The sequence below is a fragment of the Panthera leo genome, chromosome B1 (assembly GCF_018350215.1).
Source record: "Panthera leo isolate Ple1 chromosome B1, P.leo_Ple1_pat1.1, whole genome shotgun sequence".
Lineage (NCBI taxonomy): Eukaryota > Metazoa > Chordata > Mammalia > Carnivora > Felidae > Panthera > Panthera leo.
The window spans coordinates 28,463,873-28,608,051 of record NC_056682.1 but is presented as its reverse complement, the minus strand read 5'-3'; the positions used below and the strand labels follow the sequence as shown (position 1 = coordinate 28,608,051).

At 37.4% G+C, this 144,179-nt stretch overlaps 2 protein-coding genes, 1 long non-coding RNA gene and 1 other non-coding gene across 14 annotated transcripts; 1 reads left to right on the top strand and 3 right to left on the bottom strand.

Annotated features, from left to right (window-relative positions):
* Positions 1-21,953: 21,953 nt before the first annotated feature.
* LOC122216868 (tissue factor pathway inhibitor 2-like) lies at positions 21,954-22,897 on the bottom strand. Its single transcript, XM_042933842.1, is given in 2 exon segments — positions 21,954-22,711; positions 22,714-22,897. Coding segments are annotated over 2 exon segments (693 nt in total). The 5' UTR covers positions 22,787-22,897; the 3' UTR covers positions 21,954-22,091.
* Positions 22,898-38,257: 15,360 nt separating this feature from the next.
* Positions 38,258-138,444, top strand: TEX15 (testis expressed 15, meiosis and synapsis associated). Of its 10 annotated transcripts, none has more exons than XM_042934463.1 (11): positions 38,258-38,300; positions 53,031-53,106; positions 73,783-73,933; positions 86,586-86,751; positions 102,258-102,495; positions 109,788-109,934; positions 111,259-111,421; positions 119,981-127,320; positions 129,656-129,714; positions 131,784-132,901; positions 136,356-138,444. In XM_042934463.1, exons 3-11 carry the CDS (start codon positions 73,795-73,797, stop codon positions 136,391-136,393), a joined length of 9,408 nt encoding a protein of 3,135 aa, XP_042790397.1. In that variant the 5' UTR covers positions 38,258-38,300; positions 53,031-53,106; positions 73,783-73,794; the 3' UTR covers positions 136,394-138,444. The 10 variants fall into 10 exon arrangements, with proteins under 10 accessions (XP_042790397.1, XP_042790395.1, XP_042790396.1 ...); XM_042934461.1 differs by lacking the exon at positions 38,258-38,300 and adding an exon at positions 38,953-39,023; XM_042934462.1 differs by lacking the exon at positions 38,258-38,300 and adding an exon at positions 39,175-39,252.
* On the bottom strand, positions 86,604-91,591 carry LOC122217476. 2 transcript variants are annotated; one of them, XR_006201522.1, is made up of 3 exons: positions 91,532-91,591; positions 89,009-89,110; positions 86,604-86,725 (listed from the first exon to the last, which is right to left on the bottom strand). It is a non-coding gene; the product is annotated as an uncharacterized LOC122217476 (long non-coding RNA). The 2 variants fall into 2 exon arrangements; XR_006201523.1 differs by lacking the exon at positions 91,532-91,591 and adding an exon at positions 89,471-89,705.
* LOC122218773 lies at positions 88,349-88,456 on the bottom strand. The gene has a single exon (XR_006202104.1). It is a non-coding gene; the product is annotated as a U6 spliceosomal RNA (small nuclear RNA).
* Positions 138,445-144,179: the final 5,735 nt, after the last annotated feature.

The following is a 144,179-nucleotide window of genomic DNA, read 5'->3' as shown; positions in this document are numbered from 1 at the left end:
CCTCAATGGAATTTCCTCATGGAAAATAAGGATTTAGCATTCATAAGCCATCATTCCTAACAGTTCTCCTCTGATAATACCAGCAATTTAGATATATCACAACTTAAAAAACAAATATTGTGATTTCTTTACTGTGATTATGTAATTATTGTTCACTACTAAACCCAAAGTATAATTTGATTACATTTTATTTCCTTTTTAAGTTTATTTATTTATTTTGAGAGAGGGAGAGAGAGTGCCCATGAGCAGGGGAGGGACAGAAAGAGAGGGAGAGAGAGAATTCCAAGCAGGCTCCACACTGTCAGCCCAGAGCCCCACATGGTGCTCAATCCCATGACCATGAGATTACAACCCAAGTAGAAATCAAGAGTCAGATTCTTAACCCACTGAGCCACCCAGGTGCCTGATTTCTGGTCTTATCTGGAGTTAATAGTTGATTCTTCCATTCCTTTGCTTAAAGTAAATGGTATACATATAATCTTTTTCCTCCCAACTCTTCACAGAATCATAAAACCCACTTAAGGGGTGCCTGGGTGGCTCAGTCGGTTAAGTGTCGACTTCCACTCAGGTTGTGATCTCAGGGTTCATAGGTTTGAGCCCCACATCAGGCTCTGTGCTGACAGCTGGGAGCCTGGAGCCTGCTTCAGGTTCTGTGTGTATCTCTCTCTCTGGCCTCCGCTGCTCACACTCTGTCTCTGTCAAAAATGAATAAACATTAAAAATAAATAAACAGGGGCACCTGTTGGGATGAGCACTGGGTGTTGTATGGAAACCAATTTGACAATAAATTTCATATTTACAAAAGATAAAAATAAAAAAATAAAAATAAATAAACACGACCCACTTAATAGTATTTTTCATATCCTCAAATGCATCAGTGCTGGTGTGCATGCATCTGTGTTTTCTTAGAGCTTACTAGTCATCTACTCCAATCTAACTAGTTGTTCTCTAGGCTTTTGGCAAAACTGTTATCCCAGGACTTTCTTTCTTACTTTTTTTTTTTAGTCCTAGGACTTTCTTTTCTCATCACCTAGGGCGTTCTCTCTCTCTCCTTTTTTAAGACTTTATACCAACATGGGACTCAAACTAATGACCCCAAGATCAAGAGTCACACATTTACAGACTGAACCAACAAGCCAGAGACCTGTCAGGAGTCCTCTTTATCCCTATTCTATGTTGTATCTCCTATTTCTTTTGATCCCATGTCTACCTCCTTTTTTTTTTTTTTTTTTTTTTTTTGGAAATGTACTTCATTTTGAAGGAATATACCATGCAGAAAGTTCCTGAGAAACAGGGTTTGGGAGGTAAATGCTTATGTCTGAGAATATCTTTTATTTTCCCGTCACCATTTCTTAAAATTTTTTAAACATTTTTTTAAGTTTTATTTATTTATTTTTGAGAGATAGAGCGAGCACAAGCTAGGGAGGCACAGAGAGAGAGGGGAGACACAGAATATGATGCAGGGCTCAAACCCCTTGAACCCTGAGATCATGACCTGGCCAAAGTCAGATGCTCAACTGACTGAGCCACCCAGGTGCCCCTCCCATCACCATTTTTGATAGTTTATCTGGGTAGAGAATTCTAAGTCAAAAATATTTTTCCCTTAAGATTTTGAAGACATGTCACCTCTGCTTTCTTGCTTCCGGTGTTGGTAATAAGTACAGCATATTTCTAATTCTTGACCCTCTGTAGATTTTAGCTTTTTCTTTATTCCAGTGAGGATGATTCTGGGAAGACAGCAGCAGCAGAAGCATTTTGAATCTCTCCAAATCTTCACTTAAAAACAGAGTAATTAAAGGGAACACAAACAAACAAACAAAAAACTAAGAGATATCCCCTGAACCCCAAAGTACAAGCAGGTGAGAACAAAATAGCAGCCGTCAGTCATAGGACCTGTAACAGCATCTGCGTTTATGCAGGAGAAAAGCAGGGGCAAGCAATGGTATTCTGAAAGACCTGAAAATAGGAGAGCCCCATGGCTAACAGGTATTCATCGGAAAGCACAGTGAGTCAAATTTAGAACAGCATCTGAACATGGGAAAGGTTTTGTCCACTCCAGCAGCAGGTGAGAACAGTAAATGTCTCCCTTGTAAAATAAGCTGGACAAAACAAATATTAAAACTATAAGTCAAGACATCTTGTCTAAAAAAAGAACAGCCAAAAAATAAAAACCCTTAAAACCACATGTTGAAAGAGTGTGCCTCATATCTAATTATATCAACCTGAAAATCACCAGCCCAAGACATATTCTAATAAAATTATTGGACTTGAAAGAAAAATTGTTTGGGCAACTAGGCACAAAGAGCAATTGATATAAAGGAAAGAAAATTAAACTATCATCAGACTTTTGTCAGCAACAGATTATGCCAAAAGAAATGGAGCGTCTTTAAAATACTTAAGAGCAGAAAATGTGTAAAGGATTTTATATCCAGCAAAAATGACTTTCAAATAAAAAGGGGCAGAGGTGGACTATTATTAACACACATAAACTCAGACTTTCTTGTGTGTTGTTTTCACGGGCCCTTACTGCGGAATCTACTAAAGGAGAGCTTTGAACAACCAACGTAACTGGAATACTCACATAAACCAAGACTATATCTAATACTTCAGCTAGGTGTTTCTTCATGCATTATCCTGGGAATTTGAAGGATGGTTTCAATCTTAAAACTTAGTTCAGAGAAATGTTCTTGTATTATTCATTTGAAAATCCCCTCCCCTAAAATAGGTAGGGAGAGGGTGTCTGGCTTGCTCAGTAGGTAGAATGTGCAACTCTTGATCTCAGAGTTGTGGGTTTTGAGCCCCAATTGGGTGTAGAGATTACTTAAAAATAAAATCTTTTTTTTTTTTCTTTAGAAAGAGAGAGAGTGTGTGTGATCGGGGGAGAGGAGCAGAGGAAGAGACAGAGAATCTTAAGCCAGCTCTACACTCAATGCAGAACCTAATACAGGGCTTGATCCCATGACCCTGGGAATCATGACCTGAGCCGAAATCAAGAGTTGGATGTTCAACCGACTGAGCCACTCACGTGCCCCAAAAATGAAATCTTTAAAAAAAAGGAAAAAGAAAATGTATTCCCCTATATATATTTTTTTTCTCTTTCTGAAACTCCTATACATCAGTTTACCATATGCTCTGTCTCTTTTCCGTTTTGTTGTACATTTTGAGAGTTTCTTGACTTTATCTTCCAGTCTTTATACTGAAAGTTTTTATTTTTCTTTTAAAGATTTTAAGTAATCTCTATACTCATTGTAAGACTCAGACTCACAACCGGAGATCAAGAGTCACATGCTGTACGAACTGATCCAGTCAGGCACCCCTGAAAGTTTTTACTTAATCTCTCATCTTTTTAATTTCTAAATGCTCTTCCTTCCATTTAAAAAAAAATTTTTTTTAACATTTATTTATTTTGAGAGACACAGAGAGACAGATCACGAGCAGGGGAGGGGCAGAGAGAGAGGAAGACACAAAATCTGAAGCAAGCTCTTGGCTCTGAGCTGTCAGCACAGAGCCTGACATGGGGCTCGAACTCACAAACTTTAAGATTATGACCTGAGCCAAAGTCAGACGCTTAAATGACTGAGCCACCCAGGCACCCCTCTTCCTTCCATTTTTTTTTAACAGAATTGTGTATTGTTTCATGAATAGAGTATCTTCTCTGATTTCTGTGACGATATTATACTTACAAGGTTTTTCTTTTGCTCTTTATAGTATCTGTTTCCTTTGAGTGATTTTTCTAGTCTTTGTATTTCATGATACTGGTTTTCTTCCAATGTATGAAGACCCATGATTGTCCCCTCATATTAAATTGGAATATTACAAAGCTGACTGAAGTTCTGTGAGCATAGACTGGTTTGACCACTGTAGGCATTTAGGCAAGGACCCTAGTGATTTAAGAGACCTAAAAATATCAATTCTTGTAACTTTTCCTCTGGGACCATTCTGTTTCCCTAGAGAAGTGCCTTGTGTTTTTTTTCTACCTAGGAAGTATAACCTTGATTGCTACCATTCTGGGAGATGAACAGGGAAAGGTGGTTGGTTGGGTGGGGTGGGATGTCTGCCTTTCAATATGCAAATTCTTACTTATTCTGTTTTTTTATCAGTCCTGCACGTGACTGTCTTTAATGCTGCCTGGTGTCCTCAAGCATGGAACTTCTCTAATTCAATTTCTCCAGATTATAAACCTCTGGTATCCTGCAGAGGCTGGAGGAAAGTTGTCACCTATGAAACATGGGGAAACAGAACTGGAATCTATTTATATACAGATTTTTAGCTGATCATTGGTTTTAACCCCATCACTTACCCTTACCTTCCACTGCTCCTAGTGCCTCCAGGGACTGACACTTTCTGTGTTTTTTTGGGAAATGGACTTGCTCCTTTTTGTCATCTTCCTTATGCAAACATGTAAGGGTTCAGCCTTCTCTGTTCTGTTAATGTTATTAATCACTCCCCGCCCCCCTTACTATCTTCCAGAAATTTGTTGACATACTATTGTTGTCTCTGTTTTTCTTTATCCTTGTGAGTTCTTATATTTCAAATTCATTTTCTGTCATTTTATTGGGGAACTGGAAGGAAGCAGCTGTAAACAAATGTGTGCTTAGAAGGGAGTCTTCCTTTCTATTGCTTGAATTAAAGTATTGTGTTACTTTCTGTAGCAGGTTTTCACACATGCTGTTTCCTCTCTGTAAAAGACTCATTGTCCTTCCTTCACTCTGGAATACCCATTCAACTGATGTAGTGGGTTGAATTGTGTCCTTGCAAAAGATATATCTGAGCCAGTACCTGTGAATGTGACCTTATTTGGAAATAAGACCTTTGCACATGTAATTAAGTTACAGATCTCAAAATGTTACAGATCAGTCTTAAGGAGTGATTTTCTCATAAGAGAAAGAAGAGGGAGATTTGTGACCCACATGATGAGGTTTTGAAATGGTAAGGATTTGGAGCTGATGGCCAAGAAAGAATTCTTGGAGACATCTTTCGTGCAAAAAGGTGATTTTATTAAAGCACAGGGACAGGACCCGTGTGCAGAAAGAGCTTCACTGGGGTTGTGAAGACTGACTGGTTATATGCTATGGAGTTGGGGAGGTAAAGGCAAACAGGAGGCCTCCAGAAGGACTCTGATATGCTTAGGAAGATTCCTAAAATGCCAGGGCCTTACTATTGTCAAGCTAAGGTTGTTTTCCCTCCAGTAAGGCATTAACAAAGGGCAGTAGGGGGTTCCTGGAGAAATGTTATACTCCAAATTTGTCTCAAGTATTTGTCAATGGGCTGCAGGTTATAAGGAAATTTAATTTTACCTGCCATTTCCTTCTTGCCTTTGTTCTCCATATCATCATGGAGGGGAGGGTGATATTAGAGCTCCAGGAAAATGAGTCTATAAGTTTTTGGAAATTAGGCTATTGGTAAGATTGCCTTTTTCTTGTAATTTACTAAGATATTTATAAACTGATGGAGACTCATGTCCTGCATGACTGTGATCTCTATCAGTAAACTATTTGTTTTCCCCTTTTCTTTGTTCTTGGGCAGCAAGAGTTGCCTGAGGAATATCACACATAACCCACCTGGAGCTGGGGTTGTGTGCTAGTTTGTACTTTGCCCCCCCACTTGCCTTATGCTCCCTCATCACACAGACAGAGAAGATCCAAAGGGCTCTCTGTGAAGACAGGAGCAGAGAGTTGAGGGATGCAGCCACAAGCCATGGAATTCCAGGAGGCAGGAGAAGCTAGAAGAGGCAAAGGAGTATTCTCCCTCTGAGGCTTCAGAGGGAGCACGCTCCTGCCAACACCTTGATTTTGGACTTCCGGGCTCAAAAACTGTAAAAGAATAAATTTCCATTGTTTTAGGCCATTAATTTTGTGGTTATTTGTTGTGGTGGCTCTAGGACACTAATACTCCTGGATAATTTGAACTCACTCTGCAGGTCTCTGCCTAAACATCACACTAAAATAGGTCCCCCACATTCAGTCCCTTTAATATACCACCTCATTGCATTCCTTTGTAGTATTACAACAATTTTCATTGTATAATCATTTGTTTACTTTGTTTTGTATCTACTTCTCATGAGTGGCAGGACTATATTAGTCTTGTTTACTCTTACATCTTTCTGACACAGTGTCTTTTATATAACAGATGCTTCATTCATTCATTCATTCATTCTTCTACAAGGTCTTCCTTCATTTTTTTTCAATTCTACCATTATGATGGGTATAGCTACAAAGCATTTCCTTACTACCCTAACTATATTACTGATGACCTAGACTTAAAATACTATAATTGCTTTTTCATGTGTACATAATCTATCTCCCCAACTCCACTACGAAGTCTTGGCATTCTATTCACTCATTCACTCATTTGTCCGCATACATTAAGTAAAAACCATCTACACGTAAGCTAACAAGTGACACATAACCTCTACATCCAGAAATCAGACACTGAATTAAAGAGCTAGAACAAGCTGTAATATATAATGTGATAAATGCCAAAGAAGAGGTAAATGTGCAGGGAAAAATTTAGCTGAAGAGACCAGGAAAGTCTTTGTAAATGAGGTGACCTTTAGGCTCTCTATCCCCCCCCAGAAACCACAGCATCTATCATGATGGAAGCAAATAAACATTTTTGGTGGTGGTCATGATAGCTCCTTTAAGAGCTAATCATTTATTGGACACTGTGGTTAAGTTGTCTTCTCCTCTGTCTCATAATCAAGACTTGAAGCAGCCAGAGGCAGATGTAACATAATACTCCCACTGTATCTCTGGTTGGGAAAAAAAAATTAGTGACCTTGTGGGCTTCTGTGTTTGTAAGTTTTAATCACAATTTTACCAAGGATTCCCGAGGCTGGAGCAATGTGTTCTACACCTCTGTTAACCTGTATATGCCCCTAGTTTTGTACCCAGCACAAGTATATATTGTAGAGGTATGTGTTCATATGATGTAATTATATACTTGTGTGCTTCCCCCACTAATTTGAAAGCCCAGGGAGAAACACTGTGACTTATTCATCACTGTATGCCTCTTCCCTAACAAAATGCCTGGCATACAATAGGAGAACAGCATATCTTTGCTAATTAAATAAAAGTCATTTAGTTAAACTTGCTCTGTCCCTGTAAGTTCTCATTTTGGATAATTTCTAAGAGCTGAACTTTTTTTTTTCACATTTTAGCTCCTCTGTAATTGGAGTATATATATATATATATATATATATATATATATTTAATATTTATGGTTTTTTTGAAAGAGAGAGTATGAAAAGGGGAGGGGCAGAGAGAGAAGGAGAGAGAGAATTCCAAGCAGGATCCACGCTGTCAGCGCAGAGCCCAATGCAGGGCTTGATCTCACAAAACTTGAGATGGTGACCTGAGCTGAATTCAAGAGTCAGATGTTCAACTAAGCCACCCAGGTGCCCCTAAGGGTTGAAATTTTTAAAAATTTTCTTTAGTTTATTTATTTTTTGAGAGAGAGAGAGAGGGGGTGAGAGAGAATCCCAAGCAGGCTCTGTGCTAGAAGTGTGGAGTCCGATGCAGAGCTAGAACGCATGAACCATGAGATCATGACATGAGCCCAAATCAAGAGTCAAACTCTCAACCGACTGAGCCACCCAGGATCCCTGAGTTGAACTTTTTTAAACTATGGTTATGTGTGCAGCCATCTAAGATGCCTGTAAATCAGGACTTAAACTGGATGGGTGCTCTTCTGGAGTTCCTGGACTCAATTCCAATGTGTTATGGGTGTGTGTCCCATACACAACACCTAGACATTTTTTTGTTTTTTTAAGATTTTATTTTTAAGTAATCTCTATACCCAACATGGGCTCAAACTCACAATCCCAAGATCAAGAACCACATGCTCTACCAACTAAGCCAGCCAGGTACCCAAAATAGCAATTCTTGAACACCAACAAAGTGTCCAAGAATTCAACTCAATTCTGACACTATCTACCTGGAGATAGAATCAGATTCCACAGGTTAAGGGTTCAATTCTATGAGATGCCCTTCTCCAACCTCGATCTCAGACACCAGTCACAATCTCCAGGCTGTTATCTGTGTCTCTGACCAACAGGCTACAGATGGAGGTTCCAGCAACCTCCTTCTTAGGTTCAACTAATTTTCTAGAGCAGCTCACAGAACTCAGGGAAATATGTTTACCAATTTATTAAACGATATGATAGAAGATATGAATCAACAGACCAGTCAAGAGATACATAGGGCAAGATCCTAAACAAAGAAGCTTCTGTCCTCATAGAGCTTGGGCCTGACTCAGAGGCATGTGGAAATGTTATGGTTCCTGAAACTCTCTGAAAAGGACCAAAAAGTTATTCTCTTGGGTTTTTATGGAAGCTTCATTACATAGTTGTGATTGACTAAGTCATTGGCCATTGGTTGATTCAACCCCCAGCCCCTCTCTCCTTCCCAGAGGTCTGGGAGTGGTGGGACTAAAAGTTTAATCACAGGGCACCTGGGTGGCTCAGTCGGTTAAGTGTGTGCCTCTTGTCATGGTCTCACGATTCATGGGTTTGAGCTCCACATTGGGCTCTGTGCTGACAGTGTAGAGCCTGCTTGGGATCCTCGCTCTCCCTCTCTCTGCCCCTCCCCGCTCTGTCTCCCTCTCTGTCTCTCTCTCTCTCAAAATTAATAAACTTTTTTTTAAAAATTCAAAAGGTTAATCACAACCTTTAATCATAAGGTTGGCTCTCTTCACTTCCAACCTCTAGCCTTGGTGAGCTCCAAAAGTCACCTTCATTAATAACAAGACACTCATTTCACCTTTATGGCTCTGAAGCATTTTCAAAAACTGTGGATGAAGACCAAATATATCTGAGAAATATATTTTGGTCATCTGAATGATCAAGTGTATGTATTCTTATAAATCATTATATCACAGGTACTCATTAATTCTCAGATCCACATCCTGCTGTTCTATTTGCTTTGTGTTCCTATAAATAGGTATCGTGTAGAAATTTATCCACAGTGAAACAAAGGACAAGAATAGCCACATCCTTCCTTTATACTACTGTCACTAATGTGGGCACATTAATCCTGATGGCAATTAAATGAGGAATACAAGCATGTGCCCAGAAGAAACCTGCTAGTTGAAGAGTCACAAGGCACACACATACATACACACAAGAGAGAATTCTCATCTCACCAATTCAATAAATAGTGTAAAGGATCTACTGGTTTGGCTATGGTATTGTCCAAATGCCTGTGGTTTGCTCTCCTCACTCACCCAGAGGTCAAACTGTTACGGAACCTGGTCTAGATCACCCAGCGGAAGAACTAAGCAGCACTCGGAGATCTTGGAAGGCAGGAGGTTTATTTCACACCGGCGGGCTCAGAGGAGATCACTCTCCAAAGGTCTGAGTCCTGAGTGTAAGCATGGGGGACAATTTACTGTCTGTTACTTCTGCATTAGTAGTAATTTAGCACGCAGGAGAGGCGGGGCAGAAAGAAGAACCCGGAAGGGGAGTTTTCGGGTGGGGACTGGAATTTCCCTATCAGTCCTGTGGGCCATCTCATAACATAATTTTTCCCTATCAAAACTACCCAGGTAATGAGGAAAACCTCTTGGAAGAACTAAAAGATATACCTCTATGCCTCTTTGATCAGTGTAGCGGACATTTTTGGGTTTGTACCCAGATTCTGTTCAGGTTCCTTGAGAACCTTCTATTCTGCAGAAGTGGCCTCAGTGTCCCTGGCCAGAAGATAGCAGCCCACCCCTTGCCTAAAGACTATAGAAGGCTTCATGGGGCTTCTGGGTGGCTCAGTCAGTTAAGTGCCCAACTCTTGATTTCAGCTCAGGTCATGAACTCATGGTTCATGAGTTCAAGCCCTACATCAGGCTCTGAGCTGACAGTGTGGAGTCTGCTTGAGATTCTCTCTGTCTCCCTTGCTCTCTGCCCCTCCCCAGCCAACATGTGCTCTCTCTCTCGAAGTAAAGAAATAAACTTTAAAAAATAAATAAATAAAAATAAAGACTACATAAGGCCTCAAATGAAGCAGATGTCCTGTGCTCTTCAGGACAAAATTTGCCCTCCTCCTCCAGTGTGGCATCCTCCTCCCCTCCTGGCCACACTAAACCAGGAACAAGGAACAAATCTCACTGCAGCCTGATTGGAGAGGTACTGGCCTTGCCACAAAGAATATTTGCTGAAGGAGATTCAAGGCCTGGCTAACCTATCTGGGAGTGGATGTTGAGGGTGCCGGACCTGAGTGGGAGACAGTATACTAACCTGGAGAAGGAAGAGTTTAATATGAAGTACTATTATATCACTCAGGATTTAACACCCTGACAATGGAACCAGTTCTAATGTGCTGTTGAGATGGCTTTTAGAAGTTTATGGGGGAAAATGGCCCACATTAAAAGAAGCGGAGATGCCAGAAATGCCTTGGCAGAGTGTTAAGGATGGCATTTAAAGGCTCAGAGATAAGAACATGTCAGAATGAATCAATTATTTAAAACTCAAGGACCCACTCTGTTCCTTGTGAGGGCCCAAAGGACACTCCTTTCACTTATGCGATGAGGAATGTTCTAGTGAGAGGGACATAGCACTCCCGAGACCTCCTCAGTTGTGATGTCCTCCATTACTGAGGGCTGATGGTTCCAGATGCTGTTATAGAACCATTCTCCTTAATGACAATGGGGATGGAAGGATTCCAGAATAGTAGACGTTGGGGGACAGATCTTAACCACCAGAGACAAGGTGAGCTCACTTACTATAACGTTTGGTCAGGTTGGAATAGTTCATGGTTGGTCAGCTCATTGGAGCAAGCTACAAATGAAACAGGCTGCACTATAGCCCACCGCATGCAAAAGTGTTCTCAAAAGACAGCGGTGAGGAGAAATCCATTTAAAGGTCTGAGTTTCAGGTAGTGTGCCTGGCCACCCGCTAGTATGGAGAGAAAGGGGTAAGGATATCATGGTATCTTGGACAGATACTGTTGGGAAATACCACGTTGTGGGGAGGGACAGTGGGAGCACTCCACCCCAGCATGGAGGAATGGTTTAATACCTACATTGCTTAGAATTGTCACTGCACAGTGATAATAAAAAGTGAACTGAATTTTAGGCATTTTTATTATTGTTTGAAATTGTCTGCCAACAACAGATACCCCTTTTGCCTGCACAGGAGCGGACCATTTTTGCCACTGTCTCCCTAGTTCACCATTGCTCATAGGCTGTGGTGAATAATTTGGTTGGTCGGTCAGAGCTCTGGAAGGAATAAGACCGTGGATGTGACAGCCTGGGGGCCTATAGGAGTGGGCCAAAGTGTGATGCCCGTCAGAGTGGATCCATTGCAGAAGAGGCATTAAACAGCTAAGGACTTGCCTAAAATGTCAGACTTCTATCACCAGCCACCTGGTGCCTGAACAAAGACGGCCAAAATGGAGCCTAGCGGCATAGACTCCCTTTCACCAAGGCTGATTTAGCGATTGCGATTGCGGCTGCTAAATGTGTCTGGTCTATCACTAGCAAGGACTGCCACTGAGCCTGCAATATGGCACTTTCCCTCAACAAGGAAAATCAGTGCCATGGTGGCAAGTTAATTACATTAGATCCCTTCTACCCAGGAAGGAGCAGCCACTCTCCTCACTGGGATTGACACATTTTCTGAGTTTGACTTCTTTGCCTACAATATCTTGGGATCCCACATAACAAAGCCTCACTCTGCATACAAAGGGAACCAATTAACAGCAAAGAAGTCACAGGAAGGGCCAACGGCCACAAGATCTATTGGCCCAACCACAGATGCCATCACCTAAGTACAGCTTGCCTGATAAAGAGGTGGGATGCTTTTAAAAAGGCTCTTAAAGATGCAGCAATGGCACCAGCTTAGAGAGGATTCGCTCCAAGTTCAGGCCACTGCCCTTAAGAATGTTATTATACCTTCAACTAACAGCCTTGAATATGGCGCTGTGCGCAGTGTCTTTGTTCACTATCACTTCTGGAGACCCACTTGGAGAATTTATCCTTCTTATCTCTATAAGTATAGGTTCGTTCAGTCTACATATCCTGGCTGCCAGAGAGGAAACGCTTCTGCCTTGGGACACCCTAAGGGTTCTAACAAACTTATAGCTATAGCTGTCACATGGTCATTCCGTGTTCATGCCGTTCAAACAAAAGGCAAAAAAAGATGAGTTACTACACTGGCAGGGGCAGGTGTCCGTGTTCATCATGAGGAGATAGAGCTAATGCCATAGAATGGGGCAGGAGAGGTGCCCTTGGGACTCAGAGGACCCACTGGGGCAAGGCATGCTACCCTCGTGCTCAGTTTTAACTCAAAATGGGCCAATTGCAGCAGAAATGGCATAAGGGCCTGGGAACCAGGGGCTGAACTAGCAAGGATGAGGGTCTGGGTCACTTCAGTAGGTAAGCCCCCTGGGACCAGAAGAAATGCTTGCTAAGGATGAGACAAACTAGCATAGGTAGAGAAGGGAGATGATGAGTATCACTTATGACCTCCAGACTGACTGTACCAACGGGGCTTTAGCTCACTTCACCAATGCTCTTTCGGTAAGTTCTGCCCAAGAAACGTGACCAGTCTCCGTCTTGAAGGAGCCAAGACAGGATGGAATGAACTTAAAGCGAGACCCAAGTAGATCTGGGTATTAGAATGAGTGGATGGCAGTGGCCACTGTTGGTACTTTACTGGATCCCCTATAATTCTGTAATTCTTCCTGTGTGCCCATCTCCCATTTTCTGGGCTCTTTTGTTTTTAATGGCTTGCACATGCAACTTTATACAACTGACTTTATACATGTCTTTATACAACAGACTGAGAGCTACTGGAGCCTCTGCCTATACTTGCTGGGAGCCCAAAATACCTGGGAGTTTGTATCCCCTGGAGACGGCTTAACCAGTAACCAATTGGTGAGAATATGAAAGTCAAGCTTCCTTGCCTCAAGTTTCCACAAACTCTGAATGTAATTCATACTCCAGAGCTCCCCATGGGATCATGCTAAGGCTAGTGATATTGCCTGTGGTAGGCAGAATTCTAGGATGGCTGCCAATGACCCACACCCTTGTATAATCCCCCCCCCCCAAGTATATACAGCACCTGTGAATATTGTGGACTATCGCTCCCGTGGTCATATTGTATTACATGGCAAGGTGAAGGGATTTTGCAGTTGTAATTAAGGCCCTAAATCAGAGGACTTTGAATTAATATAAAAGGAGATCATCTGAAGTGAGCCTGATCTAATCGGGTGAGCCTTCCAAACAAAGCTTAAGCCTTTCCTGAGAAAGGGAGCCTTAGTGAGGAGGTGACTGCAGTGGTTCAGGCAGGAGTTGATGATGGCTGCTGGGCTAGAGAGAGGGTAAAGGGAAGCGCTCAGTTTACAGATAAACTTTAGAGGCAGAATGATCAGCTTGCTGATAGCTTAGATAGGAATTCTCTCAAGAGCATCCTCATATATCATTAGACAACTCTAATTCAACTAACAGCTGATAATTCACTTTTTGGACAGCTGTAATTAAGAGAACCTTCTTTTCTTTGGTGCACTAAGTCAGCCTCATAGGACTCTGCCATTTGGTCTAGCTCCCATGAAATGTAAGCATCTGACAGTTGTTTTTATTACAATGGAAGTACCTGACATTAAGCTTTTGATTGTTGAAGCATCTACTTCAAAGACTACTTTCTCAGGGCCTGGGTGGCTCAGTCGGTTAAGCGTCCAACTTCAGCTCAGGTTATGATCTTGCTTTTCCAAGTTTGAACCCCCATCAGGCTCTATGCTGACAGCTCAGAGCCTGGAGCCTGCTTCGGATTCTGTGTCTCCATCTCTCTCAGCCTCTCCCCCCACTTGTGCTCTCTCTCAGACATAAATAAAAACATTAAAAAGAAATTTAAAGACTACTTTCTCAAATAAACACATTGCCAGCTATAAGACTAAAGAGCCAGACAACCCCACCTCTGAAGTTTCCTTTGTTTTAGAGATCTCTGGCTGACTTAGCTGATCATTTAACCACTTGTTTTTCTTTTTCCACTCTTTAATCCCCATTCTTATGTTTAAAATTCACCAGTAAGGAGGCAGGTGCCTGGGTGGCTCAGTCAGTTCAGCATCCGACTTCAGCTCAGTTCATGATCTCACAAGTTGGAGCCCCGTGTCAGGTTTTGTGCTGACAGCTCAGAGCCTGGAGACTGCTTCGGATTCGGTCTCCTTCTCTCTGCCCCTCCCCCATTTATGTTCTGTCTCTCAAAAATAAACATTAAAAAAAATTTTTTTAATTAAAATAAAAAATAAATTCACCAATAAGGAGCAAAATCCTAGGCCCTCAACCCCAATAAAAGCAGAACTCCAGGCCCATGTGTACTCTGTCCCTGAGAATTTTCTGTGTGGCCTTACGTGTGCCAAGGACCCTCCAGGACCTGTGAGAAAAAACCTTGTTTTTCTTTCCAAAATTCCCTGATAGTTGATGCTGAGATGTGTCTTATAATCATAACAAGAATCACAAAGGCCATTCCAGACACAACATTGGCTCTGAAAGGGGAAATGTCCAGTGGGATCTCACCTCTCAGGCCTAGGTGAGTACCCGCAGGCACTGGCTAAATATCAGCCACCACTAACTCAGGTTGTGCCGTTGGCAGGCACAAAATGGCTGCCATTTAAAAAATGGGCCCTACCCATTTTTTAAACCCATGAAAACCTAGTGTGGTAAGAAATGAGAAGCTCTCCCCAGGGGTAAGTAGTGGGGAAATGGAAATTACTGGTAAACCAAAGGTGAAGAGAGTGCTGGAAGTCTGTGTAAGCCCTGAGCCAAGCCTGCCTACAATTTCCCACCCCCTCACAAACAGATACACTCACTCACTCACCATTTCCAAATATAGCCTGTGTGTCTGATTTGCCTTGTAGGGTTCTCTGCCCCCAAGCAGCTTCCTCACTGGAAATAAAGCTTGGCCCTGAATTCCAGCATGGCAAACCATATCCCAGATTTCCTGGATTTATTCTACTGTCTTTCTTCAGAACTCTTGTTATTCCTTGCAATGACTCTACTCTGAGTTTCCCCTGACTTGTGATTTGCAAATGCACCTGCACAGCACTGTTCCCACTGCTCTCAGAATCAGGTTTTCCCTCTTGGAGAGCACTGCTGATTTAGAGCCACCTGGAGTTTGCCACATCCCCATGGACTTGCTGTTTGATTGCACACCTCTTCCTCAGGCTGAGCTGATGCCCCTGGGGTTTCTCCACAGCACTGCCACTTTTTGGTCCTCGTTCCCTGATCCTGCTTGTTAGAATGTCCCAGCAGGCCATGCAGCTCGGACTGTGAATTATGACATATGACTGAAAGAATGTTAGAACTCAAAGGAATCTTACAGATCATCCTGCCTGGGGCCTCTCAAACTTTTCTCTGAACCACGCGTCTCAGGAAAAAAACACAAATAGCAGTGAATACCTTCTCTTTACAGACAAGAAAACAAGCTAAGTGCCTCACCAAAGATCTTACAGCCAGTTATGATTAAGAACTAATTACCTGAGGAGCACCCTGGTGGCTTAGTCAGTTGAGCATCCGACTCTTGATTTTGGCTCAGGTCAGGATCCCAGGGTTATGAGATCAAGCCCCACATCAGGCTCTGCATTGAACATGGAGCCTGCTTAGGATTCTCTCTCTCCCTCCACCCCTCACTCACACTCTTTCTCTCTCTAAAATATAAAACAAACAAAAAACTAATTACCTGAAATGTAGTATATAGCATTTATGTATCATTAAGAGTCACATTGATTTGGATCTTTTTTCTGCCAACTTGGGTTTATCACCAACCTATAAGAACTTTGGGGGGTAGTATGTGCACAATTTAACTTTAAAAACAGCCATTGAGAGGCACCTGGGTTAAGTGTTAAGTGCCACATCTTCTTTATGCATTTGTCAATTGATGGACATTTGGGCTCTTTCCATAATTTGGCTATTGTTGATAGCTCTGCTATAAACATTGGGGTGCGTGTGCCCCTTCAAATCAGCATTTTTGTATCCTTTGAATAAACACCTAGTAGTACAATTGCTGGGTCATAGGGTAGTTCTATTTTTAATTTTTTGAGGAACTTCCATACTGTTTTCCAGAGTGGCTGCACCAGTTTGCATTCCCACCAGCAGTGAAAAGATACCCTCTTCTCTGCATCCTCCCCAACATCTGTTGTTGCCTGAGTTGTTAATGTTAGCCATTCTGGCAGGCGTCAGGTGGTATCTCATTGTGGTTTTGATTTGTATTTCCCTGATAATGGGTGATGTTGAGCATCTTTTCGTGTGTCGGTTGGCCATCTGGATGTCTTTGGAGAAGTGTCTACTCGTGATTTTTGCCCATTTCTTCACTGGATTATTTGTTCTTTGGGTGTTGAGTTTGATACATTCTTTATAGATTTTGGATGTTAACCCTTTATCTGATATGTCATTTGCAATATCTTCTCCCATTCCATAAGTTGCCTTTTAGTTTTATTTATTGTTTCCTTTGCTCTGCAGAAGCTTCTTATCTTGATGAGGCCCAATATTTCATTTTTGCTTTTATTCCCCTTGCCTCCAGAGACATGTCAAGTAAGAAGTTGCTGTGGCCAAGATCAAAAACGTTGTTGCCTGTTTTCTCCTCAGGATTTTGATGGTTTCCTGTCTTACATTTAGGTCTTTCACCCACTTTGAGTTTATTTTTGTGTATGGGGTAAGAAAGTGGTCCAGTTTTACTCTTCTGCATCTCACTGTCCAGTTTTCCCAACATCATTTGTAGAAGAGACTGTCTTTTTTGCATTGGATACTCTTTCCTGCTTTGCCGAAGATTAGTTTGCCGTACATTTGTGGGTCCATTTGTGGGTTCTCTGTTCTATTCCATTGATCCATGTGTGTATTTTTGTGTCACTACCGTGCTGTCTTGATGATTACAGCTTTGTAATACAGCTTAAAGTCTGGAATTGTGATGTCTCCAGCTTTGGTTTTCTTTTCCAACATTACTTTGGCTATTCGGAGTCTTTTCAGGTTCCATGCAAATTTTAGGATTGTTTGTTCTAGGTCTGTGAAGAATGCTGGTGTTATTACGATAGAGATTGCATTGAATGTGTAGATTTCTTTGGGTAGTATAGACATTTTAACAATATTTGTGCTTGTAATACATGAGCATAGAATGTTTTTCCATTTCTTTGTGTCTTCTTCAATTTCTTTCATGAGTGTTCTTTAATTTTCAGCATATAGATCTTTTACCTCTTTGGTTAGGTTTATTCTTAGGTATTTTACATAAAAGAGTCTTGAAAAAAGATGGTGGGCACTATATTAAGTCGGCCAGGCCTGCCATAATGGAATATCACGTCTGGTTGGCTTAAACAACAGAAATATTGTTGTTTAAGATCAACAGAAGGATCAAGGTGCCAGCAAGATTGGTTTCTGCTGAGGCCTCTTTTCCTGGTTTGTGGACAGATGCCTTTCTCTGTGTCCTCACATGGCATTTCCTTGGTGTTTTCACACACAGCCAGAGGGAGATCTCTGGTGTCTCTTACTTTTCTTTCTGTCTTTTTTTAAATGTTTATTTATTGGGGTGCCTCAGTGGCTCAGTCGGTTAAGCGTCCGACTTTGGCTCAGGTCATGATCTCACAGTTCTTGAGTTTGAGCCCCGCATCAGGCTCTGTGCTGACAGCTCAGAGCCTGGAGCCTGCTTCAGATTCTGTGTCTCCCTCTCTCTCTCTGCCCTTCCCCTGCTTGTGCTCTGTCTCTCTGTCTCTTTCTCAAAAATAAATTAATGTTAAAAAATTTTTTTTAATAATAAATGTTTATTTTTGAGAGAGAGAGAGAGAGAGAGAGAGAGAGAGAGCACATGAGCATGCACGCACTCCAGCATGGGAGGTGCAGAGAGCTACGAGGACAGAGGATCCAAAGCAGATTCTGCACTGACAGCAGCGAGCTGCATGTGGGGCTCAAACTCATGAACGGCAAGATCATGACCTGAGCCAAAGATGGACACTCAACTGAGTCACCCAGGCGCCCCCTGTTCTTTTTCTTAAAAGGACACCAGTCCTATCAAATTACGGCCTCACCCTTACAACCTCATTTAACCTTTACTACACATTCCTAGAGGCTCTATCCCCAATACAGCCACACTGGAAGTTAGGGCTTCACTAGAATGTGGGAAGGACACAATTCAGTCCATTAAAAGGCACTTCCTCAAGCTTTTCTCAGTATTATGCACCAACTCACTCCTTTGCTTGAAAGTTATTTCATGTGTTTACAGAAGAGACACAACAAAGAATTAGTGTTTGTCAGGGTAACAGCTTTGCCTTTGTGATACAATGTTTATTGTGTGAGTAACCGCTTATCTGTCTCCAGAGAGCAAGCAATACCTGAATTCACCTCCTATTCCATGTAAATGCAACGATGTAAATGCAAGGCAGAAGATTTGGCCACTCTTCATCTTCCTGTCACAACCCACTCTGCACTGATCAAATCAATTATTAACAACTCCCAGCCTTCGTCTTAATTTTGTTCAGGCCTTTGCTGTCACTGGGTAGCTTAGTTTTTTCTTCTCTGGAAATACTGCCAGTTTTCTCCATATAGTTACACTGGCAGCATATATACTAAAACTGGTTCAATAAATTGTTGATATCTGATACAGCAGAAAAGGAAAATATTATGAAAGCCATAGGTAAATGCTGGACTAAATTTCTCCCTTGAACTCTGAAGTTAATGGTAATAATAGTGTTGGTTAATTTTGTTAAACTCTTTAGGTAAAATGCTTTCCTTTATTTTAAAAAAATTTTTAAATGTTTTATTCATTTTTGAGACAGAGAGAGAGAATTAGTGGGGGAGGGGCAGAGAGAGAGGGAGACACAGAATCTAAAGCAGGCTCCAGGCTCTGAGCTGTCAGCACAGAACCGGACCCGGGGCTCAAACCCACCAACCGTGAAATCATGACCTGAGCTGAAGTTGGACACTTATCCTACTGAGCTACCCAGGCACCCCTATTTTTTTCCTTTATTTTAGTTGCAAAAGCAATATATAATGTTGTTTAAATTAAAAAAAACACCCAGGAGTATAAAGTAAAAAATTAAAATCTTACCCACCTGCCTTATTGTTACCCCACTCACTCATTCTCCCCACTAGGGATAATCGCCTAGTCTGATGTGTTTTTTTTCTAGATCTCTTACTAAACACACACACACACACACGCACGCACGCACACGTACACATGTACAAATGCACACACACATACACACACTCCCTCTCTTTCTGTGTGTGTTACTTTTAAAATAAAAATTGGATGATACTTTGTATTCATGCGTTTCACTCCTCAATGTATCACAAACAGAGAGATGAAATGAAAATTGCAGGAGACTGATAATTGTTGAATCTGGATAATGGATACATGGAGCTACATTATTCTCTTTATTTCTGGGCTAAAAAAAAATCACAAATATCCTTCAATGTGAGAAAAAAAAGAAAAGAAAAGAAACGTCATAGAAAAAAAGATCAGATGTAGCAGAGGCAGGGGTAGAGGGTGGAAGACTTGGATGAAAGTATTCAAAAGGTACAATTCCAGGGGCGCCTGGGTGACACTTGAGCGTCTGACTTCGGCTCAGGTCACGATCTTAAGGTCTGTGAGTTCGAGCCCCACGTCGGGCTCTGTGCTGACAGCTCAGAGCCTGGAGCCTGCTTCGGATTCTGTGTCTCCCTCTCTCTCTGCCCCTCCCCTGCTCATGCTCTGTGTCTCTCTCTCTGTCAAAAATAAATAAACATCAAAAAAAAATTTTTTTAAAGGTACAATTCCAGACATAGATAAATTAGTGCTGGGGATGTAATGTACAATATGATTACAGTTAACGCTGCTGTATGGTATATTTGCAAGTTAAGAGAATAAAATCTAAGACTTCTCATCATAAGGGGAAACAAAAACATTTTATTTCTTTCTTTTTGTATATATATGAAATGATGGATACTTATTAAACTTATTGTGGTAATCATTTCACAATATATGTAAGTCAACTCATTATAATATACACCTTAAACTTAAACAGTGCTATATGCCAATTGTATTTCAGTAAAAAATTGAAAAAAATAAAGTTCCATTGTAGAATATCATATATAGAAGGAGACTGCTGATGAGAGAATTGAGTTTTCCGTATACTATGCCAAATTATGTCTAATATCTCCCCTTTCCGCCACCAACTCCCTACCGTAAACCAGGACATACTTCATCACTAAGGTCAATTCCAATCTTTGGAAGACACTGAAGGAGTTTGAACCCAAAAATGTTGAACTTGGTACCATCACATATACACTCTCACACTTCTCATACTTTGCCTGAATTACAGTGACTGGCATTCTTCTGCCTTGCTGCACATTGCTTAATTCTAATCTTGGTCACCTTTCCAGGTCCACAGTCTTTTTAGGATTGGAGACCTGAATTCTTCTCAGTTGTTGACTCCAGTGGTTGATCTCTTTGGCTACCTATTTTTTTAAGTAGGGTCTGTGCCCAACATGGGGCTCGAACTCATGACCCCGAGATCAAGAGTGGCATGCTCTATCGACTGAGCCAGCCAGGCACCCCTGGCACCCCTGCTTATGTGAATCTCTGATTTCCATTGCCTCCAGAATTCACCTTTGTTTATTCCCCAAGCCTCTTAAAGCACTCCCTACCTTACTTGTGGACTACCTTGAGATCAATCTTGTTGATTTTCCCGATCTCTCAAAAACTTTGTTCTACCTGTTGGTCTGGACTCACTCCCCACCTCCCAGGACATGCCAAATCTGTTCTGCATGGCCTATTCCACCGTGTAGGTCTAGTTCAGGGTCTGCATAATCCCCTGTGGAACTGTGCTCTGTGCCTATAATAAGACTCTTCAAATGCTCAAAAGACCATTTTCTACATACCTGAGAAATTTTCAGACATTTCTAGAAATGGAAAGAAAGTGTAAACAAAGAGTTATTCTGAAGAGAGAGAAGCCAGTAAGAATCAAATTATAACCGTTCAGGTGAAACTGGGAAAGACCTGTACTACGAATAGAGATTATGATGGTGTGAGTAATCTCATGAGGCTAGTTAAAGATGACTTATTTTAGAATAAAGGAAATTGCATAGAGATTAAGGGGTCATATTGTCAATAAATAATAAATTCTACAGGGGCGCCTGGGTGGCTCAGCCGGTTGGGCGTCTGACTTTGGCTCAGGTCATGATCTCACAGCTTGTGAGTTCGAGCCCTGAGTCTGGCTCTGTGCTGACAGCTCGGAGCCCGGAGCCTGCTTCAGATTCTGTGTGTCCCTCTCTCTCTGCCCTTCCCCTGCTCATGCTCTGTCTGTCTCTCTCCCAAGAATAAATAAACATTAAACAAAAATTTTAAATAAAAAAAATAATAAATTCTACAAAGTAGAAATCTCTGCTCAAAATAAAATAATAAATAGAAGCTATCAAGAAAAAGAAAACTTTTTAAAAAATCAATTGCTTGGAAATGTTAAATGAAACCTCTAAATAACTCTTAGGTAAAGAAGAAATTAAAACTGAAATTACACAATAAAACTGAAAAATTCTGAAATTATAGATTATTTACAATATAACAACTATGTCACACTAGTGATCTGAACTTTTATTTTTTTTATTTTTTTTTTTCGGTCAAAAAAGTTATTTTATTATCTTTTAAATGACACAATAGAAATAGAGGTTAATCATGTCTACCTAACAGCACTTGTAATATTTTTCTCAAGTGTTGATAAATCCGCAAGTTTGTTTCCTTGGACTTAAAATATAATTCAACTTTTAAATGCAAAATGAAATGTATTTGCTGGTTCTTTTTATGATAATATGTATTAAGACAACATGATTATACTGTCTTATGCTTTTCAATTGCTATCACCTTCTGATTTCAGGAAGAACAACCCCAAGAACTGGGTGAGTCATATTTGCTTTTATATCTTACGCACAGTAAGAATTCAACCTCATATAGGTGAACGGTAAATTAAAAATAATTGATTCACATTTGAATAGCAGCTGGTTATGTATAAAAATATACAAAAAAGTAACCTGTAGCAATAAAAACTGGCGAGTAAATCATTAATGATTCATTTACCCATGTTATCATATTATTATTCAGATATAACCGTAAAGGCAGTAGCATTCACAAAATGAAATATAGAAAAAAAAAGTTAAAATTGCCTCTTCCAAATCTTCAGCCGTCTGTTATCAAAGAAAAGTTTTGGCATCTTCTTATTCTTTTCCTTCTTCAAAGCTTTTACACAAACATGTTTGCAGTCCTTCATGTTAATAAAGTTATTCTCATTCCCTCCACAGCCAGTATAGGTGAAGGCCTCACAAGCTTTGTGTCTGGGATTAAAATAATAGCGAGTCACGTTAGCAGAGCAGAGTCCTTCATCTTTTGGACTATAGCAAAATGATGGACTTTTTTTTGGTGCACAGAAGCCCATACAGGTAGCCTCATCTGGGAACCTGTTCTCATTGCTGTGACACCCGCCAGATAGGAATTTTTCACATGTCATGGAACTGAGATTGAAGAAATACTCTTCTCTGGGCTCTCCACACTGCCCCTCACTGACTTCCAACCTGCAAATTTTGGGAACTTTCTCTATCCTCCAGCAAGCTTCGTCGCAGGCCTCCCAAGTTTCGAAATTGTTGTCGTTGCCCTCGCAGCCTCCGTACATGAACTTGCGGCAGCTCTGTGTGTACCTGTCGTAGTAGTAACTGGGGATCCGGGCCCGGCAGGGCCCTTCGTCCGGGGGCAGGAGGCAGATCTCCGCATTGTTTCCTGAACACCATCTCCCAGCACGGTTCCCATCAGGAGCAATGGCAGAAGTAACAGCCCGAGAGGTCCAGTAAGCTCCATGGTGTCCAGTTCAATTGGCCCTCGGGGCGAGGCGTTCCTTGAAAGTCCCGTTGGAAAAGGGTGCACGGAGTCCAGCCTCTAGGCCGCCTGGGTGCCGACGTGCTGGGTGCTTGCTTTATCCTGAACTTTTAGAATATAGTTTAAAATCCTATTTAGGGAGGAGTGTCCGGGTAGTTCAGTCAGTTAAGTATCTGACTTTGGCTCAGGTCATGATCTCGTGGTTTGTGGATTTAAGCTCCACGTCTACATCAGGGTCTGTGCTGACAACTCAGAGCCTGGACCCCACTTCGGATTCTGTGTCTCCCTCTCTCTCTGCCCCTCTACCACGAGCGCACACGTGCATGCTCTCTTTCTCTCTCTCTCTCTCAAAAATAAATAAACATTAAAAAAATCCTATTCAGGGAAAATTCAATGATGTTTAGTAGTTATATTAATAAGTACAGAACATTGGTCATTATACATTTATCTCAAGAAACAAAAAAAAGGGGGGGGGGGCACCTGGCTGGCTCAGTCAGTAGAGAATGTGACTTTTGATCTCAGGGTTGTGATTTTGAGCCCTATGTTGAGTATAGAGATTACTTAGAAAAAACACAAACAAACAAACAAACAAACAAACAAAAAAGAAGGTAAAATAAAGGAATGTTCTAAGTAGTACACCAAAATCAGAAACTGAAGGAAAACATTGACAGGTTTAACTACAAAACTTATTTTTAAATTTCTAGAGCAAAATACACCATAAATAACAATAAAATGCAAATGACAAACTGGGAAAAATACATGCAACATATGGCAGAAATATATTTAATACATCTAGCATTAGTATATCTTTCAGATCAATAAAAATCAAGAAACACTTCAGTAGAACAATGAATGGGGATTCAACAAAATTTGCAGAAACAGAAGCTAAGATAGTATTACCCAGATAAAAAGATAGTAAATTCACAGACCATCAGAGAAATGCAAATCAAAGAAAAAGAAAATATTTTGAATCTATGAAGCTGAGAAAAATTTAAAGGATCGATTTTGCCCAGAACTAGTATGGGAATGGGAAACTGGCATACTTGTCTACTACTGATAGAAGTGTGAACCAGTGCAAATTTTATTGTGGAAGCTTGATTTTGACAATATGTTTTGTATTTAAAATTTGCATATTAACTTGATGGCCCAAGCAGTATGCTTATCTCTCACACCTGCCAAAATCTCATTGAAGTGAAGGAAAATACATCAAGGGAAGTTCTTGGGCTGTCTGACTAGATCAGTTGGTAGAGCATGAAACTCTTGATCTCAGGGTTGTAAGTTCGAGCCCCACATTGGGATAGAGATTACTTAAAAATAAAAATTTCGGGGGAGTGCCTGGGTGGCTTACTTGGTTAAGTGTCCAACTTTGGCTCAGGTCATGATCTCACGGTTCATGAGTTCGAGGCCTGCATTGGACTCTGCTGACAACTCAGAGCCTGGTGCCTGCTTTGGATTCTGTGTCTCCCTCTCTCTCTGCTCCTCCCCCACCTGCACTCTGTCTCTCTCTCTCTTAAAAACAAATAAGTATTAAAATTTTTTTAAAAATAAAATAAAATAATATTTTTTTAAGAAAAGGATGTTCTTTGCCTGGTGGGGAAACCATAAACTAAGAAACCTGAAGCCCAAAATAGAGTCCTCATACCCAGCTTTCACCAGTGGTTTCTAGGAAGAACTCAAGTTCACAGTGAGCTGCAAGATGTCCCCTAGAAGGCAAAAATGCCCTGGATTGAGAACCACTAATACAGATATAGACATTAGCATGGCCTTACCTATATCAAGGTCTTAACAATGATCTTTGTGGGATGAGAATACAGAGTTTGACTTCTGATATGTTATTTGAATATATCACACACACACACACACACACACACACACACACACATTTCCTTACAGTCATTATTACTCTCACTAAAAAAAATTCTGAGGAGATAAAAGGATGAGGCACACCATTTTGTATCCATTGAATAAAGCCTCGGAGTAAATAAAACCTGAATATCTTATTCTGAGTTTAGGGGGAAGAATCCAAACTCCAAGTGAGAGAAACTGGACTGGTCAAACCAAACTGCATTTTAGGAGAAGATCAGAAATAACTCCTGAGAAAATATCCTGTGGTATTTTGTGAGGGACTTGTTTTCTGAAGAATTTCAGTGTGAGGTCATCTTTGATATTCACCTTTAACTTGAAGAGTTTTGTACTGTAGGTGAGCTAGGTGATGCTTTACTGAGGAGCCAGTGAGAGGATACATCACTGAGTGTATGTGTTACCCTCTCGTAGATTTACATTTATTTCTCTAGTCTCTTCCTTCGTAGATATGAGGTCTGATACATTTCCAGTGACCTATAGGTTGGACTAGGAATTAGACAATCGATCAATACAACAAAATGTGTATCAGAACTCTGGAAAACAAAAATCACTCAGCTGGCAGCACCCATGAAAGTAGGCCTCTTTCCAAAAAACAACGCTGGGAAAAAAGAAATCCCATGCTAAAATTTTAATAAATCTCATGTATTACTTTACCATGGTATTATATTTAAAAGGATAACATGCCTCAGAATAAGAAATGACTAGAAATTTAATTTTTTCTGCCTGCTTTTAAATTGATTCACACACCATGAAATTTACCTATTTATTTATTTATTTATTAAGAGAGAGACAGAGGAAGGGGGCACCTGGGTGGCTCAGTCAGTTAAGCCACTGACTTTGGTTCAGGTCATGATCTCACAGTTCATGAGTTCCAGCCCCGCGTCAGGCTCTGTGCTGACAGCTCAGAGCCTGGAGCTTGCTTCGGATTCTGTGTCTCCCTCTCTCTCTGCCCCTTCCCTGCTCATGTTCTGTCTCTGTCTCTCCCCAAAATAAATAAACATTAAAAGAGAGAGAGAGAGAGAGCACAAGTTGGAGATACGGGCAGAGGGAGAGAGAATCTTCAGCAGGCTCCATGCTCAGCTCAGAGCCTGACCCAGGACTCAATCCTACTACCATAGTATCAGGACCTGAGCCAAGATCAAGAGTCAGGAGCTCAACTGACTGAGCCACCCAGGCACCCCTAAAATTTACCCTTTTATCCTGTACACTGCAGTGGCCTTTAGTATACTTACTATGTTGTGCAGCTAGCCCCAGCTGGTAATTCCAGAATATTTGTCACCACCCCCAAAAGAAACCCATATCCAGTAATAATCACTCACCCTCCCCCATATCTCCTGGCAACCACTAATCTACTTTCTGTCTCTATGGATTTGTCTATTTTGAACATTTCATATAAATGAGATCATACAGTATGTGACCTTCTGTTTATGGTTTCTTTCGCTTAGTATGATGTTTTCCAGCCTCATCTGTGTTGTAGCATGAGTCAGAACTTCACTTCTTTTAGGGGTGCTTGGATGGCTCAATCAGTTAAGCAATAGACTCTTCATCTCAGCTGGGGTTTTGATCTCAAGGTCTTAATCTCAAGGTTGTGAGTTCAGGTCCTGCACTGGGTCCTCCCATTGAGTGTGAAACCTACTGAAAAAAATAAAAAGAACTTCACTTCTTTTGATGTCTGAATAATATTCTATTGTATGGATATGCTACATTTTGTTTAGCATTTATTAGTTGATGGATATTTGGGTTTCTACTTTTTGGTTATTATGAATAACGCTACTATGAACATTTATGTACAAGTTTTTACCTAGATGTATGTTTTCACTTCTTTTGGGTATGTACCTAGCAGTGGAAATCCTAGATCAAATGGTAAGCCTATATTTAACTTTTTGAGGAATTGTGAGACCATTTTTCACAACACCTGCACCTTTTTACATTCTCACCAGGGAATGTATGTATGAGGGTTCTAATTCTTCATATCCTCACTAACACTTATTATTTCAATTTTTTTACAAAGAAATTTAACCTTAAACCTGTTGGATATGAATTTAAGACGAAATCTGAAAATGTGTGCATTCAAATATTCTTCAGGTATATACCACATTGCTCATAAAGAGACAGGATTTAGAAATAATGAATCCAAGCTAGTTAGAAGAGGTAAGTTAAACCAATCTTCAAACTGACCTTGGGATTACAGATCTGCATTTGAACTCTGCAAGGTCTGCGACTTGAGAGAAATTGTTAATCTCCTGAAACTCAGTTTTACTTCCCTATTATGGTAATAATTCCTATTTCCAGAATAGAAGCCAGGATTTGGGGTCCTGAATCTTATATGGTTTTGAGGGCCCATGTTTAAGGAAAAGAATAAAAAATTATGAACACAAAATTAGGTATGAATAAGAAAAAAATATCATTAACAAAACACAGATGTAAGCAGTTGGAAAATACCACAACACCATGAGATTCAGGACAATAACACGATATTTTATTAACTACCTGATACAACTCTAATATATGTTCTCTCCATGTTTAGTCTTCATTTTCTCTTAAAACCGCTTTGTGTGATATAAATGTTGTAGTGCCATTTTCAGTAGTGAGAAAAGGAAAATAATGTAGTCTTCCAGCTTGGTTGGATAATTTTTTTATTATTGATAGTTGGGATATTGAAATAATGTGAATTTAAACCTATATATTACTGTTTGAAGCTCTATTACAGGTTTGTGTCCTACAAACAGAAATTCTGGTAAATATTGGTGCTGAGCACAATAGAAAACATTTATTTATTTATTTATTTATCCATTTATTCACAATTTTTTATTAAAATTTTGTTTAATGTTTATTTATCTTTGAGAAAGAGAGAGACAGAGTGGGAGTGGGAGAGGGGCAGAGAGAGGGGAAGACACAGAATCTGAAGCAGGCTCCAGCCTCTGGGTTGTCAGCACAGAGCCTGATGTGGGGCTCGAACCCATGAACTGTGGGATCATGACCTGAGCCAAAGTCAGATGCTCAACTGACTGAGCCACCCATGCACCCTGGAAACATTTAAATCATGATGCAACTTCTCAGCATATACACTAGACACAGAAATGGCTGTTAAATACAAAAATTTATGACACAAATTCAAATTAAATGTATCCCCAATTCAAGATCCCCACAGTCACATCCTAAAATTGCCCACAGCCCTTTGAACACCACCCTAAAGGAGAAGGGAAGTGGAAGAGGGAAATGAAGTTGAATCCATGGTCTTAACCAATTGCCATTAAAATATATTTTATAAATTTTAACCAAAACATACAGCCATGCAAAGACACTGCTGCAGCCTCTTTCAGGATCTTGGGAGGGGTCAGGCAAATGAGAATCTTGAAACTTACATTCATTTTTTTTTTTTTAAGTTTATTTAGTTTTGAGAGAGAGAGAGCAAGTAGGAGAGGGGCGGATAGAGAGCAAGAGAGAGGATCCCAAGCAGGCTCCACACTGTCAGTGCAGTCTGACATGGGGCTTCAACTCAGGAATAGTGAAATCACGACCTGAGCCGAAATCAAGATCCCAACACTTAACTGTCTGAACCACCCAGGCACCCCCTGAAACTTATATTTCACTGGCTTTGTGCTAACCCTGCCCCTGCCTATTTCATAGAATAGCTGTGAAGGTGAGTGAGATAACATGTTAACTATTTACTTGTGTTCTGCACAGAACTTTACAGAGTTCCAATCCCACCAGAATACCACATTTTTTAATGTCATAAAACTGGTGCATCTCAGTGGGTATATCTTTTCTTGTTGGAAAAACAAGAGAAACCATCCTTTTTCCCCCCCTGCATACTATATAAAGCTATAATAGAAATAGAACACACTATGAACATGATCGCTTCTATTTTTTTCTCTGATAGGCAGTTTAGTATATGATATGAACCAAAAAATTATATGGAAATAATTTCTTTAAAGGTTATATTAATGTAATAAAGGGTGATGACAATACCTACAATATCTAGAATTCTGCATAAATATACCCAAGTACTATTGTTTAAAAAGAAAAGATTGCCTATGTGGATTTTTTTCCCCCAAATGTTTTCAGGTAAGAGAGTTCTGCATTTCTAATTTCTTTTTAACATTTATTTATTTTTGAGAGACAGAGAGAGACAGAGTGTGAGCCGGGAGGGGCAGAGAGGGAGACACAGAATCGGAAGCAGGCTCCAGGCTCTGAGCTGTCAGCACAGAGCCCGATGAGGGGCTCAGACTCACAGAGTGTGAGATCATGAGCCAGCTTAGCACCCAGGCGCCCTGAGAGTTCTGCATTTCTAAAGAAAAGACAGATTAAGATTTTGATTGAGATTTTTCAATAGAACAAGAAAAATTGTGCAGGATGTGTGAGTCTTTCTCTCAGACTGACTGACCTTGATTCTGAGTGTATGGGCACAAGCCCTAGGGTGGGGTGGGAGTGCTGGAGTGACGGCACTGCTATAATTAGAGAGTGGGAAGTATAGAATTTTTCAAGTACAGAAGGCTGGTTTCCTCAGTCCTGATGCAGGGATCGCTCTGTACAGTACTGTGTGCATAGCTGCCCTCTACTGGATGGAATGACAATTTGCCCAAGTTCATTGAAACTGGAATTCATTTACTAATATTTAACAAATATGACTTTCTTAAATATTGTGTTGAGTTTCAGGGATATAGATATGGGAAAAACAGTACCTTCCCTCAAATCGCTCATGGAAAGTTGGGGGCGACTCTAAGAAAATCAGTGATTGTACTATAATAGTGGTAGGCATAAATACTATCAGATAATAGAGAAAATACTATTTATACTCCACTTTAGTTTATTATCTAGTATGACCCCTGTTTTAGACCTCATCTGACAAAATTATGCAAGACATTCTGTAATTTTTACCTTAGGAGTGAGGATGACAGATAAAAACACACACAGTTTGAATTTCAGACAAAGATTACATAGAACATACTTCTATCATTGTTTCTTTTGCAGGTAAGCATCTTTCAAAACCAAAAAATTTAGAATTAAGTATAAAAGTATTTAAGAAAATTTTGGCTTTTTAATATGTCTGAGTAATCTTAGGAGTTTAGTTGAAATTGTATAGCTAAAATAATCTATATAGGCTATAATTTTAAGGTTAAATTTTAAGCTTACAGTATTGGAACCATGAAAAAAAATCTCAAGAATCACTATATTTATGCTTAATTTTTTTGCATTATAAAAATTATTCAATACTTAGGAAAGTTTGTTCGTTGGACAACTAATACATAGAAAAAGAGCACTGACTTCATTAAATTTATAAGTGCAATTCAAAAAATAAGTTCAATTATCTAAGTTTATAAATGGGACCAAATATTTAGCAAGTGCCTTTGAAAGTAATTATTATAGCTTAATACATTTATAAATCAAATAATAGGATTTGCAAGGTGGATTTAAAAGCTTAAGGAAGAAACAAATTTTAAAATGTGTAACCTTAATAAATAACACAATAATTTTACAAAAGCAAGGAACCCTAGAGTAATCTTTTCTGGGCATAAAAGCAATCCTCAAGGACACCAAATGCATACATTGAAACCATTCATTCATTTGATAAATATTAATGGAACATTTACTATCTGTATAGTGTCTGAAGACACAGTAGTTAACAAAACAAACAGGAATAGTCTCGCTTTTGTAGATAAAGCATGGTGTTTGAGAGGATATGAGAATTATGGATTTTAGTTCAAGTCAGAAGACAACAGTCAATAGGTAGAAGGAGGGGGAAATTCTTCTACAAATGAAATAGCTGAGGGTTCCTATATGGAGCCCAAGGAAAGATCGTGTAATATGGAAGGAGGAGGTACAAGTCAGATTTTAGATTCAAAGGGAGTGCGTATATTTAAAAGAAAAACTGATAGAAGAAACAGATATAATTTTAGAGAACATCTTCTTTGTACCTGGAAAACTCAGAAAATATAGACAAGCCCAGGGATGAAAGATGAGATTATAAGTCAATAGACTGTGATAAAAAGGAAGTAGGTAGAAACAGAAACTGAATTAGGTGCAGAATGGCAGAGTTAGAAAAATCCTTGCTTTGGGAAAATCACCATAAAAATTGATCAGACAAAAAAAAAATCAATGGATATTAAAATTATTCAGTGAAAGTTTGATGGGAACAGCAAATATACACAGTCTCAAGATATTTCCTAACAAATCACATATTAATTGTAAAGTGAAAAAGTAACTTTATAGTGGAGAAATCTGGTGGACACTACCTTGAGTGATCAAAGTTAAAATTACCAGTTAACAGGACAAATGGGCATAATGTTCTTCCTGGTGTGATAAATTGAGAAGGACCAACATCATGCATGTGGTGTTCCCGCCAAAAATGAATAACCTGATTCTAATTATAGCAAACCCAGGTTGAGAGACACACTGCAAAACAACTGGCCTACACTCTTCAAAAATATCAAAGTCATGAAATACAAAGCAGAGTTGAGAAGAGTTCTAGGTTTAAGGAAACCAAAGAGACACCACAACTAAATGTAATGTGTGGTTACCGATCGGCTTCTGTGTTTAAGCATGAGTGGAATAAATGATGGATTTTGAATATGGGCTATACTGTAAGATAATAGTATTGTAACAAGGTTCAATTCCCTAAATTTAATCACTGGACTATGGGTTATATAAGAAAAATTCCTCGCTTTGAGCAGATAGAAGCTGAAAGATAAGTCATGACATATGTAATTATTCTCACGTGTCTCAGCAATAGTAAAAATAACATATGATACATACTGAGAGAGAAAGAGGGGATAATGGATTCAAGGATAGATATCCTATTAAAGCAAATCTATCAAAATGTTAATAATTGGTGAATCCAGGTGAATATACATAGAAGTTCATGTGTTCTTGAGATATTTCTGAGTTTTGAAACAGCTTTTCAAAATAAAAAATTCAAGGTGCGCCTGGGTGGCTCAGTTGGTCAAGTGTCTGACTTCAGCTCAGGTCATGATCTCACGGTTCATGAGTTGGAGCCCCACATCGTGCTGTGTGCTGACAGCTCAGAGCCTGGAGCCTGCTTTGGATTCTGTGTCTCCCTCTGTCTCTGCCCCTCCCCTCCTCTCTCTCTCTCTCTCTCTCTCTCAAAAATAAATACATTAAAATTTTTTTGATTCAAAATAGAAAATTAAAAAATAATAAAACAAAAACTGAATTCATGACAAGTAGAACAAACTTGAAAAGATCTCACAGATTACAGAAAAAAGGGACAAAGGAAAAATGATAAACAGGAAGCTAACAAAAATGAAGGACAAAGAACAAAAAAATTTGCATATCTGTTTTCCTGAAGAAGCAGGAAGAACAACTGTTATATTACGTATGCTATAATGAATGCTGTTATAGAAAAAGAAAATTGCTAATTGCAGGAAAGCCAGTCCGCAGGCAAAAGGGTGGATCAATTACCAGCCAAAATTAAGTTTTAAAAGACCAATATTCAAACAATTTGAAAGATGTAAAAATACAGAATTAATTCTGGATAACAGTTTTAACTATAATTAAAAACAGAAGAAAGCAATAATTATTGAAAATGAAAAATACAATAAATTAATTAACAAATAAACTCTGGGTCTAAAATTCCAGGTGATATCAACAACTGGTATGAAAATTATGTTAACCTCCTTAACTAATGATTAAGGAAATCAGTAGGTACTGTTTCTTTTGATACCGTTTCATTAAAGAGTATAGGTTTTATTATTGCTTAGTTAACAAAGGTATTTATACCTGCCAAAAAACTAGAGGAAAACAAGAAAATATAGTCCATGTATCAAAAGATATGATGGGGCGCCTGGGTGGCTCAGTCAGTTAAGCGGCCGACTTCGGCTCAGGTCATGATCTCACAGTCCGTGAGTTCGAGCCCCGTGTCGGGCTCTGTGCTGACAGCTCAGAGACTGGAGCCTGCTTCAGATTCTGTGTCTCCCTCTCTCTCTGACCCTCCCTCATTAATGCTCTGTCTCTCTCTGTCTCAAAAATAAATAAACATTAAAAAAATAAAAATTTAAAAAAAGATATGAAATAAAAGAAACAGCAAAGATGCATGAAAAGTAGTATAAAATGAGATGACTAATGTCAGTTATACCTGTAAAGGGTTTGCACTACTATTTATTTATTTATTTATTGTGCATGAATGATGGAGGGGCAGAGAGAGAAAGAGAAAGAGAATCCTAAGCAGGCTCCATGCTGCCTGCACAGAGCCCGATGCAGGACTCCAACTCACAAAACTGTGAGATCATGACCTGAGCTGAAACCAAGAGTCAGATGCTTAACTGATTGTGCCATCCAGGCACCCCTGTTTTATTTATTTTTTAATGCTTTGATACAATTTTAACGTTAGGAATCTATTTTACATATATATTTACACATTTGCCAAAAGACAAATAGACACAAATCCCTGCTTGGGATTCTCTCTCTCCTTCTCTCTCTGCCCCTCCCTTCCTCTCCAAATTAATAAAATAAACTTAAAAAAATATGATACTGTTTGTTAACTAACTTGAATTAAAATAAAAACTTAAACAATCTATCAAAGTAATATCAACATTCTTCACAGAGCTAGAATATACAATCCTAAAATTTGTATGGAACCAGAAAAGACCCCGAATAGCTAAAGCAATCTTGAAAAGAAAACCAAAGCTGGAGGTGTCACAATCCCGGACTTCAAGCTGTATTACAAAGCTGTAATCATCAAGACAGTATGGTACTGGCACAGAAACAGACACTCAGGTCAATGGAACAGAAGAGAGACCCAGAAATGGACCCACAAATATATGGCCAACTAATCTTTGACAAAGCAGGAAAGAGTATCCAATGGAATAAAGATAGTCTCTTCAGCAAATGGTGCTGGGAAAACTGGACAGCGACATGCAGAAAAATGAACCTGGACCACTTTCTACACCATACACAAAAATAAACTCAAAATGGATGAAAGATAGGAAACCATCAAAAGCCTCGAGGAGAAAGCAGGCAAAAACCTCTTTGACCTCGGCCTCAGCAACTTCTTACTCAACATGTCTCCAGAGGCAAAGGAAACCAAAGCAAAAATGAACTATTGGGACCCCATCAAAATAAAAAATCTTCTGCACAGAGAAGGAAACAATCAGCAAAACTAAAAGGCAACTGATGGAATGGGAGAAGATATATCAGATAAAGGGTTAGTATCCAAAATCTATAAAGAACTTATCAAACTCAACACCCAAAAGACAAATAATCCAGTGAAGAAATGGGCAAAAGACATGAATAGACACTTCTCCAAAGAAGACATCCAGATGGCCAACCTACACATGAAGAAATGCTCCACATCACTCATCATCAGGGAAATACAAATCAAAACCACCATGAGATACCACCTCACACCTGTCAGAATGGCTAACATGAACAACTCAGGCAACAACAGATGTTGGTGAGGATGTGGAGAAAGAAGAACCCTTTTGCACTGCTGGTGGAATGCAAACTGGTGCCAGACACTCTGGAAAACAGTATGGAGGTTCTTCAAAAAATTAAAAATAGAACTACCCTATGACCCAACAATTGCACTACTAGGTATTTATGCAAGGGATACAGATGTGCTGCTTTGAAGGGGCACATGCACCCCAGTGTTTATAGCAGTGCTATTGACAAGAACCAAAGTATGGAAAGAGCCCAAATGTCTATCAACGGGTGAATGGATAAAAAAGATGTGGTGTATATATATATATATATATATATATATATATATATACACACACACACACACGCACACACACACACACAATGGAATATTACTCGGCAGTTAAAAATAATGAAATGTTGCCATTTGCAACAACGTGGATAGAACTAGACTGTATTATGCTAAGTGAAATCAGTCAGAGAAAGACAAATATCGTATGATTTCACTCATATGAAGAATTGAAGATACAAAACAGATGAATATAAGGGAAGGGAAGCAAAAAGAATATAAAAACAGGGAGGGGGACAAAGCATAAGAGACTCTCAAATATAGAGAACAAACAGAGGGTTGCCAGAGGGGTTGTGGGAAGGGGAATGGGCTAAATGGGTAAGGGGCATTAAGGAATCTCTCCTGAAATCATTGTTGCACTATATGCTTACTTGGATATAAATTAAAAAAATAAATAAATTATTTAAAAAATGAAAAGAAAAACTTAAAAATGTTATAAAGAGATTCATCCTATATTGATAAAAGATCTAATATACATGAAAATATAATCCTCATAAAGCTTTATGTACCAAATAATATAGTTCTACATATAGGAGGAAAAAACAGCCATAAATTTAAGGAGAAATTGATTGAAACGTATTTCTCTGGGTGCACGATTCTCTGATTTCTTAGAAAGTTTAAAAGACAAACATTAAGTAGATTAAAAAAATCACAATTTTGACAGTCTGACTAATGTGAGTAGTAAGACAGATATAATATGTGTATGCTACATTTTATGCACTGTAGAAAATAGCAATAGAAACTTTATTAATATCACACATTTTAGGCTACATAACCCCCCCAATATATTCCCCAAAGCAAAATTGCACAGATCACATTTTCTGATTGTATTGTAATTAAATTGGGAAATAAGAATAGAAAAAAACATCTAAATCACTTAGAAATTAAAAAGGCTTGGGGCGCCCGGGTGGCTCAGTTGGTTAAGCATCTGACTTCACGATCTCGCGGTTCATGAGTTCGAGCCCCGTGTCGGGCTCAGGGCTGATGGCTCAGAGCCTGGAGCCTGCTTCCGATTCTGTGTCTCCCTCTCTCCCTGCCCCTCCCCCGTTCATGCTCTGTCTCTCTCTGTCTCAAAAATAAATAAAAAATAAATAAATAAAAAGCCTTTTCCAAAATAACTCTTGTCCTGAAGAGGAAATTAAAAATGTAAATACGTATTCTTTAGAAAATAATAATGGAAATACCAAATATAGAAAGCCATAGGATGAAGCCAATGTTTTCTTCATATGCAAAAGATGAAAATAAACTAACCAAACTAAGAAGTTAACAGTAAATGAAGTACAGGTGTATCTAAGAAAATGATACGAAATAAAATAGAAATCAATTTTCTAGATAATGGTAAATAAATGGTAGATTTTTTTTTCTTCAGAATTTCAAAAAGGAAGCAAAAATGGGAATAGAAGAAATAGAAATTGACGTTGTAGGTTTGGTATCATTATATAGAGTTGCTCACAAGATAATTCTTCTGTTCAGTTTCATCATGGCATTTTACTTTTGACCTTTCTATACAGAGAACAAACTAATGGTTGCCAGAGGGGAGGGAAGTGGGGGGAGAGGCTAAATAGTTGAAGTTGATTAAGAGGTATAAACTTCTGGTTATAAAATAAATCACAAGAATGAAAAGTATAGCACAGGATATGTAGTCAATAATATTATAATAACTTTGAATGGTGACAGATGGTAACTATGCTTACTGTGGTGAGCATTTCATAACGCATAAAATTGGCAAATCAGTATGTTGTACACTGGAAGCTAATACATGTCAACTATACTTCAACTTTAAAAAATAACACCTATTTTCTTCCCTACTAATGACATATGTCCATTGTAAGAAATTTGGAAGTTACAGAAAAGCACAAAAAAGAAAATAAAAATCACCTGTAATCCTGCAGCACACTTTCTTGGGAAACACTTTTTTTGCTTTTCTGTATACTTTAACCATGTAAATATGCATCCCTAGAATGAGTTTAGTTTTGCCTATTTTTGGCCTGTATATAAATGGCAACACACAATATGTATTATTTTCTGACTGACCTCCTTCCCTTACCATTGTGTATTTCATTCATGTTGTTGCATCTAACTGTAGTTTATTGTTTTCACTGCTGTTAATGAAATGATGGATGCTGCTAATGAAAGGTGGATGAATGTGCCACTGTTTGATTTGATAGATATTTGGGTTGTTTCCAATATTTGGCTATTATGAATAGTGTTGGTATGAAATTCTTACACATGTCCTTGGGTGCAAATTCCTAGGAGTACAATTGCTGGGTACCGTAACTCTTAAGTGTAAAAGGAAGGATAAGGGAGACACCTGGCTGTCTCAGTCAGTAGAGCTTGCAACGCCTCATCTCAGGGTCATGAGTTTGAGCCCCTCCTTGTGTGTAGACATTACTTAAAAAAATAAAAACAAACGTAAGGATAAGGGTCAATGAAGGAGAAAATGAGAAGTAGGTCAATTATGAACTTTTGTTTATTGTCAAAATAGAATATAAAAAGAGCAATAAAATTTTATTTCACAAATGGAGCAAAACTGGAACTTAAAATAATCTCTTAAAATACCAATGTTTTATAGGCACATAAACATAAAGCAGTTCTTACCACTTTGGGGAGTGTCACACATCTGAGAATCTGATAAAAATACAGAACCTTTTCTCACTAAACTGAACTTAAACATTTTCATTTTCATATCACTTTAGTGTATTCACAGATCCCTGAAACTCCCCTTTCAATTTAAGGTAAGACCTTCAATCCAAGGAACAAAAACCTTGCTGTATACTGATTTTTTTTATTTTTATTTTTTATAATTTTTTTTTAACGTTTATTTATTTTTGAGACAGAGAGAGACAGAGCATGAACGGGGGAGGGTCACAGAGAGAGGGAGACACAGAATCCGAAACGGGCTGCAGGCTCTGAGCTGTCACCTCAGAGCCCCACGTGGGCTCGAACTCACGGAGTGTGAGATCGTGACCTGAGCCGAAGTCGGCCGCTCAACCGACTGAGCCACCCAGGCGCCCCTACACTGATTTTTTTTTTTTAAAATATCTATCTCATGACATGCTACATTACAGTTTCAAAATACATTTAAAATTTGCCTTAAATTAAGTGGCTATTGGCAAATGAAATGTTGTACCATTTGGGTTCCTTGTCCCAACATCTTTACCCATGAACGTGCAGGATGCTTCAAGCATGGACTGCAAAACTAAATCCAAGTTCCTCTACTGGAGTACCTGTATTCTGTGATCTACATAACCCTTGAATCAGGACTGTTAAGAGGCCATGCTACAAAGACATAATTTAGATCCTCCAAACTTGTGATGTGTTTGCCACCTCCAGGCTCAAGTTCTAGCTAAAGGCAGCTGGCCATTACCTGTGGAACATATATAAAGTCCTTCCAAAATTTTTAAATTATAAAGTGAACAAAAAAAATGTACCAGAATGGCTGTTTCAGTAGAGCTGAGGATACCTGGAGGCTTACTTAAGCAAGGCCCATTCTGTTCAGTTTATGGAAGAAAACCCAGCTCTCCATCTGAGTCGAAAGGATGTCAGTAGCAAACACATTACATTCACGTAGTCATTCAACACACGTTTGTTGAGAGCCTATCATGTGCAAACGGAGTATGCACTGAGCACACGTTTCACGTTGGGACACCGAACTAGTCTACAAAGTCCACGTCCACCCAGTCCGCCATCCCCTCGCTCTTCAGGCCTTCCCCAATAGGACCTCTTGCTCCACCCAATGCGCACGTGCAGAAGCGACCGCCCCTGCGGACGGACGCCTCCGCGTGCGCACGTGCCTGCGAGCACCGCTTGTTCCTGAAGTTTCTTGGGAAGTAAGTGCCAGGAGTTTTGTTTCGCTGTGAAGAGTTCGATTCTGAGGAACTGACTGGACAACGAAGGCTGCCTAAGGTTTGTGGGGAATGAGGTGGCGACCGTTTAGAAGCTGGCAAGGTTCTTGGTGAATTAGGGAAAGCATGTTACTCATCATGAAGTTCAGGGATTCTTAACTTGAGCCCAAAGGTGGGCCTCCGCCGGCCAGGTTACTGGCTAAATATTAGCTTCCCTTGGATGAGCTACTTCCCACGCTCGCGCGTCCTTCGCCCCCGTGCAGAGGTATCCCGACACCACGGAGATTCAGGTACCGGTAACCGGGAGGGGAAACCCCACAGTTTGGACGGATCCCCGACCTCTTGATTCTCAGTTGCCACAAAGTCGAAGGGAGCAGTGCGAATGCTGTGTGCCTCGCACGGGGCCAGGCGCCAGGGTTGGATTAGCCTCCGTGCGGTTTCCCTGGGGGCGGGGCGGGACCGCGGCGGGGCTTCAGGATCCGGGAGGGCGGGGGTGGGGGTTGCCGCCCTCTCCCGCCGCAACTTGGCACCCACGCACAACCCAGCGACTCCCGAGCTTGGAGGCGGGGAACGCCGCCCGGGTGACGGCTGCTCTCGCGAAGTCGCGAGGCGCTGAGCCGCCCGGGCCACCCGGGGCATCCGCGCGCCGCATCGCGGCGGAGCAGAGCCCGCGCGCTCGGACGATGCCCGCCGGCGCTGGCCGCCCGCTGTCTCGCTGCAGGAGCCCGTGGAGCTCGGGTTGGCGAGGGCGGCTCGGGAGGCGGGCGTGCAGGGTGAGCCCGAGGTGAGCATCCCCCGACGGCAGATCGGGCTGGCGGGCGGGCGGACCTTCGCGCCCGGGGAGGCGGCCGCCGCGTGTCCGAGGCGCTTTGGCCGTTGTAAGGGCTGAGTGGAGGCTTTGCGAGACTGCTTCGCTTTGATCATTCTTGGCTTCTTGGTTCAGTTCTTTGAACGTACTGAAACTTTTCGGGTCCCACCCTGGCGTGGGTGCAGAAAAAGCCTCCTGACCTCAGGTAGTTTAGTATGAGCCACTGCCTAAGCCCATTCCTATAAGCCCATTCCTACTCCAGTCTTTTAAGGCAGTTTCCATCGTTTCCGCTCTGGGGTTGAATTTATTTGGAATGCTCGGTTTGAGGTACACGGCCGCCCTGGTGGCTGTGTGGAAAGCAGTTTAGTAAGGATGGCACAGAAAGTGGAAAGGTCGACAGTTCCTGGGCTTTTCCAGTTCCAGTGCTCCTCAAGTTTTAAAAATTGTGGGCTCCAAGTGCAATGTAAAGCACCCCAACACGTAAGTGCAATGCTTGCCTTTTGGGGTGACAGATGAGTGTGGGACTATTTCAAAATATAAAGTGGAAGTGACACAAAATTGTAATTCGCTTATTTACGTTTTTGAATTTGTTTTTTTGTCACTTATGTGCCAAGTGTGTATGTGTGGAGGTACCAATAGAAATGGTACAAGCTTTAAGAAAAGTGTCATTGAATTCACATTTTAGAAAATATATTAGGTAATCTAAAAAGGTTTTAGACTTCATTCAAAATATGTCAGTGTACATTGGAAAGGAGGACATTTTAACAGAAGAGGCCAAGGGAACTGGAGGACTGAAATCAGTATTTATAGGTATTTTCAGTGCTTTGTCATTGCTCATTTTCTTAAAAGCTTCTAATTTAAACACACACATAGAAAACTGTCTTTATCTTATTCCCCAGATATTTTAAAATCTGAGTCTAATCATAAAGATGTCAAAATTTTGGAGACCGTGCCTAAATGTCTTGAAAACCTATGCGTATTTTCTTTTTAAAAATTTATTGAAGAATTTGGGGCGCCTGGCTGGTTCAATCAAAAGAGCATCTAACTCTTGATCTCAGGGTCATGAGTGTGAGCCTCACGTTGGGTGTAGAGAGATTACTTTTCATAAATAAATAAATAAAACTTTTAAAAAATTATTGAAGAATTCGTATGACTAGGGGAAAATTGCAATTATCTTTAGAGGTTAGTTGTTAATCAACAGGAAAAATAAGCATGATAAGTTTTATTTAAATTTTCTGGAAATTTAACACTAGTGATAATTTTAGTGTGTATTTCAGCCTCATTTTATTTTTATAGTTTACTACATTAAAAAGGTTTTATCATTTTGCAGTATATACATATGAAATCATTATGTTGCACACCCGAAACTAATAAATGTTATATGTCAATTATGTTTACATTTTTAAAATGCTTTCTACAACCAGTAAAATATAATTAGACTACTTTTGTTAATAAAATATATTATAATGGTACTTGTACTCAATTGCAAGTGACTTAAGGATTACCTTTTCTCTCAGTACAACAGCTACTAAGGCACTTTTAAGTTATAGAGTTATTTTTTATTATACTTAAACATGATATAGTTTACTTGGATTACAAAATTTTTAAATTAGGGATAACAATCACCGTTTTTACAATACCTGAAGATTAATTTTAGAAAATTGGCAATTCTGATTTTTGGTAAATGTGTTGCTTTGGTCAGCTTTTGCTATGTTCCTATTTTTTATTTATTTGTAAATGTCTTTGCTTTGAAGAAGAATGCTTTAAGGAATATGAAGTGCCTGCTTGTTATCCCGTTAGATGTGATGGAATCTGATTAACTGCAAACCCTAAATGTGTTGCACAGTTGGGATTAATTTTCCTTTAACCCTTACCTTTTTCCATTCATATTTGTTACGTACTTTTATCAAAAAGGAACTTTTTGGTTTAAAAAATATTTCCAGAATACCAGTGTTTTATTCATTGATTTTTTGTGTGTTTATAAGTGATATTCTAGGCTGATTTGTTTTTACTTTGTGATATTTTCAGTTATATGAAGTTAGTCCAGAGGTAGGCTTAGCTTGTCAAAAAATAACTTTTTTTTTTTTTTTTTTTTTAAAAATAACTTTTTAAAAATAGCTCTATTTTACAAGGTGAAGTAAAGATGCATAGTAAGCTGAACAAACTTAAGAGAATTTTTGAAAATTTACACAAAAGTAAAAAATATAGTAGAAAAAAATTAAAGAAAAATATTTTTATTAAATGAAAATAAAAATGAATTTTTTCTCTTTCTGCTGAATTCTGTGGTTCAGGTTGTGCAGATTGTTGTGTTAATCCTCAGATCAGTTTTCTAAGTGTGCAGGATGGTTTAGTGTTCGTCTGGCTGTATTTCATGGACCCGAGACCCACAAAAAAACTTCCATGCTGTTCCACCATCTCGGCTCCTCCCCCCAAACTTAAGAGAATTTTAAACTCATTAATAGAGTAAATTTGATGATTGCTTTAATGAGCAATTTTGCCTGTTTAAGATAGTCTCTGAAGTCTGGTAGCAACTCTATATCCTTGGAATGTATAATCCACATAATGCAAAGCCTTTGTAATTACTGCCCTGTGAAACTAACGATAGTTAGTTGCTCCTGAGAGTCTGTCTTTAATTACCACAGCTGAGACTTTGGCAAAGCTGCAGCTGCTGCTGTCATTAGTATGGCTGTGGATATATGTGAACAATTAAATCCTTATCAGAACATCATTTTCATATTGGATGGCTTTGGTAGTGCTTATTAGACCCTATATATATAAAGCCATTTTGATTTTTAAGTGTTTCTGACAAGTTTAACCTACTGTAACTCAACTTGAGGATATGGAGGACAAGGTCGCAAGAGAGAAAATCACTGACTTGAGTATCTAGCTTCTCAGGATACAATCTGAAACTGGCGCACACACCTCGAGTTGGGGGGCATACTTACTTTTTGCCAGTGAAGGTAAAACTTAATTTCTTTTTCACTTTTATAAGCATAAGCTTGTTAGCACTGCTGTGTTTATAGGTTGAACAGCAAAACTGCAAAGTGTGTGTGTGAGAGAGAGAAAAGGAGGGGAATGAATAAATGGCATTTTTGTATATTAAATCAGCAGAAACCATTGTAATCCTCTTGTCTAGAGGTTCTTAATTTAGGACACATGGACTTTGGTGATTACTTGAAGCCCCGATTGTTTGCAAAAAAAAATGTGTGGATTGTGATAATTTTTGCTGAGGAAAATATATAGCTTCATCAGACTCTAAAAGATTTAGAGTTTTAAATTTGTTTTGCCAAAACAAATTTAGCAATAATAAACTTGAAGTAGTTTTACAGGAACATGTTCCCAGTTTATAAAGCGTAATAGCTGGATATTAGCAGAACTGGGATTTAGACCTAGGTTTTGACTGCCAGTCCTTTGCTGCTTTCATTAGTCTATAGTTATTGGACCTTGTAGTGGCCTCTTTTTTGATAAGCCAGTGTTCTATACTCTGTGGCTTACAAGTAAAGCTTTTAGAGGGACATTTCAAGTTCATGTAAGCATTTTAATGACAGGTCTTAGCAGAAACTATGAGCAAAAAATGAAATGAAGGAAGACATGAACAAATATTTCCTAATATCAGTAGATGAAAACATTGCCATAATTTTGTACCATTAGTATAAAAGAACAAATCCTGGGGCACCTGGTGGTTCAGTCAGTTGAGTGTCCAACTCTTGATTTCTACTCAGGTCCTCATCCCAGGGTCATGGTCTGTGCTGAGTGTGGAGCCTCCTTGGGATTCTCTCTCTCTCTCTCTCTCTCTCTCTCTCTCTCTCTCTCTCTCCTCTCTCTCTCTCTCTCTCCCTCTCTCTCTCTCTCTCTCTCCCTCTCTCTCTCTCTCTCTCTCTCCCTCTCTCTCTCTCTCTCTCCCTCTCTCTCTCTCTCTCCCTCTCTCTCTCTCTCTCTCTCTCAAATAAAATAAAAAAAATAAATAAATAAAAGAACAAATTCAAAAGGGACTGAGCTTTTATAAAATCAAATTCTTTGCTAGTAGAATTACATATCATAATGGTGGTCAGGAAAGTCTGTAAGCCCTTTGACCTTGGATTTATGCTTTCTTTTTTTTAAGTTTCCTTAAAAATTTTTTTTAATGTTTATTTATTTTTGAGAGAGAGATAGAGCACAAGCAGGGGAGGGGCAGAGAAGGAGGGAGACACAGAACCCAAAGCAGGCTCCAGGCTCTAAGCTGTCAGCACAGAGCCTGATGTGGCTGACACATCTGTGACATCAGGATCTGAGCCACCCAGGTGCACCATTTTAAGTTTCTATTCAAATTTCAGTTAGCTAACACACAGTGCAACACCATTTTCAGGTGTGCGATATAGCGATTCAACACCTCCACACAACACCCTGTGCCCATCAGAGCAAGTGCACCTCGCGAATCCCTATCACCCACTCCACCCCCCACACAACCACCAGTTTCCTCTCCACAGACAAGAGTCTGCCTCTTGGTCTGCTCCCTCTCTCCCCCCTCCCCTTGCTCATTTGTTCTGTCTACTAAATTCTAAATATGAGTGAAACCACATGGCATTCCTCTATCTCTGACTGACTCACCCTGCCCAGTACAACAGTCTCCAGGTTTATACATCCTTTATACTCTGTGGGGTATATTGTGTATAATGAAATAGTCAAGGAATAAGAAGCAACTTCAAAGAGCAAAAGAGCAAATTTTTAAAGAAAAGTTTCACAAATCCATCTTTCTCTCTCAAAAACCCAGCCTTTTATATTTGCAGTTGTCTTTAAAGCCCGTTTCAATCAATTAAACCTAGTATTTTAGTTTTTCCAAGTTTATTATGTGCCTGCCTATCTGAGATATTTAGCCCATACAAGTACATGCACTTTATATATTTTTGTTCTCATTTTTTTGAAGGATTTTTTAAAGTTTATTTATTTTGAGAGAGAGCACAATTAGGGTAGGGGCAGAGAGAGTTCGAGAGAGAGAATCCCAAGCAGGCTCTGCACAGTCAGTGCAGAGCTGGACATGGGGCTCAATCCCATGAACTGTGAGATCACGACCTGAGCCTAAATCAGGAGTCGGACGCTCAACCGACTGAGCTACCCAGGCACCCCTAGTTTTGTTCTCTCTTAAAGCTAAAAAGAGAATAGGGCTTCACAGGTCAATAAATCATATGAATATTTGAAAAAGAGAGGATGAATGTTAGATGATTAACATTAAACTGTAAGAATTTAAAAATTTTATCTCATTATGTGATCAAACACATACTAATAATAATAACCAACACTGAATAGTGCTTTGTTCTGTAAGTCAATTGTATATATTGCATATATTAATTTAGTTACTCATACAGCAGGGGAGTATTGATCAACTGAATTAACTTGAGTAGATATTTGTTAATTTTCCTATTTTTAATATATGAATAAATTGAGGCACAGAGAGATTAGGTAACTGGTCCAAAGTAGCATAGTTAGTAAGGGCAGAACAGGATTTGGAACTAGGTGATCTGGCTTTACCATACTGCCACCAGAACTATTTATCTCTGATCTAAGTCATGAATGAATCAAATAATTTTCCTTTAAAAATAATTTATCTGGGGGCACCTGGCTGGCTCAGTAGGTAGAACATGAAACTCTTGATCTCAGGGTCATGAGTTCAAGCCCCACACCGGCATGGAGCCTACTTTAAAAAATTTTTTTTGCAAAAAACCAACAATTTATCTAAATTACTTACACTAAATTTTTTAAGGAAAATTATTTGCTGCAGATTTTCTGAGTCTGAAGAAAGCTAATGGCAAATTGGTCTGTTTCGTTCACCTCATATTTGTGGACTATTTAAAAATGGGACTAAAATTTTTAGTCTAACAGAAGACTAGCATCAGAAAAGCCAAGAAAAATGATGCAAATTCATTTCCTTGCGTAGGGTGTTCTGGTTAGTTTTCTTCTGGAGACTCGATAATACTCAAATTTTGCCTACAGGTTTATTGGAATTCTCCAGTCTACTTGGTGTAATCCTCACCAGGTTTATTTTAGTATTTCAGACATGGCTTCTACAGAATTTTTGAGAAGTCTTGTTATTACAGTCAGGTAGACTCTTAAAATGAGTATGATGTTAGAAATAGACAAATTATATTGAAATCCATTCTTGATAGGATAAGGGTGCATATTATTATTGTTAGTTGTTAGCTTCTCAAATTTAAACTTAAATATGGAAAAAATTAATTTTAAAATGAACATCATGCCTCTTCTATCAGAAGGATATATAATTAGATATATTTATTTAAGAATTATAATTGCATATTAGTGTTTTCTGGGTATGACTCCTTTACAGATATACATGATCCAATATTAAATAGTTATCTTTTGGGACACCTGGGTAGCTCAGTCAGTTGAGCGTTGGCTCTTGATTTTGGCTCAGGTCATGATTTCACTATTCATGGGATGGAGCACTGCATCAGGCACTGCACTGACAGTGCAGAACCTGCTTGTGATTCTCTCTCCCCCTCTCTCTCTGCCCCTCACATGCCCACACATGCTCTCTCAAAATAAACCAGCATTAAAATTTTTTTTACTTTGGGGCGCTTGGGTGGCTCAGTCAGTTAAGCGTCGGACTTCAGCTCAGGTCATGATCTCACAGTTCATGGGTTCGAGCCCCGCATCAGGCTCTGTGCTGACAGCCTAGAGCCGACTTTGGTTTCTATGTCTCCCTCTCTCTCTGTCCTTCCCCTGCTTTCTCTCTCTCTCTCTCTCTCTGTGTGTGTCTCTCTCTCTCTCTGTCTCTCTCTCTCTCTCTCTCAAAAATAAATAACATTAAAATTTTTTTTTTGCCTTATCTTTCTGGCCTCAACCTTGCATTTCTTTTAGGTTCAGCAGACCAGAATAGGTAACTAATAATTGATGGCTGTATTTTCCATACAAGATGTTGAATTTTTTGGACCAACACAGAAAGATAGCTTAATGTTTTAAAATGAAAACAACACCTTGAATAGCAAGAATGATTCAGTACACTATTCATTGACTTTGAAGGGCTATCTGAGGAATACTGTTGGTTTTTAACTAGAAAACAATCCAATGCAAGAGGAAAAGTTGACTCATTGTTGGTTCAGTCCTATTTAGAAATTTATCAAACGATGCTTCATCTATTACCTGTATACCTATATTAATAAAAATGAATTGTGTGGGTTTTTAGGTAAGACCAATTTTAGAGATTACTTTGTTATTGGGGAAAATAACTGATAAGTCTTCTACAAGGATTAAATAAGGAGCTCTTTATTATTATTTTTTCTCTTCCAAGAGTTTCATGTGTTTAACTCCCTTGAAAATTGTATGTCATTATCTTTAGTCATCTGATTATGCCTTTGTATTTCCCTAATATGTTTTTTAAAATCTCATAGCCGTAATAGATTAGCTACTAATCTCATTCCTGTGCTTTTACAATTCCCTAACTCCTTTTGTATGTAATTTTCTTCTGCCACACAGAGAATGGACTCAGTTTGGAGTTCTATTGATTGATCTCTTCATCTTTGACAGCCTGGTAGCACAATACACATCCATATTTTATACCCTTCGAGCAACACATCTGCTTTCCAGAACTTTGGTCAGGCAATCATCTCTCTGTTTATATCTGCATAGGGAGGAAAGAAGTGGCTTTAGTCTGGCAAGGGGGTAACTTTCCTGCTGTTTCATTTGCTTTTCACTCGTTTTCAATACAGTAACTTAGAGGAAGGCATTCTTTGTGTTTATTAATTGGGCTCACTAAGTAGTAACAATCTCTCATTATGTTCACCTATAAATTATAAAACAAGGTTGATATATAGGAGGAGTGTAGGTAATCCAGTTTTTTTTCCATGTAAAATAGGTTGCAAAGTATCCTTTGCTAGTTTACTTCATGGTAGAGTGTTTCTTTTTGGTTAAGCCTGTTAGAATTTGGGCATTTGAGAAGGTTGAAGGAAGAGCTAGGACTGGAGGATTGAGTTAATGAAGAGTTGACTTGTTTTCTCACCTTTCTCTGTGGCCAGGATGACCGTGGCCTCTTTGTGGAACCTGATCTATTTTTACCAAAGCTCCTGGACTCCAACGGGAAAGGAAGCAGGGGAGTCCTAACCCTTGGGGGCCCCTTAAATTTAATTATTCCCCTGATGAAAAGCAGCTGGACTAGGAGTACTATTTCCCATAGCCTAGACTCTTGGGATAGTCTTTAAAGCATATAAATTACTTTTTACTCTCATTTGACTGTGTATAATTAAATAGATACAGGATCCTCCTTGGGACTGAAGGGAGAGCCTGCCCCCAAATTTTTAGAAAAATCCGTTCATACACTATAGGACATCAAAACAAAATTAGGACTTCTGAGTCACCACAAAACCATGGAAATGTTTGAATACTGGCTTTTGCTTCTAGTTTAAGAAACCCTCATACTGTAGATTGATTAAGGCAACATAGTCAACTGAATTTGGGTTGTGATAAAATAATTAAACCACATAGTTTAAAAGATAATCCGTCCCTCCTGTTCTCTTTGCCCTCAGGGAGACAGACTAAATCTTAGCGATAAATACAAATGAGAAGGCCTTGAGAAATGAACTGGTAATTCTTAGACCTTTCCTTCCTGGAGTGCCCAAATTTAATGATGCCTGATCATCTGGATTGGTGGTTATCAAAATGTGGTCCCAGGACCATCAGCATTACCTGGTCATTTGTTAGAAAAAAAAAAAAATTCTGGGGTGCCTCGGTGGCTCAGTCAGTTAAGTGTCCGACTTCAGCTTAGCTCATGATCTCATGCTCTGTGAGTTCAAGCCCTGCGTCAGGCTCTGTGCTGACAGCTCAGAGCCTGGAGCCTACTTCAGATTCTGTGTGTCCCTCTCTCTCTGTCCCACCCCTGCTTGCGTGCTCTGTCTCAAAAATGAATAAATGTCAAAAAGAATTTTTTTAAAGAAAAAGAAATTCTTGGGCTTCAAGCATAGACATACTGAATTGGAAACTCTAGAGATGTGGGACCCAGTAATCTGTTTTAATAAGCTCTCCAGGTGACTGATATATGTTAAAGTTTGAGAACCACCAACTCTAGATCATCAGGAATGAACCTTGTTTGTTTGTTTGTTTGTTTGTTTGTTTTTTGCTTTGCTAGTCCATTGCTTCAGTGTAAAAATAATTATTACTTATTACTCATTTGGTATTTTGCCTGTGTACACACCTGGAATAGGCATCCTGTGTTAATTACATTGAAGATACCCAAATTAAAATTGTTGGTGGCTTTTAGAGTTCTTTTTACTTCCTTGTCTTTCCTTCTTGCTGGGTACCTGGAACAAGGTAGCTGCTTGATAAATACTTGTTAAATGAATTGATTGCCTACCTCCCTTTCCACCCCAAAAGAGCAAACCCACAGTCTTTTTAAAAATTTCTTTCAGATTCTTCCTTGCCAGGAGCATTAGGCCTGAAAGTGACGTTTCTAAGTCAGAACATTTCTTTCTCCTAATAGTGACTCTGGTTGAAAAGAATTGCTTGCTAATACTAAAAATGGAAAAGAAGATGGGGGGTGGGGGGGAGAAACTATTCTTATGTAGCTGATTGGATGCTTTCCTCGGAATTACCTACCAGTAGATCCCAAACCATCAGAATCACCTGGAGAACTTGTCCAATCACAGATTGCCGGGTCTAATTCCTAGATTTTCTGATTCAGAAAGTCTAGGATGAGCCCAGAAGATTTGCGTTGCCAGCAAGTTCCCGGGTAATACTGATGCTGCTGGTCTAGGGACCCCAATTTGAGAATCACTGCCCTTCGTTCACTAAGACCAGAAATACAGGTAATTTCCTGAATGTGAACATTAGTTGCTGGTGCTTGTGTATCTAGGCAACTATAATTGGAATGTATAGTATATAACTCGGTAACAGACTTACTGAACAGTATTTTTTAGAGGTGTCTGTTAAAATCTTTTTCAACACAAAGCTTTTTTCAGACCTCTATAAAAATTGATTGAAAACTCAGCCACCTAAATATCTGAATTTACGAGGAATAGATTCTTTACCCAAATCTTGCCACACTGGTCATTTCCCTGCTTCTTTTCACTTCAAGCTTTGTTGAGAGTTTAGCTAAGCTCCTCCACAGTACAGCTGCCTCAGCAGTCATTTTGTTTGGCCAGGCAGCCTTTGGTGACCTGAAACTGACCCTAGCTCCCTCATGCAAATGCATGCCCTAGATATTAGCCCTCAGAGTCACAAGTAAATGGAAGTTTCTGAAATGACTTCCCCAGCAGCCCTTTTGATCACCTGTCTCTCCTGCCTCCCACTGCCTTTCCCTTACGCGCCCCTTGGTTAAGACCCCTGTGCAGCTTACCAAAACCCTGCTCTTTTGTTTTGAGTTGACCAATCCATCTTAGCCCACGAACCCCAAAGCACTCCGTTCACAGACCCTAATAAAGGCATGTGCCCAGGTCCTGCCTCTGCATCTTCACTCTGCCTTCATCTCCTGTGTAGTCCCTTGAGGTGTGTCCACTACTTCCTCCAGGACCTGTAACAAATTTCTCTTCAGTTCTTCTTGTGGTCTGTTGTTGAGCCTTGGTTCACCATCCACTGGTGCTCCAGTTAATATGTGTCAATTTGACAAATTCATAACAAGCTTACTTAATTTTCCAATATAATTTTATACCCAAACACGTGTTGCTTGTTCATCTTCTTAAGTTGACCTGTTTCTGTATTTTCTGGCCTTAAATACAAGTTCCTAAAGAATAGAAAGTTGACATTTCATGTGGATATTTTTTTTAAGTTTATTTATTTTTGAGACAGAGAGAGACAGAGCATGAGCAGGGGAGGGGCAGAGAGAGAGGGAGACACAGAATCAGAAGCAGGCTCCAGGCTCTGAGCCATCAGCCCCGAGCCCGACGCGGGGCTCAAACTCACAGACCACGAGATTGTGACCTGAGCTAAAGTCGGACGCTTAACCGACTGAGCCACCCAGGCACCCCCCCATGTGGATTTTTTTCTCACAACTAAACAGTTTTGTTGACCTCTCTGCCATTTGAATTCTTACATAATACATTCTTAGCTTCTCCCGAAACAGGTTAAAAATGAGGTGAAATTGAGGTCTTTTCCCTTTTTCTTGGTAAATGGGTAGTTCTAAACAAGAAAATCTGACATATATCAATGAATATAGAATTCTCATATTTAATTTTTTTTTCAACGTTTTTTATTTATTTTTGGGACAGAGAGAGACAGAGCATGAACGGGGGAGGGGCAGAGAGAGAGGGAGACACAGAATCGGAAACAGGCTCCAGGCTCCGAGCCATCAGCCCAGAGCCTGACGCGGGGCTCGAACTCACAGACCGTGAGATCGTGACCTGGCTGAAGTCGGACGCTTAACCAACTGCGCCACCCAGGCGCCCCAAGAATTCTCATATTTAATAGAAACTTTAGTGAATATTTTCAACCATACCCATACAAACATACATTCCTCTACAGATTAAATTCAGAGTTACTGTACTACATAGGTTCTAGTAGAGAAAAGTCTTGAAGGCAGTTTTTCTTTATTTTTTTAATGTTTATTTATTTATTTTGAGAGAGAGAGAGAGAGAAAGACAGAGAGCACCCACACAAGCTGGGGAGGGGCAAAGAGAGAGGGAGAGAGAATCCCAAGCAGGCTTCATGCTGTCAGCACAGAGCCCGACGTGGAGCTAGTTCTCATGAACCATGTTATCACGACCTGAGCCAAACCCGAGAGTGGGACGTGTAACCAACTGAGCCACCCAGGCATCCCTTCGTTTCTCTTTTAATGAAATGCCTCCCATGAATTTGTGGAAAGGCTTACCAAATCAGTACCTTCTTTATTAAATTTGTAGTTGGTGTTGCTTTTTTAAACTTAAATTTTTTTAATATTTATTTTTGAGAGAGAGAGAGAGACAGTGTGAGCAGGGGCAGGGGAGGGGCAGAGAGAGAGAGGGAGACACAGAATCTGAAGCAGGCTCCAGGCTCCATGCTGTCATCACAGAGCCCAATGTGGGGCTCAAACTCACAAACTGTGAGATTATGAGCTGAGCTGAAGTCGAATGCTCAACCAGCTGAGCCACCCAGGTGCCTTAGGTTGGTGTTGCTTTTTAATTTCAGTGTCCCATAGCCAGTTTTTCCCCTTATTTCAGGGGTTTGCCACTGTTTTGCTATTCCAGAAAGTCTGAAACGGCTCTGCGCAAGGGTTTTTGTGTTTTGTGCTTTCTTAAGCAACTTCTATGATCAAATTAAGAGTATTGGTAACTTTTACATCTTCATACGTATTTGTTTTTTATACACCCCCGTTGTCTTAATTTACAAGTTTGCTTTGGATTCTTAAGTGTACTGACTTAAAAATTATCCTTTAACTTAGTACAGTTACAGTAGACAAGCAAATGCACTAATCGTTGATTTCCAAATGTACATGTCATCCATCTAATTATTACTAAATATTTCATACCATTATTGATATTCTTATGTGAATGCTAGCTCCAATCGTGGGAATTTGTGAGTGATAGACTATCATCATTAAATTCTCAGAATTTTTAGTTTCCAAATTAGTTGTCATTTTATTTTTATATGTCAGTCTCTTATCCTTATTACCTTGATATTCTGTGACTATACTGATTCTGATTTTTTCTGTGTATTTTTTCCACTTTTATTTCTTTGGGTCCTTTTGGCAATAACACTTCATTAAAGCACTTCACTAAAACATTGGCAAAATTATCAGTAAAGGTTAACATGTTCTTTTGTTTTTACAGAGTTTTAAAATGTGTAGTAATGACGTTTTCTTTTCAAAAGTAGATCTACAATGTCTATTTTATTTTATTTTTTTAAGGTTAATTTATTTATTTGGGGGTTGGGGAGCAGAGAGAGAGGGAGACGGAATCCCAAGCAGGTCCTGTGCTACCAGCACAGAACCTGACACAGGACTTGAACCTGTGAATTGTGAAATCATGACCTGAGCCGAAGTCGGACGCTTAACTGACTAAGCCACCCAGGTGCTCCTACAATGTCTATTTTAAATACTTTTTTTTAATTTTCTTGAATGCTTAACTTGGAAAATAGAAAAACTCTAGAATTTGGAGTTCAAAATTTTGCTGGATGTATCAGTAATAAAAACATACTTTTTCTTAAAGAAGGTGTAGCATTTTAAGGTATGGAATAGCATCATATAGAGATTATTATGTAACCAGTAGTACTATCCTGAAATCAGGGCATAAATTATATTTTAATATTATCCTGAAATCAAAGCATAAGTCTATTATCCTGAAATCAAGACATAAATCTGAAGCTAATTATAAACAGGTCATTAAGATTTGGACATATTTTATAATTGCTTATTGTTTCCATGGTGCATAAAATTAGAGTTATGGCTTAAATGTCTCTAGAAAGAAACTTAAAAAATGGTTAGGATAGTTTAGTGGTTTAGAATCCAGATATCAAGATTGGACTTGAAAACCAACTTAGCAATTGGATAACCTTAGGCAAGATTCTTAAATTTTTTGATTCTCCCTGTTCTCATCTGGAAAAAATGGTAATACTGCTAATCAGTGCAGATTAAATGAGATACTGTATATAAAGTACCTAGATGGTGCATAGCATGTACCATAACTGTTTATAGTGACTTAATTAAACTTTTGGTATAAAACTATCAGTGTTTGTGTTTAGTGTTTTTTGCTATATATAAAAGTCCAAGGACAAGCTCATCTGCTATGTCACAATGTCATTTTCTCTGCTAGATGGCTGCATAAAAGTGGTGAGCTGATTCTGAATAGCAGATGAGAACGTACTAAAGCGAAGAGAAAGACTTAGGAAGAGGAGAGGAGAAAAGAATGCAAGGGTGTAATAGAGAAGGTACTGAGACATGCAGAAAACGGAACCTACCCTCCCCCCAAATGAAACAGGACTAAAAGGAAAGCAGAATTCACGAGGAAAAAAATGGCAGAACAAAAAAGAGTTTATTCATGACGGAGAATGTGACCATAATTTTCTTCACCTCTGCCTTTTCTTTTTTTGTAGATACTCCTTTGTCATTTTTCATGTATGGACTGAGTCCTGATCATAACTGTATGATGGTAGATTCCATTGAGGAGTGGTAAGTATTTCAAATAATGGTTTTGTTACTGCTGGTACTTATAATACTGTATTGATTTTTTAAACTCACTGTCAGTAATCTACTTTATAATTGACTTATAAATAATTTCACAATAAAAAAGATATGTGAGGAATATGTGTATTTTTCCACACATTGAAATACTAAAGTATCCTTTGCAGGAAATTTTATTGGGTACTTATGAGGATCTGTGATTGCTGCTGGAGATTTAAAAATGGGTAAATTATAGTCCAGTGGAGAACATTGACCCATACAAAATTGACCTTAATTTACCATAAGTATTGAATCTTTGAATAACTAAATTGGAAGGTCAGGCCAATATGCAGATATTGCTTAGAATATTTGTGTTATTTGAGGTTTGGAATTACCTTTGAGCTAGTACTTAAGCAGAATAAGACATTTATTTTGTAGCCAGATTGTTTTTGTTTCTCCATTTTTAATCAAAAGTGTTATTGTCACATGTGGTCACCCACATATTAACTGGATGGGTTTTAAATGATACTTGTTTGATTTTGAAAACAAAACATGTCAGAGGATGGAAATTGGGCCAACTGTTGACATTTAAAAAAATAAAAGTGCCATAGTCATACACAGATGTACTCTGAGGAAATAAGTTTTCTAAGTAGTTTAAAAGTAAGGGTATCAAGGCTCTTTAACTTCTGAAACTGCCAAACTTTTATGACATCAGCTTGCATACACAGTACAGTTTTTTGCACGTACCTGTGTGTGGAACCACAGAGAAAATGTAAATAAATAGAGCTTGGTAGTGGTAGAGAGTGGGATAGGAATAGGAGGAAGCAAAACATTTTACGGTTTTCAGCTTTAAGCCTTACTGAAAACAGATGAGAAGAGTAAAGCTTAGGAGCAGGTGTTTAGTGAGTGGCAGAATCAGGACAAGAAATCCAAGTCTGCTGACTTCTTGTATGGAGTCCTTTCCTTACTATGTCATAAATACTTCAAAACCATTCTTTTTCAAGTTAATTTCATAAAGACAATTTGGAAGGAAAGTGAAAAGTTGGACTGTTAAGTTGCAGGAGTTTGAGCTCTGTAGCCAGGTTAGCCTCAGCTACTTGTAACTGGGCCTGAGATTTTAAGATATTTTTCTGCCAATGTTTTAACTAGTCACTGTGATCAGTTCCAGACTTTTTTTTGCATTTGGGGAAAAAATTGCTTGTTCAGTCTTAGCAAAGTCTTCAAAACAAACCTGAGAGCTTCTCTTAATTTTTTTGGGTAAATCTCAGGTTTTTATTTGGTAACATTTCATAATCTATTTATTACATCCACCCCCGGGGTAGTAAGATTTTATTCTTCCATAATCATTCAAATTAGTACAGTTTTACTCTAAATGTCCAGGAGTTTAGATATATAGTGCATTCTAATGTATGACATTTTCTTTTGATACACCACATCTTTCTAGAGAAGTGGTTGATGTGGGCACTGATTTTCAGAAGCACACAGGTTCTGCTTATCTAACTCTTTAAACCTAAGTAAAACAAGTTATCAATGGAGGAGAGTTGTTCTCTTGGGAATTATGTTTGCTTTTTTTTTTTTTTTTTTTTTTTTTTTTTTTTTTTTTTTAATCTTCCTTGTTATTTTCTGTAGTGAGTCAAGGTAGCTACTGGAATTACTGTGTAGTTATAAGCCCTTGTCTCTGACTCACAGTAATGACCTCCAGGGAAATAGGACTCAACAGATGGCTCATCTTTTCCAAGAGGATTTGATAAGCTTCACATGGTGCTTTTCCTAAAAGATTCTGGGATTTGACAATAGCAGAATAAACAAAGATTATCAGAAAAGAAATAAGATAGTCCTAATGTCCATCTTAAATACAATTGAAAGTGTAAGAAAACTACATGAGCTTCCTTTGCTATTTTGTTTCCAGTTTCTGTTAATTTTATATGAAAAATGATCTAGAAGCATCTTTTGTTTAGTAACTTCTGCCTGTTGTGTATAAGACTAGGAGGCAGTTTGGGTTTTTTGGGGTCTTTTTAAGTTTATTCATTTAAGCAATCTCTGCACCCAGTGTAGGTAAGGCTTGAACTCATGATCCCAAGATCAAGAGCCACATGTTCCATTGACTGAGCCAGCCAGATGCTCCTAAGGGCCAGTTTAAAAAAACAACAACAAAACGACTATTTGTGATTATCATTGTTCTTCATGTAGGCATTCCCAATATCACTGCCTCCCCCTAAGCCAAACCTCAAGTTAAAGAAGAATTTGAGAGAGAGAGTTCAGGGTAGATTTCTGAGACACTACAAGGATGAAATTGAGCTTTCTTTATTGTGTCTTCACAAAGTGTTGACATGTAAACCTCTGGATAACTTGTAAATTTATCTTATGAGATATGGGTCACAAAAAAATGGCTACATAGATGTTGAATCTGAAATCAGTAAGAATAAACGATCTGATACTCAGCCAGATGCTGTTGATAAAATTGATAGACAAAAGTCAACAACATTCTGTAAGTGAAACAAGAGAATTAATAGATTTTACTGGTAGCCGCTAAGGGGCATCCTCTGCCCCTTTAAGGGGTTACAAGCTTCTAGTCCATGAAAAATAATGGATCATTTAACTTTACCTCTTCAGTCTCCCCCCCCCCCCCCCCCCCCCCCCCCCCGCCTCACTAATTCAACAGACATTTATTGAAAATCTGTGTGAAGTTAGGTGTTAACCCTTGAATCATTAGGCTTTATATTTTTGCTTTTTGGGTTTTTTTGGTATGAGCTTTTTTTCTTACCACGATACAGATCATAATCTTGCTCTTTTATGATCAATTCAACCTCACCTTTTGGGAGATCTTTCAAAATTCCTCCAGTATTCATTTTTCCCTCAGAGTGTTCTGTTTGTTTATGATGGCATCAGAAGGAATTCTTGAAGACCTTCCATTTTTCTGTCACCACCCCATTCCTTTCCATGGGGCTGGATCTTTCTGCCTTTGGTCTCAGTGTAATGTTTCACTCTCACTTGGAAACTCCACATTACCAGAAACAAGTACTAGTCACTGTGTCTGTGTTGCAGGCACTGTCTCTACCTTTTTGACTACAATGTCTTTTGTGTTTTTTTTTTTAATTTTTTAAGTGTATTTATTTATTTTGAGAGAGAGAGGGCGCGCGCACAAGTTGGGGAGGGGCAGAGAGAAGGAGAGACAGAATTCCAAGGAGGCTCTGTGCCATCAGCACAGAGCCAGATGCAGGGCTCGAACTCACAAACCGTGAGATCATGACCTGAGCCAAGATCAAGAGTCTGATGCCTAACCGACTGTGCCACCCAGGCGCCTACAGTCTCTTCTTGACATGGCTCCCATTCCATCTTTACTATTGTGCTGTTTAGTTTTATTATAATCTCTTTCTCTTTAACCAGTGGGATTTTTTTGTTGTTTATTTTTTTACCAGCTTCTTTACCAGCTGGATTTGTCCTGGTCACTTATTTCATTAATAATTTCCCTAAGGTTCTAGATTTCCTTTCCCTGGAAATGCCTCGCATTTCTAGAGAGTATAATGAATGATTATACTGTACATTCATATCCAACTTGAAATATTGTATTATGTTCTCAATTAGGATCTTATTTCATTACAAATATTTAATTTATGTTGGCCCCATTTAATAAATAAACCATGCCTTTCAAGTACCTACTCATCCACGTTAATTTTAAAATCATTTTTATCTAACTGCAAGAAAGAAATCTTACTGGGATTCATAAAGGAATTGCCTTGAATCTGTATCTTTTTTTCCTCCTTCATCAGTCTCAGCACAGTTATTGTTCGGGGTTTTTTCGCTGTTACAAAGAAGCAATTTTGGTCTTTTGTTCATTTTCTCTATTATAAATTTATTTTCTTATTTTAATTAAATCAGACTTTTAATAATTAAGAGTGAATTAAAAGTTACGAAATCCATAAGAGATTCTACTCCCCAGCAGATTGGGAGGAGGCAGATTAGCAGAGCACAGTGGTAGCAGTTATTGAAAAAATAGTTGTCAATGTTAATAGGTCAATGAGTTGAGACTTCACCAAACCAGAATTAATTATCCCTCTGTCTTGTTAGCGTAGAAATTAAAACATGTATGTGTAACTAAGTCTAAAGTTAATCAGTATATTCACCCTTCTATAGATAATACGGGACCTTAGAACACTTTTTTTTTTTTTTTAAGTAAGCTCTTAGGCCCAATGTGGGGCTTGAACTCACAACCCCAGGATCAAGAGTTGCATGCTCTTCAGACTGAGCCAGCCAGGCTCCCCTAGGATCTTAGAAGGATTTTAATGCAATCCCTTTGAGATAACATGGTAGAAAAATACAAAAACAGAAAGTAAAAAGGATAGTACCAATAACTCAAGGCATAATTATTATTGAACTTTTGCTGTGTTTTTGCCAGGTTTTTTTTTTTTTTTTTTTTTTTTCCCCTGCTGAATTTACTTTATGACCCATGGTATTTTCTTCCAGTAGAAACAGGTCAGTTCCTGCTTAAAGTATCTCAGACTGTCTCTTCATGCATTCTGTTTAGTGAAGAATTGTATGATAACCCAAACCCTGAGTTCAGTGTTACATATTTACATTAAAAAGATGTTACTCACAGTGAGAAATAGGGAGATGCCAAGAACATGTCCTTTCCAGGCACATGTCTAGTGAGAAAGGACTTTTTAAAACTTTCTTCACACTTTAACTATCTAATCCCTGTTTCTTCAATATTTTAACCTCTGAATATTTATTTTATATTCTTTGTAAGCTTAGAGTTACTGTTCTGTTAGCCTTAATTTCTTTTCATATACAAAATATCACCACTTTCTATATAGTATTCAGTGAACTAGCCAATTCCAAATCAAAGCACACACTTCACTTATAAAAATGTCAAATTATAAAAATGTTATAAAAACTGAATGATACAAATAACCAAGTAGGATTAAGAGTGGAAAAGGATTAAGAGTGGCTCAGTCCGTTAAGCATCTGACTCTTGGTTTCCGTTCAGGTCATGATCTCACAGTTCATGAGATCAAGCCCCACATTGGGCTCCACACTGACAGCAGGGAGCCTGTTTGGGATTGTCTCTCTCCCTCTCTCTCTGCCCCTCTCCTGTTCCTATACATGCACGCACACACACTCTCTCTCAAAAAAAACAAAAAAGCTGTAAGTGTAAAAGGACTTGGAACATTTGTATAACAATAACTACCACCACCAACAAAAGCAAACTTTCCTTCATATTTCTCAAGATGTTACCTAGATCGGTAAGAACTTTTTGACATGTGATACCAGAATTCACAGATAACTTCTGATTTTTCCATTTATGCAAATCTCTGTGAAAGGTGTTAGAATTTTCTTCCTAGATATTCTGATTCCTAGCAAAGTTTTTGCTACATGTAATGGCATAGCCTTACAAGTTATTTTTTATCCTAATATGAAGTATAAAATACTCTACTTTCTTAAAATATTAACTTTTGTGGGTTTTTTGTTAAGATAATTTCATTTTATTAAGTTTTTATTTTAATTCCAGTATACTTAACATATAGTGTTATATTAGTTTCAGATGTACAGTATAGTGATTCAGCAATTCATTCAGCAATCATTACTCAGTGCTTATGATGATAAGTGAACTTTTAATTCCCTTCACCTGTTTCATCCATCCCTTACCCACTTCCCCTCTGATAGGCTTTATCTTAAGTGAGTACCCTCAGTTAAAGTTATTTTTTTCCAATAAGAAAATGTTTTACCTGAAGCATACTTCTGAATACATGATCTAAAATACATATATGCACCACAGGAACTAGGAAAAAAAAATTAACTCTAATTTACTGGAGGAAGGAAATAACAAAGAAAAATCAGAAATAAATAAAATAGAGACCAGAATAAACAATAACTTAACTTTTCAAGTAATGATCAGTTTTCCAAAAAATAAACAAAATTGGCAATGATTTAACTACATTAAGAAAAAAAGAGAAAAGACTCAAAAACCAATATGAGAAAACACAGAAATACATAGTGTGATAATAGATTACTATAAACAATTATATACTAACAAATCATGTAACTTAGGGAAAAAAGCATATAATTCCTAAAAATGTACAAGTTAACACGACTGAGTCATGAATCTTGAGTCCAAGAAATAGGAAATCTTCTTATACCTATAATAAGAATGAAAATTGAATTTGGAATCAAAAACCTCCCAACACAGAAAAGCCCAAGACCATATGATTTCATTGGTGAATTCTACCAAACATTAAAGAAAATAACTAATGACAATTTTTCTCAAAATCTTACAAATAGTGAAATAGAGGGAACACATTCAAAATCATTCCATGAAGCCAGTACTATTCTGATACCAAAGCAGGATAAAAACAAAACAAGAACAAAAAAGTGTAGTTCATCTGATAGAAGCATTGCTACTTGCACATAATTTCAAAAAGTCATAATACTAAATATATATAATGAAAGACAGTTGTCTGTTGTCCCATTCTCTTCTGTTCCTAGTTATACTTCCTAGGGGCAGCAACCTTCAACTTCTGTAGTTACTTTCCTAGGTATTCACCTCCACACTTCTAGGTAATATGCTTTTACTAGTGTTTCTTGATTTATCAATGATAGAAATTATCCATTGATTTTGTCATCATTGTAGATAAGAACATAACTCCTAACCACCACCATCTCACTACCTACCTCCATCCTTCCAACATATTTATAATTTTTTGTTAGAAATCAGTGCTCACATTATTATGATCTACATATTGTTTTCTACAACTGTGATTGTCTAACTTTTCTCCTTAGAATTAATAATAGCTTTTTTAGCCTGCTTTTAAATGTAACATTTTTTCTGCAAATGTGCTAGTACTTGCCAGTAATGGTTTTTGGGGTGCTGAGATACATAAGTTCCTTTTTCTTTTTAAGTTAGAGAATTTTTTTTTAATTGAAGTATAGTTGATGTACAATGTTATATTAGTTCCAGGTGTGTGGGGAATTCTGTTCTGGAGCCCTCCATTGTCCTGCTTCAGTCTACACTGAGGGTTTCCTAGAAATTGTGTGCCACTTTCATCCATCCTAAGGTCACTACTCTGGGTTGGGTTCATTCTTTTTTTTTTTTTTTTAATCCCACGTCATCTTTATTTTAGATTCATTCTTTTTTTTCCCACCCCAAAGCACATCTTCCAGTAGTTTTCTAAGAAAGGGTATATGTTAATACTTGCATGTATGTTAACCCTTGCACACCTGCCAAAGACTTTCTCTTACCCAAGTACTGACATCATGTGAGCCAGGCAGGGTAAAAGAGTTAAGGATTCTATAACTTTCTACCCAAGTCCTGTTTTTGCTGGTGTTACCTGAGTTGTGAAACTTCAGTCTTACCAATACGAGCAGCTGTATTCTGGTTGCACAGTCATCATCTCTGTCTATACCAGTTTCATATTTGGAATATTCATATAGCCAAAACTATCAAAGACAACAATATTTGATCAAAGCATCCTTTGTCTACCAATTGTTATTATATCATTTGATAGCAGTGGTCAAATTAAAGACTTGATTTCACCTTCTCTACATTTCACCTAATCAGTGAATTTTAGAACACTGAGATGGTTCCAGTTAGAACGAACACAGTCTAATTATATTACTATTTTAAAATTTATTATTCTTTAATAAAGTTAAGAACTCAGGTTGATAAAAAATTTTAAGCTCATTTAAATAAATCATTAAAAGCCAAGTTTCAATATAGTAATATAATTCTGGTTGTACAAGTTCCTCCTGAAACATTCAGGCCTCTGTTTTCTTTGTCAGTAATGGGCTGGGTATTATGTCAGGATGAGTGCCAGTTTGATACTTTAGGAATTTTTTGTTTTTTACTGTAGGAAATTTATGAAGTGTAATAGTTACAGTATGGAATGCTAAATGGAGAGTTTTGGGATTATTGAAAAATAGCAAATGTTTGGTGGTCACATATTTTTTGTTAGCACCATTCAGCTGCCTGCCACTCAGTTTTGTAACATGTCTATCATATTTTTTCTGTTGTAGATTGCCATACTTTGGCATACTATTGTCAACTTAATAGTAATCTTTGGTGGGGGAAATAGTAAATAGTACATTAAAGTTCATAATTGGTAGTTGTTAATTTTTAAAAAATTCATATTGATTTTAATAAATGTCCTGAAATCAGAAACATTGAAATTTGAAAAAAATATGTTGCCTAGAAATGATATAACACAATTGTTATATCAGTCTTCAGTCATACACACATAACGAAACCCCGTGAATGAGTGGTCGGAAAGAGGGAGGATATTACTGTAGGTATGTGAAGCACGAATTTGTCTAAACCCTCTGTGTGTATTTTTTTCTACCCTCACTTATATGTTCACCTGGTATAGAATTGAAAGTTTTCCTTTGAAACTAACAAGGTTGTTACACACTGAGCTGATGATTTGCCTGCTATCTATCATATTTCTTCTTTCCTAAGTTGTTCAGTTTCGCATTTTTTAAACTTCATATAAATGGCATCCTACTTTACTCTTTCACAACTTGTTTTGACATTACGTTTCATGTAGCTGTAGTCGATTCATTTTCATTCATGTTGTATTCCCTGGCATGTTGTATACCACAGTTTATCCATCCTGCTGGTTAGTGATGGACATCAGCAACAATGCTGCTCTGAACACTCCTCAGTTTGCTTTTAGGTGTACATGTACAGGAGCTTCTCTAGGATAATGGTTGTCAGAGATGTTGGTTTTAAAATTTGACATTTCCACCCTAACTGCAGTGCAATACAATCGAGTTCAAATGCTGACCATCTGTATTTAGTGTCAGACTCCCATTAGAGCTAAGTCTTCCGCAAAACTGTCCTTACTTCAGATGTCAGTCGCAAGTGGTTCCCCAAGCCGCCCATACCTGTGACCCAACTGCTTACAAATTCAGAGGTTCCCACGAACCCCCTCAGTTTCAATAATTCACTAGAACAACACCCAGAACTCAAAAAGCACTGTACTTAAAATTAGTTTTATTACAAAGGACATACATAGAATGCAGTCCTGGGAGGGTCCTTAACAGTCCATGTCTTCCCTCCGTGAAGTCTGGAGGCATCACACTTACAGCACATCATTGCGTTCACCAATCAGTAAGCTCCCTTGAGCTGTAGTGTCCAGTGTTTATTGGGGTTTTATTAAGGAGGTGCAATTGATTAAATCATTGGACATGTGATTGAACTCATTCTTAATCCTTCTCCCGGGTGGAGCAACTGAAAGTCCTAGCTGTCTAATCACGTACACGGTTTTCTGGTGATCAGCCCCGATTTTGAAACTATGTAGGGGCCCACCATGAGTCACCTTTTAGCATAACAAAGTCACTCCTGTCATTTAGGACATTCCAAGGGTTTTTGAAACTCTTTGCTGGGACAAAACCAAATGTATTCTTTATATAGGATCCCTTTAATCACCCTTCAAATTTAAGACCATAAAGAACTTTTGTTAATGAGGATTGTATCTCCTGTACCTAGTTACAAGCAAGAAATTTTTAACCATACTAATTTTTCATTTAGAAATAGCAACACATCCATCATATTGACATAAGTAATATTTTAATGAAAAATAACTATTTCCCAAAAAAGTGCTGTTGTTTTCTATTACTGCAAATCAGGCTAATAGAAATCAGGTGTGGGGCACCCTGGACGGCTCACTTGGTTGACTTGTGATTTCAGCTCAGGTCATGATCTCACAGTTCATGAGTTCAAGCCCAGTATCAGGCTCTGCGCTGACAGCATGTTTATTTTTGAGAGAGAGAGTGCAACCGGGGAGGGGCAGAGAGAGAACAGGAGACACAGAATCCGAAGCAGTTTCCAGGCTCTGATCTGTCAGCACAGAGCCCGATGCAGGGTTCGAACTCAAGAACCACAAGATCATGACCTGAGCCAGGTCGGACACTTAACTGACTGAGCCACCAAGGCACCCCTAAAAAATAAACAAACATTTAATAAATAGATAAATAAATAAACTTAAAAAAAAAGAAGTGAATTCTCACACTTGCTTCTGCATTTAGTCTTCTGCAGTTTTTGTTGTTTTGGTTGAAGAATATGAAGATAATATGACCTCACAGATATGTAGGTGGAAAAGAGGACCTGCTGACACCTTGAAATGCTCTTAAGGACTCCCAGAAGTTTTCGGATCACACTTTGTGAATTGCTTCTTGAGTATTTATACCTAGAGAATGGAGTTTCTAGGTCAGAAGATAATCCACATCTTCAACCTTACTAGATACTGCCTAGTTGTTTTCTAAAGTGACAGTACCAGTTTACACAGTCACCAGAAGTATATGAGAGTTCCACTTGCTCTGGCACCTTTTTAAGCATTTGATATTGTCAGACTTTAATATTTTCTGATCTGAGAGGTATGAAAAATTTCATTGTAGTTTTAAATTTGTGTTTTTGTTTTCCATATGGCTAGGTTCTGTTTGAATACTGTAGATTGCCTCACTGATTTGAAATACCATTATTAACATCTGCAAAATCTTGGGGACTTTTGGTCTTTTTTCTGACTCTGGTATTCCATTGTTTATTTTTGTGTCGATAACTACAGTTTTAAATTGCCTATTATTTACTATCCTCTCTCATTAATAAAACCTAAATTTAATTGAGTGATATTACCCAGCTAATTATAATTGCTATAATTATTGAATAAATTATAATATTTAATAGTCCAGTTTTCTTCCTCCAGTAACTTTCTCAGAATTTCCTTGATTGTTTCTTTTCCATATAACCTTTAGTATTATTTTTGTCAATTTCAAGATTGAATCAACTTTAGAGGCTTAATGTAGGACAATTTTAAATATTCACCATAATAAGTATTACTCAAAAATAAAGTATGCTCATTCCCTCTTTAAGCAAGTCTTTTATGACCTTCAGAGTTTTTAGAAGTCTTCCTATCAGCCCAGATCATTTCTTCAGTTTATTCTTATGTATTTTATATTTTTTGTTGCAATAGTGAACAAATTATTTTCATTTTTAAGAGTTTATAAATTTATGAAGATAAAACTTAAGGTAATAAAAATGTAAACTGATAAATTCCTCCACATTCCTAAACCACCTAGTATTCTTTTCTCCATAGACAGCTAACGTTATCGATTTCTTTTAAAGATAATTTCAGGGTGCCTGGGTGGCTCCGTCTGAGTTTGGCCCGGGTCATGATCTTGCAGTTTGTGAGTTCGAGCCCCACATCAGGCTCTGTGCTGACAGTTCAGAGCCTAGAGTTTGCTTTGGATTCTGTATCTCCTTCTCTCTGCCCCTACCCTGCTCACACTTTGTTTCTCTCTCTCAAAAATAAGTTAACATTAAAACAAATTTTTAAAGATAATTTATGCACATTTAGCCACTTTTATGCTTCTGTTTTTATTCTGGAAAGTTCCAAAATATATGAAAATAGAATACTATAATGAGTCCCCAAGTACCCATTTTCAAGCTTCAGCAGTTATTAACTGGATAATTTTAAAGCAAGTAACCCAGATATTATATCACTCTTTGTTTTGTGTGTGTGTGTGTGTGTGTGTGTGTGTGTGTGTGTTAAATCAACTATTGATTTTAAATCAACTTTATTGAGAATGCAACCTAGGAAAAAGAGATGAAATACATGAATTAGGTGTTAAGAAACATGAAAAATAAAGGTGTAGAAGTTTAAACACAGGTAACTAAAATTTCTATTCTAAGGAAATAGAACAATGCCACAACAATATTCAGAGATAAAGTTGCAGAAAATTTCACAAAAATGTCAAAGATACCAAACCTTAAATACAAGTCCATGAAATATTTACACTAGAACATTATAATGAAAATGCAGAACACCAGAGATGAAGAGATTTTAAAAGCTGTCAGAGAAAAAAGATTTGCCCTTAAATGAGTGACAATTATATTGGAGGTGATTTCTTTTTTTTTTTTTTTCAATATATGAAATTTATTGTCAAATTGGTTTTCATACAACACCCAGTGCTCATCCCAAAAGGTGCCCTCCTCAATACCCATCACCCACCCTGCCCTCCCTCCCACCCCCCATCAACCCTCAGTTTGTTCTCAGTTTTTAACAGTCTCTTATGCTTTGGCTCTCTCCCACTCTAACCTCTTTTTTTTTTTTTTTCCTTCCCCTCCTCCATGGGTTTCTGTTAAGTTTCTCAAGATCCACATAAGAGTGAAACCATATGGTATCTGTCTTTCTCTGTATGGCTTATTTCACTTAGCATCACACTCTCCAGTTCCATCCACGTTGCTACAAAAGGCCATATTTCATTCTTTCTCATTGCCACGTAGTATTCCATTGTGTATATAAACCACAATTTCTTTATCTATTCATCAGTTGATGGACATTTAGGCTCTTTCCACAATTTGGCTATTGTTGAGAGTGCTGCTATAAACATTGGGGTACAAGTGCCCCTATGCGTCAGTACTCCTGTATCCCTTGGGTAAATTCCTAGCAGTGCTATTGCTGGGTCATAGGGTAGGTCTATTTTTAATTTTCTGAGGAACCTCCACACTGCTTTTGGAGGTGATTTCTTAACAGGAGCAGTGGGTCACAGGAAGTAGTGGGATAGTATCTTAAGAGAGCTGAGAGAAAATAGCAGTCAGTCTAGAATTTTATACCCAGGAAAATTTAACCAATACAGGATGTCTTTCAAAAAAAAAAAAAAATAGAATTTGTCATTCAATTGTAAAAGATTTAAAACTTCCCCTTTAGGTTCAGGGAAAAGACCAAGGCACCTGCCATTATCACTTATATTTGACATACGTTAGAACTTCTAGCCTGCGCAGTAAGGCAAGCACAAGAAATAAATGGTATAATAATTGGAAAAAAGAAACATGCTGAAAATCATTATAATATGCCCTTCCTCATTCAGAAAGGTTATGATTGTTCATGAAGACAAATTATTAGAATCAATAGAAGCATAGCAAGGTTGCTGGCAGTCAGTGTACAGAAATCAGTTTCAGTGAAAGTCATTTTGCCTAACAATTGAGTGTATTCATGCCAATGTCAGACTGCCTGGCTTTAAATTCCAACAAACACTTCCTAGCTTTCTGTCCTTGGGCACATTATTTAACTTACACTTTTTTCCCTAATTTAAAATAAGGGAATCTTATAGGGATATGATGATTAAGTGGATCAATATATACCTAAAGCACTTAGATAAGTGTCTGGTTCCTAATAAGTGTTACAGATAAATATTGTCATTATCATGAACACCACTTTAAACATTAGCAGTGAATAAAATACAACTTTTTAAAAAGATAATGTGTAGTGATTTAAAAATTATGACAAACTTAGAATAAATCCTTTATTTTTTTAATGTTTATTTAGTTTTGAAAGAGAGAGAGAGAGAGCAAGGGAGGGGCACAGAGAAGGAGACAGAGGATCCAAGCAGGCTCCAAGATGTCAGCACAGAGCCTCACGTGGGACTCAAACACCATGAACCATGAGATCATGACCTGAGCTGAAGTTGGACATTTAACTGACTCAGCCACCCAGGCACCCCAGAACTTACAATAAATTCTTTAAAACATGTTATACCCTTGTGGAAAAAAGAAATCTTTATTGAAAGATATAAAGGACATGAATAAATAGGAAGATAACCCATGTTCAAGAGAGGAAGACTCATAAAACAATATCATTGATCAGTAGTAGATCAGTGAAATTCCAGTTAAAACCTAAACAAGATTTCTTATTAGACAAACTTACTTTACATTTATTTATTTATTTATTCATTTATTTATTCATTTATTCATTTATTTACATCCAAGTTAGTTAGCACATAGTGCAACACTGATTTCAGGAGTAGATTCTTTAATGCCCCTTATCCATGTAGCCCATCCCCCTCCCACCGCCCCTCTAGCAACCCTCTGTTTGTTCTCTATATTTAAGAGTCTTTTATGTTTTAGACAAACTTATTTTAAAATATGTGTGTAAGAGCAAAGGTGTTTCAAAAAACAAGATTTGTTTTTTATTTTCTTTTGGTTTTATCCTAACATATATCAAGATTTATTATTGTGTGGTGTTGGTGCAGGAATGCAGAAAGACACCAATAAAACAGATCAGAGAGCCTAGAAATCATACATATGTGGAAAGTTGATTAATGTCAGAGATACCAGAGATAAATAGGGAAAGGAAAGATTTTTCTAATGCTACCCTGGATACTCATATGGAAAAATTGAGCCCTTCTTACCTCAGACTAACATGAATTTCAGGTTATTTAAGGACTTGAAGGTAAAAGGCAAAACTATAAAACTTTTCATAGAAGAGAATAGAGAGGATATTCTTTATGATCTTGGGGAGAATTATTAAAGTTTATCAAAAGCAAAAACAAAATATAAGGAAAAAGTGTATAAATTCAACCACATTAAATATTTTTCAAAAAAGTGAAAAGATAAGTTTAAAAAGTGAGGGGAAATTATTTGCAACAAATATGATTGATGAAGTGCTCATATCTCAAAAAGATTTTTTTTTGAGGGCGCCTGGGTGGCTCAGTCGGTTAAGTGGCCGACTTCGGCTCAGGTCATGATCTCACAGTCCATGAGTTCAAGCCCTGCATCGGGCTCTGTGCTGACAGCTCAGAGCCTGGAGCCTGTTTCAGATTCTGTGTCTCCCTCTCTCTCTGACCCTCCCCACATTCATGCTCTGTCTCTCTCTGTCTCAAAAATAAATAAACGTTAAGAAAATTAAAAAAAAAAAAAAAAAAGTTTTTTTTTTTTTTGGCAAATACATAGAGTAGAATAAATAGCCTCATAAAAAAGTGGGTAAAAAACATGAACAGGCATTTCACGGGTTTGAAAACACAAATGACCAATAAATATACACAGTCTTATGAAAAATCAGACAAATGCAAACTAACCACAGTGAGATAGCATTTGCAGATCGGCAAATGCCGAATCGGCAGGAATTAAAGTCTGGGCCAGTATTATGTGAGTTGAAAATATGGAACAACTGGAACTCTCCTACACTGATGGTGTTAAAAATCCAGTGTAATAAAAGGTTGAGAAATTAAACTACACAAAAATTAAAATTTTGCTATGGGATACAAATGCCATAAATGAAATTAAGACAAAAATATTGCAACCTTTATTATGACAGACAAAAACTAATATCTCTGTGTATAAAATCCTTACAAATCATTAAAAACCATCTTACTTGTAAAAAAGAAAAAATGGAGAAAAAGATAGGAGGAACAAGTGACAGGAAAAAAATGACTCAACCTCACTAGTAATGAAAGAAATGCAAATTAAAACCACAAGATTTTGTTTTTGTTGTTGGCTAAAATTAGTTTGATAAATACTACTAAAAAAATCTTCAAAGAGAATATTCTCTTATTTCCCTTATAGAAGGAAACATTAAAACAATAATGTTTTAGTGTTGAATTATTAAGAGACTGAGAAAGGACCACCTGAAATCAGGATTATGAAGTCACAGCAATCAGGGAAGAGTGGGGCAGATTGGTCAAGAGTATCAAATGTAAACAGGCCAAGTAAGTTATGAGCCAGAAGTGTGCTTACGTGACTGAGAGACTGATGTGAAAAAGGTAACTGAAGATTGCTGTTGAGGTGGAGTTGAAAATCAAAGTAGATTGAGGAGGAAGTAAGGTGATCTAGATAAAGACATGTATAACCCTGGTAGAATCCTATTTTGGTTTTGAAATGATCAGGTTTGAGCCTGTTTAAATGCTGTTGGGCAAGATGCAGAGAAGCAAAGTGAGTAGGGATTCACTCACTTTGAAATTCATAATACAGTAGAGAGATAATTGAGACAATGGGAGTATGGGAGAAAGAGCCCTGAAATGGAAGTCATAAGACCTAGTTTTTATTGTCCCAATTAGTTGTGTTGCTTCATCTCTGACAGGGGTTGGCAAACTCTTTCTGTAAAGGGCTAGGTAGTAAATATTTTAGTCTGTGGGCCCCAGAGTGTCTGTCACATTTACTCAGCTATGCTTTTCTAATAGTAAAGCAGCCATAGACAATAGATAAATTGGTGTGGCTGTGTCCCAGTAAAATTTACTTACCATGGACCCTTAAATTTGAGTTGCAGATAATTTTTTAAGCGACAAATACTATTCCTGACTTTTTTCCAGTCATTTAAATTTCAGTCCCTATGAAAACTAATAGTGGGCCAGCGTTTGCCAATCCCTGATCTGTAAAATGAAAGATATGACAAAAATGTATTTTATTTCTCTATTATATAGTCTTAACTAAGGGATTCTTGGCTTAATTTCACTAATTGTATATGCAGTTTATCATATGTGTGATCTGATTTAACCATTTGCTTATCAAATAATTCTTAGTCTGAACCATTTAGAACTCTGCAGAAGAACTCAGAAATTACTTTTGTGACTTAAGTTCTGAGAGTATTCTTTATTCATCAGGAACTCTTTTTTGAGATTACTAGAAGAGGAATGAATGATCTTTGCCATATCTGCATATCATCATTACAGTAACTTCTGTAATATTCTAAAGTAGACTTATTTTTTACTTAAGTATATTTTGGGATGGAAAATGAATAGGAAGTCAGTATTATTTGGCACAAATAGAAGGTAAGTGTAAAAATAAGTTAGAACAGTATTATTTGCCAGAAAATCCTGAAACTGAGGCATTGCTTTTGTTGTTGTTAAAGAACAGCAAAGTTTTAGAGATTTTAAAGATAAATTAATAACAAGCTGATTCATACAAAAGTTTGAAAGAGAACTGAAAAAAAACTTTCTCATTAATGCTTTTGTGTATCTGCAGTCATCCTGAGTTACCTTGTATAAGGACTCAACTGATAGCAGTTGAGTCTCATTAAAGAAACTCTAAGGCTAAGTTTTTCACTTGAAACAGGTTCTGTTATTAAGACTCTTTGACAATCAGGTTAAAGATTTTGCAGGTTTATTTAGTAATCTCTAATCTCCCAAACATGCAAGTCCTTAATGTTTAATGATGGTCTTCGGAAACCCAATACAAATATTCTTCTAAAATGGACTTCAAGAGGATCAAATATTTAGCCTGACTATTTGGCATAAAAGATATCTATTCTTTGGCCATTACTTGTCCCTGAAAAATGTAATACAATTCATAATGCACACAGAGTAACACACTGCAGAAGTTAGTGAATTGTTGGAGGTTAGTTGAGTAGTTGCTAGTATTAGAGAGCTATTAAGAGCTAGTATTAGAACCAACATCACTTGACTTCTAAGCAGGTTATCTTTGCAGTCCTGTGTTTCTTGACAAATAGTGTAACTTGGTTCCATAAGATAGACTTTAGGAATATACAAATAGTTAATTGTGTCCATTATAGCATACAGGTGCTACAACCATGTGAAATATTATTGATATTATCAGTCTCAGAGAAGTTAGGCATTTTGCCTAATATAACATTGTTAATTAATGGTAGAACCAAAATTTGAAACATTATGATTTTTTTGCCTTTCTAAGTAAAATTCATTCTTCATCTAAAACTTCATCTAAGTTTTCTCTTACAAGCTGAAACACTCTTTTACTCCCAGAAATTCCCAAGCCCTTTTCTTTTTTCCCTTTAACTTGCCTTTATACCTTTTATTTCTTGCCATTTGCCCTTGTGAGCACCACCAGCCCACTGTTACAGGGAAGCAGAGATAAAGGAAACAAAGGCATTCTTATTTTATTCTTAATTGAAAAGGTAGTGCTCCTGATATTTAGCAATTTGCTATAAATTTTTGGTGTTCGTTACCAATTTCTCTGTCGCTTCCTCTTTCCTAAGATGTTTTTAAAAAAAAAAAATCATAAGTCTATGAGATAATCATAGTCTATTGAGAGAATCACTTGATTTTTCTTTTTTAGTGTATAGGCAAAATACTTTTAAAAGGTTTATGTAGTAAATGAGATGTACATATTTCCTATTGATAAATCTCCCTTGCATTTCTGGGGTGAACTCAGATGGTTTGTGATATATTAATATCATTTTTACTTTAATTTTTTTATTTTTTAAGTTTATTTGAGAGAGAGAGAGCACGAGCAGGGGAGGGGCAGAGAGAGAATCCCAAGCAAGCTCCACATTCCGTGCTGAACCCAACATGGGGCTCGATCTCACAATTGTGAGATCATCACCTGAACTGAAATCAGGAGTTGTATGCTTAACCAACTGAACCATCCAGGAGCCCCATAATATCATTTTTACTTTTAGAATCAGTTTGTAACTTCTAATTTAATTTCTTCTTGACAGTACTAAGATGATGAATTCTTGTAATTCCTTCTTAAATCAGTTTTAATAATTTTTTTCCTAGAATGTATTATTTTGTATAATCTTCAAGTGTGTTAGCTTAACATTGATCATAATATACATACTTATTTTTTAAGTGTTTATTTATTTACTTTTGAGAGAGAGAGCATGAGTGGGAGAGAGGCAGAGAGAGAATCCCAAGCAGGATTCACACTGTCAGCATAGAACCCGATGTGGTTCTTGATCTAACAAACCACGAGATTATGACCTGAGTGAAAATCAAGAGTCAGACACTCAACCATTTGCATACATATGTAAAAACATATCCTGTTATATACTACAGAACAGGATATGTTTATGGGACTGTGAATATGAATATAAAGATTTATATGAATTTGTTATCACTTTAATATGGCTAAGTTGTTTAGGCTGAAGTTTTTCAAGTATTATTCCTACTTGAAAAATTGCTGGGTGCAACTTAATAAAGAACATTGAAGGGCGCCTGGGTGGCTTAGTCGGTTAAGCGTCCAACTTCAGATGCTCAGGTCATGATCTCACAGCTTGTGGGTTTGAGCCCCACATCAGGCTCTGTGCTGATGGCTCAGAGCCTGGAGCGTGCTTCACATTCTTTGTCTCCGTCTCTCTCTGCTCCTCCCCTGCTCATACTCTTCTCTGTCTCTCAAAAATAAACAAACATTAAAAAAATTTTTTTTTTAAAGAACATCGAATACCATTGTGCCCTGAATATTCATTTTTCACTACAGTTTTTAACTTAGCTAATTTGTGACTTAGTGTTATCCTAAGCACTAAGGAACAAAACCAGTGAATTTCAGAGGCCCACTTTATTAGTAAATTGTACTAGAGGAACATTGTATAAGAAACCATACAGCTATAATAGTATCCACCTTTCCTGAAAATACAGTTTAACTATAGTTAAAGGCAGTATTGAGGATTGTTGCAGCACTTGGCCCTTCAAGTATATTCAAGTGATGGTAGTATCCCTTTGTGTACAGTAGGTATAGATCACGATTAAGTGAAAAGTTTTCTTGTAATTTAAGTCATTAAATAAATTATTCTTCCTTCTCCCCCTTACCAGATGAATATGGCTATCTTGACAGCTATCTCTCAGGCTGGTATATCTTGGCAACAGTATTTCTTTTGTTGTTGTTAAAGATTTTATTTTTACATAATCTCTGCACCCAACACAGGGCTCAAACTCACAATGCCAAGATAAAGAGTCACGTGCTCTACCAACTGAGTTAGCCAGGTGCCCTGACTCAAGATAGTGTATCTTGTGGGTGTTCTTGTTAGGTGACAACACCACTGGTGTCTATCAGTGAAGCTAGATGAGAGAAAGGCTGATTTTCTGTTTCTAGAGATTTCTGTCTATTCAGATTCCCTATTCTGATCCATGTTTGGGAGATTGTAAGATTATCTCCCATAAAGGGTGGAGTGGGGATTGAAGGGAAAATCTTTTGTGAACCTTCTGTAGAATTTTATCCTTTATGATCCTTCTGTAGAATTTTGGCAGCTCTTAATGTAGATTATGAGCTAAGTTGGAACTAAGCAGTTAATAGCTATCAGGAGGTCCATGAACCATATTATGAAATGGTATGAAAAAAATCCATGTCTACATATATTTCTGTGTGTAGACTCCATAACTTTCCTTCAATACCTAGTACGAGTTCTGCTTGAAAGGTTAAGAATTAACTGTATGTGTTGGGTGGGAGGGGAGGGAGGGTTGGAGAGAGAAAGAAGGGAGGAAAAGAAATCTTTTATAGTATGACAATATATGAGGTCTTAATCCATTTATAGAGTGATACTATGGAACATTAGCCAATGATTGACTGTTTAGGCAATCCAATGTAGGGATAGTCCTGTAGTAGTTGGTTTACAACTTTAGGTTTTTCCCACAGGCAGAGATTCTGATTTAGAGAATTCATTCTGTTCACAGAAGTGTATAGACAAAATGCTTTTTAAAAACATAGTATTTGGCAAGAATTTTACCAAATGTTAATAAAAAATTGTTGTTCAGAGGTGACTGGGCGGCTCAGTCAGTTGAGCATCTGGTGTCAGCTCAGGTAATGACTCACAGTCCGTGAGTTTGAGCTCCACATTGGGCTCACTGCCATCAGCATAGAGCCTGCTTCAGATCCTCTGTCTCCTTCTCTCTCTGTCCCTACCCCATCAAAATTAAATAAACATTTTTTTTAATTGTTTGGAAGTTATTAAACTTTTCAGGAACACACACTTTTAGTTACCCCATTACAGTTTTATAAATTACAGAGAAAAGTTTTATTAGAAGCTAACAAAATAAATATTTAAAACATTATGTAAAAGCTAAAGCTGTTAATTTTTTATTTTGGGTGACCTGACAAATTGTGATTGGAAACTGTTGTGAGTGTGACCAAGACAGTGTGTTCAATTCCATGTAAGAAATTTTAAAGTTTTACTGCCATTGCCTCTTACTTATTAATTGACCTTTTGTTTAATAATTTCGGGTTGATTTTAGGCCACCAACAAAATGGAAATGAAAGATATTGCTAAACACAAGACACTATGGAAAATGAACTCAACCAGTGAGCCTTTATTACTTGCTGGTGTAGAAGTCAATCCTTTGAAGAAATTCACTATTCCCAAGATCAGGAGGGCAGCTGGGAAAGGTAATATTTACTATTTCCAAGGAAGGCGGGGTTATTTTATAACTATTACTGCATTTTTCTGATTCTTAGTTTGTGTTCATCTTCTGTTTTGACTATATAAAATTAGATGAAGTCATGCCTTTAATTCCTTAAACACACATGTACCTTTGGTTCACACACAATGAAACAGACATGACTCCTATCCCTTTCACTAAGTACACTTAAAATTGCTGGACATTATACACAAAACAAATAGTAGAAGACTTTGGAAGGTGTAGAGAAGATGGACCACTTAAAAACCCTGGGACTCAAGGAATGTCACTGCAGTAAGTTCTCTGGATTTTATGTTTGTGTTTCCTCCATGTCTCAGATCATATGCCAACAGTCCAGGAATACCAGCTGGAATAGACACAGAAAGCCCCAAGAAAAGTGTCTTCTCCCTTGAAAAGGACTAGGAAGGGCACATCCTAGAAAAATAGAAACTTATTTGACAGTATATCCCTTATTCCTACAAAAAACTAGGGGGGGAAATATAGTCGGTACACCTTTGTTAGCAAAAGCTAAGTGGAGGGCTTAGACTTCTATCCACTCCTCTCCCCTTCATGGCAGTAACAGGTTCCCCTCCCTGGCATCCCCTCCCCTGCAGTGTCAGTGGTTTTCCATCCCTGCCCTGTGGTGATGAGCCACCCCTTCTCACTTGGAATAGAGTCCATGAAGACCAAGTATGGAGCCTGGACTGCTATCACACCTGTCAGTTACAAAACACCTGTCCCTTTCCCACATTGTCATTGGAGGCTGAGTCAGGAGCAGTGACTTCTACCCCTTTCTCATGGTAACAAAGCACCCCCCCCCCCCCCCCACACACACACAGTGTTGTTGGAGACTCTTTAGGGAGCCAGGATTTCAGTCCAATCTGGTGGTAAAGAAATCAGTCCCTCCCTTTTCTTACTGGCAGTTTCCCCTGTTAGCTCAATTTCAGTAGAGGCTTGGTAAAACCCAAGATTAAATATGATCCAGAATATCTTAACAATATCCAAAATGACCAAAATAAAATTTTTTGAAATCACTCATTTTCTACCAACCAGGAAAAATATCAACTTGAATGAGACAAAGTAATCCATAGATGCCAATACTCTGATGAAACAGATGTTGGAATTAATCTGACAAGGCTCTTAAGGCAGCCATTATAATGGTGTTTCAGTAAGCAACTATGAACACTCTTGAAACAAATGAAAAAATAGAAAATCTCAACAAAAAAATGCAAAATGTAATAAAGAACCAAGTAGAAATTTTGGAACTGAAAAATACAATAATCAAAATAAAAACTCAAAGGATGGATCCAGAGAAGAGTTGAGAAGAAGACATTGGAAATAGTCAGTGAATTTGAAGATAATAACAATAGAAATTACTCAGCCTGAATGACACGGGAGAACATACACATGCACACACAGAAAAAAATACCAGAGCTTCAGGAATGTGTGGAACAATAATATAAGATTTAACATCTTTGTCCTCAGTGTCCCCAAAGAAGAAGAGAAAGAGTGTAGAAAAGTACTTGAAGGAATATTGGCTAAAAAATTTCCCAAATTTGGCAAAGGGCATAAACCTGCATAGTCAAAAGGCTGAAGGTTCCATAAACCCAAAAAGTCCATGCTATAGCACAGCATAATCAAACTTCTGAAGACTAAGGACAGAAAAATCTTGAAAGCAACTAGAGCAACCACATATCTATAAGGGAAAAAAATTTTTTTAAGTAAACTCTATGCCCAACAGGGGGCTTGAGCTCATGACTCCCAAGAGTAAGAGTCATGTGCTTCAACCAACTGAGCCAGCCAGGTGCCCCTATAGGGGAAAATTTTTTTGAATGACAGAAGATTTTTCATTAGAAACCATGGAGCCTAGAGGAGGTGGCATAACATTTAAGTATAGAAGGAGAAGAACTGTCAACCCATAGTTCTATCCCTGGCAAAAATATCCTTCAGGAATAGAAATGAAGTAGACATTTTCAGATGAAGTAAATTAAAATTTTTTCATCAACACATGGCTGAAAGAATGGCTGAACAAAGTTCTCTAAACAAAGCAACAGAAGAAGGAAGCTGGGAACATTAGGAATTAAGGAAAGATTCAAAATACAGGGAAATATAATGAGCCATCCTTCTCTTGAGTTTTATAATTATGTTTGACAATTGGAAAAAAAGTTGTAACATTCTCTGATGTGATTCTCAGTGTATATAGAGGAAATAATTATAAAGTGAGATGTTACCTTTGGAAGGAACTGGGCGAATGGGAATATAGGTGCTTTCTGTATTATATATTACAACTACATGTGAATCTACAGTTACATCAGAATTAAAAGATTTTTATAAAAATAGATCAAAATGGATTTTTTTAAATGTTTGAGTAACCCATAGGAAGTCAGGAAAATGAAATCAAGAATTGAACAGTGGAGGAAAAACAGATAAATGGCAGGCTTAAGCCCTAACATACCAATTATATTAAGTGTAAATGATATATACCAATTAAAAAAACTGGTTGACACAATATATTTTTATTTATTTTTTTTTAATATGAAATTTGTTGTTACATTGGTTTCCATACAACACCCAGTGCTCATCCCAGCAGGTGCCCTCCTCAATACCCATCACCCACCCTACCCTCCCTTCTACCCCCCATCAACCCTCAGATTGTTCTCAGTTTTCAAGAGTCTCCTATGGTTTGGCTCCCTCCCTCTCTAACTTTTTTAGAGTCAATGGGGGAGTTCTCCTCCCCCATGGTCTTCTGTTAAATTTCTCAGGATACACATAAGAGTGAAAACATACAGTATCTGTCTTTCTCTATGTGACTTATTTCACTTAGCATAACATTCTCCAGTTCCATCCACGTTGCCACAAAAGGCCATATTTCATTCTTTCTCATTGCCACGTAGTATTCCATTGTGTATATAAACCACAATTTGTTTATCCATTCATCAGTTGATAGACATTTAGGCTCTTTCCATAATTTGGCTCTTGTTAAAAGTGCTGCTGTAAACATTGGGGTACAGGTGCCCCTATGCATTAGCACTCCTGTATCCCTTGGGTAAATTCCTAGCAGTGCTATTGCTGGGTCATAGGGTAGATCTATTTTTAATTTTTTGAGCAAGCTCCACACTATTTTCCAGAATGGCTGCACCAATTTGCATTCCCACCAACAGTGCAAGAGGGTCCTGTTTCTCCACATCCTCTCCAGCATCTATAGTCTCCTGATTTGTTCATTTTGGCCACTCTGACTGGTGTGAGGTGGTATCTGACTATGGTTTTGATTTGTATTTCCCTGATGAGGAGCAACGTTGAGCATCTTTTCATGTGCCTGTTGGCCATCTGGATGTCTTCTCTAGAGAAGTGTCTATTCGTGTTTTCTGCCCATTTCTTCACTGGATTATTTGTTTTTCGGGTGTGGAGTTTGGTGAGCTCTTTATAGATTTTGGATACTAGCCCTTTGTCCGATATGTCATTTGCAAATATCTTTTCCCATTCCATCGGTTGCCTTTTAGTTTTGTTGATTGTTTCCTTTGTAGTGCAGAAGCTTATTATCTTCATGAGGTTCCAATAGTTCATTTTTGCTTTTAATTCCCTTGCCTTTGGAGATGTGTCAACTACGAAATTGCTGCGGCTGAGGTCAGGGAGGTTTTTTTCCTGCTTTTTCTTCTAGGGTTTTTATGGTTTCCTGTCTCACATTCAGGTCCTTTTTCCATTTTGAGTTTATTTTTGTGAATGGTGTAAGAAAGTGGTCTAGTTTCATTCTTCTGCATGTTGCTGTCCAGTTCTCCCATCACCATTTGTTAAAGAGACTGTCTTTTTTCCATTGGATAGTCTTTCCTGCTTTGTCAAAGATTAGGTTGGCCATACTTTTGTGGGTCCAATTCTGGAGTCTCTATTCTATTCCATTGGTCTTTGTGTCTGTTTTTGTGCTAATACCATGCTGTCTTGATGATTACAGCTTTTTAGTAGAGGCTAATGTCTGGGATTGTGATGCCTCCTGCTTTGGTCTTCTTCTTCAAAATTACTTTGGCTATTCAGGGCCTTTTGTGGTTCCATATAAATTTTAGGATTGCTTGTTCTAGCTTCAAGAAGAATGCTGGTGCAATTTTGATTGGGATTCCATTGAATGTGTAGATAGCTTTGGGTAGTATTGACATTTTAACAATATTTATTCTTCCAATCCATGAGCGTGGAATGTTTTTCCATTTCTTTATATCTTCTTCAATTTCCTTCCTTAGCTTTCTATAGTTTTCAGCATACAGATCTTTTACATCTTTGGTTAGGTTTATTCCTAGGTATTTTATGATTCTTGGTGCAATTGTGAATGGGATCAGTTTCTTTTTTTGTCTTTCTGTTGCCTCATTATTAGTGTATAAGAATGCAACTGATTTCTGTACATTGATTTTGTATCCTGCGACTTTGCTGAATTCATACATCAGTTCTAGTAGACTTTTGGTGGAGTCTGTTGGGTTTTCCATGTATAATATCATATCATCTGCAAAAAGTGAAAGCTTAACTTCATCTTTGCCAATTTTGATGCCTTTGATTTCCTTTTGTTATCTGATTGCTGATGCTAGCTCTTCCAACACTATGTTAAACAACAGCGGTGAGGGTGGATATCCCTGTCGTGTTCCTGATCTCAAGGGGAAAGCTCTCAGTTTTTCCCCATTGAGAATGATATTAGCTGTGGGCTTCTCATAAATGGCTTTTATGATGTTCAAGTATGTTCCTTCTATCCTGACTTTCTCGAGGGTTTTTATTAAGAAAGGATGCTGAATTTTGTCAAATGCTTTTTCTGCATCAATTGACAAGATCATATGGTTCTTTTCTTTTCTTTTATTAATGTGATGTATCACATTGATTGATTTGCGAATATTGAACCAGCCTTGCAGCCCAGGAATGAATCCCATTTGATCATGGTGAATAATTCTTTTTATATGCTGTTGAATTTGATTTTCTAGTATCTTATTGAGAATTTTTGCATCCATATTCATCAGGGATATTGGCCTGTAGTTCTCTTTTTTTGCTGGGTCTCTGTCTGGTTTAGGAATCAAAGTAATGCTGGCTTCAGAGAATGAGTCTGAAAGTTTTCCTTCCCTTTCTATTTTCTGGAACAGCTTGAGAAGGATAGGTATTATCTCTGCTTTAAATGTCTGGTAGAATTCCCCAGGGAAGCCATCTGATCCTGGACTCTTATTTGTTGGGAGATTTTTGATAACTGATTCAATTTCTTCACTGGTTATCGGTCTGTTCAAGTTTTCTATTTCTTCCTGTTTGAGTTTTGGAAGTGTGTGGGTGCTTAGGAATTTGTCCGTTTCTTCCAGGTTGTCCAGTTTGTTGGCATATAATTTTTTATAGTATTCCCTGATAATTGCTTGTATTTCTGAGGGATTGGTCATAATAATTCCATTTTCATTCATGATTTTATCTATTTGGGTCATCTCCCTTTTCTTTTTGAGAAGCCTGGCTAGAGGTTTATCAATTTTGTTTATTTTTTCAAAAAAACCAACTCTTGGTTTCGTTGATCTGCTCTACAGTTTTTTTATATTCTATATTGTTTATTTCTGCTCTGATCTTTATTATTTCTCTTCTTCTGCTGGGTTTGGGGTGTCTTTGCTGTTCTGCTTCTATTTCCTTTAGGTGTGCTATTAGATTTTGTACTTGGGATTTTTCTTGTTTCTTGAGATAGGCCTGGATTGTAATGTATTTTCCTCTCAGGACCTCCTTTGCTGCATCCCAAAGCATTTGAATTGTTGTATTTTCATTTTCATTTGTTTCCATATATTTTTTAATTTCTTCTCTAATTGCTTGGTTGACCCATTCATTCTTTAGTAGGGTGTTCTTTAACCTCCATGCTTTTGGAGGTTTTCCAGACTTTTTTCTTGTGGTTGATTTCAAGCTTCATAGCATGGTCTGAAAATGTGCATGGTATGATTTCAATTCTTGTATACTTAGGAAGGGCTGTTTTGTGACCCAGTATGTGAGCTATCTAGGAGAATGTTCCATGTGCACTTGAGAAGAAAGAAACAAGGGCCCTGAATGATACAATATATTTTTTTCTTTTTTTTTTTTTGATACAATATATTTTTTAAGATGACTGAAGTATATAATGTTGATAAATCCACTGCAGATATAGTGATACACATTTTTTAAAGTAACATAGGCAGAAAGGCCATGGAAACAGCCAAAATAAAGCAAGACTAGCTTTATTCATATGAGATAAAGCAGAATTCTGAGGAAAGAAAATTACCAGGAACAAAGAGGGATGTTGCATAATGATGAGAGAAAGGGTCAATCTACCCATAAGACATAGCAAACCTTAATGTGTATACATCAAACAACAGAGCTTCAGTATGCATGATTCAAAATTATTAGAAATTAAAGAAGAAATGGACAAATTCAGATTTACAGCTGGAGACTTTAGTATGCCTCTGTCAACAATTGGTAGAACTGAACTATTAAGGCAGAAAATCAGCAAAGATACAGAAGAACTTGACACCATCAAACAACAGAATCTAATTGACATTTATACATGACTTCACCCAACAACAGCAGAGTAGATATTCTTTTCAAACGCTCATTTGACACTTATCAAGATAGACAATATGTTGGGCCCTGAAACACATCTCCCCATATTTAAAGAATTGAAGTCATACAGAATATGTTCTTGGACCATATGCAAAGTAGAAATTCATAGAAAGTAATAGGTCTCAAGACGCATGGAAAATAACACATTTCTAAATATTCATGAGATTTCAAGAGAAATAAAATGCATTGAATCAAAATGAAAATGCAACATAGCAAAATTTTAGGGACACAGCTAAAGCATTGCTAACAAATTTATAGCACTGAATACTTAACATTAGAAAATAGAAAGGATTTCATATGATCTAGTAATTCCACAACTGGGTATTTATCCAAAGAATACAAAAACACTAATTCAAAAACCTGTGTGTTTATTGAAGTATAACTCACAATAGCTAAATTATGGAAGCAGCCCAAATGTCCATTGATAGATGAATGGATAAAGAAGATGTGGAATACTCTCTCTCTCTCTCTCTCTCTCTCTCTCTCTCTCTCACACTCACTCACACACACACACACACACACACACACACACACACACAGTGGAATACTATTCAGCCATAAAAAAGAATGAAATCGACATTTGCAACAACATGGATGGATCTAGAGAGTATAATGCTAAGCAATATAAGTCAGTCAGAGAAAGACAAATACCATGTGATTTCACTCATATGTGGAATTGAAGAAAATTAATGAACAAAATTAAAAAGAGACAAGCCAGTGGGGCACCTGGGTGGCTCAGTCGGGTAAGTGTCCGACTTTGGCTCAGGTCATGAATCTCCGTTTAGGAGTTTGAGCCTCCTGTCTGGCTCTGTGCAGACAGCTCAGAGCCTGGAGCCTGCTTCAGATTCTCTGTTTCCTCTCTGCTCCTTCCCTGCTCATACTCTGTCTCTCTCAAAAATAAACACTGAAAAAATTATTAAAAAAAGAGAGAGAGAGACAAGCCAAAACTAGACTCTTAACTATAGAGAACTGACGGTTACCAGAGGGGAAGTGGGTAGAGAGATGGGTGAAATAGGTGAAGGGAAGTTAAGAGTACATTTATCTTGATGAGCACTGAGTAACGTATAGAATTGTTGAATCACTATATTGTACACCTGAAACTATATGTTAACACCGTATGTTAACTGTTCTGGAGTTAAATTTTTTAAAAATAGGAATGATTTCATAACAGTAACTTCAGCTTCCACCTTAAGAAAATAAGAACGGAATAACAAGCCCAAAACAAGCAAAGAAGGAAAATCAATGAAAAATAAGTTGGTTGATTGAAAAAATAAAAAACTTGACAAACCTTTAGCAAGACTGACAGAAGGGACAAATGTTACAAATTACCACTATCAGGAATGAAATGGGATATCACTTCTGACCCACAGCATTAAAGGTTAATAAGGGAATACTATGAACAGATCTACTTACATAAACATAGATGAAATAGACCCATTTGTCCGAAACTACATAAACATAGATGAAATAGACCCATTTGTCCGAAACTACAAAGTAACAAAACATTGTTGGAAAAGAAATCTCCAGACCCAGATGGTTTCACTGGAGAATTCTAAACATTTAATTAATTAATTATTAATTTAATTATTTTATTTTTGAGAGAGAGTGAACACAAGCTGGGGAGGAGCAGAGAGAGAGGGGGACAGAGGATATGAAGTGAGCTCTGCACCGGCAGCGGCGGGCACAACACAGGGCTCAAACTCATGAACCATGAGATCATGACCTGAGCTGAAGTAGGACACTCAACCGACTGAGCCACGCAGATGCCCCAGAATGCTATACATTTAAAAAAGAGTTAATACAAATTCCACAGAACCTCTTCCAGAAAATAGAAAATAATTTTATGATATTACAAGCAGACAAATGCAATACAAAAAAAGAACAACACATGCCAATATCCATCATGAATATTGGTGCAGAAATCTTATACAAAATATAAGCGAATTCAACAGCACTGTATATAAAATGAATTAGACCACAGTACCAAAGAAAATTTATTTGAGGGATGCAAGCCTGGTTTTGTATTTGAAAGTGAATCTATATTTGCAGGATAGAGAACAATTGCATAATCATATTAATTAATGCAAAGAAAGCATTTGACAAGTTTCAACACTCATGACAAAGACCCAGCAGACTAAGAACAGGGCAGTTTCCTCAACTTGATAAGGAGTATATTAAAAATGACTGTAGCTAACATCACACTTAATGATGAACAACTGAAGTTTTCTCTGTAAGAGAAGAAGGCAAGAACATTCTCATTTACCATTCTTATCAACATAGTGCTGGAAATTGTAGCCAGTGCAAAAAGTGAATGAAATTGATTTAAAAACAGAGATTGGAAAAGAAGAAATAAAACTTTCTGTTTGAAGATAACGTAGGGAAACCCAAGGAATTAAAAAAAAAAAAAAAAAGTCCCCAACTAGTAAGTCCAGCAAGGTCACTGGATGCATGATTAAAATACAAAAATCATAGAAGCAACTAAGTGTCCATACATGGTTGAATGGATAAAGAAGATGGAGTATATGTGCACACACACACATACACACAGGAATATTAGCCATAAAAAAGAATAAAATCTTGCCATTTGTGACAACATGGATGGACCTAGAGGGTATTATACTGTGTGAAATAACTTAGAAAAACACAAATACCATATGATTTCACTTAACATGTGGAATCTAAAACACAGAACAAGTGAACAAGAAAAAAGCAGAAATAGACTCATAAATACAGAAAAGAAACTAAGGGTAGCCAGAGGGGAGAGAAGTTGGGGGAATGGGCAAAATAAGTGAAGGGGATTAGGAAGTACAAACTTCCAGTTATAAGTTAAGTCATGGGAATGAGCAATACAGTCTAGGGGATATAATTAATAATATTGTAATGACTTTGGATAGTGACATATGGTAACTATACTTATTGTGGTGAGCATTTTGTAAAGTATATAATTGTTGAATCACTATGTTGTATACCTGAAACTAATATATTATTGTATACCAACTCAGCTATGTCTCAATTTTTAAAAAATGGAAGAAATCAGTTAAATTTTTATAGATTAGCAAGGGGCACATGAAAATTAACACGAATATCAAACATAATGCCATTTATAATAGCTCAAAACATGAAATACATATGTAGAAGTCTAACAAAAACATGTATGGTGTTTTTATGCTTTAAACAATAAATGCTGATGAAAGAAATCAAAGAGAATCTGTTACTGGGGAGGTGTACTTACATTCATGGATTAGAAGACTCAGCATAATGAAGATGTCAGTTCTCCGCAAATTTAGATTTATTGCCATTTCTCTCAAAATCCCAGCAAGTCTTTTTGTAAATAAATTTATTCTCAAATTTGCATGAAAAGGCAAAGAAACTAGAATAGCTTAAACAATTTTGAAGTAGAAACACAAAGTGTAATTACTCTGCTCAATACTAAAAGCTTACTCTGTAGCTACAGTAATCAAGACAGCGTAGCATTGGCAGAAGAATAGACATGAGTGGAACAGAATAGAGACTCCAGAAATAAACCCACATTAATACGCTTGTTTGATTTTCTTTCAATTAATTTTTATGAAAGTATATTCAATGGAGGAAAGGTAGTCTTTTCATCAGATATTGCTGGAGCAATTGGACAGCATCCATAGGCAAGAAAATGAACTTCTCCCTACTTCACACAAAACATAATTACAGTTGAATCATGGGTGGGGCCTGGCTGGCTCATTTTGTAGATCATGCGACTCTTGATCTCAAGATTGTGAGTTCAAGCCCCAAACTGGATGTAGAGATTACTTGAAACTAAAATCGTGGAAAAAGAATCATGGGTTTAAATGGAAAATGTGAAACTAAAATTTTTAGAAGAAAACATGACAGAATATCTGAAGAATCTAGAACAGTTCTCAGAAGTGATGTCAAAAGCACAAGGTATATAAATTTGAGCCCCACACTGGGTATAGAGATTACTAAAAAAAAAAATAAACTTTAAAAAAAAAAAGGAAAAGTTGATAAATTGGCTTCATCACAATTAAAAATTTTTGTAAAAGACTGTTAGGTAAGTGAAAAGACAAGCTTAGTGGGAGAAAAGGTAGGGTTTTGTTTTTTTGTTTTAAGTATAGTTGACACACAATGTTACATTAGTTTCAGGTGTACAGCATAGTGATTCAACAACTCTACATTATGCTGTGCTCCCGACAAGTGTAGCTACTATCTGTCACCATACAATGTTCAACACTGTTAAGTACCATTGACTATATTCCCTATGCTGTACCTTTTCTCCCCATGACTTATTTATTCCATAATGAGAAACCCATATCTACTCCCCTTTACCCATTTTGCTCTTCCTTCCACCCCCCCTTCCCTCAGGCAACCATCAGTTTTTCTATTTATGGGTCTGATTTTTACTTTTTGTTTTTTATTTTCCACATATAAGTGAAATCATATGGTATTTGTTTTTTCTCTTTCTGACTTATTTCATGTAGCATAATATCCTCTAGGTCCATCCATGTTGTTGCAAATGGCAAGATCTTATCCTTTTTTTGTGACTGAGTAATATTAAATTGTAAATATATATACCACAGCTTTTTAAAAAAAATTTTAATGGTTTTTTTTTTTTTTGAAAGAGAGACAGAGCGTGAGCTGGGGAAGGGCAGAGGAGACACAGAATCTAAAGCAGCTCCAGGCTATGAGCTGTCATCACAGAGCCCAACGCGGGGCTGGAACCCATGAGCTCTGAGATCATGACGTGAGCCGAAGTCAGACACTCAACCGACTGAGCCACCCAAGCACCCCTATATACCACATCTTTATCCACTCATCTATCATTGGACACTTGGGCTTCTTCCATACCTTGGCTATTGCAAATAATGATGTGCTAAACATAGGGGTTCATGTATCTTTTCACATTTGTGTTTTCATTTTGGGGGGTAAAAACCCAGTAGTGGAATTACTGAATCGTATGGTATTTCTGTTTTTAATTTTTTGAAGAACTAACATTCCCGCCAACAGTGCACAAGGGTTCCTTTTTCTCCACGTCCTCGTCAACACTTGTAAATCATGTATCTGAGAAGAACTCAGATCTTGAACATGTAAAGTGCTTTGCAAATTCAATAGTAAGAAAAAGACATTCCAATAGTAAGGAAAAAAACATGAACAGACATTTTACTAAAGAGGATGTACAGACAGCAAATGAGCATATAAAAAGATGTTCAACATCATAGCCATTAAGGAAATGGAAACCACAATAAGATACCACTACTCATTTGATGAAACAGCTAAAATTAAAAGAATAACAATGCCAAATGTTAGCAAAGATATGGAGAAACCAAATCAGTCATATAACCAGTGGAAATGTAAGATAGCTCAGCCACTCTTTGAAAAACAGTTTGATAGTTTCTTAAAAACACCAAACGTGCAAGTATCATATAACCCAGAAATTGCACTTTTGGGCATATCCCAGAGAAGTGAAAACTTAGGTCCACACAAAAACCATACACAAATGTTCATAGCAGCCTTATTTAGAATAGCCAAAAATTGGCTACCACCTAGGTTTACAGTGAGTGGATGGTTAGACTATGGTACATCCATACCATGGAATACTTAGCAATAAAAAGAAACCATCTACTGAAATAACAACTTAGTTGGATCTCAAAGGGATTATCTTGAATGAAAAAAGCCAATGTCCATAGGTCACAAATACAAAATTCTACTTAACAAAACATTCTCGAAATGACAAAGGTATAGAATATGGAGAACAGATGAGTAGTTTTCAAGACTTAGAGGCAGAGAAGGGGAATAGGGTTTTCAGTATGATTCTGTTTATAAAACAGTAAGGGAGATCTTTGTGGTGATGAATCTTGATTATAGTGGTTGCCATGAATCTATATATATGGTAAAATTGCATAGAACTATACACACAAATACAAGTATATGTAAAACTGATAAACTCTTAAGATCTGTGGATTGTACCGATATTATTTTTCTGGTTTTGATATTATAGTTATATGTCATTGTGTAGATGTACAAAGATGTAATTTTAAAGTCAAATAACCACTTGCCCTTTTCTTTATCTTTAGCTTACTTGTCACCTTGTTGCACCAACACTAGAGAGTATAGTTTCATACATGATACTCTTAACCAGTGCCGGCTTGATGTAGGCTGTGATCTACAATCATCATGGCAGTTTGGGGATACAAAACTGGTTCACAATGAGGATCTGGAAAAAAAATTTACTTCTAAGAGGTAAGTTATTACGACCTAAAAGTTGAGATTTTTTTTTCATTTTTACTATAAAGTTTTATATAAATTAGTAATTTCTACCATTTGAGATTTGGTAAGTACCACTACAAAAATAAGTACAGAGATTATTTATTCATTATTTTATTGGCTTCTCATGGCCTTGTGTAATAGTGAAGAGCTAAGTGTGATATTTTGGTTAATAAATTTTACAGGTTAACGTAGCCAGATTTCAGACACTTGTAGTTTTTTAATCCTGATAAATTTTTCAGAAGCATATATCAGCACATTTATTGAGCAGCCATTTTATAGATTCTTTGTGCCTCCTGCATAATATAAAACAGCAGTTAAAGAATTCAGAAAAATGGGGGCACCTGGGTGGCTCAGTCGGTTGAGCATCTAACTTCGGCTCAGGTCATAATCTCACAGCTTGTGAGTTTGAACCCTGAGTCAGGTGCTGACAGCTCAGAGCCTGGAGCCTGCTTCAGAATCTGTGTCTCCGTCTCTCTCTACTCTTCCCCCCACTTGTGCTCTCTTTTTCAAAAATAAACAAACATTAAAAAAATTTTAAAAAGAATTTAGAAAAATAACTTTTTTTTCCTTGACTCAACCATTCAGAGACTTAGTTGATGTTTTAATTTGGCAAGATTATATCTGGCTATTTCCAGCTATTCCACTAGAGCCACTATTTTTTTTCTTCTGAAAAACTTTTGAGTATAGTTAACACATAGTATTTACATTAGTTTCAGGTATACAACTCTTTCTGATATTAATTTTTCAAAAGTACTACTTGTACTTTTTGGGAAGGCATAATCCATTATGTTGTTTTGATAAGAAAGAAGAAAAACATATGCAATTTCTCATAAACATTTTGCATTTATAGGTCTAGATCTTATGTGAATACAATATAGCTTTTTCATTTTCTGAATTTTTCTCCTTTATCAATTTGCATTTAATGTAAAACCTAACTGTAGTTTGATGCAAGACCCATACTTAGAACTCATTTTGGAATGTTTTTTGTTTTTTTTTGTTTTAAAATTAATTACTCTTGACTCAAACATACATACCCCCTGGTATCACTTTGAGAGAATTGGTGGGAATGACAGATATAGTTGATAGCATATTCTTTCATCTAGAAACCACAGTTTTGAGCAAAAGTAGAATGGACTGGATATATCCTGCCACTTCCAAATTGAAGTAATAGTTTGATCAAAAATTAATTCCTGGTATTGCTCTTTGATTTTGGTTCTTTTAGGCTTTTTAAAATTTTACCCTTTTTTGTAATGCCCCCCTGCCCAACACTTAATTTACAACCTCTTAAAGTTAGCAGAGAAATTAGAACCATGCAACAAGACATGTAAGAACATTGCAAATAACCAACAATATAGATTTATTGGTTTCTTAGGTATTTGCCCAGTTAGACAAACTCATTTGTTTCCCATAGTACTTTATACTCATTTTTCTTACTACAAATATTGGTTTTGTGAGATTCTCCTGTATTGTGAGTTTTATCTCATTTGTGTTTATGTCCATAGCATGAAACTGGCAACACAGTGGGCACTTAATTGTTAAATTAAGTTAAATTTTTCTTTCTTTCTTTTTTTTTTAAGTGGAATGTTTCACCAATTTGCATATCATCCTTGCACAGGGGGCCATACTAATCTTCTCTGTATCATTCCAGTTTTAGTGTATGTGCTGCTGAAGTGAGCACAAATTTTTATTTCATTTTTTAAAACTCCATAGGTTTTAAAGGGCCCTTAATTAACCTTAAGGCACAAGTGGGAATAAAATAAAAGGAAAAATAAATAAGAATGGTTAGCAGAAATCAAAAAAGAATGAAATCTTGCCATTTACAACTACGTGGATGGAACTGGAAGGTATTACGCTAAGGGAAATTAGTCAGAGAAAGACAAATGACTTCACTCATATGAGGACTTTAAGATACAAAACAGATGAACATAAGGGAAGGGAAGCAAAAACAATAAAAAACAGGGAGGGGAACAAAACATAAGAGACTCCTAAATATGGAAAACAAACAGAGGGTTACTGGAGGGGTTATGGGAGGGGATGGGCTAAATGGGTAAGGGGCATTAAGGAATCTACTCCAGAAATCATTGTTGTACTGTATGCTAACTAACTTGGATGTAAATTAAAACAATAAAAATAAACTTTAAAAAAGAATGGTTAGCAGAAGAAAATAATAGAATGAAAAGAAAAGGTATAGTAACATTGACTGCTTTTGGCTTTTCTTTTTATCACTCACCTTGGAGGAGTTAATATGTCTATGGGCTCAGCAAAAGCAAGTATCTCCAAAAGGACACTAATTTCCACTTCTTATCTCCATTCCATCTATCACTTCTTAAATCTGAAATAGGTAAAAGTGCTAATAATCTAAACATCTATGTATTCGATCATTCATTAAACATCTGAGTGCCTATTGTGTCAGACACTATTTTTGATACCCTCAGAGAAAATGAGTGTTTTTTCCTCAGCCTTAAAGAGTTCACATTCTAGTTTAGAACACATTCAGCTAAATATAAAATACAGCGTTATCATAAACATACAGGTGCACAGATGAGGGACTGATTATTCTTAAGAATTTTAAGAGATGCTTTAAAGAATTAAACTTGAGCTGGTATTAGTGGGTAAAAGAGAAACTGAATTATTCTTAAGGCCATTGCCTTATTTGTATCAGTTTGACCCTTTTTGTTTTAATATTACTTACTTTTAAACATTTCAAATTTATTGAAAGGATATCATTTTAAAGATTGTCAGTACCCAACTTAATGTTATCGTTGAATTAGTACTTGACATCTCCATTTCTGTCTCACCCCAGATGTAGTCTGAGCCGTCTGTGGTTTACTTCATTTACTTTAACGGTAATTGATTCCAAGGGTGGGCTGAACTAAATCAGTTTGGGTCAGTAACACACTGAAGATGGATTGACGTGGGGGTCTCTAGGAAAGAGAAGCCAATCTGATGTGAACAAGGAAGCATTTTGCTTAAGCTACTGATAGCACCACTGAGGTAATAAAGAGACTAGTGTTAGGACGACCTTAAAGCTGAGGACAGCAGGATAAAGAGATGGAAAAAACCTGGATCCTTGATGACATCTGGAGCCACAGAATCCGTCAACCCTGATAAAAGCTGCAAGATTTCTGAATTTCTTTTTATAAGAAGTCAACTTATTTTTAAGCCAGTTTGAACAAGTTTCTGTGCTTGAGGCCAACAGCATTCCAGCTGATACTGAATTTCGTACTGGGACAGGGGTACTTGCAAGTAAGAGATTGTATACTATGGATTTAACTTGGAGAGAGGGCAGTAAGGGTTCCAACTTGAGATGTTGGTGATATTCCCTTATACTTTGGGGCATAACCATTTGCTTCCTGAGGCTGTGGTTTGGAAGGAAATTATACAGAAATTTGAGGATATTGAAGTGCCCTGACAGTGTCCTACTTAGACCCAAAAGACCTTAAACATTCAGATTACAGATTTGGTAAGAAAGATTCTTTCCTCATGTGGTTTCACAGGTCAGCCTCATAAAATTAGATTGAGGTAAAGAATTCATCTTTTCTGAAGTTAGTTTGAATTTGGGATTAGAAAAGAGATTTAACAGGAGATAAGTATGCTATAGAGCACATACTTTCAACCTTCCCGATACCTTCTTTAAGGATTTTCTACTGGGTAAATGGAAACTACTCAGGTTTATACAATAAAGGTATTTTTTAAATGCAATTTGGGGGAAGAAATGGATAGTTTCTAATTGGAATGCAGTAGGTAAAGGCCATTCCAAATTCAGAGCCTTGGAAGATGGGAAGATTTAGAGGCTTGTTGCCAGGAGACAAAGTCCTAATTGCAACCATTGTCTAACCGTGATCTTGCTATGGTTACTAGCCTTTAGAATTTTGAGGGTAAAAAATACTAGCTGCTTCTTTTCAAAAGGACATACTGTGTGCTAAGGGCCAGTTAACACTGACCACTGCTGTATCATGGTTTACTTTTCTGAATTTAATTGTAGTTACCCTATTTTTTTCCTTTTACCAATGTATTTTGGGTGTAGATAATAATCTTATAGCTGTATTACCTTAATGGATGTTAACTATAGGGATCTATATCCAGACCTGTTGGAAATGAAGGCATGTTAGTCAGATCATGGATCTGAAGTTAGATGCAGTAACTGGATGACATTTTGGCTTGTTCCCTTTTTGTGAGGTAGGTTGAAGGGTTTTGTGTGAGCCTAAGCATTTTTGAAAGTGTATGTGTTAGAAGAAGGGTGTGTGCAAAGGGTAACCAAGTTAGTAGACTATAGTCTTTCTAACAATTCCAAATCATCTTACATAATTTAAACTATTTTTTTTTTTTGTCCTATTCTCCTTTATTGGTTTACTGATGTACAGGCCTGGTCTGTATGGTTCACTAGGATACTGTATGAGACCTGCCTGGAAATCCTGAGATGAAGGCAGTGTCTCTATTAAGGACCGCAAGCAAGGAAGCTATAGGTCTAGTTCCTGCTTGGCAGCCTTCTTAAGACTTAGAGGAGCCAAAGATAAAAGTAAAGCTATAGACAGCAGTAAGGAGAGTCAAAGCAAAGAAACTTGAATCCTTAATATTTTGGGGGAACTGAGTAAATTCAGAATCTGCCTTCAGTAGGCAGCACAGTGCATCCCCAAAAATGCCCACATCTTGATTCTTAGAATCTGTGAATATGTTATTTTACATAACAACAAAGACTTTGCAGATCTGATTGCGATCACAAACCTGCAGATGGGTGATTATCTTGGATTACCTGCGTGAGCGCAGTTTCGCGATATGAGCTCTTAGAAATGTAAGAGGAAGGCAGAATGGGTCAGAGAGGAGACAGGAAAAATTTCAGAGGGATTCAGCCTGCTTTTCCTGGCTTTCAAGATGGAGGAAAGGTGTTATGACTCAAGGAATGCTGGTAACTTCTAGAACCTGGGAGCAGCATTCAGCAAATAGCTAGAAAGGAAATAGGATGTTAGTGCTCCGTCTGCAAGTAAATTTTGCCAACAAGTGAAGAGATCCTCCCCCAGAGCCTGAGACAGGAACACAGTTCAAATGCCACCTTTATTTTAACCTGATGAGACCTACATTGGACTTACGTCTTACTTAACTATAAAATAAACTTGATTTGTTTTAATCCACTGAGTCTGTGGTAATTTGTTCTAGCAGCAATAGAAAACTAATACCTGCCTTTATCATCTCCAGACTTCTTGTGTGAGTTAGAAATTATTTTTTCCAGGGCTCCCGGGTGGCTCAGTGGGTTAACCATCCAACTCTTGATTTTGGCTTAGGTCATGATCTCAGAGTTTGTGGGATTGACCCCCACTTGAGATTCTCTCTCTCCCTCTCGCACTGCCCCTCCCCCACTCACACTCTCAAAATAAATATTAAAACATTTTCCCTCTAGCTTTATTGAAATATGATTAACATATAACATTGTGTAAATTTAAAGTATATAATGTGATGATTTAATACATAGGTTATGAAATGTTTACCATAGTAAGGTTAGTTAACTCCTTTTACCTCACATCATAAACCGTTTTGTTTTGTTTTTATGGTGAGAATATTAAAGCTCTTTTCTCATAGCAACTTTCAAATATACAATACAATATTGTTAACTGTAGTCACCATGCTGTCCCATAGATCCTCCAAACTTATTAATCTTTCAACTGAAAGTTTGTACCCTTGACCAACATCTCCCCATTTCCCCTAAACCCTAGGCCTGGCAACTCCCATTCTATTCTCTGTTTCTATGAATTTGATGTTTTTAGATTCCACATGTAAGTCAGATCAAATGGTATTTGTCTTTCTCTGACTTACTTCGCTTAACATAATGCCCTCAAGGTCCATTCTTACGTCACAAACTGAAGGATTTCCTTTGTTTTATTGGTGAATAGTATTCTATGGTGTGGGTGTGTGTGTGTACCCCATATTTATCAATACATGTGTTGATGGATACTTAAGTTGTTTCCATGTCTTGGCTATTGTGAGGAATGCTGCAGTGAACATGGTGGATACAGATATCTCTCTAAGATAGCAAGTTCATCTCCTTCAGATACATACCCAGAAGTGGGATTGCTTGATCATATAGTAGTTCTATTTTTAATGTTTTGTGGAATCTCCATACTGGTTTCCATAGTGACTGCACCAATTTATGTTCCCATTAACAATGCATCAGGGTTCCATTTCCTCCACATCCTCACCAGCACTCTTTATCTTGTCTTTTTGAGAATAGCCATTCTAACAGATATTAGACAGTGTCTCATTGGGTTTTGATATGCATTTCCCTGATGCTTAGTGATGTTGAGCAGCTACCTTTTCATGTACTTGTTGGCCATTAGTAGATTTTCTTTAGGAAAATGTCCATTGAAGTTCTATGCCCATTTAAAAAAAAATTTTTTTAATGTTTATTTATGTTTGACAAAGAGAGAGAGACAGAGCATGAGTGGGGGAGGGGCAGAGGGACAGAGAGGGACACAGAATCTGAAGCAGGCTCCAGGCTCTGAGCTGTCAGCACAGAGCCCGATGCAGGGCTCGATCTCATGAACCTCGAGATCATTACCTGAGCTCAAGTCAGATGTTTAACTGACTGAGCCACCCAGGCGCCCCGCCCATTTTTTAATCAGATTGTGTTTTTGCTTTTGAGTTGTTACGTACCTTATGTATTTTAGGATATTAACCCCTTACTAGATACATGGCTTGTAAATATTTTCTCCTACTCCGTAGGTTGTCTTTTCCTTTTGTTGGTTCTTTCTGCTGTGCAGAGTATTTTAGTTTGATATAGTCCCACTTCTTTATTTTGCTTTTGTTGCCTTTGCTTTTGGAGTTAGATCCAAAAAATCATGGCCAAGACTGATGTCTAGGAGCTTACTGCTTATGTTTTCTTCTGGGAGATTTATGGTTTCAGGTCTTACAGTCAGGTCTTATATCTGTTTTGAGTTAATTTTTATGAGTGGTGTAAGAAAGTAGTCTATTTTGCATATAGCTGTCCAGTTTTCCCAACACCATTTATTGAAGAGACTGTCCTTTTCCCATTGTATGTTCTTGACTCCTTTGTCATAAATCAATTGACCACATATGCCTGGGTTTATTTCCAGACTCTATTCTGTTCCATTGATTTATATGTCTGTTTTTATGCTAGTACCATGCTGTGTTGATTACTATAACTTTATATTATCATTGAAATCAGGGAGCATTGTGCTTCCAGCTTTGTTCTTCTCTCTCACGATTACTTTGACTACTTGGGGTCTTTGTGGTTCTGTATAAGTTTTAGGATTATTTATTCTATTTCTATGAAAAATGCCATTGAAATTTTGGTAGGGATTGCATTGAATTGTAGATTGCCTTGGGTTGTATGGGCATTTTAAAAATGTTAATTTTTCTAATTTCATGAGCATGGAATATCTTTTTATTTGTGAGTTCTTCACTTTGTCTTAATAGTGATAATAGTGTCTTAATAGTTTTCAGTGTACAGGTCTTTCCCCTCCTTGATTAAATTTATTTCTAGGTATTTTCTTCTTTATAATGTAGTTGTAAATGGGGTTTTTCAAAAAATTTTTTTTTATTTTTTATTTTCATTAGAGAGCATGTGAGCAGGGGAGGGGCAGAGGGAGAGAGAGAGAATCTTTTTTTTTTTTTTTCAATATATGAAATTTATTGTCAAATTGGTTTCCATACAACATCCAGTGCTCATCCCAAAAGGTGCCCTCCTCAATACCCACCACCCACTCTCCCCTCCCTCCCACCCCCCATCAACCCTCAGTTTGTTCTCAGTTTTTAAGAGTGAGAGAGAGAGAATCTTAAGCAGGCTCCATGCTCAGCACAGAGCCCCGCACTGGGCTCCATCTCACAACCATAAGATCATGATCTGGGCCAAAATCAAGAGTTAGATGCTTATCTGACTGAGTCACCCAGGCACCCCTCTTCTCTTCCTGATAGTTGTTTTTAGCTTATAGAAGTGTAACAATTTTCCATATATTGATTTTGTGTCCTGCAACTTTGCTGAATTCATTTATTAGTTCTGAGAGTTTTTTGGTGGAGTCTTTAGGATATTCTGTATATAATATCAAGCCATCTGCAAATGTGACAGTTCCAATTTGGATGCCTTCTTTTCCAATTTGGATGCCTTTTATCTCTTTTTCTTGCCTAATTCTTCTAGGTAGGACTTCAATACTATGTTGAATGTGTAGAGAAAGTTTGAATTCTTAGTAGGGCAAATTCTTCATCTCCATTTCTTTGTGCCAGTTATTAGAAGTTTACTAGATACCTCTGGTGGAGTCATGTTTCCCTGATTCTTCATAATCCTCTTAGCTTTGCATAGGTGTCTGTGAATTTGAAGAAGTGGTCACCTCTTCCAGACTTTATACATTGAATGTTGGTAAGTGTAGACTTCACCTGCAAGTGGGGGCAGGGTACCACGGCTTATGGTAGCTCCAGATCTGAGGGGGTGGATGGGAACTCATTGGATTAGGTCTTGGCCTGCAGAGTATTGGCAGTTTTGTGGTCCTTGGTGAGTGTTGCCAGACATTCACATAACCTGCATGAGCTCTTGGGGTTCTCATGTCTTCTCCTGGTCTGTCAGCTAGGGACCAGAGCAAGCAGCAGTAGTGGCCTGAGTCTGTCATGCGCACACACTCAGTTGCAGGTGCCTATGTTGTAACAGGGGTCAGCTGCTAACACATGTAATGGTGGAAGTCAGGACAGGCAGCACAGGCCAGCCACCAGCATGTGTACCGGCAGCTGGATCTGGCTGTGTTCACTACCATGTCGGTTGGATCTTGCCCTGGACACATAGCAATGTGGAGGTCAGTGATGGAGATTGGGCCAGAGGGTATGCAGGTGCATAGTTGGGAGTGGCTATAGGCCAGCGACAGAAGACAGGGCTTAATCTGGCCCCACATGCAGCCGTAGGAGCCTTCACTATGGATGTGGTCTGATGTGGCTGCAGGATCTCTGCATGGTGTGTACACAGCATTTTAGGCTGGTGACAGCTGTTTACCCAGTAGCATATAAGTACACAACTGGAGGGGGCTTGCCCTGAGCACCTGCATGTTGGTGAATGTCAGCTGCAGGAGTCTGCATGGGTGTGTTACACTCTCGGAGCCAGAGGGTCTTTGGCTGGCTGCTGGCAGAAAGTGGGTAGAGAGACTTGGGCAGCTGGTGTCAGCAAATAGAAATAGGTGGGTCTGAAACTAGTGAAATTTGCAGGGGTATGCCACAGCTTTGTGGCCGTTGGTTTCTTCAGTAGTGAAAGCTGCTAGTGTTTGCTGAACAAGTCAGTAGGAAGGTGGTTGCTCCTGTTGTATGGCTGCTACAGGTAGCCTCTCCTTTTCTTCCTTGTTCCCAGCAGTCTCTGTATGTCTCAGCTTTGCCGTTCTCTGGTTGGGTAAAACCAAAGCAGATCCTTGATCCTTCGTGAAGTGCCCCAGAGGGGTAGGGAAGCTGGTTACTCACCTCACTCTCACTTTTCTGGTGAGGGGAACTCTTTTTTACCTGGGAAATACCCTTTTGGGACCGAGAAATGCCAGCTTGATTTGTGCGCTGATACAGGCACACTGAAGCTGTTCGTCCTTCCCTTTTTGTGCAATTACTCTCAGTTTTTTTTGTGCCACCATGTTGCTGCAGTTTCTTAAGTGAACGCCAAAGCTCTGCCAGAGCTGTTTTTGTTTGTAGGTAGCTATGTAATTGTTGATCTTTTCTTAGGGGGCCAGAGGGTGGGGTCTGCTACTCCACTGTCTTTGTGACATCACTACCCTTGAATCAAAGATGTACTTCTGTAAACTTAGTTAAATCCCCATTTTTCTTAGCTTGACTATGCTTCATTTCATGTATTCTGCTTTTTGCCAGCTAGACATTGATCACCTGTCAGCAATCTGATGGATTTGAAAACATTTAAATTCTTTTTCCAGCCCTCCAAAACCAGTTACTTCATTTTATTTAAGTATTTCCTAAAGCACATACTTAACTGAATACTCTCATTCTCTCCTCCACATACCCTAGTAGCTAAGTAAATAGCATTCTTTTATTTCCACTTAAACTTTGAGATAATGATATACTTAAAGTATTTCATTTACTCAAAAAAATTCACTACCTATTATATACACGGTATCTTGGAATCTGTTCTGTATAATGTAATTAACTGTGACTTGGGCATTCTGTCTGAGGCACTTATACCTTGTACTCTGTAGTAGTTAATTTCAGTAGATAAACATCATGGTAGCACACCATCAGTTCTAAGTTCATGGTCTTCCAAAAGATACCCAGATCATATCTTGTTTCTACCATTCATTTGTTGTGCTGTGTTAACTTATACATCTCTATCCATGTGAATTTTCTTAGCTAATAAGTCTTTTACATTTATTTAATTAATGTATAATCAAATAGTGGCTAAAAAAATAATGATCAACCCACAACCAAGAGTATATCTGCAGATTTAACATTTGACTACTGAGTTGTTTTTGAACTTTGCACTTCAGAGCTTTAAGTATCTGTAGGATACAGGGGCTGACAGATTGTGACACTTCTCCCTCATCAGCATTGTGGCATAAAAACAGAAGAAAATATTTCTGGAAAATTATTCTTAACTGTTAGGTATTTTTTATATTTAAGATAATATAAATATCATGTTGGCATAGAATCTGCCTGCTTCTTGGTAATGATGCAGGCAGGCTGGGTCCTCAACCCTGGAGAGGGGTCCTGCAGGACCATCCAAGAGGATGCTTGGCTTTGGGCAGGATGGAAATCAAATGTCAGCCAGGAAGTGAAAAAAAGAGTTTATTGAATAGCATTAAGTAACAGGCAGAATACAGCAGATGGAGAATGAGTCTTACCCCTTGGGGTTAGCATTTATACTGGAAAAGGGTAGAAGGTATATTTTCTTACAGGAGTCCAGGGTAGGATTTAATCAAAGGCAAGTGACAGGTGAATAATAGGTGTTATTTTCTGATCATCGAAGGTAAGGATTTTTTTTTTATGTGTTTATTTATTCTGAGAGAGAGACAGAGCACAAGCAGGGGAGGGGCAGAGAGGGAGAGAGAGAATCCCTAGCAGACTCCACACCGCCAGCACAGAGCCCGATGTGGGGCTTGAACTCACCAATTGTCATGACCTGAGCCAAAACCAAGAGTCAGACACTTCACCAACTGAGTCACCCAGGCACCCCAAAGGTAAGGATTTTGATGCCAAAATTTGGCGAAGGTTTGTTTGAAGCTAATGTCCTGGAACGTGTTTAGGATCTGAGTCTCAGATGTAATCAGATGTTTGGGGGCCTAGGACAAAACTCCTAGAATGATTAACCTTCTTGTTTCCCACTTAGGGTGGGAACATAGCTTCTTTGGTTTATTGAGATGCAAAAATATAGAACATGAGTAAATGGGGCCTCGCAGAAAAACAGCAGAGGCAGATCCTTTCTAAAAATGGGGTCTCATGGGGCGCCTGGGTGGCTCAGTCAGTTGAGTGTCTGACTTCGGCTCAGGTCTTGATCTCACAGTTTGTGAGTTCGAGCCCCACATCGGGCTCTGTGCTGACAGCTCCGAGCCTGGAGCCTGCTTCGGATTCTGTGTCTCCCTCTCCCTCTGCCCCTCCCCCACTCATGCTCTGTCTCTCTCTTTCTGTCAAAAATAAATAAACATTTAAAAAAATGGGGTCTCTTCAGCTTCTCTCTCTCAGTAATAAGTCACGTTGTATGTATTAGATCTTTATATTCTTATTTGATTACATGTTACTACAAACACAAAAGACTATTCAAATTTATTTAACCTGTGGTATTTGAAATGGAAGTCTTGAGACTCAGAGCTTCTGTCATTTAATAAATTGACATAGCTCCTAGTGTCTGATAACTCTGAAGAACCAGCCTTTTAAAAAACTTCTAAAGACACTGGAAAAATAAATAATCCAATTTAAAAATGGGCAGAACACATGAACAGACACTTCTCTAAAGAGGACATATAGCTGGCCAACAGACAGATGAAAAGATGGTCAACATCACTTATCATCCAGGAAATGCAAATCAAAACTACAATTGAGATATCACCACACACCTATCAGAATAGCTAATATCAACAACACAAGAAACAGGTGTTGGCAAGGATGTGGAGAAAGGGGAACCCTCTTGCACTGTTGGTGGGAATGTAAATTGATGCAGCCACTCTGAAAAAATTGTATGGAGGTTCCTCAGAAAGTTACAAATAGACCTACCCTACAATCCAGCAATTGCACTACTAGGTATTTACCCAAAGAATAGGAAAACATTAATTCAGATGGGTATATGCAGCCTTTGCTTATTGCTTACAACAACCAAACTATGGAAGCAGCCCAAGTATCCATTGAAAGATGAGTGGATAAACAAGATATGGTGTATATACAATGGAATATTACTCAGCCAAAAGAGTGCAGTCTTACATTTGCAGCAACATGGATGGATCTAGAGAGTATAAAGCTAAGCAAATTAAGTCAAGTCAGAGAAATGGTACCATAGAATTTCATTCATAATGTGGAATTTAAGAAATAAAACAAAGAAACAAATAAAAAAAAAAGACAAACCAAAAAACAGACTCTGAACTATAGAGAACAAAAACCAGAGGGGAGGTGGTGGGGGGATGGGTGAAATAGGCGAAGGAAATTAAGAGAACACTCATCTGAGGTGCCTGGGTGGCTTGGTCAGTTAAATGTCCGACTCTTGATTTCGACTCAGGTCATGATCTTGTGGTTGTGAGATCAAGCCCTGCGTCAGGCTGCACACTGAGTGTGGAGCCTGCTTGAGATTGTCTCCCCTACCCCTCTCTCTGACCCTCCCCGACATGCACGCATGTGTGCACATATACTCTCTCAAAATAAATAAATAAACATTTTTAAATGAGTACACTTATCTTGATGAACACTGAGTAATACATGAAATTTATGAATCGCTATATTGTACAGCTGAAACTAATACAGCACTATAAACTACAGTGGAATTAAATTATTTTTAAAAAACTTCTATAGACTAATTTTCTATTGCTCACCTTTATCTAAATCATATGTAATCCTAAATGTTTTTCAAATGTAATTTTGAAAACATGTATTGAAAACAAGGAAGTATTTATCAGTATTATAACTAATACAAGTGGGGCCTCAGTGGCTCAGTCAGTTGAACGTCTGACTCTTGATTTCGGCTCAGGTCATGATCCCAAGGTCATGGGATTAAGCCCCATGTCAAACGTGGAGCCTGCTTATGATTCTCTCTCTCCCCCTCTCTCTCTAAAATAAAAAACAACAATAAAAAAATAACAAATACAAAACTTGGGAATATTTTCTACTTTATAAAGGTTTTTAGAGTCCTGGGTCAAATCTTTACTAGGTTATATTTTTACATTTTAGTCAGACCTTTAAGAGGATATAATGTTAAGCTGATACGATGACTAGGTAACACAAAGAATTATTCGACCCAAAATGTCAATGGTGTGTGCCACTTCTGCGAAACCCTGCTCTAGGATTTACGCGGTATACCTTCATATAACGTTATATTTGTGTGTAGTGTTAAGAACCTTGCAACAATGAACATTTCCTTCCTTCCTCCCATCCTTTGTGCTGTTGTTGTTAGTACGCCCATGTGGGAATTCCTTCTAGGTATGCTCAGAAAGCTTATGATGTTCCAGATTCTAGGAAAAACCAGTTGAGAAATTGGGAAAACAAAAAAATAATTCTTCTGTGAGAATTAAACCTTATCAACATGGAGATCTTAGTGTTTCATAGAATCTACTGATATCAAGTTGAAAGCAAGAGCAGGAGATGATGATACATGGAGTTGAAAGTTAAGGTTGCCATTTCCAGGGCCTGGGACAGAGTGGTCATGATATAATCAGTCAGTCTTGCTTGTAACTGTTGCCATGTGTTTTCTGGTCCTGTGTAATGTAAACAGTTATTCATACAAATAAAATCAACATCAATATGCCAGTGTGCTTGGTATACTTTGTACAGACTCTGTGAGTGCCATTCCAGAGAACTGTTGGGAGCATGTGGTATTCAAGAATAATTTTCTTTTTGTGGTATACACATTACTTTTTAGGTTCTGAGGTTCTCCACTGTGATGATCATTTGGAATCCCACTTCCATTCTATTCTAGTGATCAAACCTCTTTTTTATATCACCTGACTTGGCAGTTGTTGCTGCTGCTACATCTGAACAAGCCATATAAAATTCCCTTTCGAATCTGCCAATTGGGAGATACAAGTTTTCTATGTTTAAGTAGTTCTTGTTGCAGAGTACAGTCAAAATTGCAAGAATGTATATACTTCAGGGGCACCTGGGTGGCTCAGTGGGTTAGGCGCCTGACTTTGGCTCGGGTCATGATCTCGTGGTTCATTAGTTTAAGCCCCACGTCGGGCTTTGTGCTGACAGCTCAGAGCCTGGAGCCTGCTTCCGATTCTGTGTCCCCCTCTCTCTCTGCCCCTGCCCAGCTCACACTCTGTCTGTCTCTCTCTCTCTCAAAAATGAATTTAAAAATTAAAAAATTATTAAAAAAAATGTATGTACTTAAGATTACAATCAGTTTTGAGTAGGATTCATAATTTTCTTCTGTGATAGGAGTACACTATAATCAAATCCTAGATTATTTTTTCCAGCTGTTATATGAATCCCTGAGAAATAGAGAATGTCCCTAATAATTTACCATACATGTGTCTCTATATGTACTTAGGAAATGCATGTTAAAGAATCTTTATAAAAAAAGAAAAATGTATGTTCTTTCATCCATAGCACAAATAGGTGAGACTCTGAGCTCTGGAACTTAACAGACAAGAGTTCCCATATATAATTGCAACTCTGTCATCTTGCTGCTTTGGCAAGTTTAATTCTCTGAACTTCATATTCCTCATTTTTAAAATGAGTATAACAGGGGCTAGGGAGACTAGGGAAAAAATGGGCATAACAGCAGCAATTAAAAAATAACAATAGTCAATTGCTCAAGGGTTCAGAAAAAAATTACGAAAATGCATGTAAAAGTTAAGTCTTAACATATTGGGCATATTAGCAGCATTCAAGAAATGTTAGCCCTTATTATCACTGGGCTATACGGAATGTAGTCCATAATCCTGGATGAGTAGTTATCTACTTCATGAATTCTTTCCTTAGATGATTTTCAGCCTAACTTGTTACAATAGAATAGTGGTGCTTCTTAAATTCTTTTTTTAAATGTTTATTTTTGAGAGACAGAGTGCCAGCAGGGGAGGGGCAGAGAGAGAGGGAGACACAGAATCTAAAGCAGGCTCCAGGCTCTGAGCTGTCAGCACAGAGCCCAACGCAGGGCTCAAACCCATAGACCGTGAGATCATGACCTGAGCCGAGCTCGGACACTCAGCCGACTGAGCCACCCAGGCGCCCCAGAATAGTGGTGCTTCTGAATGTTATCAGTGATTCTCTTGCTTTGTAACTGCAGTAAGTCGAAATGTTTATTTTCTCCTTGAAAATTCTGTCAATATTCTCACTTAACTTACACACAGTTTGTTTTGCTTTAGGTCAGAGATGCGTGAGAGTGGAAGACATGGCAGAGAACTTGAAGAACATTTCTGCTTTTTAGCACTTACTCAGAATGATGTGGCTGAAATATATCAAAATGGGATAAGTACCAGAGCATCTACATTCAAGATATTAGGAAATCCTCTTCTTGGAATTTATGTATTTAGACATGTTGACATTGCTTTGAATTATGCTCACAGTAAAAGCATTACTGTAGAAAGTATTATAATTTTTAAGGTAGGTAGCATAAAACAAATACTAAATGTTATATTTAGTTGCTTTAAATTGACCCAGACATATTCTCCTTTCAGTCTGAATTATTAGTGTTCTTAAGTTGCATTATATAAAATAAATCATACGTATATTATTGTCATCATCGTCATTTGAAATTTTCCCCTATTTCTGACTTTAGTTGGGTATGCAGCATAAAACAAAACTCCCAAGTAAGCAAATTCAGCCTGTATCATCTTTGTCTTTATTTTTTTCTCTGTCTTAAATGACGCTTTTCTCTTTCTTCCTCTTGTTTAGACCATAATTAATACCACAGTGCTTTAAGTGTTTTTTTCACAAAACATTGGTTACAGAATTCTGACTTAAGCTAAAGTTACTAAATTCCTACTGTTAATTTTTTTTAAGTTTTTATTTATTTATTTTTGAGAGAGAGACAGAGAGCACAGAAGGGGCAGAGAGAGAGGGACAGAGAGAGAATCCTAAGCAGGCTCTTCACTGTCAGCACAGAGCCTGATGTGAGGCTCAGACTCACAAACTGTGAGATCATGACCTGAGCCAAACACTTAACCAGCTGAGCCACCCAGGTGCCCCACTAAATTCCTACTCTTTTAGTTAATAGTATTACACAATGTTAATTTCTTTTTGTTTTATTTTTTAATTGAAGTATAGTTGACACAGTGTTACATTAATTGCAGATTACAACATAGCAGTGTTTAGTTTTGCCATGTTTATTTAAGGTTTAACATTTGGAAAAACTGGGGCGCCTGGGTGGCTCAGTCGGTTAAGCGTCCGACTTCGGCTCAGGTCACGATCTCACGGTCCGTGAGTTTGAGCCCCGCTTCGGGCTCTGTGCTGACAGCTCAGAGCCCGGGGCCCATTTCAGATTCTGTGTCTCCCTCTCTCTGACCCTCCCCCATTCATGCTCTGTCTCTCTCTGTCTCAAAAATAAATAAACTTTAAAAAAAAAAAAAAACATTTGGAAAAACTGGATACACGTATATATAGGACCTCTGAACTAGTTTCAAAACTAGCAACTTTTCTGAAAGTCTAAAATTACTCAAAATTGAAAAAAATAAGTCTTTCCAAATCTTAAGCATCAACAAATTGGTTAAGATAGACTTTTATGGTTAAATTTAGCTTTGCCAGGACTACTAAATTCAGAGTAGGTAGTCAGGATCCTCAGATTTGTAATATAGGATGTGTGTACACATAAAACCAATGCTTCCTTTGGAATAATTCCTTATGTGCTTAGGCCTCGAATATTATCAAATTAATAAAGCATAATTTATTTTTATATTAAAACAATACATCCTGACTTTAGAAAATCTGGTGCATACTAAGAAGCTCCAAAGAACTCATTAATAACCAGTTAATTTTCTTGTATATCTATACCTAGTCTTCTGTTTATGTGTGCAAATATGCATGTATAATTGTAATTAAAATGTATTCTTTACATACTATATCACTTTTTTCACTGATTATAAGGTAAACATTTTTAATTGCATTAAATAAGTATTTTTCTCTAATAACCTTTTGAATAACTACCCAGTATTCTACTATATAGCCTTACCATTATTTGCACAACAAATTTTAAAATTTGGGGATATAAGTTACTTGCTTTTGTGTGTGTGTGTGTTTTATGTACTACTTTGATCATCCTTGTAGGTATATTTTTATGCCTATGATTATTTGCTGTGAATTAATTGGTTAATTCCTACCTAGGAATAAGATTAGGAGCTGTAAAAGCTTTTGATATGTAATGCCCAGTTATCCTGAGAAAGGTTGTACTGATTGACATTTCTATCCACAGTGTGTCAGAACATCTGTTATATATAGTATACTTTTTTAAAAAAGTCTTTGCCAGTCTTATATGTAATAGTTTCTCATTGATGATTCAGTTATTTTTGCAGTCACTGCTGAGTTTAAACATTCTGCATATATTCATTAATAATATTTAGTGAGTTGGCTATATCCTTTGCCGTTTTGGTGTTTTCTTTTTTTTCTAGTTGATTTGTAGACATTATCAATTCATTAAAGCATATTGTGTGAGCTAGGCTTTTCTCTGGACAATATTTTATCACTTAATGTTTTCTTTTTTAAAAAATAAACTTTTCCAATTTATAATAAATTTAAATGTACAGAAAAGTTACAAAGAAAATACAGAAAGTTCCTGTACACAGTTCACTCAGCATCCCCCTATTGTTAGCATTTCACATCACTATGACACATTTGTCAAAACTAAGAAACTAATACTGTATTTGTCAATTATATTTCAGTAAAAAAGTAAAAGTTAAAAATAATAAAATAAAAAGACTAACAGAGACTAACATTGGTACAGTACCGTTAACTAGGCTACAGACTACCTTTTGCCAGTTTTTCTATTGTTTTTCTTCTCTTCTAGTACCCAAATGCAGGATACCACATTATATTTAGTTTTTTAAATTATGAATGAATGTATTATTATATTAAAAAATAACAATAATAGAATTGCTGAATTTCAACATTTTTTTTTTTTTATTTATTTTTTGGGACAGAGAGAGACAGAGCATGAACGGGGGAGGGGCAGAGAGAGAGGGAGACACAGAATCGGAAACAGGCTCCAGGCTCCGAGCCATCAGCCCAGAGCCTGACGCGGGGCTCGAACTCACAGACCGCGAGATCGTGACCTGGCTGAAGTCGGACGCTCAACCGACTGCGCCACCCAGGCGCCCCTAGAATTGCTGAATTTAAACGTTTATTTATTTATTTTGAGAGAGAGAGAGAGCAGAAGTGGGGCAGAGAAAGAGATTGCCAAGTAGACTCCACGCTAAGTACAGAGCCCAACACAGGGCTCATTCCCATGACTATGAGATGATGACCTGAGCCAAAATCAAGAGTTGGACACTTAACTGACTGGGCCACCCAGGCACCCCTTGAATTCCTGACTTCAAATAAAATGTATACTTTTTGTCATATGAATTATATGTTCATCCACCTTTTATCAGTTAATTGTATTCGTTTTTTTAAATTTTATACTTGTTTTGTTTTCCATACATGACCACATAAATGTTTCTTTGTATATCCTACTCAATGCCAATATCTTCCCTGATCCAAATTAATATATTAATATATTGTGTATATGCTACATCTTAGTCTTATGTATATGTTTTATACATAAAGGAATTGATTCACAATTTCTGGGCTGGCAGGTATGAAATCCATAAGGCAAGATTTCTATGCTGAAGTCTTGATGAAAAATTTCTTCTCTGAGACACTTCCCTTTTTACTCTTAAGGCCTTTAGCCAATTAAATAAGGCTCACCCAAATTATCCAGGGTAATGTACTTAAAGTGAACTGATTTTTCATCTGGGAATTTTTTTATCATCTCAACAAAATACCTTCATAGCAGCATCTAGACTAATGTTCAATCAAACATCCAGACACTATACCCTAGCCAAATTGATCTATAAAATTTACTATGACATATGCTATCTATAAATTATTATTAAAATATATTTCCCAGGGCACCTGGGTGGCTCAGTCAGTTGAGCATCCAACTCTTGATTTCAGCTCAGGTCATGATCCCAGGGTCATGGGATCAAGCCCCATGTTGGGCTCCATGCTGAGCGTGGAGACTGCTTGGGATTTCTCTCTCTCTCTCTCTCTCTCTCTCTCTCTCTCTCTCTCCCCCTCCCTCCCTCCCTCCCTCCCTCCCTCTGTTGCTCTCCCCCACTTGTGTGCTCTCTTTATATAAAATTAATTAATTAATTAAGAATCCTTAAGATTTGTTGGTAAACAGTGATATTTTATTTTTAATTTTTTAATTTTAATTCCAGTATAGTTACTGGAAATTAACTATGTATGTATACATATTCCAGTATACATACTGGAAATTAACTATGTATGTATGTATGTATGAAAACCATACAGTGTTATATTAGTTTAAGCTGTACAATATAGTCATTCATAAGTTTCATATATTATTCAGTTCTCATCAAGGTAAGTGTACTCTTAATCCCTTTCACCTATTTCACCAACCCCCCCCCCCCCCCCCCGCCACCTCCCCACTTGTAACCATCTATTCTCTATAGTTCAGAGTCTGGGGTGGTTTTTTTTTTTTAATTTTTTTTTACGTTCATTTGTTTTTGAGAGAGAGACAGAGCATGAGTGGGAGAGGGGCAGAGAGAGAGGGAGACACAGAATCTAAAGCAAGCTCTAGGCTCTGAGCTGTCAGCACAGAGCCTGATGTGGGGCTCAAACCCACAGACCAGGAGATTAGGACCTGAGCCGAAGTGAGACGCTTAACTGAGTCGCTCAGGCACCCCCAGAGTCTGTTTTTTGGTTTGCCTTCCTCTCTCTTTTTTTTAACTAGACTCCACACCCAATATGGGGCTTGAACTCATGACCCTGAGGTCAAGAGTTGCATGTTCTACCAACTGAGCCAGCCAAATGCCTGTCTCTTTTTTCCCTTTGTTCATTTGTTTTGTTTCTTAAATTCCACATGTGAGTGAAGTTCTTTGGTATCTTTCTTTGACTGGCTTATTTCATTTAGCATTATACTGTCTAGATTCATCCATGTTGTTGCAAATGGCAAGATTTCATGCTTTTTAATGGCTGATACTATTCCATTGTATATGATTATATACCGCATCTTCTTTACCCATTCATCTTTCAATGGACACTTGGGCTGCTTCATAGTTTGGCTGTTATAAATAATACTGCTATAGAATAAGGGTGCATATATCCCTTTGAATTAGTGTTTTCATATTTTTTGGGTAAATGCCCAGTAGTGTGATGGCTGGATCATAGGGTAGGTCTATTTTTAATTTTTTGAGGAACCTCTATACTGTTTTCCAGAATGGCTTCATCAGTTTGTATTCCCACCAACAGTGCACGAGGATTCCTTTTGCTCCACATCCGCACCAGCACTTGTTGTTTCTTGAGTTTTTTATTTTAACCATTCTGACAGTTGTGAGGTGATATCTCCTTGTGGTTTTGATTTGTATTGCCCTGGTTATGAGTGATGTTGAGCATCTTTTCATCTGTCTTTTAGCTACCTGTATGTCTTCTTTGGAGAAAAGTCTGTTCATGTCTTTTGCCCATTTTTTAAAAGTTTTTATTTAAATTCCATTTAGTTAACATACAGTGTAATGTTAGTTTCAGGTGTACCATTTAGTGATTCAACAACTTCCATGCAACAGCCAGTGCTCACCACATGAGCACTCCTTAATGCTCATGCTCCTTAATCCCCACCACCTATTTAACCCATCCTCCCACCCACCTCCACTCTGGTAACCATCAGTTTGTTCTCTATAGGTAGGAGTCTGGGGGCACCTGGCTGGCTCAGTCAATTTAAGTGTCTGACTCTTGGTTTCGGCTCAGGTCATGATCTCATAGTTCATGGAATTGAGCCCCACACCGGGCTCCAAGCTGACAGCACAGAGCCTGCTTGGGATTGTCTCTCTCCCTCTTTCTCTGCTCCTCCCCTGTTCACTCTCTCTGTCTCTCTCTCTCTCAAAATAAATAAATAAATAAAACTAAACATTTTTTTTAAAAAAGAGTCCGTTTCTTGTCTTTCCTTCCCCCCCCCCCCCCCCGCCATGGTCATTTTTGTTTTCTTAAATTCTACATATGAGTGAAATCATATACTATTTGTCTTTCTTTGACTTATTTCACTTAGTATAATACTCTCTAGCTCTACCCATATCATTGCAAATAGCAAGATATCATTCTTGTTTATGGCTGAGTAATATTCCTCTGTGTGTGTGTGTGTGTGTGTGTGTGTGTGTGTGTGTACACCTCCTCTTCTTTATTCATTCATTAGTCGATGCACATTTGAGCTCTTTCCATGATTTGTCTATTGTAGATAATGCCTCTATACATCAGGGTGCACATATCCCTTTGAATCAGTCTTTTTTTAATTCTTTGGGTAAATACCTAATAATGAAATTGCTGGATTATAGGGTAGTTCTATTTTTAACTTTCTGAGGAACCTCCATACTGCTTTCAAGAGTGGCTGTACCCATTTGCATTCCCACCAACAGTTTAAGAGGGTTGGCATCCTTGCCAACACCTGTTGTTGTTTGTGTTTTTGATTTTAGCCATTCTGACGTGTGAGTTAATATCTTGTAGTTTTGATTTTCATTTCACTGATGATGAGTGATGTGAGCATTTTTTGATGTATCTGTTGGCCATGTGTATGTCTTCTTTGGAATGTCTGTTCACATCTTCTGCCCATTTTTTAACTGGATTGTTTGTTTTTTGGGGGTTGAATTTTAGAAGTTCTTTATATATTTTGGATACTAATCCTTTATCGGGTATGTTACATGCAAATATTTTCCCCCACTCAGTAGGTTGTCTTTTAGTATACTCATTTGTTTTTGATGTACAAATGTTTTGTACTATTTTACAGTTTTATGTTTTAGGTTTATGGATTCATGGCACATATGCTTAGAAAATAATTCTCACTTTGAGATTAGATAAATACTGACTTTCTACAGTGTTTGCATTATTTAAATATTTAACCGGTTTGGCATTTATTTTGGTGTATATGTTAAGGTAATTTAATTCTTTCAATTGTTTTATACTTATTTATTATATGTTTTCATTTCACTTATTTCAAATGGTACTTTTAACATTATACTGTATTTTTATAGATGCTTGGACTTACCTGGGGCTTTTTATTTTGTTCTTTTTCCCCACTGCCTTTTTTTGTGGTAATACCATCCTTTAAAAAAAATACTTAATACTGAGGCACATGGGTGGCTCAGTGGGTTAAGCGTCCAACTTTGACTCAGGTCATGATCGCACATTTCGTGGGTTCGAGCCCCATGTCAGCAGAGAGCCCACTTTGGATCCTCTGTCTCCCTCTCTCTCTGTGCCTCCCCGCTCATGCTTTCTCTCTCACTCTGTCGAAAATAGGTAAATATTAAAAAAAATTTTAAATATATTTAATACCTTTGAAGTGCAAGTCGCCTGCCCTGTTCCATAATTCTGTTACCTCTGACCCAAAACTTTCTTCTAAAAACATTTTTTTGAAATTTTCTGGGCTGTTGTTTGTTAGTATTCCAAATAAGTTTTTAGACTAAAATTCATTTCTACAAATAGGTTTTCTAAAATTTTAATTACAGGTATTATAGTCCTAAGTTTAATTTAGAAGGGGAATTGATATGAATACAGTAAGTCATCTTATTCATGTGGGATATGGATTATCCATTTGTATTTCTTCCCTTAAAAAAGACGGCTTTAATTTATGTTCTGTATGGGAGTTTAAAATGTTCTAATATATTTTTATGACCTGCTTTTTGCCTTTTTTTTAGGTTCTCTTTGGAAAAGTGAAGAAAATTCGGCCTTCATTGGATAAAAACAAAGTTTCTTTGGATCCTTCTCCTAACTTTGATTGCCACATGTCAAGAAGTATACCTTCTCTGAAAGATGCCATTGAGTTACAAGCCTGCAATTCAGCAGTATGTTAACTTTTGGGTTCATGTGACTACTTGAAAGTGACATGCTTCACACTATATGATACACAACTTAAAACAGCTTCTTGAAATATTAAATGAAAATCCCTTATTTTATTCAATATAGTAAGACATTAAATAAATAATGAAAGCTCTTTAATATTTGTGATTTGGGAATGTAGTAAAGAAGTTTCCAAATTTGCATTTAACCTTGTTCAAAATACAGTGGCTGCTTTCTTTTATTTAGTTGTTCCATAGATTAATTCCTAACTTGCAAAACATGCCAACTTTTTTATAACAAGCTATTTTGAAATCACAACAGGAGAAAACGCTTATATGTTCATCATTACATGTGAAACAGTAATTTTCCATCATAAATTGCTGAGATACTTAGTAGACCTTTCCTCTTCTGTAGAATATTAAATTATATGTGGTAAACATTGCATATCATCATCTATATGACTAAATGAAGATAAATTTTCTAGAAGTATGTATATGCTCCCACATGTAAAATGTATCAAGCAATTATTATTTTCCTAATTAACTTTCTCTTCCAAATAAAACTTAGGGTTAACAGCATATGCAAAACATTGAACTTTTTTTAATTTTTTTTTTCTTTTTGAGAGAGTGAATATGAGCAGGGGAGGTGGCAGAGAGAAGGGGACAGAAGATCTGACGGGGACTCCACACTGACAGCAGAGAGCCAGATGCAGGGCTCGAACTCACAAACCGTGAGATCATGACCTGAGCTGAAGTTGAACGCTTAACCGACTGAGCCACCCAGGCACCTCTAAAACGTTGAACTTTTAATGGAAAAAAATCTCTTTTTAAAAACAAATAGTTTCTGGGGCACCTGGGTGGCTCAGTTGGGTAAACGTCCGACTTCAGCTCAGGTCATGATCTCACCATTCATGGGTTCAAGCTCTTCATTGGGCTCTGTGCTGACAGTTCATAGCCTGAAGCCTGCTTCAGATTCTGTGTCTCCCTCTCTCCCCTCACACTCTGCCCCTCCCCCGCTCACGCTCTGTTTCTGTCTCAAAAATAAATAAAACATTTTAAAATTTTCTTTAAAAAAGAAGAAAAAATAAAAACAGACTGTTTATGCTGCTGCCCACACTAATAACATACCAAAGAAAATATGTGTGGTTGGGAGAAAAAATTTATACCTTAAAAAAAACTAGAGTTAAAGAATGTGGGGAGAAGTGGGTATATGGAAGCAGGTGAATAAATAACAAACATGAAGTTAGTTACATAACTTTTTAAAATATGAGCTTATTCAATTCTGCTAACACTAATTAGTTTAAAATGTTTTTTTTCCTTTGTTTTTCAGGTATACTTCTATGAATACAATGTTCTTTCAAAGCCAGTAGATAAACCTAGGCATTGTCTTCCATATGCAACAGTAACTGTAAAATTTATTGGCCAAAAAGTAGATAGTGGACACCTTATTACATCTTTGAGGTTCCTTTCAACAGGATTTCCTAAGAGGGCTGGTAAGATACAGACATTATTATGCTTCCGTAGCATGTGTGCTGGTAGTAGAACTTCTGAATATTATTTTCTAATACATTATCAAACTGTAAGCAAAATAGTTATGCTTTAACTTTTTAATTTTATGTATCTGGAATTATACTACAGATGTTTTTGTGACTCCTTTTGCTCAGTATTATCTTTGTGTGATTCTTCTTTTTTTTTTTTTTTTGAAGTTTATTTATTTATTTTTAGAGAGAGTGATTAGATAGAGCACAAGCAGGGGAGGGACAGAGAGTGAGACACAGAATCTGATGCAGCCTCCACACTCTGAGCTGGTCAGCACAGGGCCCACTGTAGGGCTCTAACCCATGAACCGTGAGATCATGACCTGAGTCAAAGCCAGATGCTTAACCGACCGAGCCACCCAGACGTTCCATTTGTATGATTCTTCTATGCTGATACGCATACCTGAGTTTCTTCATGTATATGTATTCACACACACACATTATTCTGTTTTTTGACTACACACTATTCCTCTGGGGATGTTTGGATACTTGCCAGTTTTCTTCATATTCCAGACATTGCTGTTTTAAACATTTATGTAAGTGTCTCAGTGCATATGGGCAAGAGTTTTGGTATAGAGTAATATAATGTCTACATCAGAAACGTACAACTTAATCCAAAGATAATATCAACTAGTTTTCAAAAGTGGTTGCATCAGGTTACATAATTACTCTATATCTTTGCCAACACATACACTTTTTAAAAAAATGTCTGTTTCTGCCAGCTCAGTGAGTGTGATATGTTATCATCATCGGTTCAAAAAGAAACTATACTCTTGAAAAGCCATCATATCCCTTTCTCCTCAGGCCTGCCCCTAAGCAGTCGCTAATCTGCCTTCTGTCTCTTAGTACGACTGACCCTTGGGTTAGAGGTGCCAGCGTCGCAATCTATGTTTAACTTGTAACTCCCTGAAAACTTCACTACTAATAGCCTAGTGTTCACTGGAAGCCTTACCCAGAACATAAACATTGATTAATGTGTACATTGTATGTTATATATTCTATATACTGTATTCTTACAGTAATATCTAACTTTTTCTTAATTTTTATTGGCATTTCTAGGCTATGTGGTTCATCTGTGAGATTTTTTAAATTGTGGCAAATCTCCAAAAAATTTTCCAATATATTACATGAAAAAAATTCCATTTATGAGTGAACCCATGTAGTTCAAACCCATATTGTTCAAGGGTCAACTGTATTTGCCAATTCTGGGCATTTCATATAAGGGAATTCATAAATATGTGAAGCAAAGTGGCCTTTCATGAGTAGTGACTTTCATTTAACTGTTCTTAAGGTTCTTGCATGTATTAATACTTCATTCCTTTTTATGGCATAATATTACATTAAATAGAAACTATATCAGTTGAGGACATTTGGGTTGTTTCCATCTTTTAGCAATTATGAATAATCTTGCTGTGAATGTTCTTGGACAAATTTTGGTACAGACCTGTGTTCTCATTTCTCTTGGGGTATATAGTTGGGAGTGGAATTGCTGGGTCATATGATAACACTGTTACCACTTGAGGAATTGCCAAACTGTTTTCCGAAGTGGCTGCACCAGTGACATTTACACCAGTAGTGTACGAGTGCTAGGATTTTCCACTTCCTATGTTATTATCTTACTTTTTGTTTATAGCTACCCTGGTGGAGGAAATAAATGTTTTCAGGGTGTAAGTTTTATGCTTCTTTTGTTAAATTTATTTCAAGTATTGTATTTTTGGATACCTTTGTAAGTAGAGTTTGCTCAATTTCACTTCTTATGTTCCTCTTTGAAGTATATAGCAATAGTGTTATTTTTGTGTATTGATCTTGTAAATGGTCTTGCTGATCTCATTATTAGTTCTAATAGTTTTTCAGTGATTTCTTTAGGATTTTATATATAAAAGATCAAGTCATTTATAAATAGAGTTAGTTTTACTTCTTCCTTCTCAATCTGGGTGTCTTTTATTTCTTTTTGTTGCCTAATAGCCCTGGCTAGGACCTCCAGTTGAATGTTTAATAGAAATGGTAGGAGTGGACATTCTTACCTTATTTGTAAACTTAGGGGAAAGTATTCATCCCTCACCAGTAAGTATGATGTTAGCTATGGAGTTTTTTGATGTCTTTTATCATGAGGAAATTCCTTTCTATTCTTAGTTTGTTGAATGTTTTTATCATGAAAGGGTAGTAATTTTGTCAGATCCTTTTGCTGCATCTATCAAGATGATCACATGATTTTTAGTCTTCACTGTGTTACTGTGCTGTGTCACACTAATTGATTTTCAGATATTAAGTAAACTTTGCATTTTTGAGGTAAATTCCATTTGGTCATGGTATGTGATTCCTATTATATGTTGGTGGAATCAGTTTACTAAATTTTTGAAGATTTTCGTGTCTATATTTATAAGATACATTAATCTGTAGCCTTCTTGTGATGTTTTGGTATCAGAGTAATACTGGTCTCATAGAATAAGTTTGAAAGGGTTTCCTTTTCTTCCATTTTTTGGAAAGAGTTTGTGAAGAATTGACATTAATACGTCTTTATATATTTGATAGACTTGACTATTAAAGCCATTCAGGCTTTTGGGGGGGGGGTAGTTTTTTATCAGTAAGTCAGTTTCTTCACTTACTGTCATTCAGATTTTCTGTTTCTTCTTGCATCAGTTTTAGTGGTTTGTGTCTTTGTAGGAATTTGTCCATTTCATCTAACTTACCTAATTTATTAGCATCCTGTCGTTCCTAGTATTTCTTTATAGTCCTTTTTATTTTTGTAAAGCCAGTAGTAGTATCCTCTCTTTAACTTATTCTACTAATTTCAGTCTTCCTTCTTTATTTTCTTGGTCAGCTTGGCTAAAGTTTTGTCAGTTTTGTTATCTTTTTCAAAGAACCAACTTTTTTGGTTTCATTATTATTTTTTCTATATTTCTGTTCTCTCATTTATTATTTCCCTCCTTTTTGCTTTAGGTTTAGTTTTCTCTTTCTTGTGTCTTAAGGTGGAAGGTTAGGGTATTGATCTTGCTTCTTTGATAATGTACATATTTACAGCTATAAATATCCCTGGTTTTCTTTTTTTTTTTTCTTTTTGAGACATAGAGAGACAGAGCATGAACAAGGGAGGGGCAGAGAGAGAGGGAGACACAGAATCTGAAGCAGGCTCCAGGCTCTGAGCTGTCAGCACAGAGCCCTACGTGAGGCTCAAACTCACAAGCCCTGAACCGAAGTTGGAGGCTTAACCAGCTGAGCCATCCAGGCACCCCTGAAAGTACTGTTTTAACTGCATCCCATAAGTTTTGGTATGTTGTGTCTTCATTTTCATTCATTTCAAAGTATTTTCTAATTTCCCTTTGACTTCTTATTTAATCCATTGGTTTTTTAGAAAGTGTTTTATTTCACTTATGTGTACATGTGAATTTCCCCCAAATTTTTTCTGCTACTGATTTCTAATTTTATTCCATTGTAATTGGAGAATATAATTTGTATTATCTTTATCCTTTTAAATTTATTGACCCTCTCATGTGGTCTGTCCTGAAGAATGTTCCATGTATACCTGAGAAGAGGGGAAGTTTTGTTTTTGTTGGGTAGAGTGTTCTGTAAATGTCTGTTAGACCTAGCTGATTTGAAGTTTGCTCAATTTTCTGTTTTCTTGGGGCGCCTGGGTGGCTCAGTCGGTTAAGCGTCCGACTTCGGCTCAGGTCATGATCTCGCGGTCCGTGAGTTCGAGCCCCGCGTCAGGCTCTGTACTGACCGCTCAGAGCCTGGAGCCTGTTTCAGATTCTGTGTCTCCCTCTCTCTCTGACCCTCCCCCATTCATGCTCTGTCTCTCTCTGTCTCAAAAATAAATAAAAATGTTAAAAAAAAAATTTTTTTTTTTAAATTTTCTGTTTTCTTGATGAGCTTCTGCCTAGTCATTCTATCCACATTATCCCTCAGCCAGATGGCTTAAAATGGAGGCAATAAAATAAGGATCTTTCCCTACTTTCTACTCTCACCCACCCATAATCTTATAGCTAATTACTTTAATCAAAGAATGATGGATAGTAACTAGACTTACTGTGATGATCAGTTTGCAGTGTATTCAATATTGAATCATTATGTTGCACATCAGAAACTAATTAATATAATACTGTACATCAATTATACCTCATTTGAAAAAAAGGAAAAAAAGCAATAAACAATGATGCCTTTCAGACTGATAAAGTTTGAGGAACACCCGTATTATGCCCAAAGTCAAGGCCACATGTGTTGGCTATCAGTGTACTCCTCTCCCTCCAGAGTAGTCTAGATCTTTGCTATCCAGTACAATAGCCTTTAGTCACATGTGGCTATTTAAACCTAAATTAGTTAAAATTAATAAAAATGTTAATTCCTCATTCACACCACCCCTTGTTTATGTACTTGCCCACATTCCAAGTGCTCAGTAACTACATGTGGCTATTGGCTACTGTACTGGATAGCATAGATAAAGAACATTTCCATCATCACAGAATACATGGTGCTAATAACTGTTTGGTAGTTTGCTTTGTGATTGTAATTTCATTTTCTTACAGTTTCTTATATTATGAAGATGTTGGGTTTTTTGTTCTCCTTTTTTCATGTGTTGTTTGGTGAGACTGCTAAAAATGGGAATAAATTTAAAGCGCCTTCATCCAGTTTAAATGAATAATGTAACCTAGTGATTAAGGTTCTGCTGCTTATAAATTGTGATCTTGGGCAAATAATTCTTTATTTCCTTATCAATAAAATGGGAATGTTATGAAGATTAAATTAGTTAATGTGTATAAGACATCAGAAAAACCATACCTGGCATTCCCATTAAGTACTTTATTAATTAATATTATGTATATGTTAATATGCATTTACCATACATTTATGAAATTCAGGTTATTAAACTGATTTAAGTTTCTTTTCCCATGTTGCTTTGTATTAATTTGTCTTAATCTTTTTTTTTTAAGTCTACTTATTTTGAGAGAGAGAGAGAGACTGTGTGTGAGCAGGGGAAGGGCAGAGAGAGAGGAGAGGGAAAATCCCAAGCAGGGTCCACACTGTTAGTTCACTCATGGTGTAGAGCCCAGCACAGGGCTTGAACCAAAAAATCCGTGAGATCATGACATGCACCGAAATGAGGAGTCAGACACTTAACTGACTGAGCCACGTAGACACCCCTGTCTTAATCTTTGTAACAGCTCCATAACATTATTTTTCTAGTGTATTTGTATAGTACATACATACAGTACTTTTATAATTCTTGATATGCCGTATTTATTTAACCAGTCCCATTTTTTCAAGTTTACTTATTTTGAGAGAGAGTACAAGCAGGGGAGGGGCAGAGAGGAGGGGAGAGGATCGAAAGCAGGCTCCATGCAGTCAGCGCAGAGCCCGATGCGGGGCTCAAACCCATGGGATCATGACCTGAGCCGAAATCAAGAGTCAGAGGCTTAACTGACTGTACCCTGCAGGCACCCCTACCCAGTCTCGTTTTTAAATTTTTTTTTTATTTGAGGGATGCCTGGAGGGCTCAGTCAGTTAAGCATCTTACTGTTGATTTCAGCTGAGGTCATGATCTCACCATTGTGAGCTTGAGTCCCATGTCAGGCTCTATACTGGGCATGGAGCCTGCTTAAGATTCTCTCTCTCTCCCTCTCCCTCTGTCACTCCCCTGCTTCTGCTCTCTCAAATATTTTAATTTGCCTATAGGTGACACACAATGTTACATTAGTTTCAGGTGTACAACATAGTGATCCAGCTCTTCTCTATAGTATTCTATGCTCTCCACAAGTGTAGCTACCATCTGTCACCATGTAACGCTGTTACAATATCATCGACTGTATTCTGCCCGCTGTGCCTTTTACTCCCTTGACATATTCATTCTATAACTGGAAGCTTGTGTGTCTCTTTATGTGCCAGTAACATATTGTTTTGATTACTGTAGCTTTGTAGTAGATCTTGAAATCTTAACCAGTCTCATATTGATAGTTAGGTTTCTGGCTTCCAGCTGTCTTGGATTATGGTACTAAAAATCCTTGTGTATATGTTATTTATGCAAGTATATCAGAATAATGAATGCATAAAAATGGATTTACTGGAGGGGCACCTGGGTGACTGTCAGTTGAGCATCTGACTTCAGCTCAGGTTATGATCTTGTGGTTCACGAGTTCAAGCCCCACACAAGGCTCACTGCTGTCATCCTGTCAGCACAAAGCCTGCTTTAGATCCTCTGTTCCCCTCTCTCTTTGCCCCTCCCCTGCCTGTGCTCTCTCAAAAAATAAGTAAAACATTTCTAAAAATAGATTTACTGGGTATTATGTATTACATTTTGCTGAAAACTGTAGATTTACTTCCCAGGAAATTAGTACCGGTTCATACTCCCATGAACAGTATAAGAGTGTTTATTACATCTGCAGAATATTAATTATTCTTTGTAGTCTTTGCCAGTCTAAGCAGTTTTTAAATATGGCTCTGTTTATTTAGTGGAGTTGGACATCTTTTTGTGTTTGTTGACAATTTTTATTTGTGATTTTCCTGTTCTTACACTTGCTCACATTTCTATTGCAGTATCTGTTTATTAATCTTTTGAATGTGTCTGTATACTCTTTATGCACTCTAATATATGTGTAATGATGTACAAAGCTTGCTCGTTCAGAAAATACTTCGTACCAGTTTGTCCAAGTTTTGTTTATCATGAGTTTTGACCTACTAAGGTATTTAATTTACATGTAATTGACATCATTTCTTAATTTCTAGTTTTCTGATCTCCAGGCATTCTTAAAAAGTACTTTTCTACCTCAGGATTATAAAACCATCTCTCTGTCTTTTCTTCTAATACTTTCATGGTTTTATTTTTTTTTTCAATGAATTTTATTTTGGAGTGAGTATAGGGATCCACCTTTTCTTCTGTCCACTGCAGCTCCTCCTCTTAAGAACTACATCTCTGTTATGGTCAGATTTCTACTATAGCTTATTATAATTAAAAAGTATAGTTACAGGTGCACCTTGGTGGCTCAGTTGATTAAGCATCCGACTTTGGCTCAGGTTATGATCTCACAGTTTGTGAATTCCAGCCCTGCATCGGACTCTTTTGCAATGTTGACGCAAAGACTGCTTGGGATTCTTCCTCTTTGCCTCTCTCTACCTGTCCCTCACTTGCACTCTCTCTCTCAAAATAAATAAATAAACCTTAAAATGTATATAATTACAAGTGGTTATAGAATTTAGAAATCTTCAACAAAGCTATCTTTCGATATATCGTGAAAAAGAATTTCATGGTACTTCCCAGTAATATGATTATAGTTTCGTATATGTCATAAATCTCACAATTTCTCATCATTAATTTGTTTTAATAAATATATTTTTATGGTGTTATCTATGAATTTATGAATGGCTTACTTGGTAAATATGCATTCTTATAAGTTCCTTTGTTATTATATGTAGTTATTTGTGAAATTTTAGGAATAAATTTCTTTTTTTTTTCAACGTTTTTTTTTTTGTTTTTTTTTTTTATTTATTTTTGGGGCAGAGAGAGACAGAGCATGAACGGGGGAGGGGCAGAGAGAGAGGGAGACACAGAATCGGAAACAGGCTCCAGGCTCCGAGCCATCAGCCCAGAGCCTGACGCGGGGCTCGAACTCACGGACCGCGAGATCGTGACCTGGCTGAAGTCGGACGCTTAACCGACTGCGCCACCCAGGCGCCCCAGGAATAAATTTCTATAAATTATAAGAGAAAATTTGCTTTCATTGTCAAGATTTTTGTTTGTATATATTACTTGCAGGAATACTTATTTTAGTGGAACAGGGGTAGTGCTTTGCTTTTGCTCCTGGGAAGGATTTTTTGGGTCCTTTTTGATCTGTTTCCTCACCTCATTCCCGTTTCTTTCCTGTTTTCTTTCTCAAGGTAACAGTAGATAAAAGGGGGAGACAATTTTGCCTATTAATATGTAGATTCTATTATTAAGTATCTGAATATACGAAATTAATATAAGAAATACCTAGTCTTTGAGCAATGTGTTTTTATTCCTTTTTAATTTTTCTATTCTTTGTATTTGTCACAATTCAAAAAAATTTATGGTAAATACTTTCTTCGTAAGGCCTCTAGGACACAGTTTCCTGGTACATCATTTATATTTTATTGGTTTGTCTTTCATCTTCTTCTCACCTTGCTTTTTCTGAGACACATACTTTAATCAGCATTAGGCTATTTATCGAACTTTCATTTAAAACCACTTATGACTGCGGTGCCTGAGTGGCTCGGTTAAGCATCCAACTTCAACTCAGGTCATGATCTTATGGTTTGTGAGCTCAAGTCCCACATCGGGCCTGTGCTGACAGCTCGGAGCCTGGAGCCTGCTTTGGATTCTGTGTCTCCCTCTCTCTCTGCCCCTCCCCCATTCATGCTCTGTCTCTCTGTCTCTCTCTCAAATATAAATAAGCATTAAAAGAAAAAAAGAAAAAACCACCTATGACATAGTTTATTTGAATTAAGGGTTGAATGTAGAAACCCTTTCCTTCCTATTTTTTCTTAATTTTCTTATTATTTCTACAGAAAGAACCTGCTCTCTGAATAACTGTACAGTTGCCAAAAGAATTGGAAAAGGAAAAGATGCTACTGTCGTCTTTGAACATTTCAGGAAACCTGTAGATCCATTTGTTCAGGAAAACTGTTCTTGCGGCTCACTAAATTCAGAGATAAATCCTTCCAACACAAATATTTCTAATTCCTATGGAAATGTGAAAAATGGAAACATTTCTGTATATGAAACGTACGGTGGACAGATGGAGCACAATTTAGCAGAATGTAGAGACACTTCTCATATATATGATTCAGGTCTTTCATTTATTCCCAGTGATACCAGAGAAAGTGTTAATGGTGACCCCATGTTAAATTTGGCACATCTCAAAAATACTTTAAGTGGTCTTTCTGCTGCTTTCCCCCTTCATAACAATACTGGCTCAAGCACAGTTATTACTTCAAAACTCATTAAAGACCCAAGACTGATGAGGAGAGAAGAAAGCATAGGAAAACATAATAATATTACAGATTTAAATGAGATTTTGCCACTTGAGAAGAGTTTAGATTTTGTGAATTCAGAAATAAATCTATCATCCATGCCAAATAATTCTGCCTCCTCATCTGAAGTTGTGCCTGGTGATCATTCTGTTCTTACTAATTGTTTGGATGCCCCTAGCTTCAAAATTTCTTTTGATGGTTCACAATCTCAAGCTCACAACTTGGACTTTAACAACTATGATTATACAATTCCCAGTAAAATTACCCCAGCAGGACAGCGTAAGGGCCAAGATAATTTTTCCTTTCCAATGTGTTTGCCAAATGTAGTTTCAGAAGTTGAGAACCAAAAACACAATGAGGAAGAAGCCCAGAGATCTGAACTGAGAAGCAACATCCCACTTTTAATTGAAGAAAACAGTGAAGCACATAACTCTTATGAATCAGTGAATATTTGTACAAAAGGGCACAGTAATCACATCTCTCTGGAGTCATGGTCTTCTAATTTAGAAACTGTATCTCAGACTGGTCAGCAAATGTCTACAGCTTTTCCTCTCCAAAGGAAAGAAAGCATACATGAGTACACCCAAAATATTGGAGAAATGAGAGACTTCACTGGCCCCGAAAATAATTCCAAACATGGAGAAAAGCAGGTTTTGTGGAAGGAAATTGATTTTACTAAGGAAGCAAAAGTCAGTCCAGTAGATAATTATATTTCTTTGTACCAAGAATACAAAGAGGATGAGAGTCTTGATTCTTATGGGAAAAATTGTGATCAAATATTAATTGCTCAAGAATTAGAAATACAAAAATCTTCCACATCTACCACAAAGGATGAATATGAGCTAGATCATCTAAGTTTGGAATTACAAAGAGTGGAGAGCCTTTCACAGAAGCATCCTCAACTCTCTTTAGATTATGAAGATAACATCCATACAAGTTTTGCAGTTTCTCAAAAACTAATGGAACTAAAACTGGGAAAACCAAATCAAAACTGTGTTAGCATTGTGACTGATGCTTTCCAGGAAGCAAAAGACATTCCCCAGGTCAAAGAACTGCCAATTGATACAATTATTTCATCTCATGACATTAAACCAACTCATGACAACTCAGATTATAACATAACTAGAGAATATGTATGTGTCCATGGAAGAAATGAAAATGACCCAGTGTCATTAGAGAACATACAAAGAGACTGTGGAGAAACTTTTCAAATTGATGAAGGTCATACTCTGTTCTGTAATGCAGAGTTGCACAGTGATACACACCTGAATATTGATTTCAGAGAACAAGGAGATAATGATAAAGAAAATGAAAATGAGGCTAAAGAGGAAGACATTGCCTTGTCTACAGAAAGCAGAGAAAATATATATGGAGAGGAGAAGCAGGGTTTTCATACAAACCAAAGTTACACCAACATAGATGAAAGAAGGGAGAATAAAAATTACAACAATGTAGAAATTCTTAGTTCTGAAGAATGTTGTACATTTAATTTGAGTTCGGGGGAAAGACATGTGTCAACAGAAGCTACATTGTTAGAAAATGAAGACACTATGACTGCCACACAACAAAAAGATGCTCCAAATACTGGCAGGACTGTAGAGCATTTGGCTTACACAGCATTTCCCAAAGTTGAAGGGTCTTCAGAACATGAAGCCTCAAGTACTGCAGTGCAGACAGCTGGTGCTACGGTGCCTACATTGGGCACAGATCGTGAAGATCACCAAAGATACCAGATTAAAGAAACTTGTTCTTCTGAGAGTCTAGATTTTGGGTTGTTAGTAAAACATAGGGTTTCTGATTGTGAAATGGATATGGATAACAATAAATTACATGACTCATTTCATCAGTCAGTAAGTGATACTTCAGTTCTTCAGAGTTTCAAATTGGAAAGTAAGATTGAAGTAGGATTGGAACAGTGTGATGATGCTTTTCTAATTCAACAACATAGCCATAGAAATGATCCATGTGAAGAATTTAGGGCCATATATGAAACTCTGAAGTCTCGTATTGATTGGGAAGGTCTACTAGGAAGCAATAATGGGGAGAGGGAAGTTAGGAAAAGCTCCAGAAGAAACGAGAATAGTGATCAGCATTACCCTAAGAAAAGTATTTGTTTTTATCCCTCTACACAAAAAAACAAAGGAGAGCTCAATCCACTTTTACTTCCTGATTTACAAATTAGAATCACTAATACATTAATGCCAGGATTCAATCCCACTTTTGAATCCCTTGCATTGAAAGATAATTTTTGCAAATACATAACTAAAACCACAGGACCAGAAATAAATGAGGAGGGGAAAGTGTCAGGATTTGAAATGTATTCCCACTGCTCTGGTGAAAATTCAGGTTATCCATGTGAAGATGAATTTGGTAATAGAAGGCAAGAATCAGGACTAGTGAATAAGTCTGAAATTGCTCTTTCTCTTGATGTGAGTCATAATACACAAGTGAATCATGTGTCTGAAAAACAAAACAGTGGACCTTTGCCTACTGAACCCTCTAATGTCACAGCATTAAATAATGAAAGCAGATGTTCCTTGACAGGGTCAAAAACTGATTGTAATGATATTACAAGTAAAAAGGACACACAATCAAGAATTAGCAAAAGAAAGCGACGTATGCCTTTTAGGGACCAGAACACACCACATAAGGATGTAAGACGTCGTAAAATTTATGGGAAGAAGAGGAGACTAACCAGTCTAGACTCTTCTGAACATTTTTCTTCATTATCCCAAGGACGAATTAAAACCTTTTCAAAGTCGGAAAAACACATCAGGAGTGTCCTTGATATTCTAAATAGTGAAGCATCTTTATGCAAAAGCAAACGTCTTTCCAGAAGACTTGACAGAGCTGTTCTTCATTTAAAAAAAGCTCATAGAAGAGTTCACACGTCTTTGCAACTTATAGCTAAAGTAGGAGAAAAAAGAAAAGGCCCATTACCAAAATCATATGCAATAATATGCAATAATTTCTGGGAAAGTTGTGACCTTCAAGGTTATAGCTCTGTGTCTGAAAGAAGATATTATTCCACTAAACATTTTTTGTCAAAAAGAAAATACGGCAAACCAGGAGAGAAAAGAGCTTTGGGATTTGAAGTGGATAAATCATTAACTCATGTATCAAAGCCCAAGTCTTACAAAGCAAGTAGAGCGAGAATCGCAGAGTGCATTTCTAAGAGAAATATGGCCAGCAGTGTCTCCAGAAGTCACACCACCATTCATGTAAGGGAATTTTGTGATTTCGAGTATCCTGAGTCACAGTTAGCCCTGTGCTCCACATCCCAAAGTGCCAGTCATTCCGCTTATAACAAGAGCCGGATGAGAAATCGAAGATCATCAGAACTTCAGCTGTTTTCTGGAAAAACTGGATGTCTATTTTCCCCAGCCTGCCCAGATGAGAAAATAACTGAAAAAGAAAATCAAGTTGGCATAAAGTTTTTATCAAACATTAATAAATATGAAAATCCTGAGAACCACTCAGCACACAATATTAAGGATGCAGAAAACAATTCCGAGACTAATAAAGTAATAAATAAGAGTAATTCAGTATCATTAAGTTGCATAAAAGAAGACAAAGTAAGTTTTAGCACAGACACAAGTTATAATGCAACCTGTATAACACACACAAAGGTAAAAACTGACATAGTTATTTCAGTTTTAGAATCAGATATCAAGCACCTTTTAAACGTTGATGTCTGCACACCAGATAACCTTATTTTATCTGATTGTAAAGGCAACCTGGAAGTAAATTTGCCTGTAGAAGAACGGACAGCTGCTAATCAGAGCTCCAAACCAGGCACTGTTCCAGAAAACTTCCTTAAGGACCCATTAAATCTAACTCTGATAACACACAAAAAGTCTGACAGTATTCCTCAATTGTTATCAACCACAGCAGTGACAGACAGTGAAGGAGAATCTTCAGAATCTTATTTGGATAAACAGAGAGTTTTTGCTGTAGATTCTTTTACAACATCCACCAATGTACCACACTGCCAGCCAGGATGTGATGGAAAGGAACTTCTAAAGACAGAACAATGTTCTTCAAGTAATTGCTTCCATATAGATGGGAATGAATCACATGTTCTTGAGGATTCTGAGTTGGGTCTCAGATTAGTAACTGAAGAAAGTAAAAGTTGTAGGAAAAATACAATGAAGGAACTATTTTCCAATGATAGTTATTTGCTCTTAAAAGATAATATGAAGGGTTCTTCTTCAAAAAAGTGTATGGCAAATAAAGACATTTGGGACAGAAAAATGTGGAAAGTTAAACAAGCAGAAAAAGCAAGAGATTCACTTCACAAAAAAAGCATGACTGAAGGATGCACTGTTAAGACTCCGTTCAAAAATCAAAAGAACAAGATCTTAGAAGAATCCTCCTACTTAAGCAAGAAAACAATTAAAAATAACTTGATTGATTCTCATCTAAACGTTGAAAACATTACTGAGGCAGTCGCTTTGAATAACCCAGTTTCTAATCATCTTAACAAAAGAGAGAAAGAAGGGGGAGTTAAAGTTAGTAATGACCCTCAGTCTGACTCTGCATTGCATTCGGAAATAGCCTGTAATTCTAAACCAGGCATTATAGGAATGAATCCTATTCCTGTTTTACATACTGACTCTCAAACTTCCGAAGTCTCTACTCCTGAGAATAAGGCTGCATCATACACGAATGGATTAAAAGAGAAACATTGCTCAGCTAATCATTCAGCTCTTACAGCCAGGCTAGCTCAGATTTTGAGAAGGGCAGATGAAACATCATCTTTGCAGATTCTACTGGAAGAAACTAAGGCCTGTCAAAGTATTCTCCCTTTATTTGTTGAAGCTTTTGAAAGAAACCAAGAATGTTCTCTCGAACAAATCCTGATTTCAAGAGAACTATTAGTAGAACAAAACCTGTGGAATAATTGCAGACACAAATTAAAGCCATGTGCTGTTGACTCCTTGGTAGAACTCCAAATGATGATGGAAACTATTCAATTCATTGAAAACAAAAAAAGGCTCTTAGGAGGTGAACCAACCTACCGAAGCTTGCTCTGGTATGATGAAACACTGTACAGTGAGCTGCTTGGTAGACCACGTGGATTTCAACAACAATCCAACTTCTATCCTGCTTTTCAAGGAAGATTGAAGTATAATGCATTCTGTGAGTTACAAAACTATCATGATCAGTTAATTGAATTATTTGAGGAAACCAAAAGGGAAAATAATTCATACTATGCATTCTTAAAATACAAACGACAGATTAATGAGTGTGAAGCAGTAATGAAGCGTTGTTCTGATTGCTTTGACTTTTCTCTTTCTGTTCCATTTACCTGTGGAGTTAACTTTGGAGATAGTTTAGGAGACCTAGAAACCTTAAGAAAAAGTACTTTAAAGCTGATTGGTATGTATGGGGACTCTCCTAAAGTTGATTCCTATCCAGGAAAACAAGACCATTTGTGGATTATCATAGAAATGATCACCTCTAAAGTTAATTTTATTAAGAGCAGTGAGGCAATAAGTATTAAAATATCTCTTTATGGTCTGGAACATATCTTTTTTGATGCTGCAAAAAGTCTTATTTGGAAAGAGAAGAGAGAATCTTTCAGCAAAATATACTCAGGAGAGAATAGAGAAATGCTACTCAAAATGAATCAGTGTGCTTTTTCTAAGTTGAAAAAGATATATGATACATTGTCTAAGGATTTAAGCAGTGAACAAATTTCTAATACTGCGCTTGAGAATATGGAGATTGCTTCCAGAAAGTCAGATGATCTAATAAACAAAGCACCAGTTACCCTAGAAAACTGTGGGTTTAACAGTACTTTGCTTTCACACCCAGATATCTGTTGTATTAGCGAAATACTAGATCAAGCTGAATTTGCAGACTCTAAGAAATTACAGGACCTCACTTTGAGATGTACCGAACACCTAGAAATTTTAAAAAAATACTTTCAGATGCTGCAAGAAGAGAACATAGATAACATTTTTATCACAGAAGAAAACGTTTTGGACATGGTGAAAAACCACAATCATGGGGCCATAATTTTAAAGCCTGCAGCCATTGAAACCTATATTGAAATTGTCATGCTTTCAGAAACCATTCACTTTCTTAAAAACTCAATGGCAAAGAAACTAGACAAACAGAGGTTTCGAGGTATGCTTTGGTTTGATTTGTCACTTCTTCCTGAGCTGGTTCACTGCCAGGAAAAAATGGCTTCTTTTTCATTTCTTAAAGATAACTCAACAGATTGCCTTTGGAAAGTCATAGAGACTGCTATTTCTGAACTTAAGAAAGATCTGGATATTATTTACAAATATAGTGAAGCTGTTAATTGCTCATACGCTCTTCATTTGCTCTCAAGAGAACTTCAGGAACTTACAGAAATACAAAAACTTCTAAAGAAGTCTCAGTATTCCGTTTCCACATATATTGACTTTGTGCCATGTATAGCATCCATAAATTACGGAAGCACAATGACAGAGTTGGAATACAGCCACAACCAGTTTTCTGCACTGCTCGAAAATATAATGGCTGCCCCTCGGAAAGATTTAGGGAAAATGGCCCATATTATGAAAGTCATGAAAACTATTGAACATATGAAGATAATATGTACTAAAAATGCTGAATTAACCATTTCCTTTATTTTGTGCCAAATGCTACATAACAGAAAGAAGACTTCCCAACTGCAGGGAAAAGAAAAAACGAATGTGCATGTAAAACCTAGGAAGGATAGCAATAAATCTAGTATTTATATGAAGGTGCCCTCAATTTCAGAGTGCATAATGAAAACTGTTTCACGTTCTTCTGAAAAACGATCTATCACTGTAGACAAATGTGGAGACCCTCAAAAACAACAGAAAAACACTACTGTTTCCAGCTGTAAAAAACAAAAGGTAACAAATGTTTTAAAACAAAAGCCTATGTAAGTAAGTATTATTTTTGAGAACAAGTCTACTCTTCAAACAAGTAGTTTGCAGATTGGTAAAAATTGAGAATGCTTTGAATATTACCTTGCAAAATGAATTTACTAACTATAGAATTGGATTAGGGGTGCCTGGCTGGCTTAGTCGGTGGAGCATTCACCAACGGTGGAGCCCCATAATGGGCATAGAGCTTACTTTAAAAAAAGAATTGGATGAAACAGTTTTTATTATCTTTATAATAAAGTGAAATGTTTCTCTATATGAGAAATACCTTGCAAATACTTATTTTTAAACGTACAATTAAATTTTTTAATTTGGAAAACATTTCTTGGAAAAATGTAAATTTATATAACTTCTTAAGGAATAGTCCAATGTGAATGTGAGTAAGTTAGTAATTTATTGAGTAACTCCTATATAACAAGGCTATACTTGATGTAGTAAGTATTAAAAATTGGCTAATGGAACCTGTGTTCTTGACCATTATCATCCACATGGAAAAATAGAACAGATTTTTTTCTTAACTTTAGAGAGAGCATGCGAGGGAGGGAGAGGGTCAGAGGAGGGCGGGGGGAGAGAGAGAGAGAGAGAAAGAGAATTTCAAGCAGGCTCCACGTTGACATGGGACTCAATTTCAGTACCATGAGATCATCATGACCTGAGCCAAAATCAAGAGTCCGACGCTCAACTGACTGAGCCACCCATCCACCCCAGGACAGATATTTTTCAATAGATGATTATAAAGGAGTTACAAGAAGTCCTACATAAACAAGTTTTATTTAACAAATTATAGAAAATATTTATTTTATACCTGGCACTGTTGTAATAAATGCACAAGTATTAACTCTTTATTCTTCACAAAATCTTTATGATGTAGGTACTGTTATTACCTTATGTAAAGGTATGAAAACAGACACATAGAAAGGTCGAGTCACTTTCCCAGGGTTACAGAGTTAGTAAATGGGTAAGCCCAGATATAAAACCAGGCAGTCTAGCTCCAGGGCCCATAATAAACTGATACTTGCCTCTACTCTACCCTCAGAGGCTTCTCTTAAAATAATTTTTTGGGAATTTCAGTTCAGAAGAGAAACCTATATGCAAAATGAAAAATGGGATTTTTTTCTCAGCTTACTGTAATTGTGTTTGTTAGTTAAACTAATTCTAGACACCAGGAAACCAATCATTTATTTCACTGTGTTTATAGGAAAATGCTTAATAAACAACCAGTTTGTAAGCATACATCCAAAACAACAGTAATACTCCACATCAAGAGTAAAATGAGAATAATAAAAAGGTATTGTAAGTATTGAGAAGAAAAGTAACAACAAAAAAATTGTGTTTTTTAATTTCATGGAAGAGCATAGGCCAAAGCATTGCCTTAAATTAGGAAAAAATGGTATTTGATGAAGATTAAAATGAAGCGGGGGTATCTAAGTTGTGGAAAATAATATGAGCAAAGATACAATGTTTATTGACATTATTTGAGAAATGAGTTTCAAATTAAGTCTGGAACAAAAATTTAATTTAGTGGACAAGTAGTAAGCTAAAGATGGAGACAAATACTGTTTCAGATTATAGAATGTCTAAAATATAGGCAAAAAGAGTTTGAACTTCATTCTGTATTGAAGCGTAACATCCTGTGAAATGTGTTTTTCAGTGATTTAAAGGGTAGAGATTCTGAGGACAGTTGGGAGTAGCAAGTCACCCAAGGCTTACAAGAGGGTGCTGTCTGACAGACTGAAAAAAGAAAGTCCAGGGGCACCTGGTTGACTCAGTGTGTGAAGCATCCAACTCTTGATTTCGGCTCAGGTCATGATTTCATGGTTCATAAGATGGAGCCCCATGTCGGGCTCTGCACTGGCAGCACAGAGCCAGTTTGGGATTTCTCTGTCCCTCTCTCTGCCCCTTCCCCACTTACGCTCTCTCTCAAAATAAATAAACTTAAAGAAAGTCCATATCTGGCAATTATTTAACAATGGAGCTTAAAAACCGGTTTACTAAAAAGAGTATGTATTTAAAAAAAAAGGCAGTGATAAATGGACCCCAAGATCTGTTGTGAGATATGGGGATAAAAAAAATATTGTAAATTGTTTATTTCAAAGTTTCTCCAAACATTTAAGACATAATGGGAAGTCCAACAGAATCACTGGTTTTTGAAGGTAGGAGGATCATTAATGAATGTTGTTTTAGACAGTGCATTTTAGATGATGACCAAACAAGCAATTGTAAGTACCTGTGATGAAAATATGTATGTATTGTATTTTATAACATTGCCAATGTCGGTTCTCTTTGTAACTTTTAAACACAGGTTGACATAAAAGATGTCACAAAAATCAACAGAGAAAAGGCAACATTCAAGGATTCCAGGTAGGTTGCCAGCAGACCTACGTAAAGAAAAACTAAACAGAACTAAGCACATACTAAGGAACAATACTAAGACATTTATGTACATACCTCTATTGGATCATACCTGTAACTTAAAGGACAAGAGTAAATTTAGGAGGGGGAGAATAAGGTTTCAGATTATACAGTGCTTTATTAAGATTTAAAGACTTTGAACTTCATTCTGTAAGTATTAAAGGGTAATGTCCTGTGAAATGTATTTTTTAAGTGATTTAAAGATAAGGAAGTTCTGAGTAGAGATAGAAGTAGCAAGTTAGAGAAGAGTGATTTTTTTTAGAGGAAGAAAGTAAAATTCATACTTGACAGACATTACTTAAAGAATTGATGGGGATTAGTAGCTGGTTGGCTAAAAAAGGAGATGAAATAATATAACAAGTGATTAGATTGAGTTTTTTAAACTTGTAATTGTTACAGACCAATCATTTCAAAATTGGTTAAAAGATAGAAATTGCTGAATTATATTACTAAGAATTTGGTCATAAACACGCGTACGTATGTTATAAATACACAACTGTTTTCATGAAAGGATGCTTTAAAACCTTTAATGAATTATTTTTATTATTTTTGAACTGAATTATTTTTATGAAAAATTCACTACACTGTTTATATTTTTTCATTTTGACATGAAATGGTCCCACTGGACATGTGGACCATCTCTTATTTCATTCAGCTCTGTAATATTTTCAGTTTATGACAAGCTTCATTTTTTTTCCATGTTTTTTTTCTGTTTTATGAAGGAGAATGAGTAATATGGAATACAAAAGATTAGCATTCTCATTTCTGTCTTACTTGGTTTTGCTCTTTTCGATACACATTTTATTTACTACATTTCTAGAATCGTTTTCTAGACTCTTGAAATAATTGCATAGTGGCATAAAGATGAATAGGTTTGTAAAGGGTTAACATAAACCACTTCTATAATCATCTTAGTTTTGGTAACTAAATCTAGGTGGTATTTGCTACTCAGAGAATCGAACTTTGTCTCACATAGCAGAAAATAAGTTCAAAGATAAGTTTAATACAGGGTGCTGTCTTCATGGAAGAATATCCTCTAAGAGAGTACATAAAAGAATGACCATACAGGCTGCTGTCAATCTATAGGGTTGAGACATTACTGAAACTTCATTGGAAATGTGATAAAGTCCAAACTGTAGTCTCTGCAAAATGTCAAAGTGTTACATGGGATTGGATGATGATGTAGGTTGTCACTCAGCTGCCTTTGAGAGAAGCTGGATTAAGTAAACTACGAGGCTTTTAGTTTCATGAATTAGATATATAAATTCCAGGCCAAAAATTAATTTCTCTTGACTGGGGAGCAGTGATTACTTTTTTCTTTTCAACATGTTCTTTTCCACATGCAATTCAAAGAATTTGGTGAGACACCAAAAAAATATAATTATCCTGGGGACCTATATTAGCTATCTGACTCTAGACATTTCCCTAGTGGATACTTCCTTCAGCCTGCTTGAAATTGTCTAAATTTAGGTAGAAATGTCAAGGATATTAAATTGGCATGGTATTCTGGAGGTCTGTGTTTCCTATTCTCAACCTTGAGCAGACAAAATACCTTAGTAGCTCCTGATGACAGAAGGTGGTCTTTGGCAGGGGCAGGGCACAGCTGGTAGTTTCATCAGTTGCATATAACCATTTACAAGTAACGAAGATCATCAACAGTTGGAGGTATATGTATGCAAAACTACAGTAAAATATTGGACATAGTTGCCTACTTCTAAACACCTCTGCTAGGAATTGTCCAATGCATAAAGTAATTACAATATTGACTGCACTATATATATTTCAAAATATATTAGAAATACATTTGAAACGTGGAATATTATCACCGTCAGCAGGAAAAGTAGCTAAATTCAAGGCAAGGGAGTAAAACTGGGTAAATAAGTTACATATATACTGCTGATAGAGAAAATGTAAATCTTAAGAATTCTTCTGAATAAAAATTTCACATACATGTTTATATTAAAATTGGGGACTCCATATATTTAAAGTTGTTTGTATATATGTGTTACACTTAATAGGACTACAAGATCTCATCTCGAAAGTGAAAGTGAAATAGGACCAAGTTCATCTGACAATCTGAAAAGAAACCATGTATCTCCAAAAAAGGCTGAAATGGAAAGATCACTACTTGGCTCACTTTTACCTTTAAAGAACTTAAAAGACACTTGCATATCAAAGTCAGAGGGCAAAATAGATTTAACTAATATTTCATCTCATACTTCAGAAGATTTCACTGGACAACAGGGAAACTTAAGTAGCATGAAGAAAAGGGATGTGAATTTTAGTGCTGCTGAAACAAAGAGTGATAAGAAAGATTGTTGTTTTGCGAGTTGTGAACAAAAAAGTGTAGATGGCATATTTAGGGACATCCCTGCCAATTTAGAAACAAATAACACTGTCTTTGAACTTCAAGATCATGAAATATTAAATTCATCTATTAAAAATTCTGCATGCACCAATCCTTCAGAATCCAAATTTATCCAGGACAAATTTCCTGTTCTTCAAGTAAATAAAACACAGCCTGCAAAAACTGAGTTAAAAGGAAAATGCATGAAGGATACATTCAGTCCCAATACTATACCTGTTGGAGCATCTGGGAACATAACCCTCAGTGTAAATCAAACCACAGAACAATCTTTTTCTGAACAACAGAATAATGAAAATTCCAAAGTCCTAACTCAGAATGCTGCAGCATGTTGGAACGAACTTCCACAGTCTGCATGTACCCCAATATATAATTCTTCTCAGCACCCGTTTGGAACTTCATATCCTTACTACACATGGTGTGTTTATCATTACAGCAACAGCAGTGGCAGCTCCATTACCCAGACATACCATGGGATAACATCATACGAAGTACAGCCGCCTCCTTCTGCGATGTTGACTGCAATTGCAAGTACCGTCCAAAATGCACATTCTAATCTTTTGTACTCTCAATATTCTGGTTACTTTTCTGGGGAGCCACAAGCAAACGACTTGGTGCCAGTGAATGGGCATTTTCAATCTCAAATGCCTGTTTCTTATCATTTTCAGCAGCCGATTTTTTCACAGTATGCTCCCCATCAAGCGTTCCCACAAGCTGCATACCCTTACCCTCCTGATTCAGGTGTGCTTCCACAAGTTCCTTGGACTTACGGTGAGTTTTATACGTTTTAACGTTCACTTTATTGAGTTTTTACTTTTATTTTTGTACATTCATGTAAATGGAATTTACAACAGATGGTGATATATATAGCAGTCATTTTTCTGTGTAGATTTGTAGTCTTGTTCCTATCTTCGGCAGTTGAATTATGTTGTCACATGGGAATCTGGCTGTCAAAGACTAGTAATATCACAAATATGTCCTTTAGTAAAACCCAACTTTGGGGAATAGTTAAGTAAGTTATAGTTAATCCACACTGCAAAATACAATGCAACAATCACAGAGTTTATAAACATTTTCAATGGCAGTTTTAAAAACTATGTCATATAAATATACCTGTGTAAATAAATGACTAAGGGTGCCTGGGTGTCTCAGTCAGTTAAGCATCTGACTCTTGATTTTGGCTCAGGTCATGATCCCAGGGTCCTGGGATCTAGCACCATGTCGGGCACCATGCTGACAGCATGGAGCCTGCTTGAGATTCTCTCTCTCCCTGTGTGTGTGTGTCTCTCTCTCTCTGCCTCTCCCCTACTCATGCCCATACTTGCTCTCTCTTAAAAATAAATAGACTTAAAAAAAATGCCTAGAAATACTGAAATGAAATGCAACATTTTAATTTGTTTGCTTCTGCATAATAAATCGGGGGATTGTGGAGAGTGCTTTTTATATTTTCTAGATTTCCTACTGTGAAAATACATTATATTGATAAGTGGAGGAAAAAAAGAGTAAAAAACCAATTTGGCAAAGACATTTCAATCTGATAAAGCAACCTTTCTCTTTTTTTTTTTTTTTTTTTAAGAGAGAGAGTGAGCTGGGTAGAGGGGCAGAGGGAAAGAGAGAATCTTAAGCAGGCTTTATGCTCAGCATGGAGCATGATGCTGGGCTGGATCCCATGACCCTCAGATCATGACCTGAGCCAAAATCAAGAGTTGGGACATTGAATCACCTAAGCCACCTAGTCGCCCCTCTTTCTCTTGGTATTCTAATATAATACTTGGGCATACGTGAAACAACTTAGTAATTTGCCACTAGAAGTTGTAATTTTTTTCTCTTAAGCACAATTCTATTTATAAAATATCATGATTAGGGGTGCCTGGTTGGCTCAGTTGGTTTAACATCTGACTTCAGCTCAGGTCATGATCTCAAGGTTCTCATGAATTCAAACCCCGTGTCAGGCTCTGTGCTGACAGCTTGAAGCCTGGAGCCTGCTTCGGATTCTGGGTCTCCCTCTGTCTCTGCCCCTTCCCCACTCGCACTCTGTCTCTCTCAAAAATAAACATTAAAAAAAAAATTTTAATATCATAATTAGAACATAAATTTTTAAAATTAAAATTTATATACACCAGTATTAAATCAAATTTTAAAAACAATTATTAATAATTCTGCAAAAACTACAATTTTTCACTAACACCCCAGTATTCTACCATCAGAAGTAATGTGTATCATAAGTAAAGTTAACAATCTTTTAAGGTCTTAAATAGAGAAATGTAAGAGAATTTTTTTCAAATTAAAAAGTTATTTCCCAGGTCTCCTGGCTAGCTAGTCAGAAGAGTATGCGACTCTTGATCCCAGGGGCATGAGTTCAAGCCCCATGTTGGCTATGTAGAGATTACTAAAAATAAGTAAACTTCAAAAAAATGATAATAGGGGCACCTGGGTGGCTCAGTCAGTTAAGTGTCTGACTCTTGATTTTGGCTGAGGTCATGATCTCATGGTTTGTGAGATCAAGCCCTGAATCTGGCTCTGTGCTGACAGCATGGAGCCTGCTTCGGATTCTCTCTCTGCCCCTCTGCCTCGTGCCCTTTCTCTCTCAAAATAAACATTTAACCAAAAAAGGAAATTTTTTTTGTTTAAAAAAAATCATTGGAGTTACTACTGACGCTCTGTGACCTGTAGGATAAATTTCAAAAATTTTAGCTTGGAATGCAGGGTCCTTCACAGTATATGCAGCCTCATCTCCCACCACTTCTACCTTTGTGTTGAGGCCACATTGAACTTCTTGCTGTTCTCCCATATGACAGTTCCTCTTATACTATTTATGCACGTTTCTCACATGATACAGCATGTGAGTATTATATGGTATTCTAATTATCTCTGTGTCTTTCCCTTCCCACCTGGCCCACCAAATGAATTTAAACAGGACTGGAAATTGTTCATCTAAAACAGAACCTGAAGAAAAACTATACAGGAGAGGAGAAAGAAATAGGAATGGAAGTGGGGAAGTATATGACTGCCCTTTTTCCTTTTTTTTTTTTAATTTATTTTGAGAGGAAGTACACACGTGCTAGGGAGGGGCAGAGAGAGGGAGAGCGAGAATCCCAAGCAGGCTCTGCACCATCATCACACAGCCAGATGCAGGGCTCCATCCCACGTGAGACCATGACCCAAGCTGGAATCAAGAGTTAGTCACTCACCGGACTGAACCACCCAGGCGCCCCATGTGCTTTTTCCTTTTTGATTAACTTGATGTGCTGCCGCTCCTGTAAGGCTAAACACCCAACCTATAGTAGATGTGGCAAACCTACGAATTAAAGTAGAAATTTTCATTTCAGAAGAAGAAAATCTTGAATACAATTGTTTCACAGAGGTTCTCAGTTTGAGCTTTCTTGTGTTCTTAAATAAAAAGATCTCTCTGGAATCAAGTCCAGCTTTGATTCTCAAAAATCTTAATTGTTAACCTGCTTAGTTATATTAATCAAGTGAAAATAAAAGGAAAAGAAACAATTATTCAAAAGCAACTCTAACAGTGTTAGGCAATAAGCACAACACTCAGTTTTCCTGAGTGCAAATAATCTAGAGATCACCTCTCAGGCTTTCAGGAACTACGTCCTTCTAAAGGTGTGAAAATCCTTGTGACTCATTTATTGATGTTTTTGCTCATGGTGCTTGTATTCAGCACCATAAATGGAACTAAGGGAAGGGGCCAAGTGAGCCCTGTGTGCAAGTCACAGTGAATCCTTTACTCCATTTAAATCTCTCAGAATACCTATGAGGGATGAAGAGATGTTACTGTTCTTTACAGATAAGGAAAGTACTTCTTGAAGACCCTTAAATATCTTTTTCAGGATCCCATGGCTATCAAAGGGCAGATGTGCAGTTTGAACTCTAATATCTTGGTTCTTTTTTTTTTTTTTTTTTTTTAACATTTATTTATTTTTGAGACAGAGAGAGACAGAGCATGAACAGGGGAGGGTCAGAGAGAGAGGGAGACACAGAATCTGAAACAGGCTCCAGGTTCTGAGCTGTCAGCACAGAGCCTGACGCGGGGCTCGAACTCACATACCGCGAGATCGTGACCTGAGCTGAAGTCGGACGCTTAACGACTGAGCCACCCAGGCGCCCCGACTAATATCTTGGTTCTAACTTAACTCAGGTCTTCCACTAAACTATTGTGTGCCATTAGTCTGTATTGTTAACTTATCTCAAATCTTTGTGGTTTTTCTTCCAGTTCCATGGCAACAAGAACCGTTTCAGCCAGGACAATGAAAAAAAGTCTTCTGTCTACTGAAATAAAGGGGATTTAACAAGTTTTTCCAAGCATTTTTTACTTAACGGTTTTTTATATATGTAAATGTGGTAGGAAATATAAACCATATAGCCCTTTATAAAATGTTTAAATGTAACAGCGTATCATAGAATGCAATTGGAAATCGATTTCTGACATCTAAAATACCAAAATTAGTTCCGTGCAATATTTTAGTGAACTGTACTAGGCTATTTTCAATACCTATATTTTCAATAGGCTAGTATTTTCAATAGGTTAATGTTTCAATATCAGAAACATTAACAGTATTTTGAAATGTATATTTTGAAGTGTTTCTATCACAACTGTTAACAGCTTATATAAAGATTCTTTTGAGATTAGTCTAATGGAGTAAGGAGAGTAAATGTAACATTTAATATGATTAAAGTTAAGCAATAGTAGTAAAATCTTTAAAATAAGATTTTTGTAAAGTCTGATATTTTTTGATATATTGTTTATGGTAACATTGTGCCATTTACCTTAGATTAAAAAAGGATTTTTTTACTTTAATTGATCGATCAGACCAATAATTTTATAATTCTTGATACTTCATATAATTTACAAACCTGTGTCTAATGCAACAAATTCCTTTAATTTCAATATTTTCAATTTTTACTTACAATCTATATTTTAATAGGGAATTTCGTTTGCATATTTTCTGTGTTTGTCCTTGAGTAGAGATTTTTTAAGTTTTTATATTTGAAGTAGTTTTATATCATATTGAAATTAAAGCACATTTAGCACCTTTTCTAGTGAGCCCTTTCCACAAGATTATTTCTTTTGTATTGTATTTCACAATCCAAACTTTTTTTAAAAGTGATTTTGTAGCAAATAATAAGGACTAATTTCTTTAGCTAATGCCATTAGTTTAGTTGTATTTTAGTGATTTAAATAATGCAGCACATAGAGTTTTTTAATCCTGTGGTCATAGATTTTTTTTCTTTTTCCAGCACTCCACAAAAGCAAAAAATGTCTCCGTAATAATCATCGTAGAACAGGGGTGTAGTGTATAACTATGGTCTTCAGCACTCTCTCTGCCCACTGACATCCATTCCTGTTTTCTGTAAGATTCCAGCTAGAAAGATCCCTCTCGACCTGACCTTTCCCCAAGTGCTAGTGGGCCCAAAAAACGTGACACAGACTTTGCACTGACTAAATCTAATGAACAGACAGCAGAGCCTCAGAGTTTTCTCAGACTTTTTATGTGAGCAAACTTTTTATGCTATCTAGCACAGGCCTCCAAAAAGAGTATAATTCAGCCAAATTTATCATAGAATAACTAATTTTTCAATTTAGAAAAACAGTAAGAACTCCCGGGGTAAGCCTCCCAGAGTAACCAAATAGGAGAGAATTCAGATTACTTAGGGTTCTTTTCTAACAAGGGGAAAGTAAAGAGGAAAAGTCCAGCCAAGACTGCAACAGAAAGAAAGAAGGAATCTGGAGACTACAGAATTAAAGTAATATCAAAATAATACAGGTGGGGGAAGGGGGTTGTTGTCCATACAGTTGTTTTATTTGAAAATAGTCTAAAATTCTGAACTCCTGAACAGGTATTAAAACAGTAATACTAACACTTATTCAAAAAATGACTTTGTCTCAGTCACTTGATTTATGCTTGGTTATTGAAAGATGTTACAAATTTATTACCAAAAATGTCTCTATTAGGTAAACAAGAAGTTAAATGTTAAAAGGATGCTTTCTTTAAACAACATTCAGATTCTGTTGATACTGTCTTGTGATATTTTTATTTCATGAGTTTTAATTTCTTCCAAAAAAATGAAAAACACATATCTAAACATTCAGTTACATTTTAAAATCTGCACTTTGAAACAGAGCATGAAAAACTGTAGCATTTTCTTTTTTCCCCCTCTCAAATATGTGCTTTGGTCCTAAAAGTAAAGGAGCAAATTAAAATTTGAGCAAACATTGTAAACAAACAAAAAACGCTGCTTATTTGTCAATATTACTGTTTTTTGGAACTTAAGAGTTATCTGAATAAACTGAATTCCTTCTAGTTTCAGTGTTTTGGGTTTTTTTTCCTATTTTGTTTCTTGACTAATGAGCAAATACATGGTTGGTCCTTGGCTTACACATGGCCATTACATGAATAACAACCCACAAAGAACTGGCTGAATTAGATGACTGAAGTGCTGGAGCCCTCCATCCACTGCAGCTGGTTTTGCCTTTATCACCTTCCTTCCTTTCCCCTCACTCTACAAACTTCTTTACTGCCTGGAGTTTCATAGGATAAACCAGAGTCCCTGCCTTCATGCAGTTCTCCTGCTGTTCAAGAGACACAAGTAATAAACGTGTGTTTATCACATCATGAGAAGTAATATGGAAGAAACAAAGTAATGGAATGGAGAATGACTGGGTGACACGTATGTAAGCTGAAATATTCAGTGAGGTAATCAACCTAACTTCTATATTCTTTTGTTTTAATTATATCACTCTGCCTTCCATTGATGTAAAAGTGCCTCTACAACCTAAGTTCTGAATCTAGCCAAAGATAAGACTCTACCTCCACTTCCCCAATGAGATTCCCAAAAGTGTTGTTTAGTGAACTTAAATAAATATATAAACTTTTTAGACATACAGATACATGTTTAAATACCGATTGGATATTATATAAAAATATTTAAAATGCTTTTTTTAGCTCATTTTGTAGAACAGTTTTCATTGTATCCTGTCATGTATCTTCGACATCAATGTCTTTGCCATCATTAGAGCCAATGACAGAATTTTCCAAGGCAGATCGTCCTTACTTACAAGTTGTTTGAGGTGTATGCTTTTTAAATCTGTGTACATATCAAAATTACTTTTCACTGAGGTCATTTCAGGCTAATTTCTTCCCCAAAGACATTCTTTAAAGTAATGACTTAAGTCTTTGCAATAGAGTAAGGCTCCATACATACTCCTTTTTTGTTTTAATGTTTGTTTATGAGAGAGACAGAGCACAAGCAGGGGAGGATCAGAGAGAGAGGGAGACACAGAATCTGAAGCAGGCCCCAGGCTCTGAGCTGTCAGCACAAAGCCCGATGCAGGGCTCGAACCCACGAACCATGAGATCATGACTTGAGCCAAAGTTGGACACTTAACCAACTGAGCCACCCAGGCGCCACATACATACTCCCTTTGACGGGTGTAATTTTAGGGGAAAAAATATGTTCAGGTATATGTGGCATTTTAAAACTTAAATGTTTTTTTTTTACAGGCATAGTTTGATTTCAATGTTTACAATATTGACAGTGCTTGAGTACCATGATAAACTCCCAGTTTTTCATGCAGCTTAAAAAATAGCATATTGTGGAGGAAGAAAATTAAATTTTCTCTGATGAATATAATTATAAGAGCAGTGACTACAGATTCTTAGCTAATGACAAGAAACTGAGAAAGTAAGAAGTTGTTGCTTAGTAATGCAATGTGGAAATAAGATTTAAAAGAACTTGTTAGAAATTAAGACGAAAATTTTGTAAGGCTATAAATCCTACTCATTTCTTGAGGTGTAAACTCTGCCGCCTGCTTTATTGTTACTATCTTATTTCTGAATCTTGTAACCATTAAAGAACCCCTCTGGTTCTTTAATTTGTAAGAAGCTTCCTCTGAAATATTCTTTGGAACTCTTAATCTCTTAATACATTGCATTCTAATTTGTCACAGGAAGCTGCATATATCTTGGGATTTGTAACTCCTTTCATTTTTAAAGTGTATTTTCCTTTATTTGATAAGAATAATACTTAGGTCTATGACAGGTTCATTTTTTTATGTGAAAACATTTGTTTTGAGAAAACTAGTCAATTGAACATGTTTGGTTAAAGATTTCATTTACATTTAGTCAACAATTACTGATCATGTGACTTGTGCTAAAAGTATGCTATTCTGTTTGTGCATGCATCAACTAATCTTTATGTCAGTCCCATGAAGGAAAGCATTATTTGCTTATTTCATAATGAATTCATTCAGAGGACCCTTCAAGATATTTTCATACCGCAGGTCGTCTTTGTGAACGTCAGTTAAAAGTTTCCAGTATTGTTGGATTAAAAGAATGTAAGATCTGTCTTAAATTTCTCTTCTTTGACATGTTACCTGCATTTTTAATTCCATACATCAATTTGTGTACTTAATACATAATCCCTTTTAAATTTTGAATTACAGAATATGCAGAAAGCATTACAGTAATCTTAGATTTTTGCATGTTCAATTAAAAAATAATTGCTCTATGTGCATACAAATAATTATAATCCTTTGGCTAATATTTTAGTTATATTAAGAAGTGAGTGTGTTTTTCATGTTGGAAGTTCTAAGTCAAGTAATTGATGACTCCTAATCCACTGATTCCCAACCAAGGTGTTTTAAAACCATGTCTGAATATTAATGAGAATATTACTACTGAATTGTAAAGTTAAAAAATGGTTAGAGTGGTAAATTTTGTTATGTATTTCACAATTTAAAAATAAAAATAAAAAGGAAGAGTCCTGCCAGGAATACTTTAACCAGGGATATGTTCTATAGGATGTGCTTGTACTTCCCTTCACTCCTGTGGTAAACCAAGGGTTCGGCCAACAGATAATGCCAAGTTACTATGCCAGATTGAGATCTTGTCAAGGATGTTAAGTCTCTTGTTCCTCTTCATCAACTTAAATCATTCCATAGGAGACTGATGGTGTGATGTGTATCCCTCTTACTTCCCCATATTGCATAGACCCACACACATAATGTCAGTGGAATGCTTTAAGTTATGCATTCACGTGTGTCTCCTCTGTCTAAAGACCTCTTGGGGCTCCTGGGTGGCTCAGTCAGTTCAGCATCTGACCCTTGATTTCAGCTCAGGTCATGACGCGGTGTCGTGGGATCAAACCCAACATCACACTTTGTGCTGAGCATGGAGCCTGCTTGAGATTCTCCCTCTTCCTCTCTCTGCCCCTCTCCCACTGATGCTGTCTCTTTCTCTCTCTCTTTCTAAAAATAAAGACATCTCAACTTTTCAACATGTATAACTCAAAAAAGATTGTTCAAGACTCATCTTTGGGTTGCCTTACTCTTACAAGTATTCCTAAATCCCAGTAGGATGAATTATATAGTCTTCCTCTTAAGACCTATTAACACCAAGCAGAAGCATTTTTCACATTATTTATCTCACTTTGTTTTAATGGCTGGTTTCTTGCATGCGTCTCCCACTCTTACAAAGACTGTAAGCTCCTTTCAAGCCAGAAATGTCTCATTGATTCTTTAATTCCAAATGTCCAGCATATGGCTGAGCTCAGCAATAAAAGATGCATGATACACATTTGCTATTTGTAACTTGGAGTATATTTATACTGAGTGGAATGGATTTTCATTTTGTCTTTAGGAAAGCAAGAAAATTTTTGTCATTCCCACCCTCAAATCTTGGGGTTGGTTTGGTTTTTTTTACTATGACTGACATCTAAAGGGAGCACCCATGGGGTGCCTGGCTGGCTCAATCAGTAGTGCATGAAACTCTTGATCTTGGGGTTATGGGTTCAAGCCCCACACTGGGAGTAGAGACTACTTAAAAAAAAATAAGGGCACCTGGCTGGGTTAGTCGATAGAGCATGCAACTCTTGATCCTCGGGGTTGTGAGTCCAAGCCCCACATTGGGTGTGGAGATTACTTAAAAAATAAAATCTTTTTTTTATAGTTTAAAATTTTTTTTCCATTTATTTTTGAGAGACAGAGCACAAGTGGGGAGGGGCAGAGAGAGAGGGAGACAGAATCCAAAGCAGGCTCCAGGCTCTGAGCTGTCAGCACAGAGCGTGTGATGTGGGGCTCGAACTCACAAACTGTGAGATCATGACCTGAGCTGAAGTCAGATGATTAACCAACTGAGCCACCCAGGCGCCCCAAGAAATAAAATCTGTAAAAAAATCTTTAAAAAAAAAAGTAACACCCAGGATATTCACTAACAGATTGTTTTTACTTTGCCATTTGATGAGTACTCACAGAAGGTTGTAGGAGAAACTTCTTATTGCAGGCTCCTAGATCAGGAACCCAAAAAGCAGGGTGAGAAAACTAGTTTTTAGTCTGTCCCAATGTTTTGCCCTGAAAAATCGGTGGAAGACCACACAGGTAACACAGCGGGCTCAGCAGGCTATATGTGTGCATTTGCAATAGATGACATACTTGAAACATTACTTTGATTGATTTTGTATAGTTGACCTGTGAGAAAGGTTTGAGGATGGGTATAGGTCCAGGAAACTATCACAGAAGTAAATAGTCTTGGGATAGCTTTGAAAAGGTGAGAGGGAAGGAAGGTAGAGAGCCAGCCTCCCATAGGGGGTATGGAGCAGAAAAGGCTTCAGGACAGCATTTGAAGAGAAAAAGTGGGGACAAAGTCAGTTTTGAAGAAAGTGCCACCCATCTCCAGAACTTTCACATTTTGCAAACAAACCTTAAACCCATTCAACAACTCCCCCTTTCCCCTGTCTCTTCCAGTTCCTGGCAACCACCATTCTACTTTGTCTCTGTGATTTTGACTCCTCTAGATACCTCAGAAATGGGAGTCTTACAATGTTTGTCCTTTTTTTGACTGACTTATTTCACTTAGCATAAAGGCCTCAAAGTCCATCCATGTTGTAGCATGTGTCACAATTTATTTCCTTCTTAAGGCTGAACATGCCATTATATGTAATACATTTTCTTTATCCATTCATCCCTTGAACATTTGGGTTGCTTCCATTTTTTGGCTATGATGAATAATACTGCTATGGATATTAGTGCACAAATATCTCAAAACGGCTTTTAATTGTTTTGGATGTAGGGACGCCTGGGTGGCTCAGTTGGTTGAGAGTCCGACTTCAGCTCAGGTCATGATCTTGGGGTTCATAAGTTCGAGCCCTGGGGCTCTGTGCTGATGGCTCAGAGCCTGGAGCCAGCTTCAGATTCTGTGTCTCCCTCTCTCTCTCTGCCCCTCCCCTGCTCATGCTCAGTCTCTCTCTCTCTCTCTCTCTCTCTCTCTCTCTCAAGAATAAACATTAAAAAAATTTTAATAGTTTTGGATGTATACCCAGAAGTGATACTGATGAATCACATTGTAATTCTATTTTTAATTTTCCAAGGACCTACCATAATGTTTTCTATAGTGGCTCCATTATTTTATACTCCCACCAGCAGTGCAAGAGGATTTCAATTTCTCCATATCCTCACCAACACTTGTTATTGCTGGATTGTTTGTCTATAGTAGCCATCCTAATGGATATATGATATATCATTGTGGTTTTGATTTTCATTTCCCCAATACCGCTGCTGTGCTTTTAATACCCCAAATTCACTATATACATATATATCTTGATATATTTTCAGCCAGTGGAATATTGGGAAAAAATATGTCCCCCACACTTGATTTATAAAAAATCTTATGACATTCCAAATGCATAGACAGAACATTATGGTGTCAAAAATAGGATAGGTGTGTTGATATCACAGCTAATACTCAATGTGAACCTTTTTCTCCACTATTGCATGTTTGTCCTAAAGGTTTTTTTTTCCACATTCATCTTTCATGTGTAGCCCTTGGTTTTCCTGGAATGTCATGAGTGCCATGCCAGATGAGAGCATATTGAAGAAAATTGTAGATAAACAAGATAACTGCTGTTGTAGACTCTAAGTCTAAAGTTCTCTTTTGGCCAGCAAAAGAGCAGACTCAGGATTAAAACGAGAGATGGCTAATGTCTAGGAAAAGACAAGAGCCTTGAATAAGGGTCCTTGCCCCGTATTTATTCAGATCAGAAG

What these genes read in the sequence shown, in the direction of transcription:
- TEX15 (XM_042934460.1), top strand. An exon ending in CAGGAGGGCAGCTGGGAAAG is followed by an intron (nt 73,934 to 86,585) that starts GTAATATTTACT and finishes CTTTATCTTTAG; the next exon opens with CTTACTTGTCACCTTGTTGC. An exon ending in CCAGCTGTAAAAAACAAAAG is followed by an intron (nt 127,321 to 129,655) that starts GTAACAAATGTT and finishes TTTTAAACACAG; the next exon opens with GTTGACATAAAAGATGTCAC.